This window comes from Schistocerca americana, chromosome 9, assembly GCF_021461395.2.
Source record: "Schistocerca americana isolate TAMUIC-IGC-003095 chromosome 9, iqSchAmer2.1, whole genome shotgun sequence".
Taxonomy (NCBI): Eukaryota; Metazoa; Arthropoda; class Insecta; order Orthoptera; family Acrididae; genus Schistocerca; species Schistocerca americana.
In genome coordinates this window covers 62469659-62602373 of record NC_060127.1, presented here as the reverse complement: position 1 = coordinate 62602373, position 132715 = coordinate 62469659, and the positions used below count along the sequence as shown (strand labels likewise).

General features: G+C 40.9%; 1 protein-coding gene across 1 annotated transcript; it reads left to right on the top strand.

The window, feature by feature from the left end:
- The first annotated feature begins 72842 nt into the window (after nucleotides 1-72842).
- LOC124550639 (zinc finger protein 436-like) lies at nucleotides 72843-126809 on the top strand. The gene is made up of 8 exons (XM_047125363.1): nucleotides 72843-72992; nucleotides 73078-73146; nucleotides 73870-73926; nucleotides 88233-88289; nucleotides 98985-99041; nucleotides 108516-108565; nucleotides 121550-122227; nucleotides 126353-126809. The coding sequence occupies exons 1-8, from the start codon at nucleotides 72843-72845 to the stop codon at nucleotides 126807-126809; spliced, it is 1575 nt and encodes a 524-aa protein (XP_046981319.1).
- Nucleotides 126810-132715: the final 5906 nt, after the last annotated feature.

The following is a 132715-nucleotide window of genomic DNA, read 5'->3' as shown; positions in this document are numbered from 1 at the left end:
GACACATTGTTGGATGAACCATTCGCAGAAGTGTACCCGTTGAGGCCAATCAGCTGCTGATAGTGCCTGCACACGCTGTACATGGTACGGAAACAACTGGTTCTCCCGTAGCACTCTCCATACAGTGACGTGGTCAACGTTACCTTGTACAGCAGCAACTTCTCTGACGCTGACATTAGGGTTATCGTCAACTGCACGAAGAATTGCCTCGTCCATTGCAGGTGTCCTCGTCGTTCTAGGTCTTGCCCAGTCGCGAGTCATAGGCTGGAATGTTCCGTGCTCCCTAAGACGCCGATCAATTGCTTCGAGCGTCTTCCTGTCGGGACACCTTCGTTCTGGAAATCTGACTCGGTACAAACGTACCGCGCCACGGCTATTGCCCCGTGCTAATCCGTACATCAAATGGGCATCTGCCAACTCCGCTTTGTAAACATTGCACTGACTGCAAAACCACGTTCGTGATGAACACTAACCTGTTGATGCTACGTACTGATATGCTTGATGCTAGTACTGTAGAGCAATGAGTCACATGTCAACACAAGCACCGAAGTCAACATTACTTTCCTTCAATTGGGCCAACTGGTGGTGAATCGAGGAAGTACAGTACATACTGACGAAACTAAAATGAGCTCTAACATGGAAATTAAGCGTTTCCGGACACATGTCCACATAACATATTTTCTTTATTTGTGTGTGAGGAATGTTTCCTGAAAGTTTGGCCGTACCTTTTTGTAACACCCTGTATAATACAGTTACCGGTTTCTGCCTGACACGCTCATTCTCAAAGCATATACCTAAATATTACGAAGTACGTGTCTTAAAGTAATGTATGTCCATATTATAGGTACTCATATGCTTATAAACATATCTTGCTATTAACCGTAATTATGCATGCAATATGGTGCCAAACGAGACAGCAAATTATACAGTGGGCAACAAGTTTCATATCAGCGCACACTCCGCTGCAGAGTGAAAATCTCATTCAGTTTCCAAACTAGTTTCAGCAACAATATCACCACGTCAATGATTTCCTTAATTCTAAAAAATAGCATTCTTATGTAAATATTGTAATGCATTATTACAAGTGTACTGTTTGCTTCCAAAATAAACGTTCTGTGAATCATTTCATAATACCTTATTTACTTCACGTCATGGCATGGTTTTTTTACGTTTGTTGCCGCTATTTTCGGCATATTTTCTGTTATTAGACAACTATGCCGTTAGTAAAGAAATATGAAAAAGTTAACTTACTGTGGTGTGTGTACTGTAAGACCTTCGGTACACACACCATCAGATTATTTGACTTGTCGCTCTAACTAAGTAGGCGGGTGTCATCAATATGTCTCGTGGTCTTATCGTGGCGTGTTTATCTTCTGCCGTTAGGTAAGACGATAGAAATGCCACTTGCACGCTTAGAGTAGCAGATTGACGGTGACCAACTTTAAACAGAACTTGATTAATTTTCACACTCATTTATTAAAATAATGACAAACATAGACATTACGTAACTTGATTCTGGATGCTGTTTACAATTGACAATCTGAAGTTCCCTTGGTCTTGGTACGTTAATCTTATTCTCACATATCTCTGATACTTGACAAAGTGTCTATACCTTTCTCTTCATGCCTATGTACAGGAATATGATAATCTTATTAGGCGCAGACCGAAACTTGACTAATGCAGACAAATGCAGACTGACTAATCGGATGTCTGTACACTCGTTATAATACCTCGCGCATTCAGGTATCACTGCGCGAGTGTGATCCGCGAGGAGAAAAGGTTCTACGTTAGCAGCAATCTCATTGGCTGCGTTACATATTAATACGCGGATCGGCGGAAGCAGAATTTGGTCCGTCTCTATGACAACGCCATCTCGTAGTGCGGAGACGGACGAGCGCTGCGCCGGCGCTGTTGTGCTTAGCGGGGCGCGCTCTAGTGGGAAAGTTGTGTACGCGCTGAGTACGCGGAACTGTGTACACAACACTTACGTATGTTAGCGTTATACTATTAGAATTGCGGTAGTGCTGCGGATACAGGTTCGGTGTGTAATAGGTTGCTGTGTAGTTTGTCATGTACTCACGTTCGTTGGATGGCTTGCAGCTGCTTTTAAACACAGAGAAATATAACTTTTGCACCTGATTGGTAATCCAAAACATTACGCCTTCTTACTGTTGAAATGCGTCGCGAGAAAAAGTAGCGTATTACGAGAATATTTTTAAACTGAACCTTAATCGACGTTAATGGATGGCAAAATTGGGTGACTTTCTCTGTTGCTCATGTGGAAGAGGTAGTACAGCACTGGAAAGCTTCCCTACCTGGGATGTAATAGCTTATGAGGCTACGATGTTGTGTGATGCTGTGTGGTCTTCTACTGCTCCTTCTAACACACCATAACTAAAAACATTACTTCTGTTCTAAATAAATAAACGAATGTGGATTTTTAAATATTTCGGTTAGATAATGTGGGTGTACGACTTTCCTGCTTTTTGTTTAACGTTGGTGGACCACATCGCAACAATTATTACTCCTTTCAAGCTCTCTCCATTTGCAGGGAACTCTAGAACTTATTCTATTACCTTTTATAAGTAACACCATCGGCAGGTGCTTGAATGACTACGAATGAGAACAGGAAATCGGTGCTTTAGAGAAATGACCGAGCGAGGTGGCGCAGTGGTTAGCACACTGGACTCGCATTCGGGAGGACGACGGTTCAATCCCGTCTCCGGCCATCCTGATTTAGGTTTTCCGTGATTTCCCTGAATCGCTTCAGGCAAATGCCGGGATGGTTCCTTAGAAAGGGCACGGCCGACTTCCTTCCCCATCCTTCCCTCACCCGAACTTGCGCTCCGTCTCTAATGACCTCGTTGTCGACGGGACGTTAAACACTAATCTCCTCCTCCTCCTCCTTTAGAGAAATGAGAACAGCAAGAAACTTAACATTAGGACTGATGATCACGAAGTAGGTGAAGCTAAGGAATTCTACTACCTAGGCAGCAAACTAACCCTTGACGGAAGAAGGAGAACATCAAAAGCAGATTAGCACTGGTAAAAAGGGCATTCCTGGCCAAGAAAAGTCTACTAGTGTCAAAAAATGGTTCAAATGGCTCTGAGCACTATGGGACTTAACATCTGAGGTCATCATTCCCCTAGAACTTAGAACTACTTAAACCTAACTAACCTAAGGACATCACACACATCCATGCCCGAGGCAGGATTCGAACCTGCGACCGTAGCGGTCGCGCGATTCCGGACTGAAGCGCCTAGAACCGCTTGGTCACCGCGGCCGGCTACTAGTGTCAAACGTAGACTTTAATTTGAATAAGAAATTTCTGAAAATGTACGTCGGGAGCACAGCATTGTATGGTAGTGAAACATGGACTGTGGGAAAACCGGAACAGAAGAGAATCGAAGCACTTGAGATGTGATGCTACAGACGAATGTTGAAAATTACGTGGACTGATGAGGTAAGGGATGAAGAGGTTTAGATCAAAATCGGAGGGGAAAGGAATTTATGAAAAACACTGACAAGGAGAAGGGACAGGATGATACGACATCTGTTAAGACATCGGGGAATGACTTTCATGGTTTTTTTGTTTTGCTTTGATTTAGTGCGCAACTTTCATGGTATTAGAGGGAGCTATCGAGGGCAAAAGCTGTAGAGAAAGACAGAGATTGGAATAATCGAGCAAATAAAAGGCAAGAATTATAGAGGAAGACAGACATTGTAATATATCCAGCAAATAATTGAGGACATAGGTTGCAAGTGCTACTCTGAGATGAAGAAGTTGGCACTGGAGAGGCATTCGTGGAGGGGTCGCATCAATCCAGACAGAAGACCGATGACTCAAAAAACCTTACTATGTTTATATGTGAATTGACATGTACGTAATAATGATAATTTTACATCATACCGAGCCCGTAAGAAGGTGGGTAATAGCACTGCTTTGCTTCGTGCGTATAGGGATTATAATAATGATAGTAAAGAAGTTTGTGAGGTAATGGCCGAGTTGTGGTGCCCTGGAAATATTCTAAGTTTGGAGATGGTGTGGCCGCACTGGGGCATCTTGGGGGGCCGGCCGGGGCTCGTTGGCGGCCACGTGCTGCCGAATGTTAGCCGGGGTCCATCAGCCACGTGGCTGTTAATTCCATGGTGACGCTGTGTCAGTGAAAGAGACGTGTACGCAGGGAGTGCCAGAGATGGCGGACCTTGTGAAGCCTTAATGGCAGACATTCCACAGTTCGTATGGAAATTAGTCGTAGCCAGGTGAATCATGATACCTCAAAAAGAAACATGGGCCTTACCATTATTTGCACAATAATTCTGATGGTGTAATCAGATTTTCGATACCTTTATTAATTTAAACTTTAGTATCTGACGATAAATTATACAAGTAACACCCAGCAACGAATTTCCAAAATCTAAACGGTTTATCCGATTTTGTCGATCGACGTGTCTTTAGAAAGCTATTAGTGTAAACCTAAATTGGTATGAATTACAGGCATGTAACTTGAATAGTACGTGAGTTATTGGAGGTCAAAGTGGCCGATTACTACTAATCGCGTCAAGCCATAAGTACTCCACAGTGATACGAAAAAACGGTAGCAGCATGCTTATAAATATATTTATCCGCCTGTGTCTTTGTTTAAATCCGATATATACTATTCATGAAGAAATTGGTTAAATATTTACTGTGTTTTAGAAAGCACAGAGACATTAGGCTACTGGCCTAACTTTTGTTGTATTCCTTGGATATATGTTTGTTTAATTTGTTTATGTATCTAATAATGTGTGTTAGAGCGTGTTTGTGGTCCAGCCATAGGAATATTTATTTAATTTCAAGTTATTTAAATGTAAATCCAATATTTCGAATGTGTTTGTGCGTGTGGGTGCGTTGGCTTGAAGACATGGCGCGAGCGCTCTAGCGAATCACAGCACAGCTCTAGCGAGTACAGCACAGGACGCGGAAGGTGCTGGATGGAGAGTCATGGACAGTACCGCGCGACGGAAGCACAGTCGCGGAAGGACTTGGACAGTGGAGCAGTTTGCGCGTGGGCATGGGAGATAGAAACATTTGGTAGTGCTGACTTGTGAACTTGTGGCATCTCCGTGGTTTCCACAGTGAAGACATAGTATGCGTTTAGAAGTGAATATCTCGCGAGCTATGTCGTCATTCATAACTAATTACGTGCAGTACGAATCTATTGTTTCCCTGTTATTCAACCTATATTTCATTTAATTGCTGGACCATCGACACCATTAAGTGTTCGGCAGAAATATACTGCATTCACAAAAGTACTTCTATTATTGCACTCATCATTTAACGTCGTTAAGCTAGAACCTACAGATTTTATTTAATTGCAGTCTTTCATTTATAAAGGTCTATATTACGTTCAAAATTCGCAATTGCCGAGTGATAGGAAACTTCGGCCATTGGATTCATGTGTCTATTCATATTGTATAATGTAGAATCAGCAGTATTTGGCTTGTAATGCGGCAATTACGTATCCCGGCCCCTAGACAACGAAACTAGCTGAAACTTCTAATATTTCAACTCTGAGCCGGAGGGTACTTACAAGGGAACCTCCCCATCGCACCCCCCTCAGATTTAGTTATAACTTGGCACAGTGGATAGGCCTTGATAAACTGAACACAGATCAATTGAGAAAACAGGAAGAAGTTGTGTGGAACTGTGAAAAAATAAGCAAAGTATACAAACTGAGTAGTCCATGCGCCACATAGGCAACATCAAGGAGAACGTGTGCTCAGGAGCTCCGTGTCCCGTGGTAGCGTGAGCAGCTGCAGAAGGAGAGGTCCTTCGTTCAAGTCTTCCCATGAGTGAAGATTTTACTTTCTTTATTTTTGGACAGTTATTATCTGTCCGTTCGTTCATTGACGTCTCTGTTCACTGTAATAAGTTTAGTGTCTGTGTTTTGCGACCGCATCGCAAAACCGTGCGATTAGTAGACGAAAGGACGTGCCTCTCCAATCGGAACCGAAAACATTTGATCGCAAGGTCATAGGTCAACCGATTCCTCCACAGGAAAACACATCTGTTATATTCTATACGACACTGGTGACGGCATGTGCGTCACATGACAGGAATATGTTGTCGACCCACCTAACATGTACACTTGGCGAATGGGTAAAAAGATTCTTCTACCTTGCCCGATTTAGGTTTTCTTGTGGATGTGATAATCACTCCCAAAAAAGTGATGAAAACATAAGAGTTTGTCACATAAACTGAAAATAAAAACTTAAAGTTTTCACTCGGTGCAAAATTTGAACCAAGGACCTTTCGTTCCGCAGCTGTTCACGTTACCACTTTTTTTTTTTTTTTTTTATAAAACCTTTATTAAAAAAAACAATGTTACACATTGCAAATACATACTAAGTTATACATACATGAAGTTATTTAAACAAAGCGGTTTCATCATTTCAATTGCGCTGACATTAAGGAAAGACAACAGAAGATTGTGTTACTGACTAAATCACCAGAAAGAATTAAATTAAACATAAATACTTGAGAATGGCGGAAAGGAGATATATAAGAAAGTTGACTAGCCTTCCAACTACACTTTCTGGACATTAATTGAATCTAAGTATTTCAAGTGATCAGATATATATAATCAGTCTTTCACTGCAAAAATGAACAGGGCAATGTGCCAGCCATTGAATATTACATTTATCGGATAGAATCTTATGGTTTTAACCAATCGATAAGGAAATTTCTATAAAAAACTGTCTGTTTCCAAATTTCTAGTATAAGCCAATAATGCACCTTTCATGTTTTGTGTTTGGCACTATAAGACACACAATCTCAATGTCACATAAGTTCTGTACATTAGCTTATAAATTTCAAAAAATTACTCTCTGAAGTAGAGAAAGCACACATAATAATTATACTGTAAAATCTTAAATAGTATCCTTAAGGTAACATCACTGTCAACACAGTCTTCTTTTTTATATTAACCAATGCCCATTCTTTCAAATACAATTTTTAGCATGTTACCGAACTTTTTCTTGTGATTCGAATAGCTTCTAATTTTGTGGAACTCACACAGCATGTGTACCTTGAACTCTATGATGCTATCGGATCCTAATTTGTTAAGGACGTAGTTAACAAAATTTCCCAGCAACCAGTACACAGCGTTGTTTTTTGCTTCTGGGAAATAGCGTGCTTCAGGCCTGTTTATCAATGACAGCGATATATACTCAGGGGATGTTCTTGTAATCAGAGCTATTTGCTCCCGGATCCACTTCCAACTATTCATGTGACCACTGCAAGTATATCTATGAATTACTGTGTCAACTAGATGGCATTGTTGACATAAATTTGTTTCACAGAGTCCGATTGCGTGCAGTCTTTCATTGGTACTAACTATGTTGTTAACTGTCTTGTACCATGACGTTTTTATATTAGACGTGAGCACATTAGAACTAATGTTCTTCCAAATCTCAGTCCATTCAATGTTTGGAAACTGTCGTTCTATTTTGTTTCTTCCTTCGCTTTTCTTTCGTTCCCGCATTATGGCTCTCGATGTTAAGTGTCGGGACTGCCTGAGTTCGACACTGACATAACTAAACTCAACATAGAAAATCCTCACGTGCTGTAAGCTACTGTTGATATTCTGCACGTCAATCGGGGGAAGCAGGCTTGGAGGTTTAATGATATCGAAAAGTTGGCTGGTTATGCTTTCTCGCGAGTCTCTTATTAAATTAACTTGCCTTTTGATAAAAAGAGCAGAGGCTTTATCCGTTATGTCAGTTAATCCTAGTCCACCATTTTTAGGATCTAAAGTGGCTACTTTAGCAGGTACTCTGAACACTTCACCTCTCCACAAAAATTTTGTGATTTTGGACATTATTCTTCTCGCTATCATTCTCGGTATTGGAAACAGCTGGGCAGTATAATAAGCCTTAGCAAGGATGCATGAGTTGATATACTGTGTTCGTTGAACTTGGTTCATATATCGAGTTAAATTCTCTACAATGGCTCCTTGCACTTTATCTGCTGCAACTTTCCAATTTAAAGCCGTCATTTTCATAGGGCATGCTGTCAGGGTGATCCCAAGTGTTTTATGTTGTCCGACTAATTTTGCCCACTCGACGTTGATATTATCAAAACCTCTGAGATTTAACATCTTACTTTTTTTTCCGTTTGCATTGGCTCCAGATGCTCTACAGTACGAATCAATCACTGTTGCTAGCGTGGTTACCTCGTCATTATTCCTTATAATGACCCCTATATCGTCAGCATAGGCTCTTATAACTGTTTTGTTTCCTGATAATGTTAAGCCTTTTAATGTAGCATGGACGTGTCGGAGGAAAGGTTCCAGCGAAATTGCGAAGAGCGACATGGACAGAGGACTTCCTTGAGGAACACCTCGTTGTATTTGCATCGGCCTGGATTGTTGACAATTCACCGCTATTTTAGCATTTATTCCAATTGCTATGTTCTTAATCAACTGGATAACCCTATCGTTGAAACCTATTTTCTTCAATGTCTGTAGAAGATATTCATGGTTAACTACATCGAACGCCTTATAAAAATCTAAAAACAATAAAGCACACTTTATGTTTGTTACAGAAGTTATTGCAATGATATCCCTGAATTCCGATAGATTTTGAAAAATGGTTCTGCCTTGTGCACAGTTCTGATGTTGACTAATAATTTTATCTGTAAGGCATGAAATTCTCTTGTTTATTATTCTAGCTATTAATTTATAATCAGAATTCAGCAGTGAAATTGGACGAAAATAATTAAATCTTTGTTTCCACTATTTTTTGGCACCAGAACAATTTTACTCTCCTTAAACTCAGCCGGAATCATTTTACCCTGAATAACCTCATTTACAATGTCCGTAATTTTCGCACCTACTATTGGCCAGTAACGGATGTAAAACTCTGCTGGCAGACCATCCGGTCCTGGGGATTTTTTTGGTGGCGAGGCGCACAGAGTCTCATACACGTCTTCTTCACTGACAACCTCGAGAAAATTTTCGTTGTCATCTTCTGTCAGCTGTGGGGCTAGGATGTCAAGGAATTCTTCCAAGGAAGCATCACTACTTTGATGTACAGAATATAGCTCGCAATAATAGCGATAAATCTCGTCCATGATATCCTGCTGGGTTCTGAGAATCGTGCCGTGTTTTGTTCGAATTTCTTCAATAAAAGTCCTTCTCCCGTTTTTCGTATGCTTCACTAAATGATATAGGGAAGTAGTTTCATCTGCTGACACCGAATTTGCCTTCGATTTTATTTTCAACCCTACCATTTGACTTCTCTTGATATTAAGTAACTTGGCTTTGACTTTTTTTATGTCTGCTATCCGAAGTGAGGAACCTGCTGAGACTTGATCATATAAATCTCTCAAAACGGAATAGTAATACTCTATAGTGCATTTCATTTCCCTTGCGCTCTGGGCACTGTATTGAATAAGAACTTTCCTCAACTTTGGCTTTGCCATTTTAACCCACCAGTCAATAGCAGTGGCATATCTACTACGGGCTCGCAGGCATATTGCCCATGTTTCTTTAATCAGATCTTCTAAATCATGATTAACTAACAAGGAAGTGTTCAAATTCCACTGATTTTTGAATCGGCGAACCGGCTGTCTTGTTAGATTTTTGCAAGCTAAGTCACTTGAATGGTCTGAAAAGTACGTAGGAATGGTTTCTACTTTTGTCACGGAAGTTACAAGATTTTTAGAAATATATAGCCTATCAATCCTGCTACGTGATGTTGCCGTGACATAAGTGAACTCAACAGTGGAGGGGTATTTGATCTCCCATATATCCTTTAATTCTAAACCAGTAACTAATTGTTTTAGTTCACTTGAGAAATTAAAATTAGGTAACTGATCTTTTCGATTTAAAACACAATTAAAATCACCTCCAAGTAATAACTGTCTTGGTGATTTCCTTAACAAGTATATCAGGTCATCTTTGAAGAAACGTGCCCTGTCAGCTCGATGAGAACTTCCTGAAGGGGCGTACAAGTTGATGATAGTCACATCATAGATATTTAGTCCTATTCCCCTTCCGGATTCCAGTCGTTCCACCTCGCTTACTGTAATCCCTTCCCTTACCAAAATAGCTGTTCCAACACTTGTTTCGGGAGACACATTTATGTAACTGACAAAACCGGGAATTACCAAATCCGAAATTAGAACTTCTTGTAACAGGGCAATATCAGTCGCGGATTCGTACAAAAATTCCTTAATGGCCGATAATTTCAAACCGGTCGTGATTTTATTTATGTTTATAGTGGTGACAGAATAAGATTGCGTCATTGTGCTGTCACTATGTAGTTGTTTTGTTTAACTAATTTAGTTTACTGTGGTTCAGGGTTCAGTTAAGCTGTAACAGTTTTCTCGGAAGGCTGAACATGGAATAACACTTCAATCAGTTTATTAGTTACTGTCCCGTTTTTTTCTACTTCTGATGTTTTCTCTTGTGCCGCAAGCAGACTGATTTCCTGGTAAACTTTCTGATTTTTCCTCCAGTGATTCGTGTACGACCGTTTCGGACTGAACATTCTTTGGGCTTGGGTCGCCCCTACTGGATTTTCCCTTCCCTTGGTTACGAGCTACATTCTCATTTGGTTGCGTCGGTATTTTACTTCTCGGCTTATCTGGAGCAGCAGCAGACGCTTTAGCAATTTCGGTTGCCGGCGCCTGCCCTGAGGTGTTGACCGTGATTTCAGTTTGGCCACCACTTCCTCGTTCTTTATTAATTTCACTCACTTTCTGATCGAGGGAAACAAATGGAGACTGCAGTTTTGCATCCTCTCCCTGAATTTGTTTATTAACAGATAGATTCTGATCTTTGCAATCGGTTACTGCACCTGTTGTTTCTTGCAAATTAATGCTACTTACACCCCTTTCATTTTCTGGTACCGTATGTGTATTATCTTTCTGTTCATTAGTTTCCATTCGCATTTTGCCTTCAGGTTCCTCTGCCTTCTCATCGCACTGTTTTTGCTTGCGAAGTGAGGGAGTGGGACAAGACAGCTCGTCCTCTGAGCAACTATCAGTTATCTCCAGAGGTCGTTTTTTCGGTTGCATTTCAGTTTCACGAGTAGTGGCAACGGGGTTTCCTTTTGTTGTTAACGGGGGAAATTGACTGTTATCGTGAAGGGAGACATCAGCTTGTCCCGCTGCGTAAACATCCTCAACCAGTTGTTCCGGGCTATTCTTTGGTAACAGATCATTTAAGGTAAGCTTCTGACGCTGTATCAAATTACTTTTAAGCACAACAGTTCGCCGCGGACATTCCTGTCTGAAGTGGCCGGTTTCGTTACATATATGACATGTAGCTTCCTGACCTGTATAAACAATTTGTGCCTTATACCCACAAACAGTTATGTGAGACGGAATATTCGTCTTAACGTCCATCTCTACACAGCGGACCCCGTTAAAACACTGCAGTTTAAAGCGAGGCGACCATCTTTCATTTGCAATTGATTTAACGTCTCCGTAGTTTAAAAGAGCTTCCTTAATCTTATCATTTTCAATTTCAATGGGGAGATTCAAGACACGAACGGTTTTGTAATGAATGTCCGCTCTATAGATGGAAACCTTGCTTTTATAACCATTTCTATGCACAAAATCTACTTCATAGCCCCACTTTCGTAACACTTTATCAACAGTCGAAGCACTGATTAACTTGACAAAAACACAGTATTTTTCCTGATCCAGTTGCCAGGTATGAACGGTTTCAGAATTTAGACCAATTACCTGTGTAATCCAGTCATCAATTTCCAGGGATGTCGGCTGAACAGGACGGGATTCTTTGTCAAAAGCAAATACCAGAGTATTCTTCCTGAGGTTTGTAGCCATGGTTAATCCAGCGAAGCAATTTCGGTTAAACAACCGAAATTCCAAGTAGCAGCAGCAAGACCAGAAAGAGCGATCAGATCAACAAGCAACAGGAACGAACACGGAGATTAACGGACGGACGGCACTCGGCGAAGCACAAGTACAGCGATGTAAACACTGAAGTGCAGCGCAACAGTTAACAGCGGCCACTCGCGAGCGCGGCTGAAACAGAACTATAGACCACGGCGCTCTTGCGGTTATAGTGTCCTTGATGTTACCTATCTTCCCATGAACTACTCAGTTTGTATATTTTGCATATTTTTTCACAGTTCCACACAACTTCTTCCTGTTTTCTCAATTGATCTGTGTTCAGTTTTTCAAGGCCTTTCCACTGTGCCAACATAACTAAATCTGAGGCGGGTGCGATGGGGACGTTCCCTTGTTAGTGTAGGGCACCATCATTTCATTTTTTTTTTATTTGAAAGCCTGTAAGTTTGATCATAAAAGGACGTGTAGGAAGGTAACGGCTGCGAACTGTTTGTTGTTTCCTCAATATCAGCTGACACATTACATGTCGTGCCTACTGCTCGGTCGCTTTCCTGCTTTACTGGAGAAAGTTGCAACCCTCTGCCACTGCAGTGCTCTGAACTGTAGCGTGTAACATAACGGTGTGTAAAGAAACTATGTCGGTGTACTGTGAGACCCTCAGAAAACTGAAAGCACGAATTCTCGAGGAATTCTTCCACACATGGAGAACCGTGTTCTTCTTTCAGAATGACTATGCCTGACTACACATGAACACTAACCACACATGAGCGCTACATCTGCGACAGTACGATGCGTAGGGTTTGCTATAATCGATCATCCTCCGAACAGATCCGATTTGGCTCCATTTGATTTTTATCTGCTTCCAAAACTTAAATGCACTACGTGATCAAAAGTATCCGGACACCTGGCTGAAAAAGACAGTGGCGCCCTCCATCTGTAACGCTGGAATTCAGTGTGGTGTTGGCCCACCCTTAGCCCTGACCACAGCTTCCACTCTCGCAGGTGCTGGAAGGTTTCTTGGGGAATGGCAGCACGTTCTTCACGGAGTGCTGCACTTAGGAGAGGTAGAATATCGGTCAGTAAGGCCTGGCACGAAGTCGGCGTTCCAAAACGTCCCAAAGGTGTTTTATAGGATCAGGTCAGGACTCCGTGCAGGCCAGTCTATTACAGAGATGTTATTGTTGTGCAACCATTCCCCCACAGGCCGTGCATTATTAACAGGTGCTCAATCGTGTTGAAAGACGCAATCGCCATCCCCGAATTGCTCTTCAACAGTGGGAAGCAAGAAGTTGCTTAAAATATCGATGTAGACCTGTGCCACACAACACAACTAGGGGTGCAAGCCCCCTCCATGAAAAACACGACCGCACCATAACACCACCGCCTCCGAATTTTACACACTGGCAGTTGACGTTCACCGGACATTCGCCATACCCACACACTGCCGTCGGATCGCCACATTGTGTACCGTGATTCGTCACTCCACACAACGTTTTTCCACTGTTCAATCGTCCAATGTTAACCCTCCTTACACCAAGCGAGGCGTCGTTTGGCATTTACCGGCGTGATGTGTGGCTTATGAACAGCCGCTCGACCGTGAAATCCAAGTTTTCTCACCTCCCGCCTGTCATAGTACTTGCAGTTTATCCTGATGCATTTTGGAATTCCTGTGTGATGATCTGGATAAATGTCTGCCTATTACACATTACGACCCTCTTCAACTGTCAGCGGTCTCTGTCAGTCAACAGACGAGATCGGCCTGTGCGCTTTTGTGCTGTACGTGTCCCTTCAAGTTTTCTCTTCACTACCACATCGGAAGCAGTGGACCCAGGAATGTTTAGCAGTGTGGACGTGTGACACAAGTGACACCCAGTCACCTGACCACGTTCGAAGCCCGCGAATTCCGCGGAGCGCCCCATTCTGCTCTCTCACGATGTCTGATGACTACTGAGGTCGCTGATATGGAGTACCTGGCAGTAGGTGGCAGAGCAATGCACCTAATATGAAAAACGTATGTTTTTGGGGGTGTCCGAATGCTTTTGACCACACAATGTATCACCTTCGAGGACATAATTTTGATAGCGATGAAGCGGTGCTAGGAGAGTTGGCGTTGTGGCTCCATCAGCAAAGTCTAACATTCTACAGTGACAGTACCAGCAAACTGGTGTCTCGTTAGGAGAAATGTGTTCGTTGCCCTGATATTGAGAAGTAAATATGTAGACATGAAGAATAAAGATGTAGAATGCTAAGAAAGTTTGTTCTATTCATAAAGCTTTGAGAGTTTTCACGTAAGAAATTTTGAGGCATCACTTTCCATCTATTCTCGTATGTCTTTAAGAAAATACTATCTAATCGAAGTTGACAATCTAGCGCTAATGACAAAAGAGAGGATCACCGGTGTATAACGTTCATTAATGTATAGATATGTCCTGCTTTATCACAGATAAATGAGCGATTCGTATTTTTTCCGTAGAAATTGCGTCAAAATTATTTAAAATCTGTTGTCTGGACAGATGTATAGTTGACACTACATTCTGTTAGTGCATCTGTTGCTGTTGATAAACCTTTGTATATTTGTCCTAGATGTACTTGTAAATCAAGTCCTGACAACGTATCATGTATCTGGATAAAAGGACGTGTCGCTTAGATTTTGACATAATTTTGTTTGTAAGTATTATCAAATATGGTGTAACACTGTTGCAGAGTCTTTTACGTAGCGCTCAAAGAGATAGTGGTCGAGAATCATGAAGATCAGAAAAGGCACCTGACATTTGTGGAGATCCTGTGAGGCAAATTCAAACACAGGTCTTTTTATGTTATGGTTTCTTAAACTATTCATCATTGAATGAGACTATAATCATTTATTTTAGGCAAAGAGAATATTAACAGAACGTCATTCATACAATGTAAATTGCGAAGACTTACGTGCCGTTTAAGGAAAGCAGAGAGGTGACTCTAAGGTAGGGTGACCAAATTATTTTCGGTGAAAACCGGGACACATTCACCCGGGTGCCAATTGACACCTCATTCCACATGTATCCAGGTTTCGTAATTTTAAATATTAATGTTTTGTTCATACACTTTGTTAACCCGATTATTATAACTAATAAGAGGATACAAAAGATTGATATAATCTAGATTATCTGTATAATTAATGACATTTAATAAACGTATACAGTAATAAAGAAATGTATCGCGATTTTACAAAATTTTACAGCCATTCAACTTTTAATCAATTAATATTAACATGAGCTTTAATATTACTGAGCACTTATAGATGGAATTGACTGTCCTTGGAGAAAAGGATATTTTTCACTGCCTCCAGCGTTCTTGATCATGTCTTTGTTCTTTGAGACACAGTGATAAAACTCGGCACAATCCATTTTGTAGTTGTACAGGATCTGCAGGATTGCTTCAAGAGAGTCCACCTCCATTCTGTTTCTTTCTTCAGTCCACTGGATATTCATGAATTAAAATATTCTTTCCACATTCGCATTATGGGTTGGGATTGCAAATAAATACCTTGCAGTTATTACCAACTCAGAGTAATGCTGAAGACAGTCACAGCTATTAAAAAAACTCACCCACTTCTCATGACATTCCAATGGTGTTTTCTTTTCATCATTCCACTTGTGAAGACTTTCTTCAACAAAATTTGTCAGTATGCCGAACTGATCAAAGAGAATGGAATCATCGATTTCAATCTCTTTACTCTTCAAATAAGAAACTGCCTCTTCAACACTAACCCATTTTGGCACTCTATTCAGTAACATCCAATCAAACACCGGCGATGAGGGTAAATCTGAGGCGCTCCACGTGCTGAGATATTCTACACAAGTGTCATAAAACTTGTTAACTTCTTCTCTAAAACTCCTTTCCGCTGCTTCTGATACTTCTGCTCTTTTAAGGACAGATTTAACATTAAAAGAAATGAACTGCTGTTCTCTCCTCTTAGTAACAGTTTCCAGAGCATTTTTCAAAACATCATTTACCTCTATTACACTTCTCGTGTTTCCCTCAATTTCCTTTATCCCATGCTGCAAAATGCTAAGCTGACTGTGAATGAACCATAAGTAGGCTTCACTTAAAGGGTTACTGAAAAACTGAACCAATATTTTGGGGACTTTGTCTTCATTTAGGGAAAAAATCTTTTAACAGTGCAAACAGGCGGATTACTCTTTCAACTGCTGGAAACAGTGATAACCAGCGAGTTTTCGAGTGACACATTACATTCATATATTCAGTTCCCACATAATCACAGAACTCCTTAAGCCTCTCTGTTCTAATAGTATATATGTAAAAGTGTGAGTATACCTTCATGACGCTAGTTTCAAAATCACAGCTTAAACTGTCAGCAAATGTCTGCACGCTATTGTGTAAAACATGTGCAGGGTACCCTATGCCTTCAATGTTTTCATGCAATGTTGCCTTTAATTTCGTAAATACGTTGCATTTGCCTTGTCTTTTTAAACCACCAAAGTTTGTGTTGGTGTTGTCTCCACAAAATGCCACACATTTGTTTTCCTCAAGATCAAACATTTCGATAGCATTCATACAAAATCTTGAAATTTCGTCAGATGTTTCATTAGGTAGGGAACTCACCTTCAAAAGTTTGGTCTGAATTCCCTGATTAATATCGAAAAACTGAACAACAAACGGAACTATTTTAGTGGCCTTATGATTGCTGGCATGAGTGGATATCCCGTAGAAAGAAGACTTTTTGATGTATTCAAGGCTTTCCTTTACACTCTGGGGAGCAATAACTCCTTTCACTACGGCTGACACTTTAGTTCTTGCTGAACTAAACTTTTTTGCAATGGAAGAATCATCAAACATAATGCTGTTACGCTTATTAGTACAATCACTAGATCTATAAGTTTGGTGATGTTTTACCGTGCGGTAGGCTAGTGTAAGCTCGGCTGTTCGAACTTTCGTTTCTTCACTTGACTGATGTTTCACAAAATAATTTTGTAGAGTTTTACTGCACCTCGGTGCACTGTATCTGTTAATGTGTTTCTTTGACCTGATGTGATCAACTATGTCGGAACGTCCACCATGAGTTATACTAATAAAACAATTACATACGGAACACTCTGCTTCGTAATCAAAACGACCTTTCTTAATGAAATTCCATTCTTTGGAATAACAGTCACTGAACTTGCAGGCACGTTTCGGCATTGTGTTTCACAGTACTGCACCAATAATACCACTAATAAGAGAAAAACTATTGCAGTTTGTCTGACAAAACATCAACTACTACACTGTTCTGAGAATGGGTGTGTGAGTAAGTGGCGCGACAATCGGACGGTTTCATAGTTCTGTTACAATAATACAACTTACTACTTGTTGGCCAAAGTACAGCTCAAAGTAAATTATTGCCTGAGTGTATCAATACTGATACTGTGATTACTAGTATGGGACAATGGAGGTTTTAGACAAATAAGCTAAAATATATCAATTTCTTGTGTAGTATTTCCTTTAATACAGCGATATCCCAAAAATTTGAGAAAGTTTCACGAAATGTATTTAAAAACTGAATTCCGGGACTTTTGAGCGCCCCGAAACAAATTTTCGGGACACCGGAACACAGGGATGAAAACCGGAACAGTCCCGGTTATCCGGGACGTTTGGTCAACCCTGGTCTAAGGGAAAAGCATAAAATAAATAAGAGATGCGACTCTGAATAACAGCTTTGTTTTAAATGACGAAACACCGTCTCCTTTTTGCCCTCTGTTACTCTGAGATTAACTTATACAGATATTAGATTACAATACTGTAAATTCGGCATTATATTTCATATGTTGTTAAATGTAACGATACGTACGTAATAAATTTATTTTTCATTAGTTAAACGTAAGTACTTTTCCGTGACATGAAAGTGTAATGTTTTACTTTGTAAACACTGTAATGTCATCATTATTGTATCTTCTGAGTAAGTAATATCAGTGCAACTCACACATAATTAAATCTGTATTTGTGTCAGCTCTCACCTCAAGATGGCATAAAAAAGCGAAAGCCGTTACGTATCCAAATATGTAAATAATATTTTGCAGGACATTAGAAACATTCTTGTTACGTAATTTTTTAAAGAAAATTTGAGGTAGAAATGGCAAAGGACTTGGAAGAGGAATTGCACAAAGTGGATTGTTGTTGTTATTGTTATGGTCTTTAGTCTGAAGACTGGTTTCATGCAGCTGTCCATGCTACTGTATCCTCTTCATCTCCGATTAACAGTTGCAACTAACATCCTTCTAACTGTGCTTACTGTATTCATCTCTTCGTCTAAGTCTACAATTTTTACCCTCACACTCCCCTCTATATTAAATCGGTGATCCCTTGATGTCTCAGAACGGATCCTACCTGCTAACCCCTACTTTTAATCAAGTTATGCAAAAAAGTCATTTCTCCACATTTCTGTTGAGCCCCTCGTTGTTAGTTATGTCATCTACACATCTAATCTTCACCATTTTCTGTAGTTCCACACTTCTTAAACTTCTATTCTCTCGACTAAGCTGTTTACTGTCCACGTTTCGCTTCCGTACAATGCTTTACTTCAGAAAAGACTTCCTAAAAATTAAATCTGTATTCGATGTTAATGAATTTCTCTTCTCCAAAAATAACCAATGACCACACACAACAGATCAACAACATACACACAAAACGAAATGGCACATACTCACCTACAATAACAAGATGGTTCACAGAATAGGCAACATATTAAAGAAACAGGAACTCCAAATAGGATACAGGACAGAGAATACAACACAGAAAAGATCAGAACACGAGAAACACCTACAGATAAATTTAACAGATGAGGAATATATGAACTCACATGCAACACTTGCCAGTCAGTGTACATAGGACAAACATGCAGAAACTTCAAAACCAGATATTCAGAACATCTCTGAGCTTTAAAAGGCAACAGCTCCCATAGCACATTTGCTGACCACCTTATAGCCAACAATCACCACCCAACTACAATAGGATCAAAGAATACTAAAACCCAGCTGCAGCCTATACAGCAAACTGACTATTGAGGAAAACTTCCACATACAGAAGGCAATAGCAGAAGGAACACTGGTCATAAATGAACACACTACACTCTGTAAGGGCACACTATTCAACACATTAAAGGAACTTTACAAAAAAGACAACACAAACAGATAAAAGTCTACCCACATACACACCCACATACACACACACACACACACACACACACACACACACACACACACACGAAAAATGGATACACTACACTCTGCAAAGACTCACAATTTACACACAAAAGGAACTCCATGTAAAAGACAACACAAACAGCTAAGAGGCGCACAGAAAACACACACACACACACACACACACACACACAGATAAAACGTAAACAAAATTCAAATTTGGCGCCAAACTCTCTGTTGAACAAATGAATACTGACTGGACTGGGACACACAACAACCACAATTACACTGTGTTTTGGTGAAGTGCAGAGTGGTTTTACGACCTTATTTGTGAAAATAAATGTTATATTTACGTGTGCATCGCGACACCTCCTCATGACGCTGAGAAGAAAAGGGCGTGCCACACGAAAACGTAATTAAAAACGAATATAGGCGTGAATTATCGCGACAAACTAAATTACATTTAGATGATAGGTTAACTCCCAACAAAATTTCTCATCAACATCGTTTGGTTGCAGATGACAAGTTACCTGTTATAAATAATACACACGTGGTCCTGAAAAATCATGTACACCAAGTGTAAAGGTGTTAACAAAAAGAAACGAACTAATATTTGAACTAAATATCAACATAATTTTGTAATCATTTAGTAGAAATCTTCACATTACAGATTAAATAAAACGGAAACTCACTGATGGTGGCACAGTGGTGATGAAACATGTTTGGGTACTTGAGAAACGGTGTTTTGCATAACTGGCGGACCTCACATCCTACTATTGTAACTGCAAACATGGTAAACACAAGAAGCTGCAAATCAAAATGATAAATGTTTGTATTCCCTTTCGCTGTGTCATTTGCTGCAATTTTATATTTTCTCCTTTCATTAATTAAATTCACTGTCTCCTGTGTCATCCAATAACAGAGTGGAGAGGGTCTAGAAAAGATGTTATAAACAAATACCGCCGGAACAGGCCTTGAAGATCCAACGGCACCGTCACCGGATGTGGATATGTATTGGCATGTGGTCAGCACACCACTCTCACGGCCATTGTCAGTTTTCGTGACCAGTGTCGCTACATCTCGATCATGTAGCTCTTCAGTTGGCGTCGCAAGGGCTGAGTGCTCCCCACTTGCCAATAGCACTCTGTAGACTCGGACGGTGACCCATCCAACTGCTAGCCGAATCTGACAGCGCTTATCTTCGGTGATCTGATGGGAATCGGTGTCACCGCTGCAACAAGGCCTTTGGCAGTATGAATATCAACAAAAGCAAAACAGGGTAATATAATGTAGTCGAGTTTTCATTTTCTTCCTTCTCCCAGTCCCTGATCACAATTAAATATGCGAGCCCCCTAACGTACTTCTTAATTTATTTTGTATTACCATATTTCTTTTCTTCTTTCTTCAGTTTCTTTAACACCTGGGGGGGCTAGGTGTCAGATATAAATCACAGCGATATTCAAGAAAGGTAGTAGCAGTAATCCACTAAATTACAGGCCCATATTATTAACGTCGATATACAGCAGGATTTTGGAACATACATTGTGTTCGAACCTTATGAATTGCCTCGAAGAAAACTGTCTGTCGACACACAGTCAACATGGCTTTAAAAAACACCGTTACTGTGAAACACAACTAGCTCTTTACTCGAAGTGTTGCGTGCTGTTGACAAGGGATTTCAAACTGATTTCGTTTTCTGACACTGTACGACACAAGCTGCTTGTAGTGAAATTGCATGCTTATGGAATATCGTCTCGGTTATGAGACTGGATTCGTGATTTCCAGGCACGAAGGTCACAATTCGTAGTAACTGAGGGATAGTCATCGAGTAAAATAGAAGTGATTTCTGGCGTTCCCCAAGTTAGTGTTAGAGGCACTCTGTTCCTTATCTGTAAACACGATTTAGGAGACAATCTGAGCAGCAGTCTTAGGTTGTTTGTAGATGATGCTGCATTTATCGTCTAGTAAAGTCATCAGAACATGAAAAGAAATTGCAAAACGATTTAGAAAAGAAATCTGTACGGTGCGAAAATTGGAAATTGACCCTAAATAATGAAAAATGTGAGGTCATCCACATGAGTTCTAAAAGGTAATCGGTTAAACTTCGACTACACGAGAAATTAGTCAAATCTGAAGACTGTAGATTCAACGAAATACCTAGGAATTACAATTACGAACAGTTTAAATTAGAAAGAACAAATAGATTATGTTGTGGGGAACACGAACAAAAGGCTGCGGATTATTGGCAGAACACTTAGAAAAAATAACAGATCTACTAAAGAGACTGCCTACATTACGCTTGTCCGACCTCTTTTGGAGTACTGCTGCGTGGTGTAGGATCCTTACCAGGTAGGATTAACAGAGTATATCGAGAAAGTTCAAAGAAGAGCAGCACGTTTTGTATTATCGCAAATTAGGGGAAAGAGTGTCCGTGACATGATACAGGATTTGGGGTGACGTCATTAATACAACGGCATTTTCGTGTGCGGCGGCATCTTCTCACGAAATTTCAATCACGGACTTTCTCCTCCGAATGCGAAAAATAATTTGTTGACGCCGACCCACATAGAGAGAAATGGTCATCATAATAAAAAAAAAAGGGAAATCAGAACTCGCACGGAAACATGTAGGTGTTTTCTTCCGCGCGCTGTTCGAGATTGGAACAATAGAGAATTATTGTGATGGTAGTTCGATGAACCCACTGCCAGGCATTTAAGTGTGATTTGCACACTATCCACGTTGATGTACTGGCGGAAGTAAAGGTGTGATGACGCCGCGTTAGTCGTCCTTGGGTAGCTCAGATGGTAGAGCGTTTGCCCGCTGAAGGCAAAGGTCCCGAGTTCGAGTCTCGGTCCGGCACACAGTTTTAATCTGCCAGGAAGTTTCATATCAGCGCACACTCCGCTGCAGAGTGAAAATATCATTCTGGCTCAAGTTGATGTAGATGTACTAGATGAATTAAGTTATTTGGCCAGTAAAATAACTGACGACGGACTACAAGTAAGGCATTTCGGGAAAAAGAGATACCTAGTGGCACTGAATATAAGTTTATGAGTTACGAAATCTTTGATGAAGGTTGTTTTCTGGAGTGTAGCTTTATGCAGATGTGAAACATGGACGGTAACCAGTTCATACAAGAAGAGAATAGAAGCTTTTGAAATGTGGTGTTACAAAAAATGCCGAAGATTGGATGGAGAGTTCGAATAGGTTATAAGAAGGTGCTGGATAGAGTTGGGAAGACACGAAATATATGACACTAAATGAAGGGATCGGTTAATAGGACATGAGGCATTAGGAATAACCAATTTGATAGTGGAGGCCATGGGATGAACACGATAAACAGGTCAAAATGGACGTAGATTGCAGTAATTACGTAAACATGAAGAAGGTTTCAGCTTTCACAGGGCAGACTAAGAGGGATTGGTGCATCGAATAAATCTTCCTTTTTCCAGAGAAACCACCACAGAATTAGTGAAGTTGGTTTTATTATTCGAAATATCTGTGCGAAGTACGTAACTTTCAATGGCATTTAAGAATTTATAACTCTTGTTTTGTGTATGATACTTAATTTTTTATGCCTGTGAACTAGCACTGTTTCTGGTATGTTGCTTATAAATGTGCACCAGTTTCTTACTGGAGGGGACACCGTAAGCGCTAAGTTTCATAAAAGGGAAAGCTGTTCTGTTATTGTTGACAATGGAAACCTGCGGGGAGCAAGTAGGAGTCGCATGCACGACTGGAGCGAGGAGATCAGTGTGCAGAGATTGCGTCAGTGAAGCAGTCACCAAAAGGTGCCAAAACGTTAGCACCACAATCATTTGGTCGTTTGGTCTCCTTGTAGAACACTTAGGGATACTGCACATATCGTGCCAGCTAGTTACAGAGATAAGTTCTGCTCCAGTTTCGGACAGCAAACGTGTTGACTTTTGACTGACCGATATCTCAAATTTATGGTAACCACATACTGAAACTGAATAAGGAAAAGAAGTAGATGACTAAAGTAAATCAGTGAATTTTTAGTGGAAAGATTAAAAAGATAAGACACAAAGGAATTACATACACTGGCTGAAACTGGGCATTGATTGAAATCAATGGGGAAAGTTGAAAATTTGTGCATATTAAGAGGATAATTATAGGCGAAGAAGACCTCGTATTTATTTACTCCGTTCTATGAGCTCAAACAAGAAGAGATAGTTTTCAGTATGTTTTAGTAGGTAATATTGTAATGTGTTACATCTGCCACCGATACAAGGACAACGTTATTCGATCTCGGCTGTAACAGTTTGAGTTCGACTGTTTCAACCGTTTACCAATGGATCTTGTGTTGACTGATTGAAAACGACGAAATTTCACAAGACTTACTGAACCTTATCTTCTGAGCGCTACGGTACGATCGGAGTGATGACTATGACGTCATTACTGAATTTAATGGAAACGCAGTGCAGTAATCATTATTTTCAAGGATTTCTGAAGACACGTAATACTAGAAGCGAAGTACTGTATCACCTTTTATCAACCATCTGAACGATTGGATTTGCTAATAAAATGATATATGTAATATTATTGGACTTTCCGTCATATGAAAGCTGTGAGTACCCTTGGAAAGGCATTCACCTAACTGTGTAATAAATGATCAACTTATGAGATGAGACCTATTCATTTGTTTTATATAATTTACGTAACTGTAAAGATGCGCATCTAGCGCGAACGCTAATACATCGATTGCGCAGTCAAAGAAACATTGTAACAGAATCTGAACTGAGCGTTCCGCTTCGACCTAAATAAAAAATATGACGGTAAAAACCATTGTAGATCTTCAGATTTTATCATACTTCTTCTTGTAATGTGAAAGCGTAAAGAAGATCGTCTTTAAGCCATAAAAGTGAGCGGTCTTACCAGCGTGCAGACAAAGTTATTAATTAATAAAATTCAAGTCATTTATGTTCGATACTGTAAATCGGCAAGTTATTGTTATGAAGGTGTTGAACGGTGCAAGAATTGTCTCGAAGGAAGGAGAAAAGTAATGAGTATGATTTGTGATAAAGACGTGAACCACGAAGCGAGCACAGGACAGGCTGAAATGTGATCGCACCAACACAATCGGAAAGTTACGTATGTAAGTTATACTGTTTATAAATAAGCCCTAATTGCTTGTGAGAATTATTTGAATATATTTAGTGTGTAAGTAGGCTGTGCTGTGTGCAGTCTGTGGCTGGGTGGCATTGTTGGAATTTGCTGTTGTACTGTTAACAGCGCGTAGGTTTGCGCAGTTGGAGGTGAGCCGCCAGCAGTGGTGGATGTGGGGAGTGAGATGGTGGAGTTTTGAGAGCGGATGATCTGGACGTGCGTCCATCAAAGACAGTAAATTTGTAAGACTGGATGTCATGAACTGATATATATATATATATTATGACTTTTGAACACTATTAAGGTAAATACATTGTTTGTTTCCATCGAAATCTTTCATTTGCTAACTATGCCTATCAGTAGTTAGTGCTTTCAGTAGTTTGAATCTTTTATTTAGCTGGCAGTATTGGCGCACGCTGTATTGCAGTAGTTCGAGTAACGTGTGAGGTAAGTGATTCATGAAAGTTATAGGTTATTGTTAGTCAGGGCTATTCTTTTGTAGAGATTATTGAAAGTCAGATTGCGTTGCGCTAAAAATATTGTGTGCCAGTTTAGTGTTGATCAGAATAAGTAAAGAGCGAAATGTCTGAGTACGTTCAGTTCTGCTCAGCTGTTTGAAGATCAAATAATGTAAGAGGTTTATCAGCACAGTAATTCATAAATTTTTTAAAGGGGACGTTTCATAAGTGTTTACCAGATTTCTTATTCTATTCTTTTCCTTTTTTTACCTCCTTGTCATATTATTTTAATAAATGTCAAACAGCTTTTACTACTGCAGAGAATACTGCGGCATCCTGGCCGTAGACAGAAGGCCGCTCCTTGTTTTCTATACATCATACATAGCCGCCCCATTTATTAATGATTTCATTTGCAAATGCAATTTTTTATTGTTCATTGTTAAAAATCCCTTAGGTAATAATAATGCATACTGATTACGTCAAGGAATCCGGGTTGTTCTTTTCCAAATAATAGAAGCCTTTGTGTAATCAAAAACTAGCCTCCTTCTGACAGCGATCAGGAGCCGACCAGAAGAAGGACGTCTTCGAGCTCTTTCGTGTTTCCTGTGGCAAAGCTGTGCCAAACTGGGAACACGACATTCTAGTATGAAACACAATGTATACATAATTATCAGATTAAAATTGAAAAAATTGAAATACATTTAATTTATTTTTTTCTTTTATCATACTAGATATACTAGACTAAATGAGGACTTTTGAAGTAATTTGCCGGAATAGTTGAATGTGTTACTCAGGAACCGTGTGGTCAAGATGAGTGTTTTCATAATTAACTCCAACAGCAAGCTTAAGTTTCGAGTTTCAAGTGGCTGAATGCTTTGATGTAATCTGTCGTTCAAGGGTCTAATATCACGGTGATAAGTTCTAGTGATATATACACACAGCAGTGGACTATATAACTACTTCATAGCGCGTGCGTGATTCCCAGCTTGCTTTGAACTGCGAGCAAGTGAGAAGAGATACTAAGAAAAACGTGAAAGATAAGAGCATTTGTATGTAAGAACTACAATAGAGTAATCGATACTGAGGACAGCCGTACAGAGTTGTGTGAATATCAAGTTTGAATACTTCTTAAGGCAATCTGTTTAAATTGTGGGCCCGGGAACACTGCCGGATGGTGTTAGTAATCAGCATAATCGGTCCGCAAACGGATAAAGAGTAATTAAAGGTAAAAAAATATATTTCTGTGCACCATACAAGATTTTGCTGCTGGTGCATCAATAAATTACACGGACAACCCACCATATGGGACAACGGTAAAACTTCGCAGCGTGAAAGAAGTGTGAAAATAAGGGGACACCTATTTTGGGTTAGTTGCCGACACTCGAAGTTTCCTAGAAATTGATGGTCGAAGTTTTCTCGTCGCTTGATCAAGTCAGTCACGCAGCGTGAAACCTAGTCAGCTGTAAGCCCTGGGTCCAAATGCAAAATAAATGGTTCTGAGCACTATGGGACTTAACATCTGAGGTCATCAGTCCCCTAGAACTTAGAACTACTTAAACCTAACTAACCTAAGGACATCACACACATCCATTTGTTTTTTATTTCAGTCTTTGATCACAATATGAATTCTTTAGACCATGACCGGTTTCAGTCCGTAATGACCATCCTCAGATCTATAATATACAAATATATACACCTAGCGAGCAGTGTGTCTTTCAACATGATACAGCAATACGTATCACAATATACTATCATACAACCAGGGAGATGTACAGAAAATACGGTAAAACGCACCTTTTTTACACTATGTCCTAAAGTGATAAGGCCATAATGGCATCTCCCTGGTTGTATAATAGTATATTGTGATACGTATTGCTGTATTATGTTGAAAGACACACTGCTCATTAGGTGTATATATTTGTATTTTATAGATCTGAGGATGGTCGTTACGGACTGAAACCGGTCATCGTCTAAAGAATCCATATTGTGATCAAAGACTGAAATAAAAACCATTTGACAGTACTGGATCACTGTTTGTATACGCGACCATGTCGCAGTTGGTGACACACATCCATGCCCGAGGCAGGATTCGAACCTGCGTCCGTTGCGGTCGCGCGGTTCCAGACTGAAGCGCCTAGAACCACTCAGCCACACCGGCCGGCTGGTCCAAATGCAATTTTATGTTTTTTTTTTCTTTATCATTTGTTGTCACGGAAGAATGTGATATAAGCATTTTTGTGAAGAAGAACTGGTTTTATCATCACAAATCTTATATAATCTTATATAATTACCAGTAAATGAATATGAGAAACATGTACATTCTAATACTTCGCTCTTTACATTTTGTACTTCAGGACACCCAGTGCATTCTCCACGGTGATAACTGTCACAAAGCATAAAAATTCGGAACACCATGATCAACGTGCTAAGACAAATATGCCACAGTGACATTTTTCAGTGTTAATATCGTTGGGAAAAGGAAGCCCATCAACGACGCAAAGTACCTCGAGGTCTAGAGATAATTTAGCGGAAAACCACGCATATCGAAGCGTTTTGTCGAAAGCTGACGCCAGCAACTGATGATGGCTCAAGTGGCGTATTTTGAGTGCACAGCTCCCACTTGTGATTTCCCTCTGTTGTGCGATGAGAGCAGGGCGCTTCTGTAATTGGCGAACGTAATTCTTCACCTGCCGGTAAAAGTAAACGCGGGAGAGAAGACAGACCGGCGGAATCACTTATGTTGAACACGTAGCTATTCAGATTTCATCTACAATGAGTCTACCGTGTAAGGAGGGATCGCTTTGCTCGCCACACGAGTTAATAATGTGCGCAAATTGCTCAGTTTTTACGTAAGGTCGCAAAACGTTGTCCAGAAACTGATGATAAGTTTTGTTTTGTGAACCTTCCATATTTCGTTACTGTTGCGCAGGTACACATTCAATGTCTAGCTGGTTTACGTCTTGTCGGACAGAGAACTAAATTTACCACTGACGTACACATTCAAAAACAGTTGGTAAGAGTCTTCCGGTAAGTGATAGTCCGTATGGGGCAGTGTGCGAGTGCGGCAGATGATTGATCTGGCGGGAAAATATTTCTGTAACTATCCAGCCACGAAACGTTCTGTTACTAGAGATGTGGTACATTCGGTCTGAAGCGTATTTATAACAAAATCAAGAGCTGGGTTCCACAGTTATGATGCGGTTTGGAGTTGAAACAGCCTTGCCGTTTCCAGTCATTTGTCGAACCTACGCTTGTCTTTGGTGCTGTCCTATCCAGTGCCGTGATGCTGCAGAGCTCAGAGTTTCTCCCTGGAAGAATTCGTCCATTGTTGCTGACCTCTTCAAAGCGATCGAGCTCCCACCAACTGACGAATAGGGTTTAACATACCGTCGACAGCTCAATCATCAGAGACGGAGCACAAGTCCGAACTCCAAAAGGACGGGGAAGGAAGTCTTCACTTACCAAAGAAAAATCGTCAAACACCCGTATGTTTTGAGAAATTTTATTTAGGCGACCAATTTCGGCATCTCATTAATACCTTTTTCCGGCCCCTGCATGTTAAAGACGAGTATACGTGTAGTGTATGTCAAGGTATACAACAGCTGACATTACAGAAAATGAAGCATAACAATAAAAGTCCTTGAAACCTACAAAATTCAATCTGCAACGTTAAGAAGACTCCTTGTGTGCATAAAGCACAACAAAGCAGAATATGTACACGTACTGATTAGCATCGAAACTACGAGAGGTATTCGGAAAGTTAGTTCTGATGGGCCGCAAAATGGAAACCAATATGAAAATCAAAAATGTTTTATTTGTAGCAGTTAGCTACAACTTTCAGCTACCTATCTACATAGCTGCCACTTCGACTCAGATTTTTGTCGTAGCATTGTACCAACTTTCAATGCCCTTGTCATAGAAGGCAGCCGCTAGTGCATTCTGCCAATTCTCTACATTGGTCTGCAGCTCGTTGTCTGTGCCAAAATGTTGTCTTCATACCCAGCAGTTTATGTTAGCAGAGATGAAACTCAGAGAGAGCCAATTATGGGCTGTATTGTGAGTGATCAAACACTTCCCACTGAAAACGCTGCAGGAGTATCTCCATTGCCCATGAGAATGTGGCTGATAATTGTCTTGAAGAAGGAAACGCATGACACTTATGTTATTTGGGTTGCATAGCTCCAGGCGAAATTTCTCACCAGGCCCACGTACATGGCGAGAGACACTATTTTCTTGGCATTTTTATGAGTTTACTGTGCGTTGAGAACTGAAAAGAGCGACGCGACGAGATCGACAAGCGTACTACAGACACCGCCCAACACATCTCAGCAAACCTTCATCAGATTTTCACAGTAGTTTTCATTTCGCGACCCATCTAAACTTACTTTCTGAATAACCCTTGTAATTATTTTGACATCACAGCGTTGTAACAGAGCATGCCAAATATTATAGAAAACCAATAGACAATACAGAAAATCAGAAGCCCAAAAGAATAAAGTTTGTCTAGTTTTTTATATTTTAATTACTTTGATGTATTTATTTATTTTATATAAAAAACCTACATAGTTCTTATAGACATCCTATTTCTGAGGAAAATCTGTCGTCGCTTAAAGTACAATGTTGTGACATAACCTATGAAGTACACTGTAGTGTGCATGTCTGTCGCCTAAATATTATTGCCACTGGTAATATATCAGAATTAGTTGCCACAACATCAAAAACACTACCGAAAATTTGACCGGCTGCTGTCTTGTATCCACAATGGATCAACAGAGAGAAACTTTGTGTTCTCCTTTACGGAAGGTCTGGTCGTGGGTGAAGTCTCGTTACAGAGATCCAACACATGAGCGTCTAGGGAAGTGATTCCAGTGTTGGTTTCCCGTTGCCTTCCACTGAGAGATGATGAAATGATAATGAAGACAACACCCAGTCCCTGAGTGGAGAAAATCTCCGAGCCAGCCGGGAATCCAACCCGGGCCCCTTGGCATGACAGACCGCCGCTCTGACCACTCAGTTATCGGGGCGGACAACAGAGAGAGAGAGAGAGAGAGAGGGAAGGATACAGGCCATGCCTTTTCAGTGGAACCATCCCAGCATTCACCTGCAGCGAATGATGGTGGATGGGGAAGAACAGTCCAATAAAGTATTGCGAGCACCTCTCGGGAGTGCAGCACAACCTACAGAGACGTCCAGTTGAAGAGCGAGGTGTTTGACTGGATCAGGGTCGCCTAGAATGAGAGTGTCTACACGTTCCAACACTGCAGGAGTCAAGGCTGTGTGAGACCGGCTGCTAAGCGGGAGATCGGACAGGTTTGCGCGATCTTGTTGCGATGATGACAGATGCCTCGGCCAATGACTCATCGTGCTTTTGTTTACTACCAGGTCTCAGTAGACATACTACAAGTACCTAGGAATATCTGCGATGCTCTGGTTTTCTGCCAAAAGAACATCAATGATACCTCTCTGCTCGGAACGTACCTCCGTTACAGGCACCAATTTGAAAGCTAGGCATAACGCCGCCACCTGTTGGAACGTCATGTAACTAAAGGGGCTGAAGTGGGAATATTCCACGATGACCCACAAGAAATTCCGCTTTTTCCAGCCGAAATTGAGAGAGAAAAAAGTTTTCCTGGTAGCATCAGGCCACTCGGGGTTCACGCCTCTATGAGAGGTAGTAAATGCCCCACGTCCACCCCTGAAGCCTAACGGTGAGGTGCGTTCAGGTTTGTTGTGATATCCACCTTCCGTCAGGAAATGTATGACGTTGTTAGCTGCTGTCTCGTTGTTCACAAGTACAGAGCTAATATAAATGATTCATTCATTTTCAAAAGTTATATATTTTCGAAAGTATTACATGTAACAAATTTGACTGATGCATGACTAGAACGTACACTCGCCGAGTTCGCATCGTACCCATCAGTTAGTGCCTTGACAAAACTATGACAAAGCAAGACAAGAGTTTTTACGAGTTGGAAAATGTGAGACGTATGTCAAAATGGTTCAAATGGCTCTGAGCACTATGGGACTTAACTGCTAAGGTCATCAGTCCCCTAGAACTTAGAACTACTTAAACCTAACTAACCTAAGGACAACGCACACATCCATGCCCGAGGCAGGATTTGAACCTGTGACCGTAGCGGTCGCGCGGCTCCAGACTCTAGCGTCTAGAACCGCTCGGCCACTCCGGCCGGCGAGACGTATGTCCGTTACAACAATGCGGCGTGAATTCACAAGGAATTTTGGAATAGAACCAACATGTTAAAACAGCGTTGTACATTGGTACTGACACAATTTAGGGACACTGGTTGTGTCTGTAAACAGAAAAGTACCGATCGACCAAGTGAACCAGATGCAGTCGTGGCAAAGGTGACGGAACTTTCTGTGAGTAGTCAAAAAAAAAAAAAAAAAAAAAAAAAAAAAAAAACCGGCCCGCGCAAGAACTTGAAACACGTAACAAACAGTGTGGAAGATTTTGCGACGGCGGCTACATTTCAAACCTTATCGTCTGCAGCTCGTGCAATAATTATTTTATTTATTTAACCTGATCTGTTTACGGCCATCAAGGCCTCTCTTGCATCGGACTAGGCTTTCACACATATAGTATCATTTACATCATAGACACCTAAAAAATAACAATTTTAATAAAAAAAGCATTAAAATTATCTGTCTGAAGTGGCAATGTGAGTAAATAATATTGGCAATGAAATAGTGAAGTTAATACTTGGCAATATTTTACTACTGTAGCAGCTGTCCTAATAGTAATAGATGTGATGATAATGATAATAATAATAATGACAATAATAATGAGAATGATAGTGGCAGACACAAAAATAATTTATAGCTGTACAAGGTAGATGTTTTATGGTATAGCGAGTTATGGGAAAGGAAATTTAAGGAGTCTACACCAGCTAAGAATACTTGGAAATGCAGATATGGTTGGAAAGCAGGATGTACAAGGATAGCCGAAAGATAATGGCCAGCGCCTTCGGTTTTACATCAAAATGCGAGAGGCACTTGCGGATGAACATTTCATCTCCGAGCTGTTATTCAGGGACGAAGCAACTTCCCATTTATCTGGAAAGTTTAATCGACCCACTGTGAGAGTGAGAGGCACTGAAAATCCTCACGAAATTCGGACCATGAACAACTTTCGCCGAATGTTAACCTCTTTTGTGCAGTAATACTTGTTTTGGAAACAAAACCGCCTTTTCTTGCTCCAACTTAATTTATTTTCCCCAGACGCCTTTCGCCTTTTTATTACTCTAAAGCATGTTCAGGGGGATCTAGAACTGTACAGTTTTGTTTTCCTTAGATTATCAAACAGTTCACGTCGCGTCTTTCCATGTAAATAAGTATTTACTTACAGTTTGTTGGCGCCTGCGTTTCCTCTCATATGGTCTCGAGGTCACACTACCACTTCCTTACCGAAACATAAGTACATTTTTGTATTCCGAACTTTTTCTTTCACACTGTTCACCACGTTTCTCTTTCTTGTTTGTGGTGCACTATTACTCTTTTGCCACAAGTTGTAGCTATTTGTTCAAACACAGTGCTTTCAAAGACGTAAATATTATGAGCCCTTCATGTGTTTCGTCCTGTTAGGTTGTTTACCTACATGTCGCCAACTTAACTAAGACTATGTTGAAAACTAAAGTCTATTCATGATTTTTACATTTGTGTTTATATGTGTGGGTGTGGGAGTGTGTGAGAGAGAAAGCAAGTGAGCTGAAGAGTGTATGTATGTTTTCTTTATGTTTTGTTTTAATTGTTTTAATAGTGTGTGTGTGTGTGTGTGTGTGTGTGTGTGTGTGTGTGTGTGTGTGCGTGCGTGCGTGTTTGGGAGGGGGGGTGGGGAGGGGGTGTGGTTTGAATTGTAGAGTGTTGAAGAATATCAATGTAACAGCTGTTAGAGAGTGGTTGAAAGCTTTGATGATCAACTGGTTTGACTTTTGGTTTAAATGTTCTCTGGGTTGGTTCATGAACATGTGAGTGAAAAGGTGTCAGGTGGTATTATTATTATTATTATTATTATCCTCGTTTGGAGTGTTATTCCATTATTTCATCTATTAGTGTAAATAAATAATAGAATAAATAGACAGTATAAGTAAATCACAGAAGAACGCTCCAAAAGAGGATATTAATAACAATAATACCACTCAACACCTTTTCACTCACATGTCCATGAACCTCTCCACAGAACACTTAAACCAAAACTCAAATCAGCTGATCACCAAAGCTTTCAACCATAATGAATAGACTTTAGTTTTCAACATCTACTTCGTTACATTGGCGACATGTAGGTAAACAAACCAAGCAGGAGGAAACACATAATGAACTCATAATATTTACGTCATTAAAAGCACAGTGTTGGAACAAATAACTATAACTAGTGGCAAAAGAATAATAGCACACCACAACGAAGAAGGAGAAACGTGATGAACAGCGTGAAAGATGAAGTTCGGAAAATAAAACTGTGTTTATGTTTCGGAATTGAAGTGGTAGTGCGGCATCCAGAGCAGATGAGAGGTAATGCAGATGCCAACAAACTGTAAGTAAATACTTATTTACATAAAAATACGAGACGTGAACTGTTTGATCATCTAAAAATAACAAAACTGCACCGTTCTAGATCCCCCTAAAGATGCCTTAGAGTAAGAAAAAGGCAAAACGCGTCTGGGGAAAATAAATTAAGCTGCAGCAAGAAAAGACTGTTTTATTTACAAAACGAGTATTTCTGTTCTTGCTGCGGAGGATGACCACGCAAACAAACTTTTTCTTCTGTCCAATGTCGCGGACGAAACTTTATGGGCCGGTTTCCTTCTGGGAGAAGGCTGTGACGAGTGCTTCTTACCTCGGTATGTTACAGTTGTGATTGTTTCCAGAACTGACTGCTGATTCCGAGAATTTCATGTTCGTCCCTACCTAAACGACGAACTTCCGCATCGCTGGATTGGACGTAGTGGTGAGGATGATGTGCCCTGTTCTATTGGCCTACCAGGCCGCCTGACCTAAAGTCTTGTGATTTTTTCCTTGGAGGGTGCATTAAGGACCACGTTTATCTATCCTCACCGCCAAGAACACTCGAACCGCATAAATTCTGCTGTGATGACCATTGACAGGATGTTGTTACATAAGGTATGAAACGAACTTGACTACCACTTGGACGTGTGTTGTGTGACCAGAGGCGCACTCATACAACAATTTTAGAGTACAAAACGCTAAGTTGCTGAGGTTGCAGTTCTATCCATGTATCAGTCATATAATGTGGAAAATACTCTGAGGGAAAAAGCCATGTGATACGTCCTAATATCTTATCGAACCTCTTTTTGCCCGGCGTAGAGCACCAACTGGACGTGGTATTAACTCAACAAGTCTTTGGAAGTGTCCTGCAGAAATACTGAGCCATTATTCCTTTATAGATGTCCACAAATGTGAAACTTTCACTGGTGCGGAATGTTGTGCACCAACTGACCTCCCTATTATGTTTCATGAATCTTCGTTAGGATTCATGTCAGGCGACCTGGGTGGCCAAATCATTCACTCACTGTCCAGAATGTTCTTCAAATGAATCGCGAACAATTGTGACTCGATGGAACACGAAGGCCATGAATGGCTGCAAATAGTTTCCAAGTAGCCGAACTTAACCATTTCCAGTCAATCATCAGTTCAGTTGGATCAGAAGGCCCAGTCCATTCCAAGCAATCACAGGCCTTACCATTATCAGCCACCACCTGCTTGCACAGTGCCTTGGTGACAACCTGGGTCCATTGGCTTCGTGGGGTCTGCGCAACTTCCCCCTATCTATACCTATCTCCTCATATATATATATATATATATATATATATATATATATATATATATATATATATATATATATAGGGTGAGTCACCTAACGTTGCCGCTGGATATATTTCGTAAACCACATCAAATACTGACGAACCGATTCCACAGACCGAACGTGAGGGGCTAGTGTAATTGGTTAATACAAACCATAAAAAAATGCACGGAAGTATGTTTTTTAACACAAACCTACGTTTTTTTAAATGGAAACCCGTTAGTTTTGTTAGCACATCTGAACATATAAACAAATACGTAATCAGTGCCGTATGTTGCATTGTAAAATGTTAATTACAGCCGGAGATATTGTAACCTAAAGTTGACGCTTGAGTACCACTCCTCCGCTGTCCGATCGTGTGTATCGGAGAGCACCGAATTACGTATGGATCCAAAGGGAGCGGTGGTGGACCTTAGGTACAGAAGAGACTGGAAGAGCACATTACGTCCACATGCTAACACATTTTTATTGGTCTTTTTCACTGACGCACGTGTACATTACCATGAGGGGTGAGGTACACGCACACACGTGGTTTCCGTTTTCAATTATGGAGTGGAATAGAGTGTGTCCCGACATGTCAGGCCAATAGATGTTCAATGTGGTGGCCAGCATTTGCTGCACATAATTGCAATCTCTGGCGTAATGAATGTCGTACACGCCGCAGTACATCTGATGTAATGTCGCCGCAGGCTGCCACAATACGTTGTTTCATATCCTCTGGGGTTGTAGGCACATCACAGTACACATTCTCCTCTAATGTACCCCACAGAAAGAAGTACAGAAGTGTAAGATAAGGAGAACGGGCTGACCAATTTATGCGTCCTCCACGTCCTATGAAACGGCCGTCGAAAGTGTACCTCATCCCTCACAGTAATGTACATGTGCGTCAGTGAAAAAGACCAATAAAAAGGTGTTAGCATGTGGATGTTGATGAAAAATATTATTTAAAGGCAAGAAAACATTTTATTAGCTTTGTAATTACACCCTGGATACGAAAAAAAAAACACATTTACTGTAAGAAAATACACAGAAGTTACACACAAGCCAAGAATAAAGATATTGACAGCAGAGTCATGGAGCAGCACATAAATATAGACGTCAAGGAATTTTTTTCTTTTCTTTTAACACTTCCTCCAAAAGAAAAAATCATGAAATTATTGCTTTGTCTCTTGCATGATAATTTCTGAACATATAAAATTAAATCGAACTCGTTCAAGAGGTTTCGTCAAAATATCTGCCAACTGGTTGTGTCCATCAATGTGTTCCAAGAAAATCTCACCGTTCAGATGTCTTTCACGAACATAGAAATGTCGGACCTCTATATGTTTAGAACGTCGATGATATTCTGGAGTTTTTGCCAACTTCAATGCACTAGCATTGTCAATGTAAAGAACTGGAGGCTGCCCCGACATTTCCACTAATTCTGATAGCAGACGACGTAACCAAACTAACTCTTTTGCTCCTTCACTAGCTGCAATTATTTCCGCCTCGGTTGTGGATGTGGCCACTACTTTCTGCAACTGACTTGTCCATGACACTGCACCACCTGAGTACTTTGCAAGAATTCCAGTTGTTGAGCGCCTTGTCCGGTTATCACCTGCGAAATCTGCATCAGCGTAAATCTTTAACTCTTCTTTTTTATTATATACAATTCCAAAATTTAAGGTCCCTTTCAAATACCGGAAAATGCGCTTTACTCTATTCCAGTCTTCAGTGGTTGGTTTCTCCATAGCTCGAGCAGCTTTATTGACTGCAAAAGTAATGTCTAGACGAGTTACTGTTGAAAGGTACATGAGACAACCAATTGCTTCACGGTAGGGTACAGATGACGAAACTTCGTTTTGATTATTGTCCTCACGTCCAATAGGAGTTGAGATTGTATTGCATTCTGCCATTCGAAATCTTTGCAGAATTTCTTCTGTGTATTTCTCTTCACTTATCATTATTGCTCCATCTTCATATTGCTTTATTTTTATGCCAAGAGAATTGTCAAGACTGCCAGTTGTTATTTCGAATTCATGTTGTAAAACGTCCATAAAAACAGCAATTTCTTTCTTGTTACTGCCGACAATCAGGCCATCATCAACGTAGATTGCCACATAAAGGCCATTTCCATTTTGTCTACGATAAAATAGGCATGGGTCTGCATCACTGTTTGAAAAACCAGCTTTCTTCATGAACTCAACAAAACGTTTGTTCCAGCAACGTGGCGCTTGCTTCAATCCATAAAGACCTTTTTTTTAAGAAACATACTCGGCCTGTACCATCTTCGAAACCTTCTGGTTGTTCCATATATACACTCCTGGAAATTGAAATAAGAACACCGTGAATTCATTGTCCCAGGAAGGGGAAACTTTATTGACACATTCCTGGGGTCAGATACATCACATGATCACACTGACAGAACCACAGGCACATAGACACAGGCAACAGAGCATGCACAAAGTCGGCACTAGTACAGTGTATATCCACCTTTCGCAGCAATGCAGGCTGCTATTCTCCCATGGAGACGATCGTAGAGATGCTGGATGTAGTCCTGTGGAACGGCTTGCCATGCCATTTCCACCTGGCGCCTCAGTTGGACCAGCGTTCGTGCTGGACGTGCAGACCGCGTGAGACGCCGCTTCATCCAGTCCCAAACATGCTCAATGGGGGACAGATCCGGAGATCTTGCTGGCCGGGGTAGTTGACTTACACCTTCTAGAGCACGTTGGGTGGCACGGGATACATGCGGGCGTGCATTGTCCTGTTGGAACAGCAAGTTCCCTTGCCGGTCTAGGAATGGTAGAACGATGGGTTCGATGACGGTTTGGATGTACCGTGCACTATTCAGTGTCCCCTCGACGATCACCAGTGGTGTACGGCCAGTGTAGGAGATCGCTCCCCACACCATGATGCCGGGTGTTGGCCCTGTGTGCCTCGGTCGTATGCAGTCCTGATCGTGGCGCTCACCTGCACGGCGCCAAACACGCATACGACCATCATTGGCACCAAGGCAGAAGCGACTCTCATCGCTGAAGACGACACGTCTCCATTCGTCCCTCCATTCACGCCTGTCGCGACACCACTGGAGGCGGGCTGCACGATGTTGGGGCGTGAGCGGAAGACGGCCTAACGGTGTGCGGGACCGTAGCCCAGATTCATGGAGACGGTTGCGAATGGTCCTCGCCGATACCCCAGGAGCAACAGTGTCCCTAATTTGCTGGGAAGTGGCGGTGCGGTCCCCTACGGCACTGCGTAGGATCCTACGGTCTTGGCGTGCATCTGTGCGTCGCTGCGCTTTGGTCCCAGGTCGACGGGCACTTGCACCTTCCGCCGACCACTGGCGACAACATCGATGTACTGTGGAGACCTCACGCCCCACGTGTTGAGCAATTCGGCGGTACGTCCACCCGGCCTCCCGCATGCCCACTATACGCCCTCGCTCAAAGTCCGTCAACTGCACATGCGGTTCACGTCCACGCTGTCGCGGCATGCTACCAGTGTTAAAGACTGCGATGGAGCTCCGTATGCCACGCCAAACTGGCTGACACTGACGGCGGCGGTGCACAAATGCTGCGCAGCTAGCGCCATTCGACGGCCAACACCGCGGTTCCTGGTGTGTCCGCTGTGCCGTGCGTGTGATCATTGCTTGTACAGCCCTCTCACAGTGTCCGGAGCAAGTATGGTGGGTCTGACACACCGGTGTCAATGTGTTCTTTTTTCCATTTCCAGGAGTGTACTTCATCTTCAAGTATTCCATTCAAAAAAGCTGTCTTTACATCGAATTGTTCTAGCAGCATTTTCTTTGAAGCAGCTACAGCCAACAGAGTTCGTATGGTGTCATAACGTGCCACAGGGCTAAAGGCGTCGTCATAATCAATTCCTGCTTTCTGAATACAGCCTTTTGCAACCAATCTGGCTTTAAAGCGAGTACCTCCATTGACTGCGACCTTTCGCCGTAGAACCCAGCGGTTTTGCAATACTTTGGCATTCTTCGGACGGTCAACCAGCACCCAGGTATTGTTTTCCTTAAGTGATTGAAGTTCTTCACTAATAGCTTGCATCCATTCTTCCTTCTCGTTTGACTGCAATATTTCTGAAAAACAGTTTGGATCTTTGTATCCAAGTGCATCAACTTTTGTTGCCATACAAAATTCACCACTTTCCATCCAGGTTGGTTTTCTTCGTTGTCTTTTATTCTTCTGTTTCTCTTCATTAGAAGATTCAGCAGCTTCTGCTTTTAGAAATTCTGTTAATTCTTTATTTTCTTCAGATTCACTCGACTCTTGACTTTCTCTAGAATCGAGAGTGCCAATTTTTTTTTGAGTTTGGCTTCCTCCAGAAGTGTACAGCCTAGGAGATTTACATTGGTCATCTTTAGATGAATTCGGATCATTAAATTCTTCCCGAGGGACTTCAAATTCAACATGATCACTATGTAAATCACAAACAATTTCTGGCTTAAATTTTACATCGTGACTCAACACCACTTTTCTTTTAGATAGAATCCAAACTCTGAACCCATCTTTGTCATTAACATATCCAACAAGTCGTCCAAAAACTGCCTTATCATCAAACTTGGAACGGAATTGTTTGTTAATGTGAACATAGCAGCCTGTACCAAAAATTCTGAGATGATCAAGTCGTCCTACTGGTCGATTAAACCATAGTTCATAAGGGGTTTTATTTTCAACTGAAGATTTTCCAGTACGATTTATTAGGTAGACTGCTGTGTTACATGCCTCTGCCCACAACCCTTTAGGTAATTTACTCGGATTTAGCATTGACCGGGCAGCTTCAACAATGGTCCTATTTTCCCGTTCAGCCACACCATTTTGTTCAGGAGTGTAAGGAGGAGGAATCAGTAGCTCTATTCCCCTGTCTGCAAGCAGTTCACTGACATTCTTATTGTTAAATTCTTTGCCACCATCACATCTAAATTGTTTGACAACATGTCCATTAGTTCTTGCTTCATTTAAAAACTGCTTAAGCACAGTACACACTTCACTTTTGTGTCTTAAAAAGAAAATTCGACGAAATTTACTAAAATCGTCTTTGAAACATACATAATAATGCTTGCCTCCAAAAGATTTCGTGCTCATTGGTCCATTTACATCCGCGTGGATTGATTCACCAGTACTGGTAGCGCGTATTGTTCGTGTTTTGAATGGCAGCCTATGCATCTTTCCAACCGCACAGCCGTCACAAAATTCACTCGTGGCATCTTCCACATTAATGTTCATTCCTTTTAAAATATTCTTCACATGTTGTTTATTCTGATGACCAAACCTTTCATGGTACACTTGCAATGTTTCGGATGAAGTCATCAAGCTCATACGATTCATTTTTGCATTTCTAACAACACGCATGTTCAACACATAAAGTCCATTTTTCACATAACCTGTCATAACAATATTGCCACTGACTTGTTTTCGAACACAGACATTATTATAACTAAAATTAGTACTGTAGCCTCTGCAGGCAATGGCTCTCACAGAGAACAGATTAGCACTTGCATCAGGGACGTATAAAACATTGTCCATTCTAGCATTGTACCATTTATTGTTTCGTCGGATTTGGATGTAAACTGTTCCTTGACCGTACGCACACATTTTCACATCTTGTTTTCCCAATGAAATTACTTGAGGAACATCAAATTCACTATACGAAACAAAATACTGTTTGTTGGGAGTGATATGATTTGTAGCGCCACTGTCGCAATACCATTTATTTGGGTCACTGTGATTACTGGTACACACACCCATAGCGTATGAAGTAAATGCAGCGTGTTCACTGTCTCGCTTCTTCTCTTTTCTTTTATTGCTGTCACGAGTGTTCTGTGGACACTCTGCTGCCCAGTGACCTAATTGTTTGCATTTATTACACGGAAACTTCTGTTTTAATTGTGACTTCGTCATCTTTACTTGCTGATTACTTGTTTGCCGTTTTCTTGTTTTAGAAACGGCAAAAGCTGCACTTCCATTAACGTCTTGTTCACGCAGTTCAATAGTACAGAGTTTTTCAATCAATAAATTCAAGCTTTGCTTTTCTGTCGGTATCGTATCCCAGAGATCCTTAAAATTGTCGTAGTCTTTTCCCAGTGTAGACAAAATTCGACCATTTAAGATTCTTTCAGATAGCGTATTTTCTTCATATTTTGATAATTCATCGTTCAGGTCCACAAATAACTTTTGCAGTTTGGCCACATGTGCACTAATATCTTCCGATTCATCACGTTTAACACGGAAAAATGTTTCAATCAACATATTCAAACGCTGAGTACTGCTACATTCAAATCGGGCGCGTAATTTGTCCCAGATGTCTTTAGCATTCTTGCACGTTAAGACGAGTTCTGCAACAGGTTTACTTAGCGCACTTGCTATAAGACTTGCTGCCTTTGCGTCGTCCTTGAGCCATTCCGCATACGCTTCTTTTTGTTCACTTGTCGCATCTTGCGGCAACTCTACACGTTCACGTGTACCTTAATAATATCTTCTAGTCCATATGAACGTAGCACCATAGAAATATGCCATTTCCATTTGGCCCAGTCGTCAGGTCCTTCAAGCTTATCAATGCTGACCGTATAATCGCCGCTAGCAGTCATGTTTCTATACAGACATACGCTCATTTCAAATATTGTTTTAATTAAACTGTGTTGTTTGCCTTTACACGTGTACTGGGCCCATAACCTGATGAAAAATATTATTTACAGGCAATAAAACATTTTATTAGCTTTGTAATTACACCCTGGATACGAAAAAAAACACATTTACTGTAAGAAAATACACAGAAGTTACACACAAGCCAAGAATAAAGATATTGACAGCAGAGTCATGGAGCAGCACATAAATATAGACGTCAAGGAATTTTTTTCTTTTCTTTTAACAGACGTAATGTGCTGTTCCAGTCTCTTCTGTACCTAAGGTCCACCACCGTTCCCTTTGGATCCATACGTAATTCAGTGCTCTCCGATACACACGATCGAACAGCGGAGGAGTGGTACTCAAGCGTCAACTTTAGGTTACAATATCTCCGGATGTAATTAACATTTTACAATGCAACAAACGGCACTGATTACGTATTTGTTTATATGTTCAGATGTGCTAACAAAACTAACGGGGTTCCATTTAAAAAAACGTATGTTTGTGTTAAAAAACATACTTCCGTGTATTTTTTTATGGTTTGTATTAACCAGTTACACTAGCCCCTCTCCTCACGTTCGGTCTGTAGAATCGATTCATCAGTGTTTGATGTAGTTTACGAAATATATCCACCGGTAATGTTAGGTGACTCACCCTGTATAAAGAGAAGAATGTAGAAAGAAAAATAATAATAATATGATTCATCATACAGAGCAAACCACTACAATGAATGGTGTTACTACAGAGTCTGGCAAAAAGACCTCTGGTATTTCAAAAGACAGTTACAAACAACCAGAGAAAGATACAGAGAAAATACTTTTATTTGTGAACAACAAATATTATGTCATTTTACATTAGTTGATCTTAAAACTTTTGTCCGGTAAATGACGTCTTCCATTGTTGACACATTTTGAACCTTTCCCCAAAGTTGTCCATAGTTTTTCGTGGAAAGGCAGCCACTTTCTGGGTAGTTGCCTTGCAGAGTGGTGGGGCGATTGTTGTGCACTTGAGCCTTTAGTTGTCCCCAAAGAAATAATATCACAAGGTGATAAATCAGATGACCTTGGGGCCAGGTGATGTCTCCTCAAGAACAGAGAAGACTTTGAGGAAACAAATCTTTCAAAATTTCTAGAGAATGCCGAGAAGTGCGAGCTGTGGCTCTGTATTGTTGGAGTCAAATTTCTCCCTCTATAGCCCCTCCCACAGAACTAATCTCTTGGCCTTGAGATCCATGATTCGACCCCGCCGTCCAAATTGTCCCCTGACGCTCTTTTGAGGAACTTTTCGATTCCTTTCCTGATGTCTTCTCTGATTCTTCTCCAAGGGTGTCCAGTTTTGAAGTGCACATTGAACTACTTGCCTCGGTGGTCCTGAAGTTTCACCACCAGTGCCTTTTGCTCTACAGGACTCCCTACACAAAAAACTGAGTCACCTCAAGGGGGCAGGAGTTGTGACACCAGTTCACCACAATCGCTGGGCTTCACCCATTGTCATCCTCAGAAAACTGAATGAGTCCCTCCGGGTATGTGGTAATTTTAAGGCCACCGTCAATGCCCAGTCTGTCATTGACTCTTATCCAATCCTGAAGTTCAATGATATTCTATCCAAGTTGGCAGTTGGAAAGATCTTTGCCATGATTGATCTTTGGGAAGCATACCTGCAGCTGCCTGTTGACGCTCTCTCTCAAAAGATCCTTGTCATCTATACTCCCTTTGGGCTCTTCCAGCACAACCACCTGCCCTTTAGGATCGCCAGCAGTCCAGCCATCTTTTAATGCTTTCTGGAGTTTGTGACTAAGGAGGTCCCCAGTACCGCCAATTACTTAGATGACATCTCAGTAGCAGGGACCTCAGCCCCAGACTTAGCGTGGAACCTTCGGCAACTTATTGAGGTTCTGCAGGCTGTGAGGTTGTGGCGCAACAGGGCCAAATGTCAATAATTTGTGCCACTAGTGACCTATCTCGGCCATGTCTTGAGCACTGCATGTGTTTGCCCAACATTGCAATACCTCGAGGCCATTCAGTGGCTCCTGATGCCGACTAATGTCTCTCAATTCAAATCCATCTTGGGTCACCTCAACTATTATCGGTGTTTCTTACCACATGCTGCGGCTCTGGCGGAGCCTCTGCATCACCTGCTTTGCAAGAATGTTCCATGGGCCTGGTCGTCGGAATGTGATCGAGCTTTCCAGCATCTCAAATCTGCTCTTCTCGCTCCACCATGCCTTGTCTCATACGACCCTACCAAACCTCTTATTTTGGCTGCTGATCCGTCGGATTATGGGCTGGGAACTGTGTTGTCTCTTATCATCGACGGTGTTGAGCGCCCAGTGGCTTTCACCTCGAAAACCCTATCACATGCACAACGCAACTATAGCCACATCAAAAAGGAGGCCTTAGCCATTATCTTTGGATTCAAGAATGATTCCATCTACTGCCGCCGGTTCATGCTCTACACGGACCACAAACCCTTGGTCTCCATGTTCAGTGCCACATCCGCCATCCCTGCCCAGACCACTTGTCGCCTGCAGTGTTGGGCATTGTTGTACACCTATGTCATCCATTACCAGGCCATGACCCTCCATGCCAATGACGGTCTTCTTTCTCAACTTTCTGTGGGGGCAGATTCTGCCTTTGAGACTGATCTGGTTGCTTGTTTTCATCTGGATGCCGCAGCCTCCTCCGCTGTTGTCGCATTCCGCCTGGAAGCCCGGCTTGTCGCACAGAACACGGCCTTGGACCTGGTTCTCTGGATGATTCTGCGCCATGTTCAACTCGAGTGATCGCCGTCAGGTGTTGGACCAGTAGGTTCGGGCTTATTGGCATCACCGCAATGACTCCTCCATCCGCAACAGGGTTCTTCCGCAAAGGGAGATCAACAGTGACAGCCAGACTGTACTTATTAAAAATGATTCGACAAAATTTTGACCTCAGCAAAGCCTTTGACTGCATCTCACACACAACACTAATAGCCAAGTTAAGATGCTATGGTGTTGGAGGTGTTGTTCTATCAATACTCCAATCTTATTTGGAAAACCGAAAGCAGCTAGTATCAGTGCACAGAGCAACTTCTCTTGAACAAAAAGTGGAACATGGAGTGCCCCTGTCTTAGGACCTCTCCTATTCCTCAAATATGTCAATGATATGAGCTGTAATATTCAAATGTTGCAGTTTGCAGATGACACTACCCTTATTGCCAAAGGACATACAGCCGCAGAAGCTCTTGGTGCATCAAATTTGATGTTTGAAGAAATAAAAGAATGGTTCATCATAAATAAAATGAAAATCAATGAAGAAAAAACCCAACATTTGATATGCAGTCTAACCAACATTGAAGAGCAAGAAAACATGGAGACTGTCAGACTACTGGGCTTCAAGATTGAGAGCAAAGTCTCTATGAATGATCACACTGCATATGTATGCACCAAACTTTCTTGTGTGATATACCTCCTCAGGAAGCTGAAGGGGGTAATAACTGACCAGTTTCTCACAATAGTCTACCATGCACTCTTTCACAGCCACATTAGCTATGGACTGTTGTAGTGGGGACACTTTTCAGGCTGCAAAGATGTGTTGCTATTACAAAAAAGAGCCATCAGGATCATATCCTCTAGCAAAAGACTGGACCACTGTCAGCGTATTTTCACCAGGGTAGGCATAATGACTGGTTTTAGCCAGTATGTGTTTTTCTGCCTCATTTATATAAAATAAAATCAAAGGAATTTTAGCACAAGACAAGAAATACATAATCATGACACTCGCTGTAAGAGGAACATTGAAGTGCCAAGGTGTCACCTATCAAGTACACAAGACAGATTTCCAACAGTCACCCTAAAAATGTACAATCAACTGCCTCCAGAAGTGAAATCCCTGCCACCTGAATTATTTTGGAAAAAAATTGCTCAGGACTTGAAACAACATCCACTATATTCCTTGGAAGAGTTTTTCAACAGTGGTTCTAGTGAATGGACAAAATAATAAATATTGTTATGTTTTATATATAATTTTGCCTAAATTTAATCTTTTTATGTTCTCAGTTAACTGCACATTTAATTTTGTGTTTTACTTAAAGTACATATTTTGCCAAAACGAAACTTTATGTGTTTGTCTTACATGGTTTTGTAAACATTTTGCTTTATGGTATTTTCATTTGCTGCTATGAAGTTTTACTTTCCTGTTTAGTTATATTTCGTTTTCTCTATGTTCTATGTGTTTTTGTGCACTGCATAAATATTTTCTTTTATTTGTAATATAAATTTTGTGTATGGTGTTGTATAAATGTTAGTTGATAAACATTGTATTTTTGACGCAGTCTGTCCAGCCATGGCTGGTAAACGACGAAGATATAGTAATTTTCTCTGCAGGATTCAGTCTGGGCATCGGTATTTCCCAAGGCCAGCCCCCACTGGGTTCCCACCATGATCTCCACACTTCTCGGCTGCACCATGGCAACTGTCATCCTCGACGATTGTTCCCTCTGTCGGAAGCACTTCAACCAGCACCGTCGTGGGCTGGGCCCAGCGCTGCCATTGTCTCCGGCACTGTGCCTTCAGTCTGATGTCTTCCAGGAGGCTGCAGGCTCCTCGGACGTCCCTTCACTGCCATTGCCGCAGTCGCAGCTGCTGGCTTTCGCACAGTCCCTGTGGGTGGGTCTCTCGCTTATGGGTATTGATGAGGCTCCTCCCGCCACCAGCACCTCTGCTGCCGCCCGTGGTCTCGTTCCACTGGCAGAACGTGGGACCAATGTCGAGATGTGCCTTCACCTCGCCCCTGGGAGGGGTGGAGGGGAGGATTGCTGCAGACACCACAAACACCTACTGCAGTGGCAACTCCGATGACAGACCAGTGATGCAGGTTGCTAGCTCTGCTGTGAAGTCTGGCCAATGCAAAAGTGTTTATCAGCAAGTTTCACAGTTGACAACAAACCCATAAGTACAGCCAATGTCCATAGGAGGGCATCAACCAACAGCAGAGGAAGGGGGTGCGATGATCAATGAACTATTTCCCGGCTATCACATGTGTGCAAATAGTCCCGGAAATATCCTTCTGCCCAGGGGACAGATAAGCCAACACCCCGCCATTCAGCAGGCAGTTCTTGAACCGCCAAGTGCGGTGAAGATTGGCCGTTACAGCAGTGTGCCATCCTCTCTTCCACAGCAATTGTGATACGTCATTTCCATTATGTTACACTATCTACCAGCTGCTAACAGACGACTTCGATGTGAAACAGTTGTATGGGTATAGAGTTGAAGGGAACTCTGATTGTAGGAATTATTAGTTACTTGATTTATCTGCAGAAGGGGTCCATATTGTTTTGTTTGATTTGAAGAGTGTGTTAGTGTTGGTGGTGTATTGAAGTCTCCATAATAAATAAGTTGGCAAAACTAGTTGGTTTTTGCTCTGTAGATTTAGCATAGAGAAACAAGATGTAATATTTAGGAACTGTGCTTAACAACAGACTAACCTGTAACAGTGATGATGAATACATAGCAGTTACATTGTCAATGGTGATACAGCTTTGGAGGACACTGAGAGCCTGTATGACTTCAAAATATGCAAGAAGGGCATATTTTACATTTTTTCCGCCTGTGTTAAGGTATGGATTTGTACTTGGGGAAACAGTGAAAATGGAAGCTGCAAAACAACTTACAGGAGTACAGCTTGTGATGTCACTGAAATTTTATGCACCCTGAGAAACTCATGTTTCACATTACATTCTTGAAATATGGAAGGCAATGGGTAGATGGCAGTCCATCGGAAGTCTGTATTCATTAAATATAAGTTCTTAACACTAATTAATTTATATGTTTCCACCATTTTAATGCACCCGCATGTAACTACAGCACATAATTGTAATCAAACAAAAACACAAGGGTAATATCAGAATCTGTACATCTCTTGTGTCACCACACAACACTGTAGCAAAAAAAAGCAATAGCTATGTTTATATAGCAGTTCAAGTGTTTAACAGATTTTAAAATTACACCAAGTGTAACCTTGTCAAATTGTTTAATGAAAAACTGGACAATTTCTTATTACAAAATCATGTTTGCTCACGGGTAGATGAATTAGAAAATTTCCTTCATATTCCCAGTTTTAGTCTCGCTTTGTAGTAATATATTTATAACTAATATGGAAATCCTTGAATGGAATACTTATACATAAAATAAAGGAAAGGCATTCACTCACCTATAGCTGACTGATGTTTGGCACATAGAAACACATACCAGAAAACGGTGTTACTTGGACTTTTGAGCTCTTGCCCTTCCTCTAGTAAAAGTGCACACATTCACATTCACACACACACACACACACACACACACACACACACACACACACACACACACACACACACACAGACACCCAAGTGCACACACCCACAGTTGTGGTGGGACCGACTGTTGATAATCAATTATTGAGAGCAGTTGCTGGGTAGATGGAGATGGAAAGGGGGATAGGAAAAGATCACAAGGTGAGGAGGGGTACTGGCATATTTGTGAGGCAGGTATTTTGACAGATGACTCAGTGGCTGCAAAACAAGACAGAAGGAGTAGAGAGTGTATAACGAATAGAGAAAGGGAGGGAGTGTAGTGGGACGCGAAATTGAAGCGTCACCCATCCACCAGTGTCAGCCCAGTTTGCAGGGGAATATAAGTTTAATTTAGTGTTTTGTTTATGTATTTTGTAATATTTGTATTGTTTGTGAATTATCTAAAGTTTTGTATTTATTTTTATGTTTCATGTATGGAGAGGGCGGCGCAATGAACGGAGACAGCATCTTTACTGCCGGGACCAGAGAGAAAATTGCTGACCACTATACGTTGCGGGTTGACAGCCAAACAGCAACAGAAGATCCTGAAACCGAGTTGTTGCGTTGTGCTTCTAAACACCGAAAAAATAAGAATTTGTAATGGTTCTACAACAATGACGTCATGGAAAGTTTAATCATGTTGTAAATGTTCAGTCCTATCTTGTCAAGGCTCATGTTCACGTCTATATGTAGTATATGTGAAGATAATAAACTAGTGTATGCTACAAAAGTTTAAATACGTGTTCCGAGAATTTATTTATGAAGAATTATATTAAGGAAGAAGTATTACTGATTTATTTGACAAGATTATTAATTTTTGACAACGTTCATCACGAGTTTGAGTCTTAAAAGTTTATTCAATGTGGTTTTAATATTTATTAAAGCAGATAACTTGCATTAATATAATTTCTGAGAAGAAACAAACGACAAAATCATTTATACAAAACTTACGTCGTTACACTACAGGAGGAGAAGAATGGAGAGGAAGATTGAGATAGGGATGTGGGAGAGAGAGGTGAAAAAATGAGGGAGGAAGGATGGAAGGGGGGGAGGGGGGGGGAGAGAGAGAGAGAGAGAGAGAGAGAGAGAGAGAGAGAGAGAGAGAGAATGGTTCCAATGGCTCTGAGCACTATGGGACTTAACATCTGTGGTCATCAGTCCCCTAGACTTAGAACTACTTAAACCTAACTAACCTAGGGAAATCCATGCCCGAGGCAGGATTCGAAACTGCAACCATAGCAGTAGTGCAGTTCTGGACTGAAGTGCCCAGAACCGCTCGGCCACAGCGGCTGACAGGGAGAGAGAGAGAGAGAAACTTATGACTTCAACAGCTGCTTCACTATGTGAGTCATTTGGATGCTCCCTTCCAGCACAAATTTCTCAGAACAATGCAGATGGGAATTCTCTCTCCAGCATGTCCCACACTCTCGCAATCACACAGTCACCTCCACTGAATTAATTCCCGCTGACTCACCTTACCTTTACCCTTCTCTCTTCCGTCCACCCTACCACTCCTCCACCTGCCCTCATGTTGACTTTATCTCTCTTTCTCCTTTTCCACCCCTCTCTCTTTCTCCCTCCCCTCCCTTTCTCCCCCTTCATTTCTACCTTCCTCTCCTTTCTTTCCTTTCTGTCCCCTTTCCCTCTCTCTACCTTCTATATGCTCTATCCTCTGAACTACTCTCATCTCATTGTGCAGTTACTCAGTCATCTGTCAACAGACCTGCCTCAAACTGTTTCCTCACCTTGTGCTTCCCACCCTATCCCCTCCCCATCTTCTTCTACCTAGGCAAATGCTCTCAAAATCAGTAATAAGCAGTCTCACTGTGGCAACTTGTGTGTGTGTGTGTGTGTGTGTGTGTGTGTGTGTGTGTGTGAGAGAGAGAGAGAGGGGGAGAGAGAGAGAGAGAGAGAGAGAGAGAGAGAGAGAGAGAGAGAGAGAGAGAGAGAGAGAGGTTGCCTTTCTTATATCTCGTGTACTAATATATTTACGTACTCACTCATTCACTGTGTTCATAGATCTCATCAAGGAACCTTTAGGGATGTGAAATGAGGGAAGGTATACATTAACAAAAGACTAAGGAATCATAGAAACTTAAGTATACTATATTAACAATAAACTATCACTGTGTTGTTTAGTCCTAGTCTTGATATTAAATTGGTATTTTTCAGAGAAAAGACTTTTCCATATGTGAGTTAGACTTATGCACTCCATTCTGTCTTCAGGCCACGAGTGGCCTACCGGGACCATCCGACCGCCTTGTCATCCTCCGAGGAAGATGCGGATAGGAGGGGCGTGGGATCAGCACACCGCTCTCCTGGTCGTTATGATAGTATTCTTGACCGAAGCCACTACTATTCGGTCGAGTAGCATCACAAGGCTGAGTGAAAAATGACAACAGCGCGTTCCGGCTGGATAGTCACCCATCCAAGTGCCGGCCAATGCCCGACAGCGCTTAACTTCGTTGATCTCACGGGAACTGGTGTACCCACTGTGACAAGGCTGTTGACGACTTAGACTTATAATCCACATAAAATAAAGTACACAGAATTTCAGTGCATAGTAGCACTTTTTATTTTAAGTAACGTAATCATAAATGACAACAGGTAAATCACGTACTGGGAATCACTTCCTGCTTTGGCTTATGAAGGGGGTTGGGAACTGTAGATGAAGTCTGCACTCGGAGTCTCCGGATGTGATGAGGACTATGGCATTGGTGGGGTGCCTTGTAGTGGTGAAGGAGGGACCACACAGCTGGCCTCACTCAATAGATACCTTTGCGGCTTTTGACATTTTGCGTGATCTTCACAATGTGGTCTCCTCATCATAACACCAGAACGGGATGGTGTATGGTGGCTGGAGTGGTAACTTGATGACATCTGTGCAGAGAATGATGTGAATACACTTTTTGACAACTTAGTGGAGAAAACTAGGGCACCGAGCAACGTGGCGCATTGGTTAGCACACTGGACTCGCATTCTGGAGGACGACGGTTCAATCCCGCATCCGGCCATCCTGATTTAGGTTTTCCGTGATTTCCCTAAATCGCTCCAGGCAAATGCCGGGATGGTTCCTTTCAAAGGGCATGGCCGACTTCCTTCCCCATCCTTCCCTAATCCGATGAGACCGCTGACCTCGCTGTCTGGTCTCCTTCCCCAAAACAACCAACCAACCAAAACTGGGGCAAAGCAAGCAGGTGTCAGATCTTAACATCTGAGGTCATCAGTCCCCTAGACTTAGAACTACTTAAACCTAACTGACCTAAGGACATCACACATCCATGCCCAAGGCAGGATTCGAGCCTGCGACCATAGCGGTCTCGCGGTTCCAGACTGAAGCGCCTAGAACCGCTCGGCCACTCCGGCCGGCAGCTATGTGGTCTCAGGGCTATTGTGCCACCTGTGGCTATGGTGCAACTGTAAGATCCCTTGCTTCCCACAGAGCATTTGTGCTAATGGTGCTCCCATTTATGACTGGTACATTGTGTGAAGGCCTGAAAGGGCAATTTATAGCAGTACCACATGAGAGCTATCTTTACAGTTTGATGCCATCTTGCTTTCATCCCACTGTTGGCAAGATGGTAGCTCACAGTATGACAACACTGAATAATGTGTGGGTTAGACAATTTTCATAAGAAAACAGATTTTAATTAGCGTTGGTAATCTATGCTATCCAGGTGGTGGCCCAGAATAATTCACCAGAACCATTAACATTTTCAAATTGGGTTTACCACCACCTCCTGGTTTAGTAGGAAGATCAAATGCAAGGTACTGTGTGGTCGGCATTGTTGTTTGTGATTGTTGAACTGACATGGAAATGATCACTGTTTTAGTGTTTGTTTCTTTTCATTGCTCTGTGTTCACTTTTTGGATTGCAGGAAGGGACCAAAACCTTGATTTCTTGAAATCTCAACACTAATGACAACGAACTATTTGTGTCTGTCTTCCAATGTTATTTTGCCATATCTTACTCGTTTCTTCATTGTCAGTATCTCCAAATGTGTGGGAAGAGCTTAGACTCCATACAATATCACATATCAATTACCCCACAGGTGTCACAGTTGGCAACAGAATTGCAAGTTTCTGTCAGATACCAACGGCAGTCACACAGGATTGAGTGGAACCAATGGAGCGTTCCCTCTGAGCCGTGCCTCCAACGGCTCTAGACTACAATTGGCCTCTGCCACCACAATATAGGATGGCAGGCAGCAGCCACACAGTCCACTTGCACTCAGAGCCACATTACTACATGACATTATGCAGATGCCGCCTAGTTGCAGCTCCAATACCATTGTTTGTGCTTAGTTCAGACATCCTGAACCTTGTTGCTGTTGTATGAGCTGGACTCTTATTTCTTGCCACATTACTTGTAATGAGCCTTTTTACACTTCAAGAAGTATAAATTAAGCAAATTGTCTGTTCACTGTGTTAACTTGTTCTGCAATCATTTCTGCTCCTGTCCATCTTTCCTATGATGATGGTTGCTGCACCACTCTATAGACCATCTCTCCTTACCACTGTGTATGAAGTCATATAGAACACTCCACATAAAATAAGGTACATGGAACTTTTTATTTTGAGTAACAGTCATATACTTTTATTAACAACAAGAGACAATTCTAAACTGAGAGATGAGTCAGTAATATGAGCACAGTATGGCTGGTGTTTGGCTGAAATTGATCAAATTGTTTGGCATGACAGACTGATCTGTAAGGTAGCATCAGGTCTAGGTTAGGTTGAAATGTGATAAGTCGATTGTGAGTTGTAGAAGCCAATAAATGTGCATGCCAGAAAATGGTTGTGGCAGCAGAGTGACCTGTAGTGTAGCCTAATGTTTATGTTTGTTCCCTATTTAAACAGTCAATTCCAGCCAAACATCAGTTATACTGTACTCATTTTAGTTGCTCGTCACTGATGGTAACTTTATAATAACCATTGTACCGGACGTAAAATGCACTACAGTTGATTGGCAGATTGATTATTCCCACACATACAGAGTCATATTTATGGCAAATTATTATTTGTTGTACAGCTCCATAACAAACACTCTGCATGCCACACAGCTAACAGAAGTTTTCATTCCCTGACTAGATATTCAGATAACTTGTAGAAAGAGTGGCTGTTGCGTAAGTTTTTAATTTTATTTTGAAATGGAAGTAAAAATCATTTTTGTGTGTCCTTTGATGTGACTGTGTATATCAGAGTTCACTTGAAATGGATTTTTAATATTGGCAGCAAAAACCATTAAGTAGTAAATGTATTGGGCAGTGAGTGTAAGAATTCCAAGATCTTTGAAAACTCTTCTGCAAGATGTACAGTTAACCACTTTACACCGTATGCTTACTGTTCGCTTCTGTGCAATAAACACATTGTTTCTTTTGTGTAGCCTGTTCCAGAAAATAATTTCAGAAGACAATAGGCATGTCCATACATGGAAATGAAAATGTATAATTAATTAAAAGGGAACCAGCTAATGCAGGTAAATTTGGGCTCTCAGTTAGTTAGTTACATGTTCCAATGATCATTTTGCATTACAAGTTGTAATGATGTGGAATGAGTCATTTTACACTCACACCACAAATTAATTTGTATGTGTGGTTACATTCTGAACATTTCTAAGGGCTATTTTCTTTTGATGAAGCTACATTAGTCACTGATACTGAAATGCTGTTACTTGGTGGATGAATTCATGCAGGATGAACTGGTTATTTGAGCTGGATACAAACTGTTGTGTCTAGGAACCCTGCCTACTCGGTTCACTAGACAATCAATCAGACAACTCGTATTAATGAGTTTTATTACAACAAAACAATAAAATACTTAACTTTGATGGATGTGTCGCAAGCAAGGGGTAACATACAAAATAATTTAGTCTTCTTCAGAATAGTCCAATACAACTCTGTGCTACAAAGAGATTCCTAACGAAGTGGCTAAGGTTGACACTGCTATCGAAGTGGCTATCGTTGTCACTGCTATCCAAGTGGGCCGCCACCAGTCAGGCATGGCGTTTATGCCTTCTTCGCATAGGGGACACTGCTGTCATGTTGTCGTCCTGGAAGTGAGGTCGGTTAGCGTGCGATTGGCTGACTTCTCATAGCCTTCTCTTTTCTTTCATTTCTGACAGGCATGCCGGCACTGACTTTACGCCATAACACAAACTGTTACACATTCCACTAAATATACAGTGTGTTTCAAAGTTGTTGTGAAAAATGTCTGGGTATGATAGTTCATGTCATTTTGTTAGAGACAATATGTTCACTGACTCTTCCAGACAGTCATCCAGTCACCTGCTCCACAAGAAGGGCAGTATGCCCAGCAAAACAAAACACCTGATTCATTTCTAAAATATCTTTCTTCACATCCAGTCTCGTGGTTTTGTTATTGAAAATCACTGTCAAATTACTGGGGTAGTACGCTGCACACCTGGTCAGTAGACGTAGTTAGTTCTTTCAAATATCATAGTCCCAGGGGCAGCAGGTACCAGAGAATGCCCAGTGTTGCTGGGAATTGTCAGCGAACATTTTGCCTCTAACAAAAGATATTCCCCATGACACAATCTACCAATCTTAAATGTTTATTATAATGGAAGGAAACATTCCACGTGGGAATAATATGTCTGCTTGTGTCTGTATGTGTGGATGGATATGTGCGTGTGTGCGAGTGTATACCTGTCCTTTTTTCCCCCTAAGGTAAGTCTTTCCGCTCCCGGGATTGGAATGACTCCTTACCCTCTCCCTTAAAACCCACTTCCTTTCGTCTTCCCCTCTCCTTCCCTCTTTCCTGATGAGGCAACAGTTTGTTGCGAAAGCTTGAATTTTGTGTGTATGTTTGTGTTTGTTTGTGTGTCTATCGACCTGCCAGCGCTTTTGTTCGGTAAGTCACCTCATCATAATCTTAAATGTTTGTCAAAGGAATTTGAAACACTCTGCCTTGTCTTTACGTCAACACAGTGGATGATGTTTTCTAAGGCTGTAAGGCACTGAACTCAACTTCTGAAAAATTTCCATATTAAGAAATACTGATTCCTTAGTTCAAGTGTACTGACAAAGCCTATTGCTTGTGCTTATGACATGTGACAAATAAGCAATCTGAATCGTGAAAATGAGTAAACAAATTAGATGTTTAGCATGTGAAACAATATCCTTTATGCCACAAATCAAGTAAAGAAAATGCTGTTTCTTTGATAATATACACAAATAAAATAAGTAAATAAGTTTGCACTGTACTGATCTTAGAAAAATATGTAGGGCTATCAAATGGAATATTACATAGACTCAGTTGTAGGGAATGCAGGTGACAGACTTAAATTCGTTGGTAGGATACTGGGAAAATACAATCAATAGCTATGCAAAAGTGATTGTTTACAAATCTTTCATGTGACACACCATAGAATACTGCTCAATTGTGTCAGACCCAGGGGATATTGATCATGTTCGGAAATGTTGAGAAATCAGGTTTTTTTTCTGTATTGTGATTTCATTCCCCTGCCCCATATGGGCAGGGGGGGGGGGGGGGGGCTGTCAGTGGCACAATCCGCTGCTCTTCAGCCGAGTGATATGACAACCAATACAAGAATAAAATGTTACATATAAGGCGATAAAAAAGGGGGACATAGAACAGAGTAAGGGGAGATAATGGAGGTAAAAATACACTGACATGTAGATGTTCATGGGGGGACAGTTAAAAAAGCCGACATAAAGTTAAAAAACACAGTTGGCGCTTCATAGAACACAAAAAAGACACTGAAGTCACACGCACAGGTTAAAAGTTGGCCACAGTATTAAAAACACTTCAGAACAACACACTTTAAACCCACTTGGAGCACACATGATGGAGAATAAAACTGCCAGGTGGGACCTGCTGGGGGAGAGGCCTGAGAGGATGGAAAAGGAGGGGAGAGCAAGGTGCAGCAGGGGAGGGGGTGGGATGAAAAGAGTAGGGGGCATTAGTGGGTGCACTAAGAGGCAGGAGACAGGTGGGGCAGGAGAGGAAGAGGGAAGACAAGGCAGGAGGGAGTGCAGAGACACTGAAGGGAAGCACAAGAGAGGGAGGGAGAGTAGGACAGTCGCCGTGCAAGACAGACTATATATAAAACAGTTGAAGACGTGGAAATGACCACATCTGCCGCCGACAAGAAAAAGAATACCATCAAATCTGTCGCTGCACACTCTCTACTGGACGGACCTGCAGTGTTTTGTGGTTGCAGACTGAACTTCAGCATTGACATCAATGATTCGTTTACCCACGGTAACGGATGGTTAACAGTCGCTGTTGTACGTGGAGAAGGGAGGGGGAGGAGAGGGAGACCTGAGGAGGAGGCAGGAGGAAGATGGGGTTAGAGTTGGTAGGAAGGGTAGATGTCAGGGCGAAACTCATCATCTGGGAGGGGTAGACGGTGGAAGTTGTGTTGGGAAAGGAGGCGGAGGATGTGGATATGGAGAGAGGGTGGGATACAGTGGTAAAGGTGCGGCAACGGGCTGGGGGTGGAGAGGAAGAGAGACACCAGGGTGTGAGGGGGATCAAGGTGGCGGACAATATACAGTGTGTGGATGTGTTCTGTGTTCAAGGAAAAGGAGAAGGTGGGGGAAGGAGATGAGGTTGTAGAGGATGCGCATGGGGGACAGAAGGCAGATGCGGAAGATGAGGCGGACTGCATGGCGTTTGAGAATTTCGAGTGATTTATAGAACCGACAGGGGTGGAAATCCAAGAAATGCTGGCATAACAGAGGATGGGACGGATCAAGGATTTGTAGGTGTGAAGGATGGTGGAATGATGCAGACCCCTTGTCCAATCAGATAGGAGTTTCAGGAGGCAGAGTCTGTTGTGAGCTTTGTGTTGGATGGTAAGGAGATGGGGAGACCAGGTGAGGTGGCGGTCGAGGGAGAGGCCAAGGTATTTGAGGGTAGGAGTGAGGTGGATAGGACGGATATAAATGGTGAGGTAGAAATCATGGAGACGGAAAGAGCGGGTGGTGCGGCCTATGATGATCGCCTGGGTCTTGGAGGGGTTGATACGGAGGAACCACTGGTTGCACCAAGGTGAGTTTGGAGGGTACGTTGGGACCATTGGAGGGTAGGATATAAGACTAGAAAGGCGGTGTCATCAGCAAATTGGACGAGATGAGCAGGCGGGGGAGGTTTGGGCATATCAGCAGTGTACAAGAGATAGAGGAGAGGAGAAAGGACGGAGTCTTGGGGCACGCCAGCAGAGGAATATAAAGTACGGGATTTGGAATTGTGGATAGTCACATAGGAGGGACGACGGGAGAAATCAGGATTGGCCGACGCCATTTACAGCACGGAAGTTTACTTAAAAAGATTCAGGAACCTGTATTAATTGAAGAATCCAGAGATATATACAGGCGAAAACGAAGTTGACACTCGGCGCAGCGGCTTAAGGGCATTCTCCGTTTGCAGTCGCTCCCATAAGCTACGTACTACGTCGAGTGTGAACTGAGTTTGCGTGACTATTACATTAGCTTCGTAAGTACCGATGCAGAAGGGACACCACAAAGGCAAGATTAGTCTAATAACAGTGCGCACAGAGTCATTTATGCAATCATTCTTTCCATGCCCCACACACGGAAAAGAAGCGAAAAAGCGTTTCACATTTCTTGTAACTCCCGTCAGCCATTGTGCCGAGTGTCAATTTACCTTGCACGTACATGTAGGGCAGTGAGATGTATCCTCTGCCATGCACTTCACCATGGTTAGCAGAGTATCGGTGTGGATTTATGTCGTGTTATACCCTGAAGAGAAGCAACAATTTAGTCCCCTGACGTGATAAAACTACAGTACTCAAAGAGACGTAAAATATTCTCTGCCTTTTTGATAGAACTATAACAAACGTGTGTAAACCGCCCCAATAACAACAAAATTAGGCACACAGCGTCTCCAGTAAGTAGTATAATAAACGCATCCCCCCGTCGGCTTCGTGTGAGTATGTTTGTTAACTTTCTTTCCTACTATTATATGACTTCGTTTTTCTTTCAAAATTGATTAGTTCAAACTTTGGCGCACATGGCCATCGATATGTGTCTGTTTTTCATCCTGCATTTGTACCATCTTGTCATCAAAGCGACCTTTAATTGTGGAAACTAATGCGAATTTTATTGTTTCAGTCTTGTGTAGTAACAGCATATAAACACAATACTCATTTTTTAACAAATTATTAGTGACACTGTAAAAATACAGCATCACTGCACCAAATATTCCAATTTCACTGACTTTGACGGTTGGCACTACCCTCGTATTAAACACAAAACGTAAAGTCTGTCTGCTGTTGTTGATGTTTACACGGACAGGCTAAGAAAGTTAGAAAATAATAATGCAGTTTTTGGTTAAGTGCTCCAGATGTACGTTTCAAAACAGTTACCAATGAATATTGTGACTCTACGATAATAAATGTTGAATGAGTCGTTGGAAGTTGCGTTCTTCGATACGATGGTACGAAAATATCAAACTCTAGACTAACGGATGTCGGTTAGAGACAAATTAAATTTTTAGTGAACGAAGGAAACAGTATTTTCAGCTTTGACCCAATATAAATAAATACCGCAAAGTGATATCCGCTCGCGTAGACTTAAAAAAAAATCTGACAAATTTATGTTCACCTCCTATCATTCTGATGTAAGCTGGCTGTATGTTGGAAAGTTTAATATAAAATTGGCCATCATTCCTTTATAAGTGTACATACCAAGCAGTACTCGGACCTTGTTAGTTACCATTTGCCTGAAGGTTGGTCCAGATATTTGAAACAGTCGTTTTTGCATATATTGTACATAATTTGCGTTATTTACATTGCCAACTTACTAATACAGAATGAAAAATGGACGTATTTGCCCACTTGATCAGTAGTTGCATATAAGGTTACACAAGTGTCAACTGCATATATATCTTTTGGTTGCATGATTTGAGGTATTTACGTTTGTATAAAACAGTATGAGACCTTTCTTTGCATGTGATACTAAAGCGATTTTGTAATTGGAGTTAGCTGACATCAGTCTTCCAGCCTATGTTCCATTCCGTAGGTGTGACCCAAACCACTTGTTTGTGAATCACTTACGTATCAAATGCATTCAGTTATAGCAATGGCATTCTTTTCTGGGGATCAAAGGCACAAAACATGAACACAGTTTTCAAACTGCAGAGAAAGGCCATAGGCATAATAACTAATCATAGTATTTGGGCTCATTTTAGAGAACTATTTAAAAAACAATTACTGCTCCAAGTGATTACATCTACCATTCCCTTGTGCATATCTGGGAAAACATTTGCAAATATTTCGCTAATAGCATTGTACATAATCGTGGCATAAGGTCCAATTTGGTCTTGCATTTACTACAGAAAACCAAACAGAGACCCAAAACAGTACAATTTGTCAGAGATAAAGTTGTAGCCTATAATAAACTGTCCAAAGACAGAAAAAATTACCGAAACACATCTATTGAAAAAGGCAACTAAAACATACTTCATAAGTAATGCATAGGCCCTACTACACTATCAGAGATCATTTCGAGGACTAAGAGTAGGAGTTTATAATGGGACAACAACAACAACCTGTTACGTTACAATATATGATCACAATGCGATGCTCTTAAGAGAAAATCACTCATTAGAGGAGGGAGGGGATTGCAGTAGTGGTGGTGGATGCTGACTCAGTTTTCCAGAGGGACTGAAGGCAAGACATGAAGGTGTGCAAATTCATGGTCCTGGCATAACTAGTGGACGCCCATAGAATGTGCAGCAATGTATGGCAAAAGTGCATTTTATGTTATAAGTTATGTAGAGCAACTGTTTACAATCAAAATAACATTGTGCAATAGATAACAACTGAATGAGGTTGTACAGTTATTGAGACACTGATTTCCTAGTCTGGAGGGTAAGGTTTGCTCTGTCTGGCCATCCTGATTTATGTTTGCTGTAGATTCCTTAAATCATTTCAGGCAAATGGTGGAATGGATCCTTCAGCAAGGCCATGGCTGACCACCAGTCCTATCCTCGTTCAAAGATACTTATATATTCTATGTGCATATATAGTCGAGCTATTTATTTTCATTGCATTGTTATGACAAATCATTTATCATTGTGAGATGGACTCTGAATGAATGAATAAATAAATAAAATGGGACCACAGTTAAGAGATAAAGCTGTTGCATTAATATCTTGTCATTTTGTAGATTTCTAATTATATGTTCAGTGTAGCACATTGTTGCTGTTTCTGTGCTTTTACCTGCTTCAGAGCCATGTTGACTACTGTTCTGTGGCTTATAATCCTTTAGATATCATTGATTTGGTGCTTTATTACTATCTTTAATACTTATTTATTTTTGTTTTATTTATTTATTCATCTTGAGTTTATCTCACAATGATACAGAATTCATCATCATAACACAACAAAAATAAGTAGCTCACATATACATACACATAAAATATACAGGCTAAGTATGTTTGATGATAACAGGACAGGTGGTCAGTCTAGCCTTGCTGAGAGGTATCATCCTGTCATTTGTCTGAAATGATTTAAGAAAACAATGGAAAACCTAAATCTTGATGGCTGGGCAGAGTTAACTCCATTCTCTCTAACATGAGGTCAGTGTCTTAACAGCTGCAATCCCTTATTTGATTGGTACCACATTTACAACGTTGTTTTGGCTATACACGATTTACATGAAATAACTTGTAATGTGAAACATAGTTTTACACTGCACACTCCACGGACATCTGCTGCTGACTCGTGCACTATGAATGTGGTGCTATGCTTCTTGCACACCCTTCAGTCTGTTTGGGAACTGACTTGAGGACCTTAACCATCCTGCTGTGCCCCATGCATGCCTCCATGTCTTTCCTTCAGTCCATATGGAAAACTGAGTCGGCATTCCTCCCATGATAACTGAGAAATTGAGCTTGGGAGAATGACAAGACCAAACATTATTGGCACGCACTATAGATCTTGACACATGATTTTCTTGAAAAAGCGCTACATTATGATCATATACAGGGTGGTCCATTGACCATGACTGGGCCAAATATCTCACGAAATAAGCTTCAAATGAAAAAACTACAAAGAAAGAAACTGGCCTAGCTTGAAGTGGGAAACATGATGGTGCTGTGGTTGGCCCGCTAGATGGTGCTGCCATAGGTCAAATGGATATCAAGTGGTTTTTTTTAAAAATAGGAACCCCCATTTTTTATTACATATTCATGTAGTATGTAAAGAAATATGAATGTTATACTTGAACCACTTTTTTTGCTTTGTGGTAGATGGCACTGTAATAGTCACAAACGTATAAGTATGTGGTATCACATAACATTCTTGTCTTTAGATATTTGATATTTGTCTTGTGAGTGTTCTTTAGCACCACCCAGAGGACATGTGTGACTTATGGAATGTCATGGACATGAACAGCCAGTGCTCCCAATTTTTTTCTTTTCCTTTTTTAATAAATTCATAATATTTACTGATGACATAATTTGTGGATAGAGGCCCCAAACACATCCATGCTGTATACAGCCAGTAGAATAGTGGAATGGGGTTGCAACTGATTCATGAGCAGCAGCTTAACATTTAATCTTACAAAAACTCTTTTTGTGCAGTATATAAAAAAAAACAAAAAAAAAAACTAAATGTGACTCCCAGGTATACACTAGATGAGGTGCAATGTGTGTGAAGTTTCTAGGCATCCAGGTGGATAATATATTGAGGTGGCACCAGCACAATGATAAAGGCTCAGTTCTGCCTCAGAAATCCCCCTCAATGTGCTGACTTGCAGGCATTCTTACTAGCATGCATTCACTCAGTACTGTCCCGCGGTGTAATGTCTCGGGTGAAAGAGCGAAGTTCAAAGAAATACTTACTATGGGCAAATGAGCAGCAGGAATATCGTGTAAAATTAATAATCGAACACAAAGCAGACGTATCTTCAGGGCCTAGTGATTATTATATTTGTTTGGTAATACATTACAAGATGTAAGATACATGCAAAATACCCTCAGACTTCAAGAAGAATATGATAATTCCAAATGCGAAGAAAGCAGATGTGAATATTGCTAAACTATCAGTTTAATAAGACCTGGTTTCAAACCACAAACAAAATTTCTTTACAGAAGAATGGAAAAACTGGTAGAAGCTGACCTTGGAGAAGATCAGTCTGGATTCTGGAGAAATGTAGAAACACGGGAGGCAATGCTCACTCTATGAATTCTTTTAGAAGATGGGTTAAGGAAAGGGTTATGTTTATAGCATTTGTAGACTTGGAAAAGCTTTTGACAGTATTGACTGGAATACCCTCTTTGACATTCTGAAGGTAATAGGGATAAAATGCAGGCAGCAAAAGGCTATTTACAACTTGTACAGACACCAGATGGCAGTTATGAGTCAAGGAGCATGAAAGGGAAGCAGTAGTTGAGAAGGGAGTGAGACACAGTTGTAGCCTATTGCCGATGTTATTCAGTCTGTACATTGAGCAAGCAGTAAAGGAAACTGGAAAAAAATGGAGTAGGAATAAAAGTCCAGGGAGAAGAAATAAAAATGTTGAGATTTTCTGAGGACATGGTAATTCTGTCAGAGAAAATAAAGGGCTTGAAAGAGCAGTTGAACAGAATGGGAAGGGTCTTGAAAGAAAGATGTAGGAGGAACATAAACAAAAGCAAAACAAAGATAATGGAATGTTGTTGAATTAAATCAGAAGATGCTGAAGAAATTATATTAGGAAACAAGACTCTGAAAGTAGTAGATGAGTTTTGCTATTTGGGCTGCAAAAATAACTGATGATCGTCGAAGTAGGGAGGATATAAAATGTAGACTGGAAATGGCAAGAAAAGCCTTTCTGAAGTAGAGAGATTTGTTAACACCGAGTACAGATTTGATGTCAGGAAGTATTTTGTGAAAGTAATTGTACAGAGTGGAGCCCTGTATGGAAGTAAGGGGGGGGGGGGGGGGTTAGTAAAAATTATAGACGGAGACCAAGAGATGGATACAGTAAACAGAATCAATAGAATGTAGGTTATAGTAGTTATTCAGAGATGAAGAAGTTTGCACAGTATAGAGTAAAAGAAGAAGAAGAAGAACAACAACAACAACAACATTACACCACATTGGTATTTGTTGCTAATAATAATGCTTTTTTTAGGATAAACTCTGCGATTCTCTGCAATGATAGTACAGGTAAAAAAACAATTTACCAATATACTATGCCTCCCTCTTCAGGATGCAGAATGGAGTTTTATACTCTGGTGTAACTCCCAGAAATTCAAAAACTGAGTACAAGAATACCTTATTAGCCATTCCTCCTATAATTTAACAGAATGCTTGTACTCAGGAATGTAAATTGCATGCAACTGTAATATTCGTATTACATAGACTGTGACTGTGCCAGAATATAGACAATATAGACAACTGATTTTGATCTGTGTAAAGTAAATGCCTGGTTTGAAATATTACATAAAACCAGCAGCTAAATGGTGTAATGGGAGGAGCAGACATTTTTTTCAAAATAGGCATTTTTTTCTCCTAATTTTTTTTGGCCATCAGTCTACTGACTGGTTTGATGCGGCCCGCCACAAATTCCTTTCCTGTGCTAACCTCTTCATCTCAGAGTAGCACTTGCAACCTACGTCCTCAATTATTTGCTTGATGTACTCCAATCTCTGTCTTCCTCTACAGTTTTTGCCCTGTACAGCTCCCTCTAGTACCATGGAAGTTATTCCCTCATGTCTTAGCAGAGGTCCTATCGTCCTGTCCCTTCTCCTTTCCTCTGATTCTGCGTAGAACCTCCTCATTCCTTACCTTATCAGTCCACCTAATTTTCAGCATTCGTCTATAGCACCACATCTCAAATGCTTCAATTCTCTTCTCCTAATATAGATATATAAAGTAATCTAGAGGTAATTCTCACAGCTGTCACTGTGAATAGATTAGAGCCAGCCATAATTTATTGTTAGTAGGTTTTATAGAAGTGAACTGCAGTTGCTGCTTGTACCTGTTGATGTGTAAATTGAGTCATTACACATCCTTGAAGCCTCTGTTTCATTTTTTTTTTTTTCTCTCGAAAACACTGTGTGAAGTTTAGCAAGATCAGCCATTGCCTGCAGGGGAAACAACTATTAAAAATAACTTTTTGAAAACATCCACAATTCACACTTAGTATTTTTTTTATTTACCAGTTTCGCTCTTCAAATGAACAAGAGCATCATCAGAACACATAGTTTAAAGTTGACTGACAGCACTAAAGATTAAACTGGCTATACTACAGTACTTAAACTTCTGTTGTAGTACAGTAGTGAATGATGCCATTGAGAATGCCAAAGATTAAATTTATGATTAAATTAATTTAATTTTTGGTGCTGTGAATGTCATTATACATACATACATACATACATACTACTGTACTTTAAATGCAAATTTAACTGTTATACGCATCCATTTTAATCTTTAGTGTTGTTATCCAAACTTTACTGTAAAGTTCAGTGCTGTCAGCAAACCTTAAACTGTGTATTCTGATGATTCTGTTGTTCATTTGAAGAGTGTAACTGGTAAATAAAAAATAGTAAATGAAACTAATGGTTGTTTTCAAAATCTTAATGTTTGAAGTGAATGAATAAGTAATACTTCTTTCTGCTGACCTTCAGTCTTATCTCTCATGTTGTGCAAATAGGTCTGACATGTTGTCTCCCTACAGGAATCAACAGAGGAGGAAGTGATGCACATGCTGTCTGGTGAAATAGACATCAAAGAGGAGGCAGTAAGTATTATTAATGGAAACACTTATTGTGGCTTTTCATTTATGCATTTATTTTTGTGCATCCATCGTGAAAACAAAGTTGTGTGTGTGTTTGTTTTGTGTGTGTGTAAGGGGGGAGAGAGAGAGAGAGAGAGAGAGAGAGAGGTGTGAGCATCATGTCGTCAAAACTGACTCTGAACACCAGCCCTTTTAGGCACTACAGAGAAACAGAGCTCTGGCAATAGAAATTGTATCTGCTGCCTGTGGAGTACGTGCCTCTGCCAGCTGAGACAAAGACTGTTGCTTTTTTTTTTTTTTTTTTTTTTTTTTTAATGTAAGATAAAACAGAATTCAACATTTGACTTTTTCCTTTGTGCCTTTCTTACCAACACATGTTATGAGCCCTCACTAGTGAAGTTACACAGGACTTAAACTAGCCTGTTGCTGCTGCTTTGATTGCAGTATATATTATCCACTTACCTTTTCAACTCCTGGATTTCAATTTAACATTTTTTAATTATCACTTAAACTCATTTTGTTCCCTAATTTATCCACCTCTCTTCTTCAGATTTTTCCTGACAGTATGCCTTGTGATATGTGTGACCAGTAACACCTAAATATTGTTGGTGTGTATCCAGGGTTAGATTCTGGAAAGGGAGGATCAGACTTTGTTACTTTCTCTCTGCTCTTCTTCTCTGGAGAAGGGATGCTTGCATCTCATTGACAGCTGCGTAATCATTTGTGGCAGCGCCTTTGTTCTGCAGTGACAGCTGTAGGAAACGCAGTGGCCTAACTGTGGGTGTGCATATTTGAAAATGCATCCAACCAGATAGTGGCTGATACCATGCATATAACAAATGTAGCCGCCCACCTCTGAATTGCATCGGTGTCTTGCTTTAATCCAACCTGGGGGGGGGGGGGGGGGGGGGATCCCAAAACACTCAAACATTACTCAAGAGTAGGTCACTCTAGTGTTCTATACACTGTCTTATTTATGGATGAGCTACAGTTCCCAAAATTTTCCCAATAAAATGAAGTTGAGCATTCACCTTCCCTACTATCAACCTGATGTTCTCATTTCATTTCATATTGTTTTGCAACATTATGCCTAGATTGTTATTGGAGTGATTGTGTCCAGCTGCACCCTACTAATGCTATATTCCTACTCATCCGCATTAACTTACATTTTGCTATGTTTAGAGCAAGCTGCCACTCATCATACAAACTAGAAATTTTGTCTGAGTCATCTTGTATATTTGTACAATCACTCAATGTTGACACCTTCCTCTACATAACAGCATCATCAGTCAGCTGCCATAAATTGCTCCTCACCCTGTGTGTCAGGTCATTTTATGCAGTTGAACGAAATGGACAGTGTCTTGAAAGGAGGATATAAGATGAACATCAACAAAAGCAAAACGAGGATAACAGAATGTAGTCGAAATAAGTCGGGTTATGCTGAGGGAATTAGATTAGGAAATGAGACACTTAAAGTAGTAAAGGAGTTTTGCTATTTGGGGAGCAAAATAACTGATGATGGACGAAGTAGAGAGGATATAAAATGTAGACTGGCAATGGCAAGGAAACGCGTTTCTGAAGAAGAGAAATTTGTTAACATCGAGTATAGATTTAAGTGTCAGGAAGTCGTTTTTGAAAGTATTTGTATGGAGTGTAGCCATGTATGGAAGTGAAACATGGACGATAAGAGAATAGAATAGAAGCTTTCAAAATGTGGTGCTACAGAAGAATGCTGAAGATTAGATGGTTAGATCACATAACTAATGAGGAGGTATTGAATAGAATTGGGGAGAAGAGGAGTTTGTGGCACAACTTGACAAGAAGAAGGGACCGGTTGGTAGGACATGTTCTGAAGCATCAGGGGATCACAAATTTTGCATTGGAGGGCAGCATGGAGGGTAAAAATTGTAGAGGGAGACCAAGAGATGAATACACTAAGCAGATTCAGAAGGATGTAGGTTGCAGTGAGTACTGGGAGATGAAGAAGCTTGCACAGGCTAAAGTAGCATGGAGAGCTGCATCAAACCAGTCTCAGGACTAAAGACCACAACAACAACAATAACAACAACAGCTACAGATAGTATCCAACAATAACTTACATGACCTCCCCTTTATATAACCAAATAGACAGATGCCTGTCACTGATTTTGCATAACGGTGTCCCATAGTTGAACTTACTGGAAGCATTGCACAGTGGTCTCACTGGCCTCTGTTCTGTTTAACGCAGGGGCATGAGTGTTACCTGCACATCTATCGTTGTGGCTTCCCACAAAACTACCAAGCATGGCATGGAGAGCCACACCTATAACATACAATCTCTGAATTTAACACTAATCAATCCTTCCTAGTTACTGAATCAATCTCAGTTAAAGCTACTGCAGTAGCCATTGCTTCATCCAAGGTCTTCTGGACTCCACACACACTTTTTGTGACATTTCAGATGGCAAACCCTGCAAAAACGCATCAAAGGCCCATTGTCATGCCTCCTGAAAAATGGTATTATTGACATGATCATCCTTAGTTAACTCATAGTATTAATATTGATTCCTGTGAGATGATCCACAGAAGCATCTATTGATTCTCCTAGCTTTAAGGCTGTACCGTTAAGTTGTTCACAATAATGCCTTGAGGCATTCTTCCTCCTGAACAGCCCACAAACCCTCCCTGAAAATCTGAGAAGAACAGTACATCTTGAAATTTCTCATTGGACATTACACATGTTTTATCATCCATTACCAATTTTTAAGAAGTACACTTAACAACTGTTCTTCACTCCAGTTGTCTAATTTTGTGGCCATGTGTGAACTATCAATAAAGACAATAACATTTGCCCCAGACTTATTTGAAAATGGTGTCGCCAGAGAGGAAGTACTAGCATCAAGGATGGGGAGATACATACCCGAAGCTTACCCTTACCTTCTGTCACACTTCAAATGTTTTACTTCTCTACTCAGAACTCCATTATCAACTCTGATCTTTGCTACTTCATCCAGCAAATCTTGAATCACTCCTCAGGTTGTTAGTTTCTCACCAACAGACATTTTGTTCATCACTACCACCACGAGTGTATCATATACTCACATATAAAAGAAAGGAAAGAAAAAAAAACAATCTGACAGGACCAAATAAAATTTAAAGTTGGCACTCACTTGAGAACTTCCACTGCTTGCCACTGTTGCTGCATTTTCTTCTCTTCTGCACAGGTCTGAGTGTGGCATAGATCCCATGAAGCCATGGACCCAGGTTGTCATTGGTGTGGACTGTGTTTACATGGAATGGACTGAGTCATTGACTGGCATTGGTTATATTCAGCTAGTTGGAGACCATTTGCAGCCATTCATAGATTTCATGTTCCCAAATGACATGGAATTTTTATGGATGACAATGTGCCATGTCATCAGGCCACTGCGATTGGTTTGAAGATCATTCTGGACAATTTGAGCAAATGATTTGACCACCCAGATCACTCGATGAGGATCTCATTGAACATTAATGGAACGTAATTGAGAGGTCAGTTCATGCACAAAATCCCAATAATGGATAGCTATAGATGCAACATGGCTCAATATTTCTACAGGGGACTTCCAACGACTTGTTGAGTCCATGCCATGTTGAGTTGCTGCACTACCCCAGGCAAAAGGAGGTCCAATGCAATATTGAGAGGTACTCCATGAGTATTGTTCCCACAGTGTAATCTCCATTTAATGACCATTTTCAGCTCTGCAGGTGCTCTGACACCAATATTGTAACACGTGTTGTTGTGAGGTGTGGGTGAGCGGCTAATTGCAGTAGGTGGGTGGAGAAATGGGTGACACAGCCAGCCAGTTAATAGAACACTTAATTGACAACCTCAGTTACTCAAAGTTCAGTGTGTCTAAAACACACAGACTGTGGATGACTGTAGATGGTCATTGACCCGAGCGAGCTGGAACCCTCTTGGGGGGCACTGCCTTCTCGTAGGCACATTTAGTGTCAGTAATGAGGTTTGTAATACCGAGGGCTATGCAGGTGGTAGCATAGCAACTGGCAGGCTCACCGGAGCTGGACAGGCCCCAGTAGAGAGGTCTGACGAGTGTCCCACAACTTAGGAAAGGCAAGGCTGTGTTTTTCCCAGGGACTTATACCAGCAGTGGCTGGGTATGGGTATGGCAACCCCAGGTTTCTTGAGCTGGGGCTGGCCAGTGCCACCAGACCTCTTTTACTGTAAACTCTGGGCATACCTCAGGGACCATCATTAGACATGACAGTGTCTCAGAGAATGAGGGCCTCGGTGTCACCACCTGGACCGAGAGGAAGGTATACACCTCTATAAAAAGCCTGTCAGCCTCGAGGTGTCCTACTTGCTGATGAGGTGAATGGCTGTTGACATAAAACAGTCTCTAATGGACAAACTTGGGCACCCTCGCTGCTGCAATCCCCCCTCCCATCCACGCCCCACCTCTCCCCAGTTGCATAAGGTTTTTCAGGCATGCAGGGCTTTGTCTCAGTTGACATTTGTTCCCCTAGCAGCTTGTGGGGTCCCTATGGGGCCATGTAAATTAATATCAGCTCCTAATGGGGCAGTTGTAACATCAGGTAGTACATACACCTGTTCAACAAAGAGAGCTCATTTGGTCAGTCCACCTGATGTCTTAGTATTATAGGAACAAGGCACTAGTGTGCCATAACACTTTCATCGTAATCAAGAGAGCACAGGGACGCTTTGAGAATGTCACCCCTTTCCATATTTACAATCCATTGGAGGATGTGGCTGGGTCTTTAAAAAGTGTTAAAGAGCTACATAATGGAATACTTCTAGTTGATATTGCCACATCAAACCAAGTATCTAAGCTTCTGGAAGGCAAGGCCTTAGGTGAATATCATGTTGTGTCTGTGTTGCATAATACTCTTAATTTCTGTAAAGACATGGCTACCTGCTCCAACAAAGTGATATGGACCCTGAGTAGTTATATGAAGAATTTAAAAACGTGTGTCACGCAAAAACCTACAACATTTATTCTAATGTTGAACTCTCCAGAATTACGCGAACACATTCTTGCAGACTATAGCCATCTTAAGATTCGACCATTTGCTCCCAACCAAATTTGATGCTTCAGGTGTCAAAAGATTTGGTCATACCACAGTGGCAAGTAACAGGAGAGCTACATGTGGAAATTATGGAGGCTCAGCTAAGGAATCAGGTGATTCTTGTACAATCCCTCCAACGTGTATAAAGGGCTCCAGGGATCACCCTGTATGGCCAGGAAGTGTGGGGTTTATAATGAGGAAAGGAAGATTCAGGAGTTGAAGTTTATGAGATACATACACTATGGTGAAGCTAAAACAGTTTCAAAGCTACGCAACCTCCAGTCTTTGCTATTTCTTTTGCACAGGACCTGAAGAAGTTGGGCCAACAAGTGCTATACACAAACCCACACCTGAGATTTGAGCACGAATAGATGCCCTTGTCAGTGTACCTGTGGAAGAAAAGGTACACTTGAACCTGAAATTATTTGGGAGCCATCTTCAATAGACATTGAACTGACCTCAGCCGCATACTGGTGCACACTGTCAGAAGCCCACTAAGCTGTCCTCTCTACCTGTGCAGACAAATCCTCCCCTGAGTAATGGAAAAGTCACATAAAAATTCATTTGAAATTAAAGAATATGGCAGCTAAATCTTCAGCTCAGTGAGCACTCTCCCTTTTTCAATGGTGATTTTTACTGTTGAGGTTATTGATATCCACATGGATGAATTGGAGAGCTGGGCACCATGTAACATTTTCCCTGACCTGCTGGGTAAACCAACACTACCAAGAGAGGAGAACTGTCACTAATCAATGGCTACCACAGGGTCTTCATTGTCACATTGGAGCTTTAATAGATACTGATTGCATTTGGAAGAATTACAGCTCCTAGCCCAGGAGAGACCAAAATTCATTTTAAAGTTACTGACACACCTGCATTTATGGGCTACCGCCCCTACAAACAGGATAATGTTACCAGATAGAAGACTAAGGATGAAGCGACTGTTTTTGTCAATGACAGATGTCACTCCTCTCCTGTCCCTCTTACCACATTCATATGAGCAGTTGCAGTGGAATTTCTCACACCAATTGTAATCACAGCATCTTCTTTGTATCTCCTACCCCACAATCCGTTAGATGCAGATGCACTGACAGAAATTTTCCAGCACTTTCCCTCCCATTGCTCTTGGTGGGAGACTTCACTGCACACACTGTGCTGTTAGGTTTGGCTACCACTTGTTCCAGGGGTCAAATCAATGAGTGCCGTGTCCGTCTGCCTTTTGAACTCGTGTCAGATGACACACTTTTCCACAGCTACATGGTCATCTTCAGCCATTGATCTTTGTGTTCACTTCCCAGCTATTGCAGACTTAGTCTAGCAGGAAGTGGCAACAGATTTCCATTCCAGTGATCACTTTTCAGTGTGAATTCATCTGCTGACTTATACGGTGCTTGACAGGAGACCACAAAAATGTATGGTTCAGAATGCAGATTGGTTGTGATACAGTCAGCAGACTTTCTTCAAACAATGGGACTGTGCCCAGGAGATGGTGGACCATATCACCTGTGGGACTGAATGAGCTGCCACAGGTTCCATTCCCCAATGTAGCAATCACTTAAGTCTCTTGGTCCCTTGGTGGAATGGTGAATGTCACTCAGTGATCAGAGCGAGGCATGCAACTTTGTGGAAATTCAGACACCACCCAACTACAGCAAACCTCTGTGCCTTGTGATCTGTGAGAGTACAAGTGAGGCAAATGATAAAAGAACAGAAGTGGAACTCCTGGAAGGAATCAACAAGTTTCATTAATTGGTCCTCATCCATTTCACAAGTGTTGGACTCAATAAGTGAATTTCAGCCAAGGACACTACACCTTCCCTTACTGTCATGTTGAGAAATGGTGTCTTGGTAGATACAACTAAAGATGTGGCTCAGGTTTGAGCTAAGAACATTTTTACCACCACTGTGTCATCCATACAAACTCCCGCACTCCAGGTGTTTCATAAGACGCTAGAGATGAGGAATCTCTGCTTCTTCTCGTCTAATGAAAAAGTCTGCAATCTTTCATTCTCCATGTGGGGATTGTGATCAGCTCTATCTACTGCCAGAGCCACTGCTCCAGGACCTAATCAGATTCATCATGCCGTACTCTATCATCTTTGTCCTGAAGCCGAAGGCAGATTCGTGTCTTGTTTCAGTCAGATCTTGTTTGATGAATAGTACCCCACAACTTGGAAGGAGGCAGTATTAATTCCATTATGGAAACCAGGCAAGGATCATGCGAATCCTAACAGTTATCAAAGTTTAGCCCTTGCCAGTTGTACGAGTAAGCCTCTAGAGTGCATTGTCAGCTGCCACTGTGTCTGGCTCCTCAAATGCTCAGGCCACCTGTGCTGTTCCCGGAATGGTTTTCAGCTGTTCTGTTCTGTTCTGCCCATGACAATTCTGCTGGAGATGGCAGTACTGGATTCCTTTTTACACAGAAACCATTTGGGTGGAGTGTTTTCTGGCCTCGAGAAAGCATACAACAGCATTTGGAAGTACAACATTCTTCATCAATTTCATGAATGAGGACTATGTGCACATCTGCTGCTTCTTGGCCAACCCTTCCGTGAGAACTGATGCTTTCGATATTGAATTGGTGATGCCTTGTCTGATTGCTGAGTTCAGGAGAACATGGTTCCACAAGACAGTGTATGCAGTGTCATATTGTTGAAGTCACTGTCATTGACACCTCCTACACAGTCAGGAGTCCTGTTAAACACTCTTTCACTATTTGTTTGTGGATGACTTTACAATCTTCAACTCTTCATTTATTCTTAGGATGACAACAAGGCAACTGCAGCTGACCATCTTGAGGCTGGAAGCTGGGGCCAATGGAACTGGTTTTAAGTTCTCTCCAGAGAAAACTACATCTGTCAGTTTTACTCTTATCTGTACTTGATGAAGTTTTAATCAACCAGAGCTCACAATGGGAGACAATATTTTACATTTTAAGGATTCTGTGCACTTTTTAGGTGTACTATTGGCCTAAAAATTAACCTGGCTTCTGCTCCTGAAAGACATGTGAACAGAGGGTGTCTGAATATTTTGAAATGTCTCAATGCAAAGGCATGGGGAGCCATCAGATCCCACCTCTCGCAGTTTTATAGGGAATTTGTTGGATCACAGTTAGATTATGCACTGTGGTTTTGTGGATGAATCCATATTTCCTACCTCAAGATGTTAGATGCTGACTACCATGACAGCATTCGGATATCAAATGTAGACTGTCAGACCAGCGCAGTTTGGTCTCTATGTGCAGAGGCAGGTGCACCAACACTCTGGATTTGGCAGTGGCTCCTCCTGGCTCCACAGGCCATGAAAATCTGAGCATTTCTTCAGTATTTGACATTTAGTGGAGCAATCCACCCCAACTTTGAGTGGCTGTTCAGGAATCAGCCCCATGCGACTAAGCCATCTGTATACCTGCTACTGACTATCTCAAGAATCTGGATATGTGAGGTCTCTAAATACATAGCTATGGATGGTACAAATTGCCATTTTGGCATCTTCAGAGACAAACTTGGCACAGTACAGGAATGGCTTGAGTGCCATTTGGTCAGATACATTGCCACATCCATGAGACATTCCTAGCTGCTGGTATGCAGGAGGATCAATTTCAGAACCACCACCTCTGCTGACATTGTTGTGGTAGGAGGAGTGATGACTGGTCATGTGATTCCAACCCTTGTGACACCAGGGCTGATCGTGCAGTTCAGTGACCAGTGCCTGCTGTCTGGCAGTGGCCTAATTACTGTTCTGGGCTCTGTCTTCTATTCCAAGTTCTCTTATAACTTTGTCCCATTGTATTATGTAATGAATGGTATAATTAACTACTTTCATGTCTGTATTTTCCATTGAGTGTCTGTATGATCTCACATTGTTTTCTTACCTGTAGATATTGACTGACTCCTACTGGCGACCACTTGAAGAATTTGAACAAATTGACATTAAACAAGACAATGTTGTAAGTATATGTGTATGTAAAGACTTAACGTGTTATTGATTAAGCTAAATTAAGTTATTAATGAAAGACTGTTCCATTTGAAGATGTATCCCTTATTTAGATCTTTGACTTGTTTCGGACTTCACATCGAAGCCATTTCCAAGCGGATCCGAAGTGCACATGCACTCTCTGTGTGGCAGTACTGCAAGATACAAGTCACTCAAAGTTTCTCGGTCAATGTGTATTCTCCCTGGTGTTCTCTGATGTCATTTCATTGATTTTCCTATAAAAGAATGCAACAGTTTGACAGAGAAACTTTGAGTGACTTAAATGTTGCAGTACTGCCACACAGAGAGTGCATGCATTTCAGATGCACTGATGCCCTGCACATGTAGGGAGAAAAACTGGTTGAATACCTAAATGAAGAATCCATCAGCAGCTGGAATTACTTTTCATTAATTGAATCTACAAAAAGTTCCTTTACTTTACACCTATGGCAAAAAAGAGAGAGAGAGAGAGAGAGAGAGAGAGAGAGAGAGAGAGAGAGAGAGAGAGAAGAAGAAGAAGAAGAAGAAGAATTGTGACCACAGACGTAAAGTAAAGGAAATTTATTCTATATACATGTCACTGTTTTATTCGCGACAGTGTCGCAGCTTGTGGAAGTGAATCTAAAGTTGCGAAACAACAGACATTTCTAAACATGGAAAACTGGTAAATTAATGAAATACATGTTATCTTTTAAAGGAATGGGAAACTCCTGATGGTTTTGATGTGTGTGACCCACTACATGTTCAGAAAGAGGTAAGTAAAGTCTTATTTAAATTATTCCCTTCTGTGTAATGTCAATATAACTCTCATTATTAATAATGTAAGCAGATTGACTCTAGTCATAATTGGCTGTTTGTATATTCTTTACAGAAATAGCCTGCAGTTGTTGCTTCTGCCTGTTAATGTATAAATTGTATTGGTTCACATCACTGAAGGCCCTCTTTAGTTGATGAAGGGACTAACAGAACATGGTGTCTGAATAGCTGGATGAATATCTTGCTGTACTCCATTTTGTAATGCCTCATGATCCGACAACAACCTTTTCACTTTGCGCAGCCGCAACACCTTGAATGATTGACTGATTTGGCCTCGTAACTGTAACCAGTATGGCCTTTCTCTGGTGGTACTGTGCTGAAAGCAAGGGGAAACAATGGCCATTATTTTTCCAGACTGTGTACAGTTCTTCTATAGTGTTAACCCTCAAGTGAACACATCTATGTATAAAGTGCGCCAACCACAAATGACATTGTCTTGTAACATTCCATTATTGTTTTACGGTTTTAAGCCACTATATATTCCTTCATTATTTCTTCAGCTAACACAGTGATAAGTTGTATTGTCATATGTCCAAATGTGCAGCAGTATTACAAAAAAAGAAGCAGCGAGCTAGATGACAAAAACTGTACAATCCATGCAAGAAAATGACCCAGATTCTGACCTAACAGCACAATCCCACTCTGAGATAATTAATAATCAAACAAGTATTTGGCAGGGGTCTGATGCAACTGCACTGTTTAACACTCTGAGTGAATAATTTCTATGGTGTAACGCTTGTGTACAGCAACACAATAGTACAATGGAAGTTTATTTTATTATTGTTTAATTAAACAGATTTAGCTTATGTAAGTTTATTTTATCATTGTTTAGTTAAGCCAAGATTAAGCTGTGCATATGCTCATACACTATGTGATTGAAAGTATCCAAACACCCCCAAAAACATACATTTTTCATATTAGGTGCGTTGTGCTGCCACCTACTGCCAGGTTCTCTATATCAATGACCTCAGTAGTCATTAGACATCATGAGACAGCAGAATGGGGCACTCCGCAGAACTCATGGACTTCGAACGTGGTCAGGTGATTGGGTGTCACTTGCGTCACACATCCGTATGTGAGATTTCCACACTCATAAATATACCTGGATCGCCTGTTTCCAATGTGGTAGTGAAGTGGAAATGTGAAAAGGGATATGCACAGCACAAAAGCGTACAGGCCGACCTTGTCTGTTGACTGACAGAGACCACCGACAGCTGAAGAGGGTTGTAATGTGTTATAGGCAGATATCTATCCAGACCATCACAAAGAAATTCCAAACTGCATCAGGATCCACTGCAAGTACTATGCCATTTAGGTGGGAGATGACAAAACTTGTATTTCATGGCCGGGCCGCTGCTCATAAGCCACACATCATACCAGTAAATGACAAACGACGCCTTGCTTGGTGTAAGGAGAGCAAACATTGGACAATTGAACAGTAGAAAAACATTGTGTCGAGTGATAAATCACAGTACACAGTGTGGCGATCTGAAGGCAGTGTGTGGGTATGGCAAATGCCCAATGAACATCATCTGCCAGCGTGTGTGGTGCCAACAGTAAAATTCAGAGGGGCTGGTATTATAATGTGGTCGTGTTTTTCATGGAGGGGGTTTGCACCTCTTGTTGTTTTGCATGGCACTATCACATCACAGGCCTACATTGATGTTTTAAACACCTTCTTGCTTCCCACTGTTGAAGAGCAATTCAGGGATGGCAATTGCATCTTTCAACACAATTGAGCACATGTTCATAATGTACAGCCTGTGGCAGAGTGCTTGCATGACAATAAAATCCCTGTAATGGACTGACCTGCGCAGAGTTCTGACCTGAATCATATAGAACACCTTTGGGATGTTTTGGAACGCCGACTTTGTGCCAGGCCTCACTGACTGACATTGATACCTCTCCTCAGTGCAGCAGTCTGTGAAGAATGGCTTGCCATTCCCCAAGAAACCTTCCAGCACCTGATTGAACATATGCCTGCGAGAGTGGAGGCTGTCATCAAGACTAAGGGTGGGCCAACACCATATTGAACTCCAGCATTGCCAATGGAGGGCACCACAAACTTGTAAGTCATTTTCAGCCAGATGTCTGGATACTTTTGATCACATAGTGTACATGTTTTCCTTGGTAACATAAAAACAGCTATCCTTTACATGTGTACAAAGTATGCTGCATGCCAGTTCATGTTATGAAAATCGGTGCACCTACTCGAGGGTTAAATGATGATGGCATCCTCTTGGGTAATATAGTCCAGAGATGTGGGAACCGTGCAGGGGTGTAATGTTACTAGTGAAAAGCAAATCTGGTATTCTGTGGGATGGAATGTGGAGTGTTAACCCTTAACTGGGTAGATAGGTTGTACAAATTAAAAAGGGAAATGAATAGGTTGACTATAAATATATTGGGTTTAATAAAATTTGGTGGCAGGAGGAACATGACTCCTGGTCAGATGCGTACAGATTCATAAATAAAAAATAAAATATGGGTAATGCAGGATTAGAGCTAATAATGAATAAGAAAATAGGAATGAGTAAGCTTCTGATAGTAGGAAAAAGAAGAGAAGGAAAATTGTTAGAGAGTGTGGACTGCAGCAAAGGAATGAAAGAGGATCTTGCTTGGTAGCATTTATGCACAGAACATAATTTAATAATTGCTAACACTTGGTTTAAGCATCATGTAAGAAGGTTTTATATATGGAAGAGACCTGAATACTGGGAAGTTGGACTGATTATATAACTGTAAGACAGAGATTCCAGGCATGTCTAGTGGCATATGTGGTCTATGAAATTACAGAGGTGGGACTTGGGTAATGCAGTATCTGTGGCTGTCGGGTTGGGTGCACTTTAAAACACACGACACCATTCACGCTGCCGCATTTGCTACAGCCACCAACACGGCTTGAGGGCAGTGCCACAAATGCTTATGCTGCTGCCGATGATACACAAGTATCTCCCTTCTGGAGCTCCAGTGGCAGATTAACTGAAGTTAAAACATCGATGCACAGAACATATTTTGTGTGTTTGCCATTTCATAACATTTACAGACTTTCATAGCAATCAGGTTTCGTCATCTATGGACATTAACGGATTGTAAATCTTTGTATCTGTACATATGTCAACATTCAAATCTACTGTTAGCAACAGACACTGCAACTACAGCAAACAAAATTATGTATTACTTTTATTTTTTGATGTTAGATGTGAAATAAATTAATGTCTGAATTCTAAGTCCACAAACCGCATCTGATCCTTGTTCCTGTATCCACTAAAGAACTATAAAGTAGGTGAAGAGAGTTACAACAGGTAAATTGAAAGAACTAGAAATTATTGAATGTTTCATGGGAGAATTCGACAAAGTTTGGCTGAAACAGAGGAAGACAGTGCAGTATAAGATAAATGGGTATCTTCAAGAGATGAAGTAATGAAGGGTACTGAGAATCAAATAAAAAAAGGAAAGGGTCCATTATAAATCCTAGGATAAGAAGGAGACACTGAATTTATTTGTTGAAAGGAGAAAATATAAAAATGCAGCACATGAAGTAGAGATCTCTAAAACATGAGCTTGGCCAAAGTGCAAACAGGCTAAACAGAACTTGCTAGAAGACAAATGCAAGTCAGTAGAAGCATACAAAACTAGAGAAAAGTTAGGTAACTGGCAATAGGAAAATTAGTGAGACCTTTGAAGGAAAGGGCACCAACTATGTGATGATGATGATGATGAGCTCAGGTGGGAAGTCATTGTTAAGTAAAGAAGGGAGAGGTGTAAGGTGGATGGAATATATAGAGGGCTGTAAAAAGAAATTTGCAGGCAATATTATAGAAAAAAGAAGTAGATGACAATAAGATGAGAGAAGAAGTTGATAAAGCACTGAAAGATCTGAGCCCAAACAAAGCGCTGAGAGTAGATGTTCTCTCAGAATTATTGAGACCCTTGCTAGAGCCAGCTATAATGAAATTATTCCACATGGTGTGCAAGATACATGAGACTTGCAAAACACCCTCACACTTCAAGAAGAATATAATAATTTCAATTCCACAGAAGGCAGATACCGATAGATATATTACTAAAACAGTGAGTTTAATAACTTGCAGTGGCAGAATATTGACATGAATTATTTAGAGAAGAATGGAGAAACTTGTAGAGGCAAGCTTGGGAAAGATCAGTTTGGAATTCTGGAGAACTGTTGGAATACAGAAATCAGTACTGACCCTACTTTAGCAAAGGATCTTGCCTGGAACATGAGTAAATTCTAATCACATGTAAAAAACTTTTCACCTGTAACTGGTCTATTTCTTGAGATACTTATCTGAAAAGATCTAAATTGGGCTTCACACTCCCATCTCACGGTATTTAGTTCCTTGATGGCAAGAACCCACAAAGCTGAAAGCCTGTAATCATCGCCTCTGTTGAAAATACATTTGTTCTTAGAGATCTCAACTGCTTTGTAGTCTTTCCATTTATAAATAACTAGTCATTTATCTACAGCTACACCATGTGTGTGTTTGACACATATATTGAACACACCTCCTACTACTCATCTCTTCTTCCCACCTTAATCTTTCTGTCTCCTCCTCCCCACTATGTCTCTTCATTTCCTCCTTCCGATCTCTTTGTCAATTTCCTCCACACCCTCTCTCTGGCCATAACTTCCTTCTCCTTCCCTCTGACCATATTCTCCTCTCCTCTCTCTTTCTCTCTCTGCCTCCCCCTCTTTATTTTCCACTTATCCACTATGCCTTCCATCTGCCTCATGTGCCTCCCATCACTCTATCCATCCCCTCCTCCATCCTCCTCAACCTGTCTGCAGCCTTGTGTATTGACACATGTAGCCCCTGCAGCACCATTCAATAAAGCAGGCTGATACTACTACTGCAACACACTTGTCATGCAGGACAGCCTTTGTGTGGGGGCTGGAAAGTCATTTCTTGCCCCCAATGCGTATGCTGTCTGACAAAACAGGCTTATTTGCCAGGCCGATACTGTTCCCACACAAGATGCCCATTGTACAGGGTGGCCTATATATCAAGGGCTTGCTAGGAGGTTATTAACCCCTCAGTGCTGATACTCCTGGGGGCTGCTGCTCCTGTACCAAATTCCATTGAAATCAATCCAGGAGTTGGGGAGGAGATACTGTACATACATGCAAGTCATATACTCTGCTTTATATAACTAGCTTTTTTCTGACAGCTTCTTCCACATGTATGTTCCACACAATACTGCCCACATCACCTTCTCTGCTTCCGCCTCTTCCTCTGTCACTTGTTCCACCCCATCCTTCTACCTCTATCTATCTCCTTCTCCCCCCCCCCCTCTCTCTCTCTCTGTTCATCTGCTCCTTCTCCTCCTCTGCCCCCCTCGTCCCCCTCTCTCTTACCATCCTGTCCTCCCCCTCTCTCTGTACACTGCCTCCTCCCCCTCTCTGTCCATACCCTCCTCACCCCTCATACTATCTCCTCCTCTGCCTCACTCTGACCATCACCTCCCACTCTCTCTGTACATCTCCCCCTCTCTCTTTGAGTGCCCACCGGACCCCTCTCTCTGTTCATCTCCAGCCCCTCTCCATGGTATCCATCTTCTCCTCCCCACAATCTCTTTATCCTCCTCTCTGACTGTATTCTTCTCCTCATCCCTCTGTCTGTGTCCCTACACTTCCTCCCTCTTCTCTTGACTCTCTATCTGCCTGTCAGTCCCTCCATCCAGGCTGATGCTATTGCAACATAACATGCCTGTCATACAGGGTAGCCTATATGTTGGGGGCTGGTTAATTGCTTATTGCCCCTGACATATAGGCTGCCATGCGGATCACGTCAATAAGGCAGGCCCGTACAACTTCAACACAGCATGTCTGTTGTGCGGGGCTGCATACATATTGGGGGCTATAAAACAGTTTCTTTCCCCTGGAATGTAGGCTGCCCTACAAAACAGATTGATCAGGCAGCTGGTAGACTTCCTAAACAACATGTCACTCATGAAGAGACAGCCTACACACCAGGGACTGGAAAAACACGTTTCATGTTTATGTCTCATCTGTGCTCCTGTTGGAGCTAAGAGGTTGTAAACCCCACAGCACTGCTACTAGTGAAGTTTGCTGTTCCGGTGTCACATTTGGTTGAAATTTATCCAGGAATATCGGAAGAGATTCTGGACACACACACACACACACACACTTGCACTTTCTCTCTCTGCTTTATGAGAATGTAATAACAACTAGCCTTTCCCCAGCAGCTTTGCATGCATACATGTATATTACATATAATGCACACATCACTTCCTCCGCCACACTCTTGGTCCATTTTCTCCTGTCCCCTATCTGCTAACCCCTCGTAACCTCACTCACTGCCCATCTGTTCCCCTTCCTATGCTCATTTTGCCGTCCGCCGTCCACCTCTTCCTTTGCTTCTCCGTCTCCGTCTCCCTCCATCCCATGCATAATGCAGGTAGCGAGGTAGAGAAGAGCAATTAATGGCCAGAGTGAATGGGTTGGAGCTCGACCCACAGAAGTGTTCAATACATATTATACACATCTCCCCTCTCTGCCCACCTCCTTCTCTCCACAACCTCAGTGTCCAGCACGGCATTTTCCTCTCTGTGACCATTGCCTCTCCCCTATCACTGTGCGTCTCCTTCTCTTCTCTTCTCTTCTCTTCTCTTCTCTTCTCTTCTCTTCTCTTCTCATGGTCCATTTCCTCCCCACTCCCCTCTCAGTTTGTTCCTCTCTCTTCCCAGCCTATATGCTAGGGGCTGGGAAACTCTTGTGTCCCTCTGATGTGTAGACTGCATTGCAAAGCAGGTCAGTAAGGCGAGCCGATACTATTCCCACACCATCTGCCAATCATGCAAAGCAGCCAATATTCCTGGGGCTGGAAAAAAACACTTTTTGCTTTGCTCCTATTGGATCTAGGAGGTTATAAACCACACAGAGCTGATACTCATAAGGCCTGCTGTTTCTTTGACATACTTCATTGAAGTTGATCTAGGGGTTTGGAAGGAGATCCCAGACATGCACACCTCTGCCGACTTTGCCCGTGTGTGTGTTCGCCAAATGCCAGCCTGCTGTCCCTTTCTATCCATCTCTTGTTTGTACGGTGTATATGCATAGGCCACCTTCAGAGCTTACTTATTCCAACATGTATTTGGTCAGAAAATCATTTTAGCTGTGCTCTCTGCATTGCAACCACTGGACTGTAGACTGCAGTGCAGACAGTAGGAATTAATGAAAGATTTAATTGCCATAGAGATAGCATATATGGAGGTACAATGCAGGCATTAAAATGCAGTACAAGTAATTGTAAGGGTTCATTTATTTACAGTAAGATTTCCTTGTGTACAGTATTCTTCATTACCCCTCTTGGTGCAAAGATAAATACATTGCACAGTGAGCTCACTCTACATCATGTGGCATATAGTGTCCATGTGAGAAACACTGTGGTGATAGCTCATCTCCACAGTAATGAATCATCTGTCCTTGAGCCTTGTGTATCATTATTAAAAATGTTAGTCATACTATGAATTGAAGTTTGTGATATGTGAAGTTGGCATTAGGGGTATGGTTGGTATGAAAACAGTTTTTTCCTCCCCCTTTCCTGTTGAGAAGATAGCAGCCTCAATCACATCAGCCAGCATTTGTCTCACACACATAGCTGTGTTCCATTGCAAAGGTGTGGGGCATCAAGGTCTCTAAGTAATGTTATTGATGCACTGATTTTCAATGCAAGGTAGTATGGCAGCACACCAGCAGGATCAAGGAAACTCGGAAACTCTGTGGGAAACTTTACAGCCACTGTATCAGTAGACATACATTCAGTAACCTCTCCCACTAATAGAAGTAGTACTGTTCTGTTGATATCATACATAGTGTCATTTCCAGGCCCATGAATGGCCTGTTTTTTTAACCTCACCATACTGTAACAGTTATTTGCTTTATCTGGACAGACGAATGCAGTTTATGAGCTCCACAATGGAAGATATCACAGTGCGAAATTCATATGTCAGGTGTACGTTGTCAGTTATGTCGACAGGAACTCGTCCTTCACCAATAGCTAATAATTGTTCTGAGAACACTTGTGCGCTATAATCCATTACATATAATCTCATGTTTAGTTTCATCAATAATTTCTGCACCTGGCTCTATAAATATGAAAGTCTTACAAATGCATCATTTATAGGAGTAGAGTTTTCGACGACCAGCAACATCTGATGAAAGCCTCCACACAGGAACACCACCCATCATTTTGTGGTTACACCTAACATCTCTAAAAGTTAAGTCCAGCACTCATTAGCATTCTTGTGTGTCATTGAGTCCTCATCCCACTATTACTTTGTATATCTGCAGTAATGCCACATGACAGCTGGCGTTACTTACATTGCACGATGGATATTCTTGTTGTGCTGTGTCAAGTGGTAAATTCGGTGTGGAGTGGACTGTCTTTCCTCCTCCTCTTAAGGTTGCATGTTGGCAACGGCAAGTGAAACCTCTCTGTTGCCCATACTTCAGCCAGAATTAAAATTAGTAGGAATGTTTTTGGTGTGCCTCCTGGTGCATTGAGGAAATAATGCCATGCAATCCGTAATAATGCCATAGACCTGCTTCTGGCCATTATTAAATTGCGGTCTCTTGGCTACAACAAAAGCATGCAAATTGTTGATGTTGTAATGTGTAATGTGTATGCATTCTGCCTCCACAAAATGTTGGTTGCATTATGGAGCTGGCAGGCCAAGTTAATGTTTTATTGCATTTGGCCAGATATTCGTCCTCTAGGATAATAGCATTTTGTTTCAAAAAGTATGGTCGAAGCATAACAGTGTCTGTATGACCATCTCTGAGAAAAGCTGCAAGTATGTCCTCATTCATCGCCTCTTTATATTTCTGCCATAGTACGATTGGACTGCTTGGTGCTGGTCATTAGTATTATAGCAAAAAAAGTCCTTATGGAATCTGGCATGGAGACCAACTTGGACAGTGCATTGTGTTATCCCAGTGATTGTCTCCTTCAGTTAATCCCAACTTACGACGTGCCTCTCGATACATTGAGAACATTCTGCCATTGACTGTTTGCATGTCCATGAAACTATTTGGTCTGCAAAGAATGTGAAGAAAGAGTCTGAGGAACTAACATTCAACATTATTTGGGTACACTGTGTACACTCTTGCTAATGCATCACTCTTGATATCATCATTTTCTGGCACATGTGTACCAAATTTTCTCCTGTGGATAAGTTTCTCTGATGTGTGCCACTTGTAATACTTACATAGTGTCAAATACACTGTTAATATTTTGTGTGGAGTGTTATTGACATTGTGGGAACAGTTTCTTTCGTGTCCATTTTCCAAATGCATGGGGAGATGTATGGCCGAAGGATGACGTTCACCAGTGGGATCATTAGATGCGCAAAAATGCCTCGTTGTTTCTGATGTCATACCCGTCTAGTACTGCATCATTTCATCAGTGTTACACTCATTGCAAACATCAAATACAGCCATGTTATTCCCATTATTAATATATTCACTTACATATTTTATTGACTTAAACCTGGTGCAGTGCTTGACATTGATGTGTGCACCGAACATTTTTGTTAGGATTAGGGAATATAGCACAATACTGGTTGTTAATTTCCACTTGTATGTGGCTGCATGTGTATGTAGTCGATGTGAACCTTCTGTCGTCTCGTTATTGGCATATGTAGAGTGGATACCCATCACATCCATTTATCGCTTCCTTTATCAATGGTTACAGATATTTTTTGGTGCACTGTTCATCCATCAACTCAGGTGAATAAGGTCTGATGCGTCACGTGAACTGTGGATCATATGCTTTGTTAACAAATCAAATAGGTTATGATTCTGTGTGGGTTCCGGTAACTCGGAGCATATGACATTATAGATTTATGTTGAATTTTGCACATCAACCAGAGTGTGTTACGTGAGTGAGGTATTCCTCACGTGTGCCACTTGACTTTGTGCATCCAAAATCAGATCAATCCAAAAATATGGCCCTTTTGTTAAAACTCCAAAAAGTCTCACCTGTTTCTGCCTAAATACTCTCACAAGTATGTCATAATGCTCACTTGGAATTTGCCCATTGGTGAGTACGTTCCTCACCTCTAGCCATTGTGGACTGCAAGTGAATGTTGTGAATAAATCCAGTCTCCTGTATCTCCTCACTTAACTCGTCGCATCCTGGGTGTATTTATGTATTTGTCTAGGACTGACTGTGAATGTCGAAGGAAGTATCAGTACTGCACCGCTGTTTTTTACATTTCCGTCATAATGCGACAACATCTTTAAAGTGTACATATTCCTCAACATGTAATTGCTGTTGATTGAGATGGATGTATGGGAGGTGCTCATTCTCGATTTTTCTATATATGTCAACCACGAATGTATGGAACAGTTGCCAACAATTTAGTATGCGGTTGTACCTGTTCTCTCAAACCATTATACAGTATATGTAAAACTGCATAGCTGACACTTTTTTATTTGTTGATTGACCAGTTGATATAACCTCCATAATATTGAACTGGTACCTGCCCTTACGATGGCGGAAAATCACTGGATATTGCTGGCTGTCATACAATCTGTGAGTTTCCAAAATGTGACATAGAACAGTCCTGTGATGCTATAGAATGATGTTACAGTGCTCAACACTGTTATTTGCGATTACCTTTGTTGTCTCAACTTCTTGAGGTGCGTTTCACCTGGATTCATGTTCACCTGATGGCTGTCGATCTGCATGTGTCACAACTTAGTAACCATCCATTGGTATTCATTTGAGAGTGATCATAAACTGATTGGTGTGATTGTTATACTGATGGAATGTGTTTTGAAACACCGACACTTCTTGTGCATGGAATGTATGCACACCTTGCATTTGTTTTCAGTTCACCATTGCCAGGGAAGTATAATTGCAGGTAGTTTGGTTGATGGTTGTGTGATGGCAGTGGAGAACTGGCCTTGTAGTAGATCTGCCCCTGTACAGTAAATGTTTGAAAATTAGATTGGTTACAACCTATATGCCAAAAGACTTCATCTGAAAGTAAGTGCTGTACTTTCTAATGCTGTGCAGCAAATCTTTCGATTTTCATGTAGTACCTAATGTGTAATTAAGAAGCTCTGTTGGTAATTGTAGCATCCAGTCTAGTTTTATTTTCCCATTCTTGCAGCGTAGGCCAGGAGTTTCTGCCAGAAACTTCTTTCTCTGGCAATCTACACACAGTGCATTTAGTTTTCCAATTTTAATGGATTAATACTTTGAGTAATTTTTATGGGAATTGTAGTGGAAGCCTTCCACTGATAAGGTGTGATGTGAATTGCACACTTGCATATGTGGAAGGGGTTGGGAAACTGTTGTGTGCCCTGAATGTGTAGGCTGCACTGCAAAACAGGGTGGTAAGGCAGGCTGATGCTGTTCACATACAGTTGACCTGTCGTGAAGGGCAGCCTATCGCCAAGGGCTGGATAATATACTTTTTTGCCCATATCTCTGCTGTTATTGAAGCTAGGAGGTTATAAACTCTGTAGTGCTGATACTGGTGATGCCAGCTGTTTCTGTGCTATATTTGGTGGAAATCAATCCAGAAGTTTGGGAGAAGATCACAGACCTACTCACATACTCTCTGTTTTATATATATATAAAAGGCAGATGTATTCTTTGGCTTGAACTTGTAAGTTCTGGAGATCTATTCCCGTGGTCGCAGTCATTCTGATGTTCCTCAAATGTGGATGTCATACATTGTTTTAAACATTGTGCAACTTGAGCTATTTAATAAGTTTTTCACTGTACTTAGAGTTATGCAGATATGAGGTGCTATCCAAAATTTGTGGGATGGTGCTACTGTCTGTTGAAAACCTTACCTTTGCACTAACAGTCACCATCACCCTTGAAGTAGTTCCCATCTGCACGTACACACCGATCCCAGTGCTTCTGCCGCTGGTCAAACATTTTCTGGAAGTCCTGTTCTTTGAGGATGTTTATCACCACCAGCGATGCTCCTTGAATCCTCTCTAGAGTGTTGAACCGATGGCCTTTCAACTTGAGTTTCAGTTTTGGCAATAGCGTGAAGGTGCAAGGTGCCAAATCTGGCGAGTACAGTGGGTGGGGTACAACTGCCATGTTGTTTTTTGCAAAAAGGTCCTGGTGAGCAAGGACATGTGACAGGGTGCATTGTCGTGATGCAGCAGCCAGTTCTCTTGACGCCAAAGTTCGGGCCGTTGTCACTGCATATTTTCACGTAGCAATCTCAAAACGTCACAGTAGGTCACGGAATTCCCTGTTTGATTGGGTTGAACGAATTCTTTGTGCACAATTCCCTTGGTATCAAAGAAAATTATGATCATGCTCTTCACTTTGCTTTTCACCTGTCTCGCTTTTTTGGGTCTTGGAGAGCCAGGGCTCTTCCACTGGACGATGTTTGCTTTGTCTCTGGGTCATAACCGTAAATCCGGCTCTTGTCGCTGGTGATAACCCGTGACAAGAAGGTTGGATCATCCGATGCGGTCTGACGAATGTCCGTGCGCACTTCAACACACTGTGCCTTCTGATCGGCAGTCAAGATCCTTGGCACAAATTTTGCGGCAACACGATGCAGGCCCAATTCATCAGTCAGCATTCGTTGACTTGTCCCATAACCAATACCCACTTCATCCACAATGTCTCGAATGGCTCGACATCGATCCGCACGAACCAATTGTTGAAGTTTGGCAACAATGTCTGGAGTTGTGTGGCTAATGTGCCTTCCAGTGTGAGCATCACCTACGACGTCTGTACGGCCGGCTCTGAAGCGAGCGTGCCACTCAAACACACGTGTACAGCTCATGCTCTGTCCCCCAAACACTTGCTGAATCATTGCAAGGGTCTCCGTAGCATTTTTCCCGAGATTCTCACAGAATTTGATACATACGCGGTGTTCTGTTCGCGGATCCATCATAAAATTTCCACACGCCAAACACAGAGTATAATGGAAATCACTGTGGGCACGCAATACATCCTCCCAGCTGAATGCCACTCCACACACTGACTCAACTGATATGCAGCTCTCGCCACCTAGTGGCCTACTTTCCAGATGGCAGCACCAATTCTCAAAATTTTGGATCCCCCCTCATATACACTTAGCTGCAGCCTAATGTCAAGTGATGAACACACCTGCACATGCTCTGAGAAAATGTTTCTGGCTCATTGGTGAAGTAAAAACTTATATGGGTGCCGACCACAACAATCTGCCTTGTATCTGCAAAGTTTCAAGAAGCATAGTCTTTCTGCTGCCATCTCCTGGCGTGTCACAGCCTGTACTCTCACACAGGCATTGGCAGCAGCAGGCACCACTAGTATAAAAAGAGTTAATGGTTGCCCCACTTTCTTGCTCACCAGCCATCACTGATCTGTGAGGTCTCTCTCAACTTGTTGTTTCTGAAGTGGGCTGTCGTAGAGGAAACAGGGGAGAATACACTTGCATCTAGCAACAGTTCAGGTATTAAACCCAATGTATGTCCCCTAGACAGTGGGTAGTCGGTAAACACAATAATATGGAGGGCACATATTCTTCTGCTCTTAGGACAACACTTCATAAGTGTAGTGTTGGTGAGCTCGAGACCAAACTAGCAACAGATGTTATAATGAGAGCTGTCAGTCTCTCCTATCACCTCGGAACTAATAGAATATACATTCATAGTGGTTGAATTGTCTCGGCCTTGTATTGACTAGAAATAAGAAATTTATTTTGCCAAGGAACTTAAATTTCATTCTGTATGTACAGATTTAATGTGTTATTGATGAAGTTATATTTACTTATTAACAAAAGGCTGCTCCAGTTGCTGATGTATATCTTATTTAGGTCCTTGACCTGCGTCAGACTCCACATCGAGGCCATTTACAAGTGCATCTGAAATGCATTGACTCTGCATGTGACGGTAGTGCAAGATTTAAGTTGTTCAGAGCACCTCCATCGGAATTTACCTTCTCTGGTGTAGCTTCATTGATTTGCCCCCAGAAGAGGATAACGCACTAACATAGAAACCTCGACTGCCTTAAATCTTGTAGTGCTGCCGCACAGAGAATGCATGTATCTCCGATCCTCTTTGATAATGTCCTGGATGTGAAGGCCAAAAGTGGTTGAAGACCTGAATGAAGACTACAACAGTGACTGGAGTGGCTTTTCATTAAATGACTGTACAGTTGTGGAATAACAACATTCTCTAAACATGGAGAATTTGATGAAGTAATTAAATACACATTATTTTTTTTATAGGAATGGGGAATTTTTGAAGATCTTGATGCCTGTGACTCACTACAGCTTAAGGAGGAGGTAAAGAAAGTCTTATTTAAATCATTACCTTATGGGGAGACATATATGAAGTTGCAATGCTTCGGGGAAAAAAAAGAACCAAAGTTTTCAAGGCAATGTAACTAAATTTGGCATAGTTGTTAAGGAATATTAAGTGGAAACACACATGCGTTTCCATGCTTATTGAAGTTATACAGTTTTAATTACAAACAGTTGGAACTTTTTCAACAAGGAGAGTGCAAATGTTTCTTTTTAAAACAATGTGTCAGAAAGAAATTAATATATTTTTGTACAATGTTTGATATACCATTATTACAAATATCTGTGGAACAAAATATTGATATCTTCTTTTGCTAGATTTTTAAAGCTCTCCAAATTTCTGTGAGAAAAAAATACACCAAATCTTAGGGCTTCTCTCTTACACAAATGCCTTACTACTGTAGTAAATGAAAATTCCTTAGAGAGTATGTTTCACTATAGTATTGACCAATTGCACGCCAAATTTAAGTATTATAATGACAGTGGTTTGTGAGGAGAAGGTACATAAAATTGCCAAAATGTGAGTTAGAGGAAACCTGAATCAAAAATTTGACCGTGTTTGTATTAGGCCTTGCCTTATCTAGGTGAATCTGTGCTAACCATACACATTCTCCTCCACATCCTCAAGCAGTCTTTCCTTTGCATGTCCTCTTATGTTATCTTGATTTTCAGATTAAGTAACAATAAAGTCAGCTGCATCAATTCTCCTGTAATCGATTTCCTTCAGTATTGACAATTTGAAAGTTCCAGGATGAAATCCTAGCCTCTGTAAAGTCCATAGACTGCCGAGATTAGTACAGTGAAATACTAAACAAGCATCACACGCTGCAATTTCAAAAGCAGTTGGGGAAACAAATGTCTTTGGGCATGGTTTTCAAGTCAGAGAGTTGTAAGTTTCATTAGAATTTTGAATTTTTCCATGTACGCACTTTAGTAGAAGTTCTGGATAGGCTAAACACCAAAATATTCCCTACTTTGTGACTGTGTAAACTCACAAGAAAACACTGCAGGAATAAATTATACGAGGAAATACAGAACAACAAAGGGGTGTGGCCTTGTGCAAGCTTTTGTTAATTACATTTTGATCACACTTATTAGTGGAATTGGAACATAATATTAAGGAACTGAAATTTCAGTACCATGTTGTGATGAAGATCCAATAAAATTTTTTCTCACTTTCGGTTGCTTTCACATATTTACCCCCTTAACACTAGTCATAATTGCCTGTTTGTGTATGCTTTATGAAAGTAGCCTGAAGTGGCAGCTTCTGTCTGTTAATGTGCTCACATCACTGAAGACTCTCCTCCATTATAAGACAAGCAGGACCTGATGTGTGAGTGGATGAATATCTTGCTGTACTTTATTTTACAGTCCCTCATGAACCATATACCTAGCCAAGGTGAAGTGTCACTGCTGTACAATATGTGCAACATCAACAGAGGGGTCTCTGTGGAGTGGTTCCTGTAGAGGGCAGCAGCATTTTCAGTAGTTGCAGGGTCAGTAGTCTGGATTATTGATCTGACCTTGTAACATTAGCAACTAAGGCCTTCCTGTGTTGGTATTGTACATGACTGAAAACAGTGGGTAATTACATCTGTTATTTTTTCTGAGGGCAAGAAGTTATTCTGTATGCTTAAATGTTAACAGCATCCTTGGGGGTAAAATATTTCGTAGGAGTTTATTTATTTTATTTATTTATTTATATACTTGTTCCATAGATCTGTACATGTGAGCAAGCCACTCAGATGTGGAACGTGTCAATATACATAATAAAATACATAGAATAAAGACATTGTTCTAGTATTAATAACAGTGCACAAAAGTCATACTTTTTAGCTTAAAAACTAGTCAACATAAATGTGAAGATAGCAGTTTCATATTTACGGCATTATTGCATTTATTTTAACCTTGAACAGTAATCAAAATTTCCCACTTTGGGTTTAAAAGTGACCCAAAAATGGAAATGAGAAAAACAGGAATTTTTACATTAGGGCATTATTACATTAGTTTAACAGTAAACAGTGTCAAAAAATTTAAAAACATCTTTCCAATCTGGGTTTTACTTATTTCTCTGAAAGAATTCCTCTAGTGGATAAAGTGAGGTCTCAAGTAAATAATTTTTCAAGCTACGTTTAAATACTGATGTACTACTCCTTATACTTTTGATGCTGTTGGGTAGGGAATTGAAAATTTTCGTTCCAGCGTACTTTACCCCTTTCTGAATAAGTGTCAAGTTCTTTAACTCACAGTGGAAATCCTCTTTTCTTCTGGTGTTATGTCCATGATGTAGGCAATTCGTTTCATACAGAGTGGGGTTATTTATTATGAAGCACATCAGTGAATATATGTACTGAGATGTTACTGTCAGTATTTCAAGTCGTTTAAAAAGATTTCGACGTGAGGATTTTCTTTGCGGCAGGTGTATTGCCCCAGAAGATGATGCCATAACACATGACTGAATGAAAATAGCCAAAGTAAGCTGACTTTGGGATGGTAATGTCATTGAAGCGTGACAAAATTCATAAAGCAAATGTTGCCGACGTCAGCCCTCTCATTCGGATCCCTGGGGATGAACTACTCGTGACGATACCATTACTGGGGGGAAAGCAAAACTGGAATTATGCAGGTCAGAGTGCATGCTAGGCCCCTCAGTCAAGTGGCGAGTTAGAGAATTTAAAAAGAAAAATGGATAGGCTGAAGTTATATGTAGTGGAGATTACAGTAGTGCAGTGGGAGGAAGATTAGGATTTGTGATCAGGTGGATAAAGGTTTATAAAAACAAACTCAAGTATGTGAGAGTATTTATGCTGGGAAGAGTTGATAAGCAGTTGTTAGCATCCTACTTTGACACTAAATTTACACAACTTAGTTACAATATAATGGACACAGAGGACTTATGGACAGTGTTTAAACTTATTGTATATCATGCTGTAGAGAAGTATGTGCCAAATAACTGGACTAAAGATGGAAAAAGCACAACATGGTTTAATAATAAAATTTGTAAAATGGTGAAGAAGCAGAGATTGTTGCACTCGTAGGCCAAAAAAGATCACAGAAATGTAAAAAGTTATTAAAAATTGGTGCGTCGGCATCAACGAGTCTTGAGTGGGAGTAATAAACAGTAAAAGTAAAGATGGAATTTTAAATTTTGCATTTACTAAATTGTTCATACAGGAGTGTTGGGAAGCAACCGAAAGAGTGGAAAACAAATAAATTGCAAGGTCCGAATGGAATCCCATTGTTGTTATACTGACAGTACTCTGTAGCACTGGTTCCTTACTTAGCTCGCATTTATTGTGAATCTCTTGCCCATCGCAAAGTTCCAAGCAATCGGAAAAAAGCGCGTTTGTCTCCTGTACATAATAATCAAAAGAAGATGGACCCGTAAATTACAGACCTCTTAACATCAGTATGCTGCACAATTCTTGAACATACTCCAAGTTCCAATATAATTAATTTCTGTGAGACAGAAAAGCAACTGTCCACAAATCAGCGTGGATTTAGAAAGTATTGCTTGTGTGTGAAACTCGAGATGTCATGCAAACATGGATGAAGGGCAATAACTGGACTCCATATTCCTAGATTTCTGGAAAGCATTTCATACAATGCCCAATTGCAAACTGTTAATGAAGGTCCAAGCATACAGGATAGGTTTGCAGATATGTGTGAGGCTTGAAGACTTTTCAACAGAGACAAGGATCTTGTTGGTAGAGCCACATGGAAGTGTTATAGAACCTCTCTTGTTCTCTTGATACATAAATGATCTGACAGATGGGGTGAGTAGAATTTCGATTTGGTTTGAGGGATTGTAGCTTCCGCTAAATGTAGAAAAATGTAAATTAATGCAGGGGAATAGAAAAAAACAATCCTGTAATATTTGAATACAGTATAGCAATGTGCTGCTTGTCACAGCAACGTCAATTAAATATCGAGGCATAACCTCGCAAAGCGATACGAAATGGAACTAGCACGTAAGGATGGTAGCACGGAAGGTTTGTGGTCAACTTTTATTTATTGGGAGAGTTTTAGAAAAGTGTAGCTCATATATAAAAGACAGCAATGGTTCAAACCCACATCCGGCTACCCTGGTTTAGGTTTTTCATGATTTCCCTAAATCGGAAAGATCCACCGTGGTATAACAATCATGTACGAAAGGTACTACGGAAACAAAGAAAGCTTCATCATAGGTTTAAGAGTAGTCGGATCATAGCTGATAAGGAAAAGCTGAACGAAGCGAAAAAGAGCGTAAAGAGAGCAATGAGAGAAGCATTCAACGAATTCGAACATAAAACATTGGCAAACAATCTAAACAAGAACCCTAAAAAGTGTTGGTCATATGTAAAATCGGTAAGCGGATCTAAATCCCCTATTCAGTCACTCGTTGACCACGATGGCACCGAAACAGAGGACGACCGAAGAAAGGCAGAAATACTGAATTCAGTGTTCCGAAACTGTTTCACTGCGGAAAATCGTAACACGGTCCCTAACTTCAGCCGTCGCACGGACGCCAAAATGGAAAATATTGAAATAAACGATATCGGAATTGAAAAACAACTGCTATCACTTAGTAGCGGAAAAGCATCCGGACCAGACGAGATACCCTTAAGATTCTACAGTGATTATGCTAAAGAACTTGCCCCCTTTCTATCAGCAATTTATCGTAGATCGCTGGAAGAACGTAAAGTACCTAGCGACTGGAAGAAAGCGCAGGTCGTTCCCATTTTCAAGAAGGGTCATAAATCAGATGCGAATAATTATAGGCCTATTTCGCTTACGTCAATCTGTTGTAGAATAATGGAACATGTTTTGTGTTCTCGTATTATGACGTTCTTAGATAATACAAATCTCCTTCATCATAACCAACGTGGATTCCGCAAACAGAGATCATGTGAAACTCAGCTCGCCCTATTTGCCCAAGAAATTCACAGTGCCGTAGACACTGGCAAGCAGATTGATGCCGTATTCCTGGACTTCAGGAAGGCATTTGATACGGTTCCGCACTTACGTTTAGTGAAAAAAATATGAGCTTACGGAATATCGGACCAGGTTTGTGATTGGATTCAGGATTTCCTAGAAGAAAGAACACAACATGTCATTCTTAACGGTTCAAAATCTGCAGATGTAGAGGTAATTTCGGGAGTACCGCAGGGAAGCGTGATAGGACCTTTATTGTTTACAATATACATAAATGACTTAGTTGACAACATCGGTAGCTCCGTGAGGCTATTTACAGATGACACGGTTGTCTACAAGAAAGTAGCAACATCAGAAGACTCGTACGTACTCCAGGAGGACCTGCAGAGGATTAATGCATGGTGCGACAGCTGGCAGTTTTCCCTAAACGTAGATAAATGTAATATAATGCGCATACATAGGGGCAGAAATCCATTCCAGTACGATTATGCCATAGGTGGTAAATCATTGGAAGCGGTAACGACCGTAAAATACTTAGGAGTTACTATCCGGAGCGATCTGAAGTGGAATGATCACATAAAACAAATAGTGGGAAAAGCAGGCGCCAGGTTGAGATTCATAGGAAGAATTCTAAGAAAATGTGACTCATCGACGAAAGAAGTAGCTTACAAAACGCTTGTTCGTCCGATTCTTGAGTATTGCTCATCAGTATGGGACCCTTACCAGGTTGGATTAATAGAAGAGATAGACATGATCCAGCGAAAAGCAGTGAGATTCGTCATGGGGACATTTAGTCAGCGCGAGAGCGTTACGGAGATGCTGAACAAGCTCCAGTGGCGGACACTTCAAGAAAGGCGTTACGCAATACGGAGAGGTTTATTATCGAAATTACGAGAGAGCACATTCCGGGAAGAGATGGGCAACATATTACTACCGCCCACATATATCTCGCGTAATGATCACAACGAAAAGATCCGAGAAATTAGAGCAAATACGGAGACTTACAAGCAGTCGTTCTTCCCACGCACAATTCGTGAATGGAACAGGGAAGGGGGGATCAGATAGTGGTACAATAAGTACCCTCCGCCACACACCGTAAGGTGGCTCGCGGAGTATAGATGTAGATGTAGATGTAGATCGCTTCAGGCAAATGCCAGGATGATTCCGTTTAGAGGGCACAGCTGATTTCCTTCCCTAATCTGATGGGACCGATGACCTTGCTGTTTGGTCCCCTTCCTCAAATCAACCAATAAACCAATCTATAAAGGAGGCTGCAAACAGAACACTTGTGCTACCTGTTCCTATGTATTGCTTGAGCGTTTCAGATCATCACCGGGTCAAATTAAATGAAGACTTTGAAGCAATTCAGATGCGTTACGCTAGATTTGTTACTGGTAGGTTCAACCAACATGAGTCTTATGGACTTGAATTCAAATAGGAATGGCTGGAGGGAAGACAAAATTTTTTTGCTGAAACATTATTTGGAAAATTTAGAGAATAGGCAGTTGCAGCTGACTGCTGAACAATTGTATTGCGGCAAGTGTACTTTTTGCATAAGGACGAAGAAGATAGGATAAGAGAAATTAGGGCTTGTTTGGATGCATGTAGTGGTTTTTCCCTTTGCTCCATTTGTGAGTGGAATGGGAAGGGCAATGTGTAATGGTGGTACATGTTCCTACATTGCTCCAGAATCCACAAGTTTTTCCATTCTTCTGTAAAGAATTCATGTTAGTGTTGTGCAACCATGACTTATTAAACTGACAGTTCAGTAATTTTCACACCTGTGCGCAGCTACTTTCTTTGGAATTGGAATTACTATGTTCTTCTTGAAGGCTGAGGTTATTTTATCTGTCTCATACATCGTGAACACCAGATGGAAGAGCTTTGCCATGGCTGGCTCTCCCAAGGCTATCAGGAGTTCTGATAGAATATCAAATCCTTGGGGTCATGTTTTGACTTAGATCTTGCAGAGCTCACTCAAATTCTTCTCCCAATATCATATCCTCTTCATCTAAGCCCACTTCCTTTTCCATATTATTACCTTCAAGTTCATCCCCCTTCTATAGACTCCACTATATACTCCTTCCAGCTTTCAGCTTTCCTTCTTTGCTTAGCACTGGTGTTCCTTCTGAGTGTTAGATATTCATTCAGCTGCTTCTCTTTACCCCCACGGGTTTTTACATTTTCCTGTAGGCAGTATCTATCTTTCCCCCTAGTGAAATATGTTTCTAAATCCTTACATGAGTCCTCTAGCCATTTCTGCTTAGCCATTTTCACTTCCTGTCAATCTCATTTTTTAAATGTTTGAATTTCATTTCACCTGCTTCATTTCCTGCATTTTTAAATGTTCTCCTTTCATCTATTAAATTCAATATCTCTTGTGTTATCCAAGGATTTCTACTAGACCTTGTCTTTTTACCTATTTGATCCTTTGGTGCCTTCACTATTTTATCCCACAAAGCTATCCATTCGTCTTCTATGGTATTCCTTTCCTCTGTTCTAGTCAGCTATTGACCAATGATCAATCTGAAAGTCTCAGCAATCTCTGGTTCTTTCAACGTCTTCAGATCCTAGCTCCTTAATTTTATGCCTTTTTCCAATTTCTTCAGATTTAATCTACAGCTCATAACCAATAAATTGTGGTCAAAGTTCACATTTTCCCCAGGAAATGCCTTACAATTTAAAATGTGCTTTCTAAATCTCTGTCTAACCATCATATAATCAATCTGAAACCTTTCAGTGTCCCCAAGTCTCTTCCATGTGTACAACCTTCTTTCATGATTCTTAAAGCAAGTTTTAGCAATGATTAAATTATGCTTTGAGCAAAATTCTACTGGCAGCTTCCTCTTTCATTCCTTTTCCCCAGTCCGTATTGAGCCACTATTTTTCCTTCTCTTCCTTTTCCTACTATCGAATTCCAGCCCCCCAATCACAATTAAATACTTGTCTCCTTTAACTGTCTGAATAATTTCTTTTATCTCATCATACGTTTCTTCAATCTCATCATCATCTACATATCTAGTTGGCACATAAACTTGTACTTCTGTGGCAGGCATGGGCTTTGTGCCTATCTTCACTATGAAAATGCATTCATTTTGCTGTTGGTAGTAGCTTACCCACATTCCTATTTTCTTATTCATTATGAAACCCATTCCTGCATTACCCCTATTTTACTCCATATTTATAACTCTGTGTTCACATGACCAGAAGTCCTGTTCCTCTTGCCACTGAGATTCACTGATTACAAGGCCAGATCAGTCAGTGATCCAGGCAACAGTCTGCAACTATTGAAAAGGCTGCTGCCCCTCTTCAGGAACTACACATTTGTCTGGCCGCACAACAGAACTTCCTTTGTGGTTGCACCTACGGTATAGCTATCTGTATTGCTGAGGCACACAAGCCACCCCACTGACGGCAAGGTCCATGGTTCATGGCTCCTGCAGAGTCCTCATATAATTGTAAGACAGATTTTGAAACTATATGTTAAACTGTAAGACATTTCCAGGGGCAGATGTGGGCTCTGACAATAATTTTTTGGTTATGAACTTCTATGTTTTAGGTAAGTTTAAAGAACCATGTTGAGGTTTCAGGGGTTGCTATGGGCAATGTTTGACTGAAACAGGGAAGATTTTAAAGATGAAAGAGTGAAAACTATGGATCATCAAATAGTCAAAAAGACATGGAGCAGCAGAAATCTTTGGATAACACAGGAGATATTGTATTTATTTGAAAAAAAGAGAAAATATAAAAATGCTGCAAACAGGGTATGTGAAAGTGGATACAGACATCAAAAAAGTAAGAATGCAGGACAAATGTAAGTCTGTAGTAGCATGTGTATGTAGGGGAAAGATAGAGAACTGCCTGTAGGGAGAGTAAAGACAGCTTTGGAGAAAAGAGATGCAACTATATGAATATCGGTAGCTGAGATGACAAACCTGTATTAACTGAAGAAAGGAGAGTTGAAAGGTGAAGGGAACATATAGAGGACTCTCTACAAGCGAAATCAACTTGAAGAAAATTTTGTGAAAGAGGAGAGGAAGTAGATGAAAACTAGATGACAAATATGTTACTGAAGAAGAATTTTACAGAGTATTGAATGACCAAATTCAAAAGAAGGCCTGCGCAATAGATGATATTCCCTCAAAATTATTGAGCTTCATGGTAGAGCCAGCCCGAGGAAACTTGTCCACATGACGTGCAAGATATATTAAACAGGTGAAATATACCTACCCATTTCAAGAAGAATGTAATTATTCAAGTTCCAAAGAATGCAGTTGTACTGTCAGTTTAATAACTCACGGTTGCAGAATACTGAGATGAATTATTTATTGAAGAATAGTTGTAGAGGTCAACCTTAGGGAAGTTCATTTTGGAATCCCAGGGAAATATAGGAACACGGAACACAATACTGGCTCTACATTAGCAAAAGATTTTGCCAAGAACACAAAAAAATTCAGTCCATACATAAATCAAGTTTTTTCTATAGTGGTAGATATTTTGATAAACTTATCTGTGAAGGTTAAATTGACAGTTTCCACTTCCACGTCCTGGCAGTTACTTCCCTGATGGCAGGAATCCACGAAGGTGGAAGAATACAAACATCATCTGTATTGAAACTACTCTCATTCTTAGAGATTTCAACTGCTTCTCGAACTTTACGCTTATAAATAATGTGTTCTTTGGATAGTGCTTGTAAGTTATTAAAATCTATACTCTGGTTACAGTCATGCTGGTGTTCCTATACCACAGATTTCACATTTGCTTTTAAAACATATGTAGCATTCATACTGTGTAACCTGTTCTTTCACTGATCTCCAATTTTTGCTTATCTGCACCATACTACAGGCATATGTCACTTCATACACTGCTGAAAAGTGGAGGCAATGAAGCATGCCTATTCAAGCTCAAAAAAATATTTACTGTTTGTTGATACAACAAAATCTCAGCTTACTGACCACAGCAATATGCAATGTGACCATAAAGTCTTGGGAGACATGTTCTCTGTACTCCCATCTCCTGGTGAAGAGTGTGTGTCATAGTCTGTCCCTTTTATGGCTGTCAGTGGCTGCAGGCACCTGCTTCAGAATGGTTTAAAGGCTGTATGACTTCCTTGCTCGCTGGCCATCATGGATTCATGATGTTGCTCCTAACTTATTGTTTCTGACGTGAGCCGCCAAAAAGCTGACACGAGAATATACATGCTTGCGTCTTGCAGAGGACTGGGTATTAAAAAAGCATTTTGCTTGTAGCACACCACTCCATACATTCATTGTCATTGAGCTTGAGATAAACCTTGCGGTTGATATTATAATGAGAGCTGTCAGTTTGTCCTGTCATAGAAAAACTAATAGGATATTCATTCATTGTGGCTGCATCTTCTCTGCCATTTATTGACTTGGAATAATAATTCTGTTTTACAAAAGGCCTTAAATTTCTTTGTGTTTATACATTTAATTTGTTTCTCCATCAGCATGTTATTTTCTTCCGGGGGCAAATCAACAAAGTTATATTGGAGAACACTGAAAGCTGATGGAGAAACTTTGAATGACTTAATTCTTGCAGAGTCGCCACAGTGAGAGAGCACGCATTTCAGATCTGCTTGAAAATTACCTGGATGCTAAAGATGAAACCGCTTGTGAACCTAAATGAAGAATACTTCAGCAGCTGGAGTGATCTTTTATTAAGTATACAGTTCCAAAACACTAGCACTCTGTAAAGATGGAGAAACTAATAAATTAATCAAATGCATATCATCTTTTACAGCAGTTGGAGATTCCAGAAGATATCGATGCCTGTGACTTACTAAAGGTGACGAAAGAGGCAAGTGAAGTCTCATTTATAGTATTCCCTTCTATGTCATCTAGATTTAATTCCCATTAGTAATAATGTAAGTAAGCAGATTAGCACTAGCCCTAATTGGCTGTTTGTATTGTGTACAGAAGGTGCTTGCAGTGTGAGTTCACCTGTTAATGCACGACTTCATTTGTTTCACATTTGTGAATGCTATGCTTAATGACTGGACAAACAGAACGTGATGTGTGAGTGACTGGATGAATATCTTAATCTTCCTGTACTTGTAAGTTGTGTAGGGTAATGCAAAAGTTGTCATGGAAGATAAATAATAGCCTTACAGGCCATTGTTTATCACAGAGAGGAAGAAGGTGATAGGCCCATATGAAAACTTTGATAGAAGGATAATGAAAACAAGTTTCAACCCAATGTTAGTTAGCATTTTTCATTGAATTGTAAATATGCTAAAAAGTGTGGGTCCCCATTTTAAGAAAACTCCACTTTACCTAATCTTTACAATGCCAGTGTCAGGATAAAACTAACACAGAACCCAAATAGCCTTCAGGGCCACAACTGCAAACTGCAGATAATAAGCTGCTGTTGCCTGCAGACACTTGATTATGTCAACATCCCCTAATTGCACAGACATTTGCTTTTCAGAAAAATTCTGAAGAGATTTATACCCTATAATAGTATCTCCAGTACTGAGACCAATCATTCCAGGCAAGATACTTGCCATATCTGCAGCAATAAGGTTCAGGCTTATGAATCTAAGGCTTTGAAGTCCAATTTGTATGAATCTGTGGCCATGAAAGTTGATTACTTCATCTGAAGATGCAACCCAGTGCACTTTAGTCCCTCCTCAACTTCTGCGTGAAGCTGTTGTCTCTTCAACTTTTTTAAAAAGAATCTTATCTGCTTCATCCCCCACCCCCAACCCCCCAAAAAAAAAAAAAAAAAAATGCACCTACAATACTGAAACTTCCTTTAAGCAGTTTCATATTTGAATCAAGTTCCTGCAGTGTGGGGTATGGAGCCCCATGGGTTTCAGTTTTAAGGCTGGAAGAGAAAGAACCCTTGCAACTGTGATCTTTTCCTTCAAAAATTGCAAATATAAATGTTTCCTCTTCCTGGTATACTTATGATAGTCTTAAATTTTGTAAGTTCCTTTGCAAAAACGTTCTCAGTCAGATTCGGTTTGTGTGCCCAGCACTGAACATGATGTATACGATCACAAATGTCTATATTCAAAGAGTCAACACATTTGTTCATGCATCTGTACAGTGTCACTCAGTATTGGCTTCGCATTATTATCCAGTGTATTGTATTTCTGAATAGTCCTCAAAAATTGCACAATCACATTGCATTGAGCATGCTGTCTTGAAAACCTGTCTACTTGCAACAAAAATTTCTGCTTGTTCCATAGTTCTCAACACAGCAAAATTATAACTGCCTCTTTTGTCAGTGGTCTTGTTAGCTACTTTGGAAACATTTTTTCCTGCTAGTGGTTCCATGAAATAACTTTTCCCTCATTGTATTAAAGGCACGATAGTCTCCCCATTGTTTCTACAAGTGGACCATCACCAGCACCTAAAAAGGGGCAGTTCTTCTACTAGTTATCTGATTTTTTTTAAATAATGGGAAAGTGTACTAGAGCAAAGTATGTTAATTTATTAATTATTATTAATTATAATTAATTAGTTAATTTATTGAATAGACAGGCAGACTTAAAGACACTTACATATGGCTTTTAGCCACAGCCTTTGTCAGTAAAACACACACACACACACACACACACACACACACACACACACACAAGCAAGCAAGCAGACATCACGCACACATGACCACCAACTCTAGCATCCGCCCCAAGATGCTGGAGTTGGCGGACGTGTGTTAGTGCGAGATCTGCTTGCTTGTGTGTGTTTTTTTTTAAATTTGTGGAGTGGGTTGTTGGCCTTAAAAAATGTTTCGACAGTCCCTTGGCACAGGTATCTACAGTCACATTGTCATATTTCTTCATTTTTGCAGCTTCAAAGCTGCTGCTAGTTGCAGACTGCCAGTTTATTGGAAAACTGGACTGCTTCATTTTGAATAAAATGTTCTCAGATTTCAAGCCGCATCAATTTGAATAAAATTCTTGAGCTTTCAGTGGCCATTTCCACCATCATCTTCAGGAGTAAAACCACTGACTGCCGAGGCCAGAATAGTTTTCTGCTTATATAGCCATGATTCACCCTCTGGCACCAATCAGAGGGGGCCCAAACAACGCGTGTGTAGAAGGTGATTGATAGCTCATAGCAGCTCCAGCCCGCCTTGGGATCGAGTGACATCAGGTGGTGCAAGGGGCCTTCATGCTTTGCGTTCTGCACATGTTTCAAAAAAATGTCTTCATGCTCCCATGTAATTCTGGATTTATTGGAACCATAAAACCTTTCGGTTTCAAAATTCTATGCTATCTCTTGTACAGTCACTGCAGGCCTCGGCATATTCAGTCATGAGTTACTTTACCACATGTGTTTGTCAACGACTTTTGGATATAATGAGTGGAGACAGACTTTGTTCTCTTTCAAGATTTTGTGAGAATTTTTTGGAGAAAACATCAATAGCTCTGCACTGCTGCTACTCCCCCCCCCCCCCCCCCCTCCGTCTGATTCCCACCCCCACTGGCCAGTGGGCTCACATATCTTTTGTGAGTATGCGCTTGGCCAGATCTTGCATTGCTGCTTCCTCCTCTGTGCTGCAAGTCTGTTCTTCTAGTATTCTTTTATCCTCTCTGCCTTTCTGTTGGAGGGCCTCCTTGGTGCGAGTTGCACTTGGATCTGGTTTGTGATTTTTTGGACACTCAGTTTCTTTCTTTCCAGCATTTAAAACTTCTCATTCTTTACTAGATGGCCTCTTTGTTGGGAATTTGATTTGTTACTTCTTTTCCAAATTTATGGTAGTCTGGATTGTGCAGAGAAGGTTGCCCAGTGTGGCATATGTTTCACCTTTTGTGCATTTCTTTGCACCCTTCCTTTCTTGTAAAGATACTACACCCAAAACCCAGCACGGTAGCCATTCCATTATTGGGGGGTTTGTTAATTACTTGTATGATGGCAGCTCCCTGACAGTGCAGGGATCACACTGTTGGTGCTTGAGATGGAAATTCCCTATGCAAGCCAAGTGGGATGTGACCTTCATGGCTGGGGCATAGCAACTCCAGGTACTAGTTTACTTGCAAATAACCTTTGCTGTGGCTAGGTGGCACTATTGGGGAGAGCCAACATTCGGAGTGGGTGGTACCGTGGTGGAAGAGTTGCAGATGAACAGAATTTAATTCTCTTCTGCTTGTGACCACAAGGCCCAATCAGTCTCCTTGGCAGGGAAAGATTATTTCAATGCAGAGAGATACGGCTCCCTGCTATACCATGGGAAGAGGGATAACCCAGACATTTGGGAGCGAAACACTTCACCCAATACACAGCATGTATTGGGACTGATGAGGATACTTTTACTCCAATGAAACCCTTATTTTTTGCCAAAAACATTGAAGATAAATATAGATAAGTTGAGTCTCTGGGGAAAATGTGAAATGGTTTGTTACTAATCAAAACTTCCTCTGCTACCCAATATTCACGTCTTCAGGCTTGTAATCATCTAGGTGACATTCCTGTGACCATTCCCCGACATAGAATTTTGAACCTGGTCCAAGGAATCATCTTCCACAAGGATCTTATGCTCCAAACAGATGAAGAGCTCTGGACTGATCTCCAGCAGCGAGGTGTACATTTTACCAGAAGTGTACAAAAAGGGCCGAGGGGTAATTATACAGATAACAGCACTTTTATCTTAGCCTTTTAAGGGAATGTCCTCCTGGATAAAGTTAAGATCATAGTGTACAGGTGTGATGTGAAACCATATGTCCCATTGTCTGCAGATCCAGGTCTAGTGGATAGTGTTGCTGCCTCTGAATCACAGGGTCCCAGGTTCGATTCCCGGCCAGGTTGGGGATTTTCTCTGCCTGGGGACTGGGTGTTTGTGTTGTCTTCATCATTTCATTCTCATCATCATGATTCATGACAGTATCTCAATTGGACTGTGTAAAAATTGGGACTTTGTACGGGCGCTGATGACCATGCAGTTGAGCGCTCCACAAACCCAACATCATCATCATCATCATCATCATATGTCCCACTGCCTTTGAGGTGCCTCAGATCTTTATGCTTTGGGCATATGTAATCTTGGTGCATGACGGATCTAAATGTGGCTACTGTGGATGATCACTCCACAAAGGTAGCCCTTGTGAACACCACCTGTGTATGCCATCAACACTGAAATTGACCCTCTACATTCACCAGTTTGCCCAGTTTTCAAGAAAGAACACAAGATCCAAGAATACAAATCTATTGATCACTTGCCATATACCTAGGCAGTGAAGAAATATGAATTCCAACATCCTGTGTATATGATGATCAATTATGCTAACATCAGAACCATGCCTCCCCCCCCCCCCCCCCCCCTCCCCACCTCAACCTTCCCCAGACTAGATCTCCTACCACCCTCCTCTTGCGTAGTTCCCACAGTACTGTCTTCAGGAAGCACAGCTGGAGTAGCATTCCCCTTCTTTGGCGTCTACCCGTGACAGGCTCCCTCTCAGGACCCCAGTCCCCAGCAACCTCTGGGCTGGAGGCCTGATGCCAAACAAATGCTGAAGGAGCCATGGCCTGTGAGCTCCATGGCTGGCTGCTCTTCATCTGTCTCCACACTCAATGCGGATAGCCCCCATGAATGAACCTCGCCTACCACACTTTGTTAAGAAGAAGAAGAATAGGGACAAGGCTCCTCCAGTGCCTGCAGAGGTGCCAGATCATCCCATGCAGTTGGATTCAGAGCCAATGTTCATGGATGTGTTTCCATCACCACTGGTGACAGGCGATGATCCTACAGTGTAATCAGCTCTCTTGGCCACTTCGTGCCTAGCGTGTTCACAGGTCATGTGATCATTCAGTGCAATTAAAATGAGCACTATTGTCACCTACCAAAACTACAACACCTCATTTCCTTTTCTTCTACAGTTTGCATTGCTCTCCAAGAAATGCGCTTCACTCATGAGCATTCTCCAATGCTCCATGGTTATTGTGCATTCTGTCAGAACCGTGCTGGTGCCAAGAAGGCATCTGGAGAGGTCTGTATGCTGGTTCATACAGAAGTCATCAGTGAAAGGATTCCCTTTCATACCCTGTTGGAGGCAATGGTAGTACGGGTGCAAATGACGTCAGCAATTACCATTTCCAACATTTACGTACCTTCAGGCAGGCCACTTACTTACGTTGAATTGACCACATTAATCCAACAACTCCCCCCCTTTTATTTTCTGGCATGGGAACTTCATCACACACCACCTTGTCTGGTAGGGGACTTCTAATTTATCAGCTTCTCACAGACCATGATCTTTGCCTCCTCAATAAAGGTTCTTCCACCCACTTCAGTGCTGCCCATGACACCTTTCCAGCTATCAGTACAGTGATCTCTTCCCCTAATCTTGTAGCTTTACTACTTTGGTCACCACATGATGATATTTGTGACAGTGACTATTTCCTAGTAATTCTGGTACCGTGCGCTGCGGAATTTGAATCTGCACCAGACGTCACGGACGTCGAAGACCCATAGAGGTCTCTGCACCATCACACCGTAAGCCGTGGCGGCGCGCGTCCTGGCCCACTTTTAGTGTGAGGGTGCTACAGCGGAACATGTGGTCCCAGCGGCCAATAGTGGCGCCCCTGATAGAGTACTTAAGCGCCTGCCTCGCACTCAGCCAGTCAGTCTAATCTCGCGTACATCGGTTTACACCTCACTTTGCGCTAGACAACTCACTTCCTTGTTCTGTGTACTAGTGGACGTTTTTGTTTCCTGGTGACTGCGTTGTTTGGTCTTGTTGTATTCGCTCTGTCCTTCGTTGGTCGTGTCCGTCCTCTCCCGTTGTGTTGTTGTTCGTGGGCCTCTCCGCGGGGTCCCGCCGCGCTTTCCGTCATTGCTACCCCATGACCGTCCTGGTCGCAGTTACAACAGTAATCCTGTCATTTCTGTGCCACTGCCAAATGGATCGACAACATGTTGGTCACTTCAGTGCCAACTGGCCTTTGTAAGCCCCTGGTGTTACATTCACTGTCTATCCATCAGATTGTATTCATGAGGTTACACAAGGCATCTCCGATGCAATCATCCACATCACTGTAACTACTGTTCCCCTTTCTACAGTTGCCTACCCACAGTTGGCTGGTGCCGTGGTAGAGCAAAGACATCACAATAGCTATTCAGCAATGCCGACGAGCCCTGCAGTGATTCAAATGACATCCTTCACAGATCAACCTAATCACTTTCAAATGATTCATACTAAGGCTCACTATCTGAGCAAACCCAGTAAGAAGGAATGCTGGCAGCACTATGTCTCCTCCATGGGACATAGCCTCTTCATCTCAGGTATGGGCCAAGCTCCATGATCTTATGGGCCACCAATGAGCAACAGCTGTTCCACGTCTTGTCCTACAGGGTTGTCTTTGTGCTGATTCATTGGTTCTTGCAGAACACCTTGTAACCTACTTTGTGACAGCATCGATGTCCTCTTCCTATCCGGCTACCTTTCTGCTGCAGAAGCAACAAGCTGAATCCTACAATGAACTTTTCACTGACTGGAACTACTTCAAGCTCTTGTTTCGTCCCACGAAATAGCTCCAGGCCATGATACATTCCACAATCAGATGATCAAACACCTTAATGTTTCCTGGAGGCAATATTTCCTCAGGGTCTTTAACTGCCTTTTTGCTTCAAGGTACCTTTCTCTTGCAATGATGAAATATCATATTTGTCCCTAAGCCAGGCAAGAACCCACTGTCTCTTGACAATTAACAGCCAATTAGCCTGATTGATGTTCTCTGTAAGCTGCTTGAAATTATGATTACCCTTACACTATGCTGGGTTCTCGAGTCTTGGGGATCTTTTGTCTTCCTATCATTGTTGTTTCTGGAGGGGATAAGACATAACTGACTATCCATTTGAGTTGGAAACAGCTATCCGACAGGCTTTTCCTACTCACCACCACCTTGTTGCAATCTTTTTTGACCTGCATAAGGCATACGACACCGCTTGGTGTCATCACCTTTCAGTCACCCACCATTACTGGAGCTTTTGAGGTCCCCCACTGATATTTATTCGTCAGTTTTTACCCCACCAGTTGTTCTAGGTTAGAGTCAGCACTTCACTCAGCTGCACACATATCACCTTTTCAGTTCTCTTTGCTAGTCTGCTAGGACTCATTCTTTGGATGTGGTTGTGAACATTCGTCTTCTGTTTCTAATCTCACCTGTAATGTTTTTCTAAATGATTGTGTACTTCTTTGTTACTACTTAAATTAAATGTTTCATCTGTTGTTCTGTTTCATGATATCTTCCTCATAATCTTTCTTTCCATATTCCCGTGTTCCTCATTTTAACTTATTAATCCTAAAATTAGTGTTTGTCATGCATATGTCTATTCGGGCTGAATTAATTCTGTCTAATGATAAATGTTTTGATCTCTAAACAATTTTTTTTTATGTTATAAAAACCTTGATTGTTTCATTTTGTTCACTATTAGGCTGAGTGACTTCCAGATATTTCAGTTTGCTAGTTTGGGTTTAATATTTGCTCGCATGTGTTAATTTACAATGGATGTGCTGAAATTTCAAACAGTGGTATGGAGATTTCAGGTACATTATACTGGTTTGGTGTCTGTTTTCTTCTGTTTAATTAGTGACCCTTCTTATGAATTACTACTGTTTCCACAATGGAAAGTCCAGGAAGGAATGACATAATGTGAAAATGATAGATTAATACTCACCACATAGAGGAGGCACTGTGTCGCACATGGAGACACAATGGAAAAATGGAAAGACTGCAAAACTTTTAGCATCTGCAATCCACTACTAGATGACATCACCCTCCCCTCCCCCCCCAGTGGCTGCAGTGAGTGCAGTCCTCTGTTGGGAGGGTTTCCTGGTCCTGCTCCTCAGAGTTTGTAACAGCAAATGTCAGCTATCAGTTTGAGATGTAGCCCTCTACTGGATTTTGTGCTGTGTGAACCTATAGTTAAGGATGATTCATGTTATTTCCCATGCTTGTTTTGGTGAATTCAAGTGAGGTGTCGACTCTTCATCTCAGTCAACATGGTATATAAACAGCTAATAAGTGATACCACATAGATCAAAGCTTCTGTAGTTTGCAGATAGATGGTGCAAACAGCTTTGCTCCCTTAGGTAAGCTATGTTACTGATGGTATGAAAGATATGAGGCCCAAAAATTTTTAGAAATTGCTTAATCCTGAAATAGCACATCCCAACAGAGATAGAATAAAAACTGCAGACATAAACAATCCACTTTCTGCTGGACAGTCATTAGAATGAAGAAGAAAAGAAGTTGTGGCCACATTTATGATAGCAGGCAAATCTCTTAGTATGAACCCATGTTTTATGAGGAGAAAAAGGTGCCCCTTTATAGGAGGTGAAAACCTGAATCCTGGTTACTGGCTAACCCCGCCCCCCTCCCACCCTCCCTCCAATCTGTATTTCTGCTGTCATATCCCATTTATGCCCTGAAAAGGAATATGTGATTCCAAAATCTGTAGTCTATTAATAAGTGTTTTATGAGCAGTATGGGAGTTTGGCAGCAAGTACTGGCCAGCCCATATTTTTGTGTATGTTTTAACATATGGCTGATATGTTCAAATGATGCAAGTGGATAGTAGTGGTATTGGTTTCTGGGGCAACTGATGCAGCCCTACTGGGATACATACATGCTCAATTGTTAGGGTCATTTGTTTCTGGAGTTACAATAATAATTTTTAGAATCTATTGATCTGTTGAAAGTTGAGGCTTATTTAGTGGCTTTCATTGTGTAGCCACAAAAAATTCTTAAATTATTATTTGAACATCCTATATGCGCTGTTAGAACTAACTCCCTTCTTCCTCTTAAACAAATTCCTCGTGCATCTGGATTTCACGGGTTGGAATGAAAGCTGCTCAATATTTATTCCTTGTCCCAGACCCTGATTTCATATCGTCTTTGTGGAAGGCAGAAATTTCCATATATCATAGTGTACAACAAGCAGAAATTTATTAAGCCTGCTTGTACTGTCACCTCTGAACTGATTTTCCCAAGGAGATGCCTGGCTTCTTTCTTCTGTACTTGTTAAAATCAACATGCACATAATCTGCTGAGACTGGGTCAAGCAGCAGTTTCACTTCTAATTTTACCCATATGTAGTTCTTTGGAACATGAAGCAAGAAGTGACATAATTCAACATTTCTTTGAAATGTCTTTTCAACTATTTGAACACTGTTTTCATCATTTTTGCAAATGGTCCATGTTTGACCACCTTACAGCAACAATGAAAGTATTATTATTATATTATTATTATTAGTAATAGTAGTAGTAGTAGTAGTAGTAGCAGTAGCAGTAGCAGTAGCAGTAATGATGTTGATTGTTTCAGGAGCTCAGAAATGAAGCAGGGTTGGAAAGTTGCAGCAATGACCTAGAAAGGTATTGTACATTTTTTTGTAGTTTCTTGTTTTTTTTTTTTTTTTTTAAGTTTGAGCTTTCACAGCCATTTTCTTGTCCGGGAATATGTGTAGATCATCTTTGCAACATTTTACATTACTGAACTCTTGGTATGTGTCTCTTGTGACTTATATTGTCATTGCTACTAGAATTCCACCCTCTTCTTGCTTGCTTGTCTTCACTCATTCTTATCTTCTTTAACTCGGCCCATATTTATCTGAATGTACACTACTGTTTCAGTGGATAACGATGTATTACTTGCAGATTTTTTGTAAAATTGAGTCCAAAATTATCTTTACCCACTGGATGTAATTTTTGTCAATATGTTATGGAAGTGAGAGAAATCCAAAAAGCTATCACTTTTTGGCTACAAATAAAATAATGAGATAGTTCATGGAAATTGTAAAAAGCTTAAAACTACCCATCCATATTATTTCTCTGCATTGACACCACTCTGATTTAAGCATTTATCATAATATTTTTATAAGTTGACAAATTCATGCTGGATACAGTTCTGCTGCCTAAGACTTCAGCTTACACATGACAGTATCTTTAGGTTCTACACCTGCATCTATATTATTCAAATAACTGGAAAATGCAGGGCAGAAGGTATTCCCCATTATATACCACTACTAGGGTTTCTCCTAGTTCTGTTTGTGTACGGAGTTGGTATCTTGACCTGGAGATTCATCCTCGCAGACATAAATTCATGCTTAATGCACTGGCATGCTGATAAGGCAGATGCCGAACATCAAGTAATAAATGACATCATAAATGAGTGCAGTCTTTTTGTGGGCAATAAGGCAGGGCAAGCCCCGACATACTGTGGAAATGCCATAGGTATCAGCAACATAGACATTTCATTAACAAAAAGAACATCTGTAACACGTATCCTGGATTGTCAAGTACATGACACACACACACGCACACAGTGATCACATTGATCACAGTTGAAGAGAAACACGAAGTTTCATGGGGGTACACCTACATTTTATATTTATATCCTTTTATCACGTGAAGGCGTCTCCCAAAAATGTGTGTGTATCTGACGATCAGCTCCTGAAACCCCTCTTTTTGATCTTCTGTCAGATACACAAATTCACTTACCTTGTTGTGTATGATGTTAGGATCCACATCTTCTTCTATTCAACCCACAGTGTACTTAAAAACATGACAGGTGAATAAAATAATTGTATGTGGATATTTGAGATGTACTCTTGTTTATTTTATTGGTGTTTGTTTTAACCGAATCTGCTTAGAATTGTTGGTTGTTTATTGTAAAATGACATTTCCCTTTTCCTATATCAATTTGTGCATGATATGTTCTAAAAGTGCCCATACCAATAAGGCAATTAACTATCGATTTCTCAACTTTAGTAAAATACATTGTAAAGAAAAATTATCAATTTTGACAGGGATTAATACTTGCAGTTTGGCTTCCTTAGACTTGCTTCCTACTGCTATCTGTATTTTGCAGTTCTGACCTGGAAGTGTTGGTATGTAACCTGGTTTTTGCAATTTATCAAATAGTCCCTGAGATATCACATTAGCTGTGGCACTGGTATGTAATACCATAGGTACATTTAAGTCGAATGTTTGGGCATTAACTATCACTTGCAGTGTTTCTTCAGCTTCCCTTTCATGGTAAGTTGTATCTTCCTGGCATAATTCATCTTTGATATCTCTGCTCCAATCATATCTAATAAATCAGTTTTTAAACTAATATTTTGCATTTACATATGTCTGCCTGTGTGTGTATATATGTGCAGATGGATATGTGTGTGAGTGTATACCTGTCCTTTTTTCCCCCTAAGGTGAGTCTTTCCGCTCCCGGGATTGGAATGACTCCTTACCCTCTCCCTTAAAACCCACATCCTTTTGTCTTTCCCTCTCCTTCCCGCTTCCCTGATGAAGCAACCTTGGGTTGTGAAAGCTTGAAATTTGTGTGTGTGTGTGTTTGTGTGTTTATTGTCTCTATCAACATACCAACGCTTTCATTTGGTAAGCTACAGAATCTTTGTTTTTAGATAAATCAGTTTTTAATTAACTTTATGCCCCTGCCCACTTCTTGGGTTATCGAATGTGGTCTATCGAGACCTGTGTAAGTTTATCTTGCTGACCAAGGTATTGACCTCATTTGAGGCGATGTCAACTAGGTGTACGCTGTGGGTTTGGTTTCTCCATTTGGTGTCTTGAGCAGCTCTTGATTCGATATCTCGATGGCCTTACTCACTATTTGAAACATAATTGTGGTTATGTTGACCATAATCAGCTGTTGGTGGATTGTTTGATTGTCTGTTTGTGTTTTGTTCTTGCCAACTCCCACGCTGGGGCCCTATTCTGTATCTTTCAGCTGCTCTGCCAATTGGATCAGTAGGCAAGCACACCAAGCAGCCTTGTTTTCAAAGGAGAACCTCCATCTTATTCTGTAAACATTTGGGAAGTGATGTCATGTGATTCTAGCAAACCAAGGTGCTGTTGTCTGTTCTCCTTGCACCATATAATCAAAAGCAAGTGGCTGTAGACCTGTGCTTGTGCACTGCAGCCTGCACACTAGCATAAACTCAAAGCGGCTAGTAGATAACACAGGCACCCTATCCTTTGCAGTACTGAAAAGTGTGTGGAGTACATAGTACTGCTCAAATTTCACTGACCACGTATTTCCATGCATGCGTAATAGAGATATGTTATTTGACTGTGTTCTGGAAATTGTCATAAATGACATATTATTTCATTTCATTCTCACTCACATTGACATCTTGTTTTGGATTTTACATTTCGGAATAAAAACTGGGTACAGTGTGTAGTATCACACTGTACAAATACATGTATAAAAACACCCAAATTGTGACATATTGTGTGCCCACAATGTTTCATTCAATTATATTCACATTAAGTCTCTGTGCGACAGGAAAAGTATAATTTAACGAATCTTTGCTATTGCGCCTTTCATTTCCAGTGAAAATGAGAAGCCATTTCACCTACAGTAATCATGGTAGCATCACGGATTATAACATTTCATCTGTGTCCCTAGCATTTAAAGGGTGTAGTTGACCATCGTCATGGTCACTGACATTTTCAACTTCACTGTCTGCTTCGTTGACATCTTGTGATGCATATTTGCTAATGGACTATTAAAAATGGACCTATCTGGTGTACTCATTTTTGCTACTTTCAAGAAAATAATTAAGCAACTGAAAATTGTGGAATAAAATGTTCTTATCACAATTGTGATGATACCACTTCACAACCTAAATTGTAGTGCGGCACTGGCATACACTGCAACTCATTGTTAATGTGACCTAACTCAACATCAAAATAATTTCTTAACATAAATATCTACATTTTTGAAAAGAATACTTCAAATCAGATATAAGCTTGAAAAGGTTCTATGACTACCCTTGGAAGAGGTGCTACTAAGCGCAGTCATGAAAGCAATATGTAGTTCATGTTCCTGGCCTCAAGTCCCTCTTCTTGGTCTCCTAGATATTAGTTCTCCTGTTAATCCTCTCTGGTTTATGCATACCGTGCATCTGCCTCTTCTTTGTCTTGATGGCAACAATATTCCAACCATGAAACGCAAAAAGCCAACGAGAATTATTATAATGAAAGATTACAAACTATACAATGATATAACATCCAAACAATAACCATATCCTTTCCGTCTATGGCACTGTCCAAGGAGCAGTCACCATGGTATAAAAATACAGTTAATTTGGCGAGAGAGAAATATATGATGATAGTATCATACTCAGCAGTGCCTGTCAATTGGTAAAGCTTTTTTTTTCCCCACAAACATCGTGCAAGACATAATGATAGGTACTGCTTTCAATCTTCTGCAACATGATCTCTAAATGATTAGTCTTGAAAGTTCTCCTATGAATGATAACTGCCTTCTAGAGGCTAGAGGATTATTCCTGAGTGTCTGAATATTTGCTGCAATAGCTCATGATGCACACAGAGGGGAACAGGTGTACCTGAAGCTTGTAGAAATAAAATACTTTTCTTTCACAAGCTATCTACCTTTTGGTTGTTAGAGACACATAGAACAAATATACAACCGTACACGATGGCAGACGAGAACTGAAGAGCTATGTTACAAGCATTAAAACAAGTGAGGTGGTGTAAAAAATCTGAAGGTACATCACTTTTAATTTTTCTGCTGCCCTTTCAGATAACATTAATATAATGCGAATTGATATACACTGAAGAAGCTGTTACACTTGCCTAATGTCCTATAGGGTCCCCCAAGAGCACACGGAAGTGCTGCAACACAACATGACATGGACTCGACTGATATCTGAAGTTGTGCTGGAGGGAACTGACACCATGAATCTTGCTGGGCTGTCCTTAAATACATAAGAGTAAGAGGGGGTGACGATATCTTCTGACAGCATGTTGCAAGGCATCCCAGATATGCTCAATAATGTTCTTGTTTGGGGAGCTTGGTGCCCAACAGAAGTGTTTAAAACTCAGAAGAATGTTCCTGTTGCCACTCTGTAGCAATTCTGGAGGTGTGGGGGTCACATTGTCCTGCTGGGATTGCCCATGTCGTTGGAAAGCAATTGCTCAAGTCTGTCGGAATGCACAATGGACATGAATGTATGCAGGTGATCAGACAGGACACTTAAGTTCATGTCACCTGTCAGAGTCGTATCTAGATGTATCAGGGGTCTCATATCACTTCAACTGCACATGCCCCACACCATTCAGAGCCAACACCAGCTTGAACAGACTGCTGCTGACATGCAGGGTCATGGATTCATGAGGTTGTCTCCATACGCATGCATGTCCATTCACTCAATACAATTTGAAATGAGACTCATCTGACCAACCAACATGTTTCCAGTCATCAACAGTCCAATGTCGCTGTTGATGGTCCCAGATGAGGTGTAAAGCTTTGTGTCGTGCACTCATCAATGGTACATGAATGGGCCTTGGGTTCCAAAAGCCCATATCTATGATGTTTCGCTGAATGGTTCACATGCTGACACTTGTTGATGGCGTTGCCATTGAAAGCTGCAGCAATTCATGGGAGGATTGCACTTTTGTCACATTGAACAATTCTCTTCAGTCATTGTTGGTCCCATTTTTGCAGGATCTTTTTCCAACCTCAGTGATGTCAGAGATTTGATGTTTTACCAGATTCCTGATGTTCATGATACATTTGTGAAATGGTTGTACGGGAAAATTCCTGCTTCATCACTATCTTGGAAATGCTGTGTCCTGTTGCTCGTGCACCAACTATGACACTACATTCAAATCCACATAAATATTGATAACCTGCCATTGTAGCGACAGTAACTGATCTAACAAATGCACCAGACACTTGTTGTCTTATGTAGGCATTGCCAACTACTGTTCCATATTCTGCCTGTTTACATATCTCTGTAGTTGGATAGGGCTGCATATACCAGTTTCTTTGGCACTTAAGTGTCTCTTTGGCGCATTCAACTGGCACCTGTATGAATAATACATCTTGTTTGCCTATGCAGACAAACCTTATAGGTACCTACACATTCGTTAAGCAAGATAAACGACTGTTTTTCATAATGTGCATGAATTTCAATTCAAGGGTATTTAACATGAACAATTTGCAATTCTCTTGGATTGACCCTTCATAATGGTTGTTTTACATTGGATGCTGGCCAGCCTATTTGTTAGAAGAAGCACTAGTTGTATGCTCTTTGAAATGGATAAGAAAATGTATGACCTGTTGATTTAAAAAGAGGGATATTACGGGCGATATGTAGACAATACACTGTTGCTGTACAAAGATGTGAAAGATGAAATAGACACTTAGCTGAAATTTTTAGTAATGTTCATCTAAATTTGTCATTTACTGTAGAACATGAAAATGACGCAGGAATGAATTTCTGTGACCTACCAAGATGGTAAACATCATTTTACTATTTATAGAAAATGTTCTGTAACAGGTGCTGTCATTAAAGGTACATCATGTCATCCACAGAAATGTAAAAGAGCATTCTTTTTCTCAGTGATTCATAGAATACTAAAGTTCCCACTAGATGCAGATGAAAGTAAAAAAGAAATTGCTACCCTCAAACAAATAGCTAATGTTAATGATTCTTATTCAAAAACGATTGATGTTTTATTCTACAAGGTAAAACAAAAATCTTCAGATTCTCCTGTCACAAGTACTGTACCTAGAAATTTCTTGAGACCTATATGAGTAATCTGTCTGATAAGATCAATTATTATAAATAACTGCATAACTTTAGTATTTACCACTAATAATCTCCTCCAATAGAAACTCATGCATGCAGTTGATAGCCAAAGCAGCAAATGTTTCATTTGTGATCTCAACAAGGTTTTTCTAATAGATGTAAGAGACTTCTTATAAACGGTCATATAACTAACCAAACAAATTACTGGACTTCAGAGAGGAACATTTCTATGACCTGAATGAGATTTTCACTCTGCAGCGGAGTGTGCGCTGATATGAAACTTCCTGGCAGATTAAAACTGTGTGCCCGACCGAGACTCGAACTTGGGACCTTTGCCTTTCGCGGGCAAGTGCTCTACCAACTGAGCTACCGAAGCACGACTCACGCCCGGTACTCACAGCTTTACTTCTGCCAGTACTTCGTCTCCTACCTTCCAAACTTTACAGAAGCTCTCCTGCGAAACCTTGCAGAACTAGCACTCCTGAAAGAAAGGATATTGCGGAGACATGGCTTAGCCACAGCCTGGGGGATGTTTCCAGAAAAAGGTAGGAACCCTCACTAGCAATAATAATCTCAGAAACAGGTATAGTACGGTAAGCTAAGATTTCCCGAGTTTCAAAGGATTCCAAACCGGCTCTTCCTGCATTGTTACAAGCAACGAAAGCTACAGTCAGCCATCTGTTACCCAAACTGGAAGAAGAAGAAACTTTCATTAAAGAAAAATTTAACTTCACACCACAAAATAAAGTAGGTCCATGAATAAGAACAAATTGAGTAGTTTTACCAACTCCTCTTACTTCGTTCTTTTTACCCTTCGCAGAAGGCAAAGGTCCCGAGTTCGAGTCTCGGTCGGGCACACAGTTTTAATCTGCCAGGAAGTTTCATTTCTATGACCTATTTGTCGATTTTCTATAGTAGTGCTCTTTTGTCCTCTTATTTGGGTTTTAAATGTTTTTATACTCTGTTTTATTCTTCTTCTATTCTTATACATTTCTCAGGCATTAACCCTGTTCTTTTTTTTTTGTCTTATTCTATTTTATGCCTCGTCAGGTATTATGACAAATTTTTGTCATTTCAGTATGTACCATTAATACTTCAATGCCTATAATGGGCCATATGATCTAATATTTTGATAAAAACTGTGTTATACCATGTTCATCACCCTAACAATGAGTGTGTTACGTTAATAGATAATTTTTCAGTACTGATACACTTATCATTGATTTCTGTGCCAACTACTGAAGCAACACACACACACATTGGCTCATTGATGTTACTGTCTCCATGGCGACTGATGACACCCTTCACCTGTCCACGGCTCATCAGTGTTCTTCTCTCCATGGTGACCAACAGTGTCCATCACTGATATGTGTTTGGCTAGCCATCTGCCTTATCACTAATGCACTTTGCAATATATTCCTAGCAGTCCGTCTCCATGACAACTGATGGCGTTCTCTGCATTTAACTTCATATCAGTGACGCTTACCAAATTTCGTTTCTGCTTCCATGCACTGCCCATAAGTGGCAGTTTCATTTATTGACTATGTTATTTTAATTATTTTCTTTTAGAAATGTGACTAATGTTTACAACACCTAATTTTGATGTATTTTTGCTCTCTGTGTTGCTCTTTCTCTTATATAATACACCCAGACTGATTATAATAAATCTTTTCACACATTAATGATATGAATATAATAGAGGGAAACATTCCACGTGGGAAAAATATATCTAAAAACAAAGATGATGTGACTTACCAAACGAAAGCGCTGGCATGTCGATAGACACACAAACAAACACAAACATACACACAAAATTCTAGCTTTCGCAACCAATGGTTGCTTCGTCAGGAAAGAGGGAAGGAGAGGGAAAGACGAAAGGATGTGGGTTTTAAGGGAGAGGGTAAGGAGTCATCCCAATCCCGGGAGCGGAAAGACTTACCTTAGGGGGAAAAAAGGACGGGTATACACTCGCACACACACACATATCCATCCACACATATACAGACACAAGCAGACATATTCAAAGACCAAGTGAACTTTTTCACACATTATCATCATATGACTAGCCTTATTACCTCCTTCTGTGGTCATCCAGTAGGTGATGACAGAGCTAACTTTTTTTTAACACATAGCATTCCTGTGCTATTTAGCTTTCAACAAATGTGTTTCTTGACACATGTTCTTGCTCTACCTGGCATTTCTACACACCACCTAAAGGTATAAATCTTTCTATATGTTATAACTTTTATTGTATAAGTTATTATCACTCATTTTCTTTTTTGTTACTGATGTCCACTAAGGAAAACGTCATTTACAGTTTAGAGATATATAATTGATGATGATCATCAAGTCTGAAACTGATTATTGTTATAATTAAATAAAAAAAAGGTTTTTTGCAACTAAGACTGATTATTTCTCATAAATTTCAATACATATTGCAGTGTTTCCAATAACGTTATCAAAAATCTTACATTCTTTCTTCGTTTGGAATCTGCCTGTGTGGCCTATAACCTGTAACTGAGTGTCAACCGGGACTACTCCTAGGTTGGTAACACATCAGCTCGTATAGCCAGTTTGACAATGTTTCAGGTTACTGTTGATGAAAGCTAGAAATTGCAGTTTGCTTTTAGCTCTGCAACTGGAATTTTTCTGTCATGATTTTGTTCACAGGGGTCAGCTATATTCACTGTGAACAAAGTGACCATGATGAATAGTTCTGCCGCAGGTGATTGAACACCGTTCTCTGGGCTACATTTCGCATCACAAGGTTGTGGTTACAGTAGGACATGAGTTCAAATTCAGGGCTACAAAATGCATTGCCTGCCACAATTCAGCCATTGATCACTCAAAATCAGCTGTCGACAGAGCATCTTGCATTCCCGCCGTGTCTCATGGCAGCCACTTCCAGCATTGCTCGACATTGTACGTAAGAGTAGTTGTGAAGTGGTTCACTTTGTTTGTATGTTGCCTTTAACTGAGAAGCAATCAATGTGGCAACACTCATCAAATAAGAAGTCATTTTATCAAAGAGTGGAAAATCCAGGATGGAATGTAACAATAATAATGAAGGAAAGTTGCTACTCACAGTATAGCGGAGACACTGAGTCGCGATAATTGTATAAATCTTTTTGTTGTACCTATCGTGACTTAGCATCTCCTCTATATGGTGAGTAACAACAATCCTTCTCTAGGAAGTCATTTTAGTCAGAATATAGTTCCAATGGCACTGAGGAAGAGCTCAAGTTGCATACATTAAAAAAGGCTCCAAGATGTGTTGGAACTTGTGTCAGATTCTATACAGAATTTGCAGCTAAGTTAGCACTTATTTTGACTGGAATTTACTGGAAATAATTCAAATAAAAACAGTCCCCAATATATGGAAGGAGGCACAAGTCATATGTGTATACAGCAAGGGTAGCAGAGATGATCTACAATACTATTATGTGATACCATTGGCATCCATTTTTTGAGTTTAATCATTGCCTAATGCATAGTAACAAACATGATTTCTGAAAACATTGGTCACCCAGAACCCACCTCGTGCTACTCCTTCGGGCATAGTGAAAGTCACGACTCAGTGCAGTCTGATTGTTGTAGTATCCCTTGATGTTACAGTATCTCTCAACTGCTGAGAACCATTTGTCTCAGTGCCACACCAACAAATGTTGGTGCAAAGAGAGGGTAAACCAAGTGGCAGATTTTGGTTAATAGGTAGGGTACTGGGAAAAGCCAGTCAGTCTACAAAATGGATAGCTTACAAAATGCTCATGCAACCCATAGTTCTCACTGGTGTGAGACCCATGCTAAATAGATATTGTGGATATTAAATGTATATACAGAAGGGCAGCGCCAGTGGATGTGACTGACGCATGGTAGTGTATCAGTTGAATGCTTAAGAATGTGAACTGGTAGATACTTGAAGACAGATGCTAACTATTCCATGATAGCCTCTTTCCAAAGTTTCCAGAGCCATTGTTAAATGAGAAATCTATTAATGTACTACTGTCTCATAAATGTTGCATCCATTCCTGATGCAAAAAAAAAAAAAAAAAAAAAAAAAAAACTAATAACAGTGTGCACAGATACATTTAACATGCATTATCTAGAGCTCCATATGAGATTGGAACAAGAGGAAACCAAAGTAGGTGGCACAGTGTGAAGTCATTGTGCCACACATTTCACTGTAGATTGTGGAGAGTGGCATTACACATGAACGTACACCCAGAATGAGAATCATAGTTTATATAATTTAAGCACTGTATTGTTAGTTAGATATAGTGGGAATTAGGGAAGTTCAGTGGCAGGAGGGACAGAACTTCTGCCCAGATGAATACAATTATAAATACCAAATACAATAGGGGTAATTCAGGAGTATATTCAATAATGAATAATTTAATCATCGCTGTCACTTGCTTTAAGAAAGAAGGTTGTATACATGGAAGAGACCTGGAGACACTGGAAAGTTTCAGATTTATACTGGTTAGACAGAGATTTAGGAACCATATTGTAAATTGTAAGGCATTTGTGCATTCTGACCACAATTTATTGGTTGTGAGCTGTAGATTAAAAACTGAAGAAATTGGGAAAAGATATAAAATTAAGTAGATAATATCTGAATAAGTTGAAAGAACCAGAGGTTGCCGAGATTTTCGGAATGAGCATTGGGCAACAGCCACACCATAGAAGACGAATGGGGAGCTTTATGAGATAAAATAGTGAAGGCAGCAGAGCATCAAATAGGTAAAAAGACAAGGCCTAGTAAAAATCCTTGGATAACACAAGAGATATTGAATTTCATAGAGGAAAGGAGAAAATTTAAAAATGCAGCAAATGAAGCATGCAGAAGAGAATCCAAATGTTTTAAAAATGAAATTGACAGCAAGTGCAAAACTGCTAAGCAGGAATGGCTAGAGAACAGATGTAAGGATTTAGAAGCACATTTCACAAGGGGAAAGATGGATACTACCTGCAGGAAAATTGAAGAGTGCTTTGAGGAAAAGAGATGCAGCTGTATCAATATTAAGAGCTCAGATGGTAAACCAGTTCTAAGCAAAGAAGGGGGAGCTGAAAGATGGAAGGAGTATATAGAGCGTCTATACAATGGAGATTAACCTGAAAGCAATATTATAGAGTGGGAAGTGGATGTAGATGAAGATAAGATGGAGATATGATACTGCGAGAAGAATTTGACAACACTCTGAAAGATGTAGGCGAAACAAGGCCCCAGGAGTAGACAATATTCCATTAGGGCTACTGATGCCTTGGGAAAGCCAGCCATGACACAACTCTTCCATGTGGTGTGCAAGATGCATGAGACAGGCAAAATACCCTCAGCCTTCAAGAAGAATGTAATAATTTCAATTCCAAAGAAAGTAGTTTCTGACAGGTGTGAAAATTACCGAACAGTCAGTTTAATAAGTCATGGTTGCAAAATACTAACACAAGTTCCTTACAGAAGAATGGAGAAACTGGTAGAAGCAGAGCTCAGTGAAGATCACTTTGGATTCCAGAGAAATGTAGGAACACGTGAGGCAGTACTGACTCTATGACTTATCTTAGAAGGTAGGTTAAGGAAGGGGAAATCTGCATTTATAGCATTTGCAGACTTAGAGAAAGCTTTTGACAGTGTTGGGTGGAATACTTTCTCTGTGAAATTTTCTATGTTACTCAATATGTTCATTGAACGAGCAGTAAAGGAAGCCAAAGAAAATTTTGGTGTAGGAATTAATTCCAGGGAGAAGAAATGCTGATGGCATTGTAATTCTGTCACAGACAGCAAAGGACTTGGAAGAGCAGTTGTACTGCTGAAGACCACCACCTTCACCACCACCACCACCACCACCACCACAACAACAACAACAACAACAACAACAACAATGTTGTCTGATAGTTTCACACCTGTTAACTGTATTTGCAACCAATAATGTTTTCCTACGTTCTCTAAAATATATGGTCACAGTTTAAGCCCGCAATCGAAGTACTACAGTACACTGCCTGTCAAAAAAAGTGAAGCACGAAGAATGGGAGCAGGAAATGAAGCTTAATGTGTTGAGAGGCTTTCTGATGTTTTTTCAGTGATTATAATATTGAGAACTTTGCAATATGACACAATTTATCTGTATGAAGTTGCACACTCTTTGGCCTGGATGCACACATTGATTCAGTTTGGAAAGGCATCGTAATGCTGTTGTATCCTCTCCTGAGGCAAGCTGGCTTACAATTGTTGTGACTCATGAGAGTATCTCAACATCCGTCAGTTCATAAACACATGTGTACGTATGGACGAGCATTGTCCTTTTGAAAATATCACTGATCACTTCATGCTAACATGTCCCAATATTACTAGTGAGTTACAACAAAAACACATCAAAGATAACTTCATATAGTGTGTGTTAGACTTCCATCACCTCCTATCAGAAAGTTAGTTAAGCACAGTTGACGAATGTTTGTGGTTCGTCTTTTCTTAGTGTTTGTAACTGCAGTAGCATTGCTACCAGTGAGTGCATGTAGCACCTGTGAATAATTGCTGCCAAATTTCCACACTTACTAAGACTAAAAAGAGGCAAGTATCGATGATGTTCATGGATTATGTTCCTCATTTATAAACTTATTTTCAGACTCTGCCATATGCAGTGTATCCGTAGTGCTGGAAAGGGGGAGTGCAGGGTGCATCCTATAAGCCATCTGTGGATCTTGTGAATGTTAATATATTTTTTCATATCTGATTTTTACTGCAGCATCAAAGCTTTCTGACATAGCCTTGTCTGTAATTCTGCAGCATTTTCCCTGCTGGCATGGAGGAAGGCAACAGAACTGGTGGTAGTGGCAGCGGCAGTCTGGGCACCATCACGGAGGATGCATTACATCTCGAGCAAAGCTGCGACATCTCCAAAAGCACATTTGCACATCTTCAGGACCTGAAGGAGCAGAAACACATGGGAAGTCATGATTTTCTGCATTCTTGCAGTGTGTGTCGTAAAATATCTAAAAATAATGGTGGCTTGGAGAAGCATTCATGTGTTCACACAGAATGTCCCTGTAAATGTGAATTGTATCACAAGGTACACACAGCTTGTAGCAAACTGAGGAGACACTCACAGGTGCAAACAGGCGAACGTCCGTACACTTGTCGTGTGTGTCTCAAGACATTCACAGAAAGAGGTCACCTCAAGAGACACTCACAACAGCACAAGGGGGAAAGACCCTATTCTTGCAACATATGTCAAAAGAAATTTGCATATAGCTACAGCTTCAAGGTCCATGTATGTTTCCAAACAGGTGAACGCCATGAACGCCCATACAGTTGTGATGTCTGTCAGAAGAGGTTCACGAGAAGTGGCAACTTAATGAATCACTTGGCAGTGCACGTTGGTGAGCGTCCGTACAGCTGTGATGTCTGCCACAAGACATTCAAGCAAAATGTGAGCCTGATGCGACACCAGCAACTGCATGCAAGGTAATCCCCTTTTGGCTGTAACATATGTCATTGGAGATTAAAGACCAAACGTTGTATTAAGATCCACATGGAATCCCACATCTAGTGTACAAGAAGACATCCTTAAGTATGCTGATTTACTATACAACTTTATCCTTTTCTTCCAAAAATGGCTGTTCCTTTCTGTTTGAGTAACAAAAGAGTGACTGTGTTAATGGTGCAGTAATTGCCTTAAACGGAAATATAACAATCTGTTGCTACCATTCATGTGTCAGTGCAGTGGCATACTTTTTATTGCACGTTCCTCTGATAAGTTAACAATTAAATTACAAGTGCCTTTTAACTGGACTGGTTGTGGGATGTTGTATCAGTTTGATGCATTACACTACAGGACACAAAAACTAGATAAAGTTACCCTCTTCCGAATATGAAAATGAACCGTGTAAACACTCCATAGTATTAACAAGTGCATTTTCCATTTACAGACTATGCTTAAGATATTGGTCATTGATGAATACGCAGCACCCAGTAACATGTTCACTCACATTCAAGCATAGTTCGCAACCTGTGTCTTTCATGGCGATCCTGCTGTAGTGTGATATGCACTGAATAGCATACTGTTTTATGCCAACACCAGATAGATTACCCACAAAATGTATATGATTTTGTGATTTTACGCATTTATAGAGGGTGCAGCAAAATGGTGTCCCTTATTTCAAAATAAAGTTTCAAACAAACATAGATACAAAGAAAATAATTTAATTTGTGTACAAAAAATACTATGCCATTTTACATTAGTTGGTTTTAAAAATTATGTCTGGTAAATGGTGTTCTCCATTGTTGACACATTGATGAAGCTTTTACGAGAAGTTATCTATAGTTCTTCTTGCCATTTCCTGGATGTTTGCCTCCTTAAGTGCTCGTAGGGTTATGAGGTGATGGTTGTAGACACAGCATTTTATTGTCCCCAAAGAAACATTTACAAGGTGATAAATAAAGTGACGCTGGTGCCATACAATGTCTCCTCAAGAAAGGAAAAATAAGGTATAGGGAATGCTGAGAAATGTGAGCTGTAGCTCTGTCTTGGAACTAGGCTTCTTCTCCTTCATAGTCCCCAACAAATTGGTTCAACTTAGGTGGAAGGAAGGTCTCTGTCATGTGACATTAGTGATTTGAGTCAACCGTTACTGTTACATCATCCTCTTCAAAAAAATGGGGAACACTGCACCAGACTGTCGCTTGATGACTGTCAGTCTGGCCTGGCAACGGAAGACAGCAAAACAAAAGATGAAATTTTAAATTTAGCATTTGAGAAATCCTTCACGCAGGAGGATCTTACAAACATACCGCTGTTTGAGTCTCATACAGATTCCCGTATGGAGGACATAGTGATAGACATCCCTGGGGTTGTGAAGCAGCTGAATGGGTTGAAAATAAATAAATCGCCAGGTCCTGATGGGATTCCAATTCGGTTTTACAGAGAGTACTCTACTGCATTGGCTCCTTACTTAGCTTGCATTTATCGTGAATCTCTTGCCCAACATAAAGTCCCGAGCGACTGGCAAAAAGCGCAGGTGACGCCTGTATAGAAGAAAGGTAGAAAGACGGATCCTCAAAATTACAGACCGATATCCTTAACATCGGTTTGTTGCAGGATTCTTGAACATATTCTCAGTTCGAATATAATGAATTTCCTTGAGACAGAGAAGTTGCTGTCCATGCATCAGCACGGCTTCAGAAAGCATCGCTCCTGTGAAACGCAACTCGCCCTTTTTTCACATGATAACTTGCGAACCATGGATGAAGGGTATCAGACGGATGCCATATTCCTTGACTTCCGGAAAGCGTTTGACTCGGTGCCCCACTGCAGACTCCTAACTAAGGTACGAGCATATGGGATTGGTTCCCAAGTATGTGTGTGGCTCGAAGACTTCTTAAGTAATAGAACCCAGTACGTTGTCCTCGATGGTGAGTGTTCATCAGAGGTGAGGGTATCATCTGGAGTGCCCCAGGGAAGTGTGGTAGGTCTGCTGTTGTTTTCTATCTACATGAATGATCTTTTGGATAGGGTGAGTAGCAATGTGTGGCTGTTTGCTGATGATGCTGTGGTGTACGGGAAGGTGTCGTCGTTGAGTGGCTGTAGGAGGATACGAGATGACTTGGGCAGGATTTGTGGTTGGTGTAAAGAATGGCAGCTAACTCTAAATATAGATAAATGTAAATTAATGCAGATGAATAGGAAAAAGAATCCTGTAATGTTTGAATACTCCATTAGTAGTGTAGTGCTTGACACAGTCACATCGATTAAATATTTGGGCGTAACATTGCAGAGCGATATAAAGTGCGACAAGCATGTAATGGCAGTTGTGGGGAAGGCGGATAGTCGTCTTCAGTTCATTGGTAGAATTTTGGGAAGATGTGGTTCATCTGTAAAGGAGACCACTTATAAAACACTAATACGACCTATTCTTGAGTACTGCTCAAGCATTTGGGATCCCTATCAGGTCAGATTGAGGTAGGACATAGAAGCAATTCAGAGGCAAGCTGTTAGATTTGTTACTGGTAGGTTTGATCATCACGCGAGTGTTACGGAAATGCTTCAGGAACTTGGGTGGGAGTCTCTAGAGGGAGGGAGGCATTCTTTTCATGAATCACTACTGAGGAAATTTAGAGAACCAGCATTTGAGGCTGACTGCAGTACAATTTTAGTGCTGCCAACTTACATTTTGCGGAAAGACCACAAAGATAAGATAAGAGAGATTAGGGCTCGTACAGAGGCATATAGGCAGTCATTTTTCCCTCGTTCTGTTTGGGAATGGAACAGGGAGAGAAGATGCTAGTTGTGGTACGCGGTACCCTCCGCCACGCACCGTATGGTGGATTGTGGAGTATGTATGTAGATGTAGATGTGGTCGTTGGTGAAGTTCCATGTGGGTTTTCTGCTGGCAAGTAATGGAAATTTTGTTTATTTACAAAAGAAGAAATCAAAACAGCACCACAGGGTATATTGTGAAGAATTTTCTCACAAACAGCTTTGTGAGATTCCAAATCTCTCTCACGTAGTTGTTGGATAACCATCAGTATGTGTGGGTGCATGTGCAGATCACTGTGCAGAATTCTTCTTACACTCCTATCAGACAGCCCCATAGCAGCTGCAGCTTTAAGTGATGAACACTTTTGGAGAGTGCTGGACACATCATATTTTCCTGTTCTTTGTGATCTGATGTCAACCACTAGATTTTCTTTTCAATTTAGAACTTTGTACTCTAAAAGTTTGATACCCAAACTCAAATAGTTTTTCTGTCAGGAAAGGAATAATATCAGCCAAAATCAAACTGAATGCAAAACACTTGCTGTGTAATAATCACAGAACCACCATTACAAATATACTCCTCCACAGCAAACACATTATGCTCACATAGCCACACCACAGCACCTGTAGAAAATGGTACTTACAGGTATGCTGCTGTCAGTAAATACCTCCTTCACATCAGTATCCCCACAACAACTCACAAAATGGTCTCTTCAATTTGTTACTGTATTCTCATGATAAGCAAATTGTATTTATACAGCCATCACATAAAATTCTTGAATACGGTAATTTACAACTTTTCAAATAAGCAACACATGGCACTACAGGCTTGTCAGGCTGCACAGTTTGCAAAGGCAACAAAAATGTAATTTGTGTGTCAAGCGCTAATGTAACATGTGTGTCCCCATTTTTGTCATGAATATTGTCTCCATGAATAAAAAATGCACGAGGAAAGATATCAGTTTACCATAGTAGTTCTACAAGCATTTCTAGAAAAGTTGTAAAACTTTTTGTGCTGTCTTTTGTCAAATTTTTTCAGTTCATGTCTTCAGTACCAAAAAACTATGTCTAAAATAATTTAAATGCAAATCATGATCTCAGACACATTTCACAAGATCGTTTTTTTTTTTTTTTTTAACAGAAGACATTGTTAACCCTTTATATGTAAATGTACAGTTTTTCATAACAAGTTATTCTTAACTGAGTTTAACAGCATACTTCACAATTTTATTGTCAGTTAGTTTGTCAATATGTAAATTATCTATTTTAGAACTTCACCATTTGTAGCTGACAGATTTAATGTCCTTTTAAACTATCATAATGATCTTTAGTAGGTGCCAGGGAGCAGTTAGCAAACCCACTAGCAGCAGCAACAGCAGCAGGTCCAACAGCAGGGTTGCTAACACTGCCCTCACCTGGAAGGTCTACAGATGCAGTTTCAATGGCTGCCACAAAGCGTACGGCAAGAGTTCACATCTGAAGGCCCATCTTCGGATACACACAGGGGAACGGCCATTTTCGTGCACGTGGTCTGGTTGTGGCAGGAGGTTCACCCGCTCGGACGAGCTGACGCGCCACTCTGTCACCCACACTGGCGAGAGGAACTTCTGCTGCCCAATCTGTGACAAGAAGTTTGTGCGCAGTGACCACTTGAGCAAACATGTCCGCAGGCATCAAACTTACGACCCGTCAGAACTGCGATGGCGACTACCACCTCAAAAGGCGTGCACCATCAATTCCACTGACAGTACACCATCTGAGGTGCTGTTTGATGGAGTGCCATCACCCTAGCATCTTCCGTGTGCTGCAAACCTTCTCTGAAGTATTTTAGAAGTTTATAAGTTTGCAGTGACTAAAATGTGACTGGGGATGTAGACTTAGAGTCCTCCAAAAACTTTAATAACGCTCATTTTACCCTAAAAAAGTCGAAAATCCAGTATTGTGTGTGCGCGCGCACGCTGCCTGCGCGTGTGTGTATGTGTATGTGTATGTGTGTCTACTGCTGACAAAGGCCTTAATGGCCAAAAGCTTTAATTGTGTGAATCTTTTTATTGTGCCCATCGCGACTCTGCATCTCCGTTATATGGTGAGTAGCAACTTTCCCTCTCTGGTATTGTTATTTTACCCTCTTTTCTTTTGATCATCTCTCCCTCTCTTGCAAAGTGATGGGGCCCTACTGTCTTCCCTTAGGAACCAATTGAGAGAAAACCATGAAAGGATACTGTTGATAAATGTCTATTACTAATAGATGTGTTAAAGTACTAGATTTATACCAGACTCATGTGTTCTCCCAGTTACTCCATTGTGTGTATTCATGACATGTGACTTGTTATAAAAACAATTTTTATTGTGTGGAATTAATGCATGAAATGTATTGTCAGCTGTCAGTATATGAATGTTACTCTTTCAAACATTTTGACTGGGAGCTCATTGGTACAATTCAGTCACTGTGTACATTATTGTGTATATACTTGAAACTTAGGCCTTACTGTCTTTTTATATTAGTGTAGTTAATCATGATTTTTCTGACAGTGGTGTGTAAGGACTCAGTGTAATTTGGTTGGTGTATTTGAAATTGTAATGTGGTTGCATAGGCCTGGACATGAAGTCCATCAGTCTTGAACATGTAGCCATGATCAAATTGGAGGCTACACACAGGGTGAGTCATAAATGAGGAATATGCGCAGCAAGTGATGGACTATTGTTATTTTTTTTCTTCATGATGTCTTGTGTGTATGAAACAAAGGAAATGGTGAGCCATTTCATGAGAAATTGACACACCTCATGATCATGACATGTTATTCACACAGATGCATCACATGATGCACCAATGAGCTGATTTTATATGCCAGCATTTGAAAGATATGAGACAGAACAAGTCCAATTGTAGTGTATGTAGAACTGTATCAGAACTTGTGAACCACACATTGCCAGTGGTGACAGAGCATGCAGTCCCATGTCAGGAATGTTTGTCCTGTAAAACGAAAAAGCGATCGTTGGTGTAAGGAAAGCCATGGTATTCATGATGTGTTTATGACAGCACTATGCTGTTCACTCTGGCTGATACTTGCCATGCCAACAGCTGCTAATGGACATATCACAGTGTTACTACCATGGCAAGTTTCACAAATGAGGAGTACGCCCACAGCCACCTCACCTGTGGGTTTGAAGATGGAAGAGCTGACATTGCCAAACAGCTGTATCATGAGAGGTTTCCTAACCATTACCATTCATCCACAAAAACATTTTACTCTGTAGATAGGCACTTGAGGGAATATGGAGCATGTGTAGCACCTCCAGGATTTAGTGACAGGGCCAAACATTGATGTACAGTTTGGATGCCTAAGAAAATGTGCTACAAACTGTTGCAGAAGACCTAAGAATAAGCACCAAGTCTCTCAACACTGTGGTCAGTCTGCTATTATGCGAGTACTGCACAGAAACCATTACCACACCTTTCACATGCAGAAGGTACAAGCATTGTCACTGGGAGACTACCAGAAAATTCGTCGTACAAAGTCAGAGGCATGTCCAGCATTTTTCATGAACAGTACTGTTCACAGTTCAAACGTATTTCATGAAGAAGGATATAGTGAATTCGCATAACTGGCATGAGTGGGCAGAAGGAAACCCTACAACACACTGGTTCAAGGGAACCAACAACAATGTGGTGTCAATATCTGGTGTGGTATTATCAATTGGTGTCTCATAGGGCTACAGGTGCTACCATGAAGGCAGACAGGAGAACGATATCTATGTTTCCAGTATGCTACTTTACAGGAATTGTTGGAAGATGGGAAATTTGGTCTCTTGTATGAACCTGTGATACTGCATGCTTGGGGCCCCGCTCACTTCAGTGGCACAGTGTGACATCACCTGGGAAGTTCCTTCCCTTCCAAATGGATTGCTCATCGAGGCCCTTTAGTATGGCAAGCTAGATCACCAGATCTTAATCCATGGGATTTCTTTTTGTGGGACCATCTGAAATATGTTATTTATGAAGGATGGATGTTGATGTAAACAACCTTCAATGCAGAAAAAAACATGCCACTGATGTTATGCAAAGAGATACAGACATGATGGATCATGTTCAGCAATCATCTCTGTGAAGAGTCGAGCTTTGTCACATACACCATGGCCATCATTTTGAATAACACTTACGAAATGCCATTGCAGCTTCTGGTCATGTGTATTTATGTTAGTTTAGATTTGCACAGTTTTATTATATTCGTTTGGATTAATTGAGACATAACTGAGTAGTCATTGTGTATTCTGATTCCTTGTACTCATTTCTTAAGACCAAATCTAGGATACAAAAACCAAACAATAAAAGATGCATACACACTAATACAGTTCCTCCTCACTTTCCTTTCCTTATGCCAGCTAGCCACAATACGTATTACTGGCTGGTGAAAACAGAACAAGATAGATGTGGAACTGTCATTGCTTGCATTGTCACACAGACCATCACTTGATGCCACATGCCTTGCCTACTAATCAGTGGCGTTGAGTACCTACAACACTCACATGTTGTGTGGTGTTGCTGATCTTTCCTCTTGGCCTATGTTGGCACTTAGGAACACCCAATAGCCTGCCTCACATTTCTCGATCTTATAACATTCAATTGCATTGGCATTTACTGACGTAGGAACACGGCAAAAATGAATTCTTTTGTAGCCCAATGTATGACATTTTGTACAAAAATTTTTCCCCATCTACGACTCACCCTATATATAATGCAAATGGATTATTTGTGCTATGTTGAAAATATCAGTGATGGCATGAATAGATGTGTGTAAAATGTTGTGCATAAATTGTTATCCAATACTGAATCAGTTAGAAATGCTTGTTGTAATACTGTGTGGCTATAATTAAACTTTCCCAATTTAATATGTTATAACATGGAAACGAATTACCATACGAGTACCAAAATTTGTAGCGTTAATGTTCAGGGCATGGGGTGCATGATTTCCATGTATCACAGCACCACTGTCCAGTACCAACTATGGCCACAAGGTACCATGATCAGTCATCGTGATTCATAGTCTCACATATCTGACCAGTTGCAGTACACTTTTTGACATATCAACATGAGCTAGGACAAAAGGAGCAGGCCATTACTGGAGAAGCTCTATTATCAAAACAACAACAATTCTGCAGCTGTGCTTCGAGAATATCGCTGGCTGAAAGAATTACGGAAGGGTCCTCCTTGTCCACCTGCTGTGCAGAGCCTAATGAAGAAGTTTGAATCAACTGGAGAACTGGCATTGCTCTGGTAAGAGGCCGATGACTGGTTGCATGAAAGGTGGTTGATGGAATCACTGTTGCTATGGCAGACAACACTGTGCAATTCCCGATCGTCAGGCAGTGTGCGTACTGTGTCACAACAGTTGAACATCCCATGCCCCACTGTTTGGAAGGTGCTTTGAACCATTATCAAATGGTATCCGTACAAGATCCATATTGGATGGCAGCTTGCACCACAGGGTGCACAATGACGTGTTGACTTCACTCTCCACTTTCTCACAAGGATTGAACTTGATGAGGGCTGGCCCTGGACCATCCTATGGACGAACAAAGCTCATTTTTTTCTGATAGGTGAGGTGAACACACAGAATTGCTGAGGGTGGATATCTTCACCTCCAGTCACTGTGCATGAAGTTCCTCTGTATGGTGAATGTGTCACTGTACGGTGTGGCTTCACGGCTACGTTCATCAGTGGCCATTCTTTTGTGAACAGGTTGGCACTCAAGGACCAAAGACAAGCAGTGTTACTGTGATATGCTTTGCCAGCCTGTCATACCCACCCTGCAGGAGAGAAAGGCATTGAACTCAACAGGTTTCATGTAAGATGGAACCCCACTGCACACTGATCATGAAGTTCACCTGCTTCTCCGAAACACATTTGGAAACGATCGAATTACCAGTCGATCATTACCAAATGCGTGGCAGGCATGATCACCTGATCTCACTCCCAGTGATTTCTGGTTGTGGAAGTGCAGCATATCAGGAGAGGTAGCCAGCATACCTACAGACATACTTTGTTCTGCTGTGCAGAATGCAATTTGCTAAAAGTTAGGAAATTGTGGACATGGGACATGGGTAAATTGAAAGAACTAGAGGTTGTTAGAGTTTCATAGGGAGTATTGGAAATCTTTGGAGTGAAGCAAGGGACAAGAATACAACAGAATACTGAGCAGTAGCTTCCAAAGATGAAATAGTGAAGGCAGCAGATGTTCACACATGTAGAATGACAAGACCCCATCAAAATCTTTCAATAATGCATGAAATGTTGAATTTAATGATGAAAGGAGAAAATAAAAGTGAAGCTGGCAGGGAATACAGACATTTAGAAATTGAGATTGACAAAAAATGCAGTACCTAAGCAGGAATGGGTTGGAGGACAAATGCAGTGCTATAGATACATGCATGACTAGAGGAAAGATAGAAGCTGCCTACAGGAAAACTAAAGAAAAACCAGTACTAAGCAAACAAGGGGAGGGTGGAAGAAATATAAAGAGAGGCTATATGAGGAAAATGAACTTAAAGGCAATATTACAGAAAGAGAAGAGGAATCAGATCGAGATGAGATGGAAGATATGATACTGCAAATGGGATTTGTCAATACTGAAAGACCTAAGGTGAAACAAGGCCCCTGAAGTAGACAACATTCCCTCAGAACTACTGATATCCTTGGGAGAGAGAGTCATGTCTGAACTATTCCACCTGGTGTGCAAGATATATGAGACAGGGGACATACCTTCAGGGTTAAAGAAGGATGTAATACTTCTAAAGAAGTCAAGTGTTAACAGATGAGAATATTACTAAACCATCTTTGAATAAGTCATGGTTGCAAAATACTGACAGAAATTTTTGCAGAATAATGGAAAAATTGGTAGAAGCTGACTTTGGAGCAGATCAGTTGGGGTCTGGAGAAATTTTAGAATGCGTGATGCAATACTGACCCTATTGTTTATTATAGAAGACTTAAGGATAACAGTTCATGACCATAACATAAGAAGTGGACATACAATTAATATGCCATATGCTAGGCTTGCAAAGACCTATAACAGCTACAAATATCTTGGTCCTGTCTACTTCAACAAATTACCTGAAAATGTCTACACAGTGCCAGTAAATAAATTTAAAACTAGTCTTTCGAGGTGGATCAAAAGTAAAGTAATTTACTCTGCTCAAGAGTTCCTTGAGTATGTGACAAATGACCCACTTTCCTTGTGAGAATGAACTATAAATTAACTGCAAACCATGCACATGTCACACTGTGAACTATTTCATGTATTTATTGTTATTTATTTGTCATTCACTGAACTACGTTGTTCATTTATCTCGTAATTGATCTATTAGGAAACTTCTTGTTATTATTTACATTTGCACAAACATGTATTGCATCCATCCTGGATTATTATATTGTAGTTAATAACATTTGTCATGTCGAAGTTTATATTATTATTATTGTTATTATTATTATTATGTAAATATGCTCAATGGTGGAATAAAACATTTGTATAAAAAGAAGAAAGCAAACTTACATTTACATTTTTTGTACATTTAGAGAAAGCTTTTGTCAGCACTGACTGGAATACACTCTTTGAAATTCTGAAGATAGCAGGGATAAAATTGAGGGAGTGGACGGTTATATACAACTGGCACAGAAGCCAGATGGCAGTTATAAGAGT

Bases quoted from the DNA above. Each gene is read 5' to 3' on its own strand.
- LOC124550639 (XM_047125363.1), top strand. From the start codon at position 72,843: ATGACTGGTCATGTGATTCCAACCCTTGTGACACCAGGGCTGATCGTG. The intron at 73,147-73,869 runs GTAAGTATATGT...TATCTTTTAAAG, and splicing joins ACATTAAACAAGACAATGTT to GAATGGGAAACTCCTGATGG. The intron at 73,927-88,232 runs GTAAGTAAAGTC...TTTTTTTTATAG, and splicing joins CACTACATGTTCAGAAAGAG to GAATGGGGAATTTTTGAAGA.